Source organism: Rattus norvegicus, chromosome 11, assembly GCF_036323735.1.
Source record: "Rattus norvegicus strain BN/NHsdMcwi chromosome 11, GRCr8, whole genome shotgun sequence".
NCBI lineage: Eukaryota > Metazoa > Chordata > Mammalia > Rodentia > Muridae > Rattus > Rattus norvegicus.
This window is the reverse complement of record NC_086029.1, coordinates 84,577,497-84,708,856: the sequence shown is the minus strand read 5'-3', so window position 1 is coordinate 84,708,856 and position 131,360 is coordinate 84,577,497. Positions and strand designations below refer to the sequence as shown.

The window sequence follows — 131,360 nt, the reverse complement described above, 5'->3', positions numbered from 1 at the left end:
GGTATGTAGACTTAATAGCATCCCTGGCTCCCTGGTCTCCAGCTCGAGTGGCTCATTGTGAATTCCTCTGCCTCCAGAACCTAGCGAGGCAGTTACCCTAACACACCCTCTCTCATTTACCTTGATACTTATGTTTATATTATGTCCTAGGGACTTTACTTTTCTGGACAACCAGGCCAGTGAAGAAAGTGACATAGGAGACAGTTCGAGACGTTTTAGGAACAGGTCAATGTCAGTTAAGAACTAATCAACATGGTGGGACCGAGAAAAACACTGACGGTGATACACATCCAGAAGGAATGACTTAGTTTTTAGGGACTCGTAGCAATTCTTCTATCCTTAGTGTAGCTGGTGCTTATAGAGATCGAAACAAGCAGTCTCACCAAGTCTCCACGATCTTAATGTGACCAGCCTTACTTGTAGTTACAGTATCCATACAAGAAGACTGGGGAGTAGAATTTAGACATAAATAATTTCTATCTTACCTCTCAAAAACATACCAGCCAATCCTCTACGATCACAAAAGAAATCTTAGAAGCCATGTATTTCAGAGGGTGTATGTAGTCCGAAACAATTTTGTCCTTGTCTCCTGCATTTGGAGATTCCCATCATATATCAGAATAAGGAGGAAATACCCTTGTACCTCTACGATCACAAAAGAAATCTTAGAAGCCATGTATTTCAGAGGGTGTATGTAGTCCGAAACAATTTTGTCCTTGTCTCCTGCATTTGAAGATTCCCATCATATATCAGAATAAGGAGGAAATACCCTTGTCTTGTGATTGAGACCCTAACATCTGAGAGGGGTTTCTTGGCTACAACATCATTTCCTATCTGTTTCAATTATTATAGTTATGAGGTCTATACCATACGCCAGGTGGAGCCCACATATGTTAAATCATCATATAATGAGATCCATTAGTAAATACTATAATTTCATAGTAGTGTAATAATATGGATATATGAGCCTAAAATTGATACCGTGATACTAGATCCGTTCAGTATTTATTCCTTTGTTCTTTCTGTCTAAATCTCACCCACTCCCAAAAAGAAATAAAATGGTAAGCCAGATGTAGAAGGAAACCAAGAGCTAAGGGTTCCATGTTTGAACATAAACATGTAAAAATTCTCTGCTTATTTGGAATTTCCACAAGGACCTGACAGTACAGCTCAGCAGTAGGAGCTGTTACTTAGCATATCCACGGTTCCAGGTTTGCTCTTCAGCAGCTTCATCGACAACAAAAAGTTCAGTAGCCCCTCCTACACATGTAAGGATGCAGATGAACCTCTGAAAAAATACTCATCTTGCCCTTTCTAGCTGCAAAGACCGTAGACACTTAGATCGGCCTCTAAACCGGGAGATGGCATCCCACTCTTGTGGTGGTATTCGTGAGCTGTGGTGAGCCTCCACCGCTCATCTTGACCCCTTCTACCGTCAAAAACGTCAAGACAAAGAGCTGAGGGAGCGAGGAGGGCTTCAAGAGCGTAAGATAAGGAGCATCAAGCACAGCGGTTCTCAACCTTCCTCACGCTGCCACGCTTTGACACAGCTCCTCATGCGGTGGTGACCCCCAACCATAAAAGTATATCATTGCCGCTTCCTAACTGTGATGTTGCCACTGTTACGAGTCGTAATGTAAATAACTGATGTGCAGGATGTCTGATATGCGTCCCACAAGTTGAAAGCAACTGATAGAATAGAAGGGTGGGTGACGTTACACAGGAAGAGCTGCGGTGGACAAGCGAGCTTCCTAGAAACAGCGCCTCGTTTTGCACAGCCGTGATGGGTCTAGCCCGGAAAGGCCCAGCCCCAGGGGCTTCACCTCAGGATGGCTTCTTGCTGCTGATGTGCCTTCCCGTGCTTGCTGCTGCTGTATTCCTCATTGATCCGACAGGATGTGATTGGACGCGGGAGACACTCTCTGCCTATAGCCTGGCATCATTACCTCCTGGGTGATTCCTACCCATTCTGTTGGGCAAGTTTCCTGCAGCTCACCATGAAGGTGAACTTTCATGAGATAATACTGTTTAGATGAATTAATGATTTTATGGAATCCCTGACTTGATCTAAATAGTTTTGCATAGTTAAGGTAGTTGGCAGAAAGTTTAAGGCGATGGTTAATTTGCCAGAAAGATATAACAAAGTTAGAATCACGGATAGCATGCGCCTCGGCCCCCCCCCCCCCGCCTTATAGAATAGTGGGGGCTGCGTAGGTTAGAAAGGGAGTACAGTGAGCTTTAGAGCGTCACAAGCTCATAATTGTACTAGGGAGAAAACTGGGTTTGAGACAAGTTAATGATCAAAGAAAACATTCATTCTAGGTTGGGTCCAAGTTTCTGTATCTTGTGATCTAGGGATGTGGCCACAGGTTTCAGTGTGCACCATGAAAAGGCAGGGTTAGAAACAAAGAGTAAATAACTCTGAGTGTGAGAACAGAGAACAGATGATTCGTCAGTTTAGCCAAAAATAAGATGATCTGCTTCTTGACACAGACAAATTGTCATCAGCTTACTACTGTAAACTGGCTTGCTTAAACCTTGTTAATCAGTGACATAAAAATTATTACTTTGGGATTACAATAAAATTGTGGAGATGAAGATAGATGAAAAATGCATAGCTAAGTACACATTTCAAAAGAATAAATACGTAACCAATAATACCTGTAGTTTTGTGTGACGATTTTCATCTGTTTTTTAATATGTTTTTGTGGTGATTGTTTTTAGTGAATATGTAATTTATGGCTCTGAGGTAATTTTCACCTTACACAGAAAACTTTGTCTTAGGTGGTACAAAAAAGCTAAGGGGAAAAAATAAAATTGTTGGAGCTTGTTGAAACTTGCTTCATCCATCGTTTGTGTGTGTATGTGTGTGTGTGTGTGTGTATGATTTTTTTCCCCTTTTCCACCTGCTCCAGAAAATTAAGTTTTGCTCTCTCAGAAGAAGTCTTCTGAGTGACTAATCCTTGACACCACACTTGGCCTTCCTCAGTTTACCCTGTGGTGCCGAAGCTTGCGTTCAATAAGAGGGCTCTGTCTCCCTATATGACCTACACTTGAACCCACCTGTGGTAAGGAACAGGCAGTGAGCTGGTAAGGAGTTTTGTGCAAACAGATGCTGCCAAAGAGAACCCCAGGCAGAGTTAGTCAATGGCCAATGTGTACTCTCTGTTTAGTGTATGAATTAAATTTGGGAACAGGAAGGAAATAGAGGATGTGTCTTATCTAAAGTGGAACAAGGAAAATATTCAAAAACATGAAAGAAAAATGTCTAATACAGAAGAGAAAGCTTTAGAACCTTGGAGAAAGAGGTGTTTCTGCAGGATGGCGTTGACCTAAATATATACGTAGAGACAAGTGTATATACATTGTCAGACAGGAACTCAAGAACAGAATTTTTTTAAAAAGTAAATGGTCAAAGCTGTCAGAGATGTAAATGTTGAGATATAAGGAAGATCTCAGTGGTCCAGGTTAGTTGAGGCTGCTGGTCTTCCTATGGGGTCACCCTCCTCCTCAGCTTCTTCCAGCCTTTCCCTAGCTCAACCACAGGGGACCCCAACTTCAGTCCATTGGTTGGGTGTAAGTGTCTGCATCTGCCTCAGTCAGCTGCTTGTTGGGCCTCTCGGAGGGCAGCCATGCTAGGCTCCTATCTGTAAGCACATCATAGCATCAGCAATAGTGTCAGGCCTTGGAGCCTCCGCTTGAGCTGGATCCCAGTTTGGGCCAGTCACCAGACCTCCTTTCCCTCAGTCTCTTCACCATTTTTGTCCCTGCAGTTCCTTTAGACAGGAACAATTCTGGGTCAGTTTTTGACTGTGGGATGGTAGCTCCATCCCTCCACTTAATGCCCTGTCTTTCTACTGGAGGTGGATTCTACACGTCCCCTCTCCCCACTGTTGGGCATTTTATCTAAGGTCCCTCCCTTTGAGTCCTGAGATTCTCTCATCTCCCAGGTCTCTGGTGCATTCTGGAGGGTCCTCCCACCTCCCGCCTCCTGAGATTGCACATTTCCACTCCTGCTGCTGGCCCTCGGGGCTTCACTCATGTCCTCCCCTCCCTCCAATACCTGACTCCAAAATCTCTCAGACACTGAGCCACCAACCAGGCATCATACACGAGCTGGTCTGAGCCCTCACCCCACACCCCAACCCATACAGCAGAGGACTGCCTGGTCTGGCCTCGGTGACAGAAAACACACCTAAACCTTGAAGGACTTGGGGCCTCAGGGAGTGGGGAGGCCTAGTGGGGTATGGGGAGGTGTGAGTGGGTTGGGGTCATCCTCTTGGAGACAGGAGAGGACGAATGGGATGAGGCACAGTCAGAGGAAAGAACGAGAGGGGGCTAACGACTGGACCAAGACAAAAGATTAAAGATAATTTTTAAAAAGAAAGAAAGAAATGTAAGGGAGAAAAGCAGTGGTGGGCTACTCAGAGTGGCGTGCAGGGCCACGCCCGGCCATAGACTCCACAAGTAAGTCTAGGCGTATGTGCGTAAGTTTTTCTAAAAGTACGTGTTCATTTTCTTGATTTAATTCGACAAAGATATTGCTAGCACCAGGAGCCTACAGGTTTGTATCTGTCACAAATACTCCTTGATGTCTTCCTAAACACTGAATGAGACCACAAAACGGACAAATAGGAGAGTGTACAGGGACATATGCAAGACATCTTTACCGAACAGGACGGTGGTGCTTTTAATACACAAAGGGTGTTTTCTCAATATTTGAGTGCACCTCACAACGCAACAGCCACTAAGACGTATGTCTGCATCTGACCTGCTGCACTGGCATCTTCCCATTTCTTTCTTAAGAGGAGAGAATTAACGCGAGGGTCGATCAAGCCCTGACTAATTCCAAGCCATCAGCAAGATGTCGCTTAGTGCGGAGCTGGAAGAAACACACGGTAGCACAACCACTGTCGAGTTGTTCTAGTTGCTTCTCTGTTGCTGTGATAAGACACTGACCAAAGACAAAACAGGAGGGAAGACTTTATTGCTCTGACACTCCATTGTGGAGGAGGCTAAGGCAGAGACCATGGAGGGATGCTGCTTACCGGCTTCCTTCTTCTGGTCTGCTCAGCTATTTTAATTATAACCCCAGGCCTCTCTGCGAAGAATGGCATCACCCATGTTGAGCTCGGCCCTCCGACATCAATGGTGCCACGTTTGGATGATATCCCTGGGAGGCCGGCCCTTTTCTGAAGGGAAACAGGAGGAATGGGTGGGGAGAAAAAAAGGGAAGGGCAGGGAAAGCCTGGGAAGAGAGGAGGAGAAAGAAACTGTAGTACATCTCGGGATGTAATATATGAGAGAATAAATTAATAAAAATAGAGAGAGAATTACCCCACAGACATGCATATAGTCCAATCTGATAGAAGCAAGTCCTTAAATGAGGTCCCCTAGTCCCAGGTGACTAGTTTGTTTCAAGTTGACAGAAACTAACCAGTACAATAGTGTTTCCATCACCTCACAGAACTAAATAGCCAAGCATATGTAAATCAGATTGCCTTCACAGGTAATCCCAAATATGCCACATTCTAGTGCTTACATCCTGTGACTCTGGTGGGTTTGCTGTTCACGTTCTGCTCGGGTGGAAAGACCCCTTTAGGAATCTTAATCTTTCAGAAGATTCCAGAAATGTGTCAGGGCAGGTGGGAAAGGAACACACCGTTCTCTTTTTTGGTTTAATCTTTGCTTCCCTGTGTTGTCTACCCCAGGCATCCTCGCAAAATCCTGTCACTATACCTAATTCCTCACACATGTTCTGGTGACATCCCAGAAGTAAAGGAATTATAAGAAATTTAGGTACCTTCCCAATGTGAGAAGAAAAGGAAGAATCTAAAAATTAAAAAATTTCAAAAATGTTATCCCACCTCATCGCTTTGTAGAGCTGAGACTAGACTTTGGTTTGAATAGCTGCAATACGGATGAACTGTTTTCCAGCTGAGGAGAAATTTGAATAGCAGTCTTCAGTACCCTTCTGATTACCAAAATCCCTGTAAGAACTCAAAGACATACGAAAACCTGTAACCATGACGAAAAGTTAATCAGAATTACAGAAGTAGACGCACTGAGCATGAGACCTTGGCAGTAATACATAAGAGCTATTGTTATTGGTCAATAGTTGATACGTAATGCAAAAGCTTATCAGCATATCCAGAACACTTAGTGAGTATTCACTAGTCACCACAATCGTGACAGCCATTACAATAGCAAGGTCTGAAGGATGCTCATGTCCACTAACTTAACACATATGCATTAGTTTACTATATGGGCAAGAAAATATTAGGCAACATGTTGACAACTTCAGTACAATGGTTGACCTGTAAGATAATGGTGTCACATGGTATGCACTCATTGATAAGTGGCTATTAGCCCAAATGCTTGAATTACCCTAGATGCCTAGAACAAATGAAACTCAAGACGGATGATCAAAATGTGAATGCTTCACTCCTTCTTTAAAAGGGGAACAAGAATACCCTTGGCAGGGAATAGAGAGGCAAAGATTAAAACAGACACAGAAGGAACACCCATTCAGAGCCTGTCCCACATGTGGCCCATACATATACAGCCATCCAATTAGACAAGATGAATGCAGCAAAGAAGTGCAGGCCGACAGGAGCCGGATGTATATCGCTCCTGAGAGACACAGCCAGAATACAGCAAATACAGAGGCGAATGCCAGCAGCAAACCACTGAACTGAGAATAGGTCCCCCGTTGAAGGAATCAGAGAAAGAACTCGAAGAGCTTGAAGGAGCTCGATACCCCTTATGAACAACAATGCCAATCAACCAGAGCTTCCAGGGACTAAGCCACTACCTAAAGACTATACATGGACTGACCCTGGACTCTGACCTCATAGGTAGTAATGAATATCCTAGTAAGAGCACCAGTGGAAGGGGAAGCCCTTGGTCCTGCCAAGACTGAACCCCCAGTGAATGTGATTGTTGGGGGGAGGGCAGTAATGGGGGGAGGGTGGGGAGGGGAACACCCATAAAGAAGGGGAGGGGGAGGGATTAGGGGGATGTTTTCCTGGAAACCGGGAAAGGGAATAACACTCGAAATGTAAATAAGAAACACTCAAGTTAATAAAAAAAAATGTTAAAAAAAAAGAAATACTCAAGTTAATAAAAAAAAGTAATATAAAAAAAAAGATAATGGTGTCAAAAGCCACAAAGACGAATAATGAAAATAATTCAGGATTTACAGTTCAAGAGTGCCTTTTTCTTTCCTTTCCTTTCCTTTCCTTTTCTTTTCTTATTTGTTATCTTTACATCCTGCTCACTGCCCTTCTCGCAGTCACTCCCTCCCACAATCCTTTCCCCATTCTCCTCCGAGTGGGTGGGGGTCCCCCTGAGTCTCCCCTCCCCTGGTCCATCAAGTCTCTGTAAGGCTAAGCATTTCCTCTTCCATTGAGGCCAGACAAGGCAGCCCAGGTAGAAGAACATACACCATGTACAGGCAACAGCTTTTGGGAGAGCCCCCGCTCCTGTTGTTCAGGACCCTTGTTGTTGAAGACCAAGCTGCATATCTGCTACGTGCGATCTGGGAAGCCTAGGTCCTTTGCTTGATGGTTCGGACTCTGAGAAACACCAAGAGCCCAGGTTAGTTGACTCTGTTGGTCTTCCTGTGCAGTTCCTTTCCCCTTCAGGGCACAATCCTTTCTCCTGAGCTTCAATAACAATCCCCAACTCCCTCCACTGTTTGGCTGTGGGTTTCTGTATCTGTCTGAGTCAGCTGCTGGGTGGAGCCCAAAGAGTGCCTTTATAAAACAACTGCTCAGGAATTAGAAAAGGCTTTTTAAAATGCTGACTACAGAAGACGAAAATCTGTGGTGTGGAACACGGCAAGAAAAATAGAGACGGCGGCATTAAAAATCATTAAAAGAGGAAAACAGTGAGGACAAAGATTAGGGGTGTAATCTTAAACTGCAGCTGTTTCCAGATGTGGGCGCATTAAAGAATTCACTCTCCCACTTACCATTGTTTTCCCCCATCCATCTACTTAAAGAGAACTTCGAACAATGCCCTTCAGAAAGAAGCCTGCAGTCCTACCCACCCCCAGAGCTGTGGAGGCTAAATGCAATTCAGGAGGCTGATCCATTGTCAACCTTGGCTATCTCGATGGTCCCAATCTAACAACTGAGTTTATTATATGTGGAAGGTGGAGAAGAGTCCAGTCCAGCAGGATTGACCATGACTGGCCACTACTGGCATGGACACAGGGAATTGGGGGGATGGGATGGGGAGTTTCCAGGGGAGAAACTGGGAAAGGGAATAAAACTTGAAATGTAAATAAAGAAAATATCCAATAAAAAATGCCGAAAGAAATGTCGCAAGTGAAAGTGTGCAGTCTCTAGAAACTGAAAAATGAAAATGAAAACCCTGGATTCTCCCAAACTCTCAGTGTGAGGCCAGCACCATAAACACCTGTCTTCAATCACAGGGAGACTTGGTTTTTTTGTCTTTGTTGTTTTGTTTCTTTACTTGTGACATTCAGAACACTGGAGTGATAAATAGGCTTTATTTTTTTTTTTATGTTACTCCACTTGTTATGTTACTCCAACTTGTTACAACAGCAAACGGAAACTAATACCAACTGTAACCATTTCTTCAGCACTCACAAAGCTTTTAGTACCCTGCCTTTTGTTCATACATATATGTATATATATATATATATGAACATACACACACACAAAGATTTATTATTTATTTTATGCATATGAATACACTGTCACTGTCTTCAGACACACCAGAAGAGGGCATCGGATCCCATTACAGATGGTTGTGAGCCACCATGTGGTTGCTGGGAGTTGAACTCGACCTCTGGAAGAGCAGTCATCACTCCACTGAAGCCATCTCTCCAGCCCCCTGTTTAAAATCTTATAAGAAAAAAAAAACAGAAAATTATAATGGGTCTTGTGTGCCTACTGCCCAGCTTCTATGGTGACACTTTCTGTTACTTTGTTCCCTCTAGTCTCCCCCCACTCCCTACTGTCTACGCTCAATTGTCTTATATAGACGAGCTGTATAAACTTAAAAAATTTTAAACCTGAAATTTTGAAGTTCCCCAGTGATGCTTGTGGACTCAGATGACTTATCGAAGATTCAAATTCGATCCAAAGTCTATTTACTGAGTGAGTTGATACTGACTTCTGTGACGAAGATCCCAAATTCTCCCCTCAGTTGTGGGAGGCCATTAAAATCTGGCTGTCACCTGAAACGATACACGGTTTAGAGAATATACATTGCTGGGGGGGCCTTATGGAAAGAGGGACTTCCTGCAGCATGAAGATGAGAGTCGGAGGGTCCTTACGAGCAGGGCTGCCCTCAGGGGAGGGAAGGAGGGGAGGGAGGGAGTCTCTTGCAGCTAGCTAGCAAGCAGGCATTCCTGCTGTTCAGACTCAAGGGCAGCCTGGTGCTTCTTTAGTTATACAGGTTTCCAGAACAAAGGCAGACGATGATTGTCCAAGCGGTACAGACTATGTGTTTGATTTTTTATTACATGTCCAGGGTTACAAGTTTGGTCCCAGCTGAAAAACACAAACAGAATAGATCGTTCTTATCATTGGCCCTGTAACTCCAATTCAAAGAATGTAGAGAATGTCACCTCCAAAGCAAAGACATACGATATACGACGGCCTGCTTTAAGGTTAACCATGCTTGCTGTTTTAAAGCACTCCACGCAAACAGAAAACATCTGAACTGCTCTTTTTACGAATAGCAAATATTAATACCTACGTTCTTCTACTATACATTTTCATCATCTACTTACCATTTTAGTCAATCTATCCTATTTACTGAATTCCGTTCATCCAGGGGTGTACCCTGTAACTATTCTCCTGTAACCTGCTCTCTTGACCAGTCAGACTTTGTCAGTTGTCTTTGCTTACCCGGCACCAATTATGCCTTTTGAGTTTGGTCAGGGCAGAAACCCCGAGAAGATTCCTGCAGCAATGGCCTCAGCTAGCCATGTGCTTATCCGTGCTTAATGACTTCTAGGGCATCAGGAAGACTTCCAAAGAGTGACCAGATAAAATGAGTTTTAGGGTTTTCCTAAAAAGACTCAGAAATCATTTTCTCTGGAAAAGACATAAAATGAATGATAGTGCAGAAATCCCCCAGGAATGCAACACGCAGAGAGCAAAACCCAAAAGTTAGAGGTAGCAGGACAGCGACCGTGGCGATCTGCTCAGCTTTGCTGGAACTGTGTCGAGCAGCTGCTCCGGCTTCAGGACTCTTGCTGTTTCCAGTGGATATGGCTGTGCCAGTGAGTGTAACAGAGGGAGCAATGGGACATTTCTCAAAATGTACTACCTGAAAGTTCCCCAGAAATTGTGGCAGTGAAGGATGATTGAAAATAGAAAATGTATCAATAATCATTAATTTTCATAACTTCTATCTTTCACTGCATTGTAGTAAAGTGATTTAAACCTCTGCGTGGTGTTCCCAAAATATTCCCCAGGGAGTCTTCAAAAATGAAAGTATTGAACATCTTTTATTCAATGAATATGCATAAGACAATGAGAAAGTAGGCCTTTTAAAGTTTACAATTTTATTTTTATTTTAACTAAAATATAATGACATTGGATCTTCCTTTCCTTCATCCCTCAAACTCCTTCCATACTCACTTGCTTCAATCCCACCCACAACCCCACTCTCTCTCAAATTTATGGCCTTTACCTATTATTATTATTGTTGTTGTTGTTGTTGATGATGATGATGATGACTATGTTATTGTTATTGTTTTGTTATTGTTACACACATAAATAGATAAACGCATAATTAGAGGACTCTCCCTGTTGAAGACTGATCCCCAGCAGTTTGTAAATTGCCAGTAGTCCTTTGTGTGGAGTTGTGGTCTCTTGCAATTCCCCAGTTCGACATTAACCTGTCTATCGGTATTGACATCGTTTAAGCCTCGTTTAGGCAGCCGTATTGTTTTGGTATCATAAGTGTAGCTTCCCTGTGGTGTCTAGGAGACACAGTCTCACAGCAGACTTCGTGGTTCTCTGGCACTTACAGCCTTTCTCCCCTCTCTTCCCAGACATCTCCTGAACCATGGCGCAGAACTTGTATTGTAGATGCATCCCTTAAAGCTGGGCATCCCGCACTCAATTATTCTCTCTATTTTGACCAGTGGTGGCTCTGTGGCTGTCTATGGCTGCTGCAAAGAGAGGCTTCTTTAATAAGGGTGAGAGCGACACCTAACTGGAAGTATAAGGTAAGCGTTGAGAATGAGTTAGGAATCACGCTGGTTCAGTAAAGTGATAGCAGGGTCTCCTCTAAGATTCAAGACATCACTAACCCCAGGTAGTTGGCTAGGTTTCCAGTGCCTGGCATGATTTATTTCCTGTGAGTGGACCTTAAGCCTGTTAGAGAGAGCGCTCTCCATTATTACAAGATATGAGTGTCACTACTGCTCCTTTAGATGTATCTTGCATAGGGAGAGTGGGGGTGGCCATTGCTGTGGTTTCTAGGTGTCATGTCACTACTAGTAGGACCAGGATTGCTTCTTTCTTTTGGCAGGTTGCAGGGCATCTTCTGGCACTGTGAAAGCTGGCCCCCCACAAGGCTTTCAGGTCAGATCCAACGCTCACCCAAAGAGCTGTAGACCATCTGCCAAAACCCAACATAAGACATGAGAAGTCTCTTTTCGAGTTATAGGTCAGTGGAACCCAAGTGAATCCCAACACAATATAAACTGTTACGGTTGACCCAAGCTGCCTCCCAGAGGTTGAAGGTAAGTACCTATGGCCGAAGACACCATATACTTTGGACACAGGGACTCAGAGGTACACAAGTCTTATCTGTACATTTTGACAAATGGATATGCTTATATAATTCAGAGTCCTGTCATGACAAAACACACTTCCACTAGCCAGTGTCCCCAGTGTTTGCTTTGTTGTCACTCCCCACACCAATTTTCCCTATTCTAGATTGTCACATCTATTGGAGTCACATGGTATGTCATATTTTGATTGGAACATGTCCGTTAGATCATTCGTTTTGAATCATGTTGTGTTAAAAAATAAAAATAAAAAAGTACATCCCCATTCACTGCTGAATAAATTGTTTACACACTGGTTACCTATTTCATTGTGGACCTGTAATTACAGTTTGAAGCTATTGTAAATAAAATTCCATTTACTATTATAGACCTATGTCCTTATTTCTCTTACACGAAACCCTAAGGCAGGACTGCCTGAACAAGAGGGGTGCATGGGGAGAAAGAGGAACACTCCTCCATTGTTGGTGAGATTGCAGACTGGTACAACCATTCTGGAAATCAGTCTGGAGATTCCTCAGAAAATTGGACATTGAACTCCCTGAGGATCCAGCTATACCTCTCTTGGGCATATACCCAAAAGATGCCCCAACATATAAAAAAGACACGTGCTCCACTATGTTCATCTCAGCCTTATTTATAAAAGCCAGAAGCTGGAAAGAACCCAGATGCCCTTCAACAGAGGAATGGATACAGAAAATGTGGTACATCTACACAATGGAATATTACTCAGCTATCAAAAACAATGACTTTATGAAATTCGTTGGCAAATGGTTGGAACTGGAAAATATCATCCTAAGTAAGGTAACCCAATCACAGAAAAACACACATGGTATGCACTCATTGATAAGTGGCTATTAGCCCAAATGCTTGAATTACCCTAGATGCCTAGAACAAATGAAATTCAAGACGGATGATCAAAATGTGAATGCTTCACTCCTTCTTTAAAAGAGGAATAAGAATACCCATGGCAGGGAATAGAGAGGCAAAGATTAAAACAGACACAGAAGGAACACCCATTCAGAGCCTGCCCCACATGTGGCCCACACATATACAGCCATCCAATTAGACAAGATGGATGAAGCAAAGAAGTGCAGGCTGACAGGAGCCGGATGTAGATCGCTCCTGAGAGACCCAGCCAGAATACAGCAAATACAGAGGCGAATGCCAGCTGAACTGAGAATAGGACCCCCATTGAAAGAATCAGAGAAAGAACTGGAAGAGCTTGAAGGGGCTCGAGACCCCATATGTACAACAATGCCAAGCAACCAGAGCTTCCAGGGACTAAACCACTACCTAAAGACTATACATGGACTGACCCTGGACTCTGACCTCATAGGTAGCAATGAATATCCTAGTAAGAGCACCAGTGGAAGGGGAAGCCCTGGGTCCTGCTAAGACTGAACCCCCAGTGAACTAGATTGTTGGGGGGAGGGTGGCAATGGGGGGAGGATGGGGAAGGGAACACCCATAAAGAAGGGGAGGTGGAGGGATTAGGGGGATGTTTGCCCGGAAACTGGGAAAGGGAATAACAGTCGAAATGTATATAAGAAATACTCAAGTTAATAAAAAAAAAAGGGGGGGCGCATGGTTAATTTAATGGAAACTGTATGTTTCCACAGGACCTGCCTCATAGCTTTGCACCAACAGTGTCTTCGGGTTCTGGTTGCTCTACATCCTTGCCGAGTTGACAGTGTACATCTTTTTTTTATTTTTATCAGCCTTACTGATGATATTATGGTTCTATTCTTCATTTCCTCCATAAGTAATAACATCACTCTATGTCTCTGGGAATCTATGTGACATAATCCTTCGTGCAGCGTTTGAACTTTTTGCCTGTGCAATAACTGGCTGCTTGATCAGTATGATGAAATACTGGAGGGAGGCTTTTTATGGAAATGAGGTTTATTTTGGCTCACATTTCTGATCTAAGCTTGAAAGGCTGCAAGAGCTCTGAGGCAGTGCAGGTCATCCCATAACCAGAGGCAGGAAGCATGTGAGTATCCCCTATGACAGCTCTCTTCCTGTAAAGTCACCAGTGTTCAGTCACAGGCTCTATCCTCTCGACTCTTCTGCATCCTCATCACTTCCCAAGACTATCTCCACATGCCAGAGTTACATTAAGTTTCTACCCTCTTCATACTTCACAATGGGGATTAAATTGAAACATTTGAGTCTTGGTGGATACCCACAAATCGATAGCAATGAATTTCTTATAGTCTTAGTATAAGTTCTTGGTTAGGTATGTGTTATAAAAATATGTTCTTCGAACTTAAGGTTTGTTATCCATTTTCTCTCTGTTATTTGATGAGCAGGAATGTTTTAGCTTGTTAAATCCAGGGAATTTAAACTTTTTAAGGTATTCCTTTTGGTGGCTTAAGAACTGTTTGCCTATGCACAGGTTACCAATGGGTTTTTTTCCATTGCTTTATTCTTCAATTCACTTATTCTTGCTTTTACACTCTCAGTTATAGCCCGGGAAATATCATTTTTGTGCATACGTGCTCATTTTTTGTATATGGTATAAATATAGGCTGGATATTGCAAGCAGTGTGGGGGCATTTTTTCCATATGGATATTCATTTATTCCATTAACATTCGGGGGGAAGAAATAATTCTTCTCTATTAAACTGCTTTGGTGGGGTTTTTTGGGGGGGAGGCATGAACTGGTTAACAGTATGTATAGTTACTTTTGGCTGTTACCGAAATGCATGAGATTTATTTTATGTCGGGATTTCCATCGTCTTAGCATGGTAGCTGGAGCATGTGAAGCAGGGCTTTTACCTCCTGGTGCACAGGAAGCAGAACAGAGAAGTAACAGGGATGGGACAGAGGCAAGGACAATCCCAGTGGCCTTAAATCCTCCACCTGGGCCCCATCTTCCCCAGCAACCCCCTGCTAAGCTTCTCTTCAAATTTTAGGTCCATTGAGAAGCTAAACTGTTCATTAGGACGGAGCCCTTTTAGTCTAATTCCATCTGGAGATACACAGACGTTCTCAGAGGTCAACCCAGTCAGGCTGTTAAGCTTAGCCATCATGCTACACAATTTAAAATCTATTTCTGCATCCTGTGTTCTTGTCTGTGGGCATATTTATCCTTACACTGTCTTCTTCCCAGTTGTTTTGAGGTCAGGTAGTTATAAATGGCCCAGCCTCAATATTTTTTAACGTTTTGATCGTCTATGTTTCTAAATTTAGAATATTTGATCTATAATAAACACCTACAGCGATTAAAAGCACATAGATGAGGGCCAGAGAGATGTCTCCATGGTTATGAGTACTCGATACTCTTACCGAGGGGCTGAGTTTATTCCTAGCATCCACACTGAGCCGTTCCCAAACTACTGTAACTCCAGCTCCAGGGGATCTGCTGCCCTCTCCTGTCAGGCTCAGGTGCCTGCTCATACATGGAATACAGACACAGATACATATATATCCATAAAGACATAACAAATCATTTTAAAACGAGACTAATTTGAGGGAAAAGGCCATCCTGAGAGTTTTGACTCTTCTCATACAGACAGACAATAGTGACGAGAAGGGCTGACAATGATTGTAGCATGCTTCCTGAGCACTGGGGAGTTTAATGATGATGTGCAAGTCCATGTGCCTTCAGATGCTTCTCTCTCCAGGAAACCACAGAGGAAGGATGTGGTTCTCCTCGGGGACCTTGGATACCTTCCAAGAAGAACTTTGCAGAGAAACTTAATAAAAACTTTAAATTCATACTCATAGTCAAGCACAGATGTGTAGGTTTCCAATATTTCTCTGCTCTTCTTAAAGATCACCGATCAAGTGGATAACTAAACAGGATTGCTCTGCATAAGGTAGATACTTTGATAGTTTTAACTTCTGGGGTGCTCAGTTCCCATCTGAACCTGAAATTTTAGTTTTAAATAGTAAAAGTATTCCGTGACTCCTAGATCAGAAGATACAGTTAACATCTTTGTTTGTGTCCAGTAATATACAAGTTAACAAAGTCTTCCATGACTCCTAGACCAGAAGATACAGTTAACATCTTTGCTTGTGGTGAGTATACAAGTTAACAAATAAAAAACAAAGGTGTTCTCCCTCCCACTTAGGAAGCAATGAGTCCTTTCCTCATTGCTCTTCAGTAAGGCACATTGCCTTCAATATTTTCCTGGGTTATGTTCATAATGTGAATTCATAACACATGAGTATTTGTTGTATATCATGTTCAACTATATTCCTTGAACATCGCAGTTTACTTGTGTAGTTTACTTGTGTAGTTACGATCTTCTGAGGGGATCTTATTGCTTTAGAAACATTAAACCCTCTAAATCAGTGGTTCTCAGCCTGGGGTCATGACCCCTTTGGGGAATCAAACAGCCCTATCATAGGGGTCGCCTAAGACCATCAGCAATTTGCACATGATTTTTAACAGTAGAAAAAGTACAGTTATGAAGTAGCAATAAAAATAACTTTATGGATAAGAGTCACCATGACATGAGGAACCATATTAAAAATCACAGTATTGGGAGGGTGGAGAACCACTCCCTCCAGTATATCAGTTAATAAGTTTTCTATAAAAAATGATTTATATTTTTAAAATTCTCTTGATTTTCCTAAGAAAAATAAGATCACAATCACAGCAATTGATGCATTCAATTTCAGGAAGGAATATGAAACACTCAACAACCCCCCCCAGGTTTTATTTTTTAAAGATTAGGGCTTGATGTTGTCTGATATTTTAAGAATACTGGTTTATCTAAATGTAAATTTTCTCTGTTTTTAAGTGACAGCAAGAAGTCCAATGTCATTTCACACTGTGTAGCCAAGCAAAACAACTCCGTGGCCTGAATTTGAACTAGTGGTGGTGGTTTGAGTTCATAACAGTTTGACTAATTTTTCTACTCAGCACTATAAGTAGATGTACAGTGTACCCAGTGTACATAGAGTGAAGTGGGTATCATATAAACCCATTATAACTTGAAAGTATCACTTAAGGCATGGCCACCTCCCAAACTTCCTACCTCAGTCTAGCCCTCTTACCTTAAACACATTCACAACAGATACACTAGCAGACGGGTGGCCTATTTTAGATGGGATTGAATAACTCATCCTTATTAGATAATATACTGGATATAGAAAACAGGCTGGTTGAAACGAGTATTTGAAGCATGGCTTCTATTAAATTTTCTTCTTCTCATTTCTTTGGCAGCTTTGTGACGTTAAAACAAAATAAAACCTAGATTAAAGCCATTTCAAATTAGAGCAAATCTATTTCAGATACTCTCCATTTGGATACTGAGCGCTCATAGGTTTTGGTGGCTAGTATGAATGTAATTCACTTAATTAACTACTATCTAGAGACTTTTAGGCTAACTCTAATATTTTGCCATTTAATATAAAGTAGACATTAGCTGCACATAAGATCCGTTCAGTGCAGCCTAGAAGTAGAATTACAAAACAGGGGCTTTGTAAAATGCATAGACAAGTTACACATGGAAGCAGCCATCATGTGATTTCTTCCTTTTGTGTTTTCTAAACAAGAATCAGGAAGCAACAACAACAAATGCATTTTTATTCAATACTAGAAAGGGTTGCAGTTTAAACTGGTTTCTATACTAGTTTATACTGGTTAGGGTTCATAGCAAGTTTCTATCTACAGCTATCTTTGAGACAGTCACCATAGTAAATATGCCCCTCCAGTCCTGCAATAGGAATGTTTACTGTCAGACTGTTGCCTTTATATACTTGACAGTATTGTGAGTAGATAGGTCCTGATTTATGATCATGATAACTAAGTGAAAGGGGATTTATTTTGGCTGCTGGTGATGGTGGATTTTGTGTGTGTGTGTGTGTGTGTGTGTGTGTGTGTGTGTGTGTGTGTGTGCACTCGAGCAAGAAAGGGGGATAGAGTGGGGGAGGAAGGGGGATAGAGGAAAAGAGAAAGAGATGGAGAGAGTCAGAGAGGGAGAGAGAGAGACAGACTGACAGAGACAGAGAAGGGGGAAGATGGATGAAACGAATATGTCTTTGATGTGAGGTAAAGTACAAGACTCTCCAATTTTAGTTCCCAATAATGGCATTAGTTGGCTTCATAATCTTTCACAGACAATATTCCTTTTATGAGCCCCAATTTCCTTTTAAAAATACAAAAAATGGTTGATGATGAAAGAGTGTTATTTAGAGTAATGCAAATAATTTAATTATTAAGAAGGAAATGTAGCTAAAGAAAGGAAGAAACCCAAAAGGCCCAAAACCTAACTGGAACTTTTGAACATTAAAAAAACAACTGGAGGTTGGGGATTTAGCTCAGTGGTAGAGCGCTTGCCTAGCAAGCGCAAGGCCCTGGGTTCGGTCCCCAGCTCCGGGAAAAAAAAAAGAAAAGAAAAGAAAAGAAAAGAAAAGAAAAGAAAAGAAAAGAAAAGAAAAGAAAAGAAAAGAAAAGAAAAGAAAACAACTGGGAGAAGCAGGTAGCTAGGAGACTAGGAATCAACCATGTCCGAAAAGGGTTTGTTAGGGAGGAGTTGGGGGGGGGGGTGGATTATAAGGAAAGGGAAAAATGAATCTGACGTCTTGAAAGTCAAAAGGAAACTAAGAAGACAACTTTGCTAAATACTACGGAGGGGGCATTGCTAGAGATGTGGCGCTGTTAAGAGACCTTGACAAGGATCATTTCAATAAATCGGCGCCATTAAATTCAGATGAAAGCCAACAAAAGAGAGAATTTAAAAAAATCATCTGTGCCTTCATAAAACGATATGTGTTTATTCCTAACCTAAAGCTTAAATGTCAGAAGTCCCTTTCTGGATCAGATCTCAGACCTAGGTGCCTGGCATACCTAGACTAGATCTCCTGGCTATAAGGTTGTTAGGTTACGAAAATGCTTTGAAACAGGTCTCCTTATATTGGCTGCTCCAGTAAATATTAATCGTGGGGATTTCCCGCGCCCAGCCCGCCCAGACCTCCCGGAATCCTTAATGGGGTAAGTTTATTTTCAGAATTCCAACCCGGACACTTTGGGGGCGGAGCCAAGAGGAGGAGCACTATACAAGTCCCGCCCACAGGCTCTAGCGCACGCGCACGTTATCCGCGGCACATTTGTGCAGCCTGCCTAGCGTTCCTGTAGGTGGTTATTTCGGGGACGGACTGACTACGGGAGCCCAGCCGGATCTTGCGGAAGTCCATGCGCCATTGGGAGGGACTCGGCGGCTGCTCTATGCCCTTGTTGCTGAGGGCCGCTTCCTGGGTCATTGCTGGAGCAGGAGTCGGAGTGGGGCCGACACGGGGCTCCCCCGTGGCCGTCTCGGCGCCTGTGTGTGGTCTGCGCTGGCGGGATGTGGCGAGCAGGTCGGGCTGCCCTGGCCTGGTAAGTGCGGCCTGCGACCTGGCCCCGTTATGTCACGTTCTGGGCCATCTGGACGGTGGGGTTGACCCATCACTACTTCCTGAATGTGCAGGTGACCGACCCTCAGGCCAGGCCGGAGCTCTTTGAGAATTCTCGCGAATGTTTAAGTACCCGGAGGAGTGACGGGAGTTGGCCGGTGACCACTCCCCGTTCAACAGGATTTTTGATGCCTTGGCCCATCGTTGCTGTCCCTGCCCTTGGGATCTCGCTGTTATCTGTCTCTAGTTGCTGCTTTTATTGTTGCCATTCCGACCTGGCCAGGCACTGTCCTTGTATCGCTGTGTGTGTCATTTAACTGTCTTCTTCCAGACATACGCCATATATACTTTGCACTTGCAGCTCCTTGGAAGCAATTGCAGCAGCATACTTGAAACTGTGCACTTTCATACTTATGTGTGAAAGGGCTCTCTGCCCGTTTGCCTGACTCTCTGGCTGACTCTCTGTCAAACCTAGAGAGTGATGCACATGATATCGGGCTGTTTAAGAAATGCCCCCTCAGAGGAGATTTTGTTCAGTGTTGAGGTACACTTTGATAGAATGTGATGCACTTTTCTAATCTCGCAGATGTTGTTGCCCTAGTCTTGTTCTAAAGTAGAAAATCATAAAATAGTTGTACCTATATGAATTCCTATATGCACTTACTGATCCTAAATTTGATATTATATATGAATTTTTTCCAATAGCCCCCAAGCTTAGCACGTTGTTTCAGACTTTTGACTATAGGAAGTAGTTTACACCAAGGAAGATGGAGAATGTTTAGTTCTTCTGAATTAATTTCACCTTTAAACATTGGTCTTAAATTTTATTTAGAACTTTGAAAGGATTTTGTTTTAATTGTGGTGGGGAGGAGAGATTTGTATGGGAACATGAGTACAGGTGCCCTCTCTGGGTGGAGGGGTAGGATCTCCCTGGAGAAGGAGTTGCAGGCAGTTGAGCTGCCCCAGGTAGATACTGGAAACTGAACTCAGGTCCTCTGCAAGAAGCATCAGTCATCTCTACAGCCCCTAGAACGTTTCAAAATGTGTTTGTATCTGTTTCACCAGCAAGTATGTCTGTGTGTCTGCTAACCACAGAGGACAGATGACAGTCACTTAGACTAGAGTAGCAGACAGTTGTGAGTCACCATGTGGGTGCTGGGAATCCAATATGTCTTCAGGAAGAGTAGCCCTTCTTCTTAACCAATAAGTCATTTCACCAGCCCTGCCCCCCAAAGCTTTTTTAATGGTGTAAATGAGGTATTATGCTTATAAGGACTGGAACCCATTTGTTCCATCATAATTAATTGAGTCCAAATTGCCTCTGCTACAATGTGGTCATTTTTAATCTTGTGGGGTTCTTTTTTTTTTTTTTTTTTTTTTTTTTTTTTTTTTTTTTGGTTCTTTTTTTTCGGAGCTGGGGACCGAACCCAGGGCCTTGCGCTTCCTAGGCAAGCGCTCTACCACTGAGCTAAATCCCCAACCCATCTTGTGGGGTTCTAATTTAGCAGTAAGTTCACAACCTTTGCTATTGAAATGAGCTATTTACAGCCTTTATATTGCTGCTGTTTGATAATTAAGTAGAGACATCTAATTTTCTATAAAGCATGAAAAAAGTGCAGAAGATAGCTTACTCTTGCTAAAGAGGTATCTAGGAAACACTTAAAATTGAGTTTACAAATAAACAGGTTTGTAGTTTGTATTGTTTGTTTAATATAGTTACGTTTCATTGGGCTACATTGTTTCTGAAGTTTTGAACATGTTTCTACAGTCATGCTTTAGAATGTCTTATGCCCAAGCACGGTTTAGCTAATGGAAGAAATGGAAAACCAGAAACCCCCAGGCTCTGGAATTTGCCTTGCACAGCATAGTTCCTGCTAAGTTATGAAATTATGCAGCTAAGTGCTACTCTATTTATGAGGTTAAAACAGACTTTCCATATACAGATAAATATACTTCTCTTGCACAAGTCAAATGGAAGACCGATGACCAACACTTTGGGGGGTGCAGTAAATATTTGTGTAAAACTAATGAAAACATGATTTTGTACTGCACAGCTCCGTGTAGGTAAATGACGTGGTAGGTGAGGTAGGTTACGTGGGAGATGTACTTTATTACATTTGACTTTTGGATTTTTTTTCTCACTGTTTTTTGTTTGTTTGGGGTTTTTGTTGTTGTTGTTGTTGTTGTTGTTGTTGTTGTTATTGTTGTTGTTGTTGTTGTTGTTCCAGACAGGGTTGCTTTGTGTACCTCTGGCTGGCCTCGAACTCACAGAGACCTACTTCCCTCTGCCTCCCAAGTGCTGGGATTAAAGGCATGCACCACCACTGCCTGGCTTGACTTTAGTTTTTAAGCTCCTTTGGATAAGGAAGTCTTTCCCTCTCCTTAGCCACTTTTCGGGTCTTTCTCAACTCTGCCATCTGTCCCAGATTACTAAGGCTTTGTTCGGCTGTGGGTTTTCTTTTTCAGCACTGGTCTGGCTTGACCTTTGATTTTACAATTCTCTTCAGTTCTGCAAAATTTTTCTTCAACTTTATTTTCTTCCTTCCAGTGCATCTGTTCTTTTTCTTTCTGAATACTTCTAAAAGAAAATGTAATTTCTTAGATAGGTCCAGTATGTTCTTCATTTCTGAATACAACCCCTGCCCTTCATCTGCTTTAAAAAGAAAAATATGCATCTGCCCCAAAATGTTCATACGCATATCTATCTTAAAATGTTATTTATTTACTTGTATTATGATTAACTATTTGCATTATATGCCTACTTTAAAAATAAGATTAAGTGGGGCTGGGGATTTAGCTCAGTGGTAGAGCGCTTACCTAGGAAGCGCAAGGCCCTGGGTTCGGTCCCCAGCTCCGAAAAAAAGAACCAAAAAAAAAAAAAAAATAAGATTAAGTAATATACTGCTTTCATTAATGACAGATAAAGGTTGGGGAAGATAAAATGGATTTCTTGATTGATGCTTAAGTAGATGCACATTAAAAAGCCAACATCATCAAGCCATTTTACACCTGTAGTCTCAATACTCAGAAAACTGAGACAAAGCTAGAAGTTCAAGGCCAGGCTGAGCTACTTAGCAATACCAGGTCCAAAAGAGTTAAAGAGCAAGACCCAGTCACAGAAAACGAAAGAGTTAAATCACTGAAGGGCAAGTTTCTATATCTATAGGAAGGTAATTAAGATATGGGCTCCCTATTTTTCTCCATGCATTGTGAAAGATATGAGGTCACCTTGGAAGGACATCTCTCCTAGAAGATTAGTTGATGTTTTCTTCAAGCTACACAGTTAACTGTTGTAAAAGAGGAAATGTTTGTAATGTACTAAGTTGTAAGCCAAGTCATAAAACTACATGTTGTAAGTCCTTGCTATATTATGATCTGTTTATGAGTATGCACAATAAAAGGCAGATCTACTGTAAACAAACAGAAAGCCCCCAAACTTACCCATGCAGCCACAGTGCACACTGTATGCAACTCCACACACCCACAGTGCACACTGTATACATCTCCATGCACCCACAGTGCACACTGTATACATCTCCTTCCCCCTCCCAGTGCACACTGTATACACCTCCATGCACCCACAGTGCACACTATATGCATCTTTATTCCCTGATGCCAATGGACCATTGTCATGTACCCCTGTGCAACACTATACCTCCTGTCCTCCCACTTTGATACCATTGCTTTGTATCATAGCTTATGTTTTCTGCATTTTTTTCTTTATTCTGTATTATAGAATATAGGATATATTCTATATTTATATTAGAATATATTCTAAATTTATTTTCTGCTGTTAATATATATGCAAGCACAGCTTTACTTTTAATAAACTGCTTTTTTAGTATTTACTAAGCTCTTTTTAATGTTTAAATCTACATTTTGTATTCTCTAATATTTTTGAACATGCTCTTATTTAAGTTTACAGTATTTTCAGGAATCCTGTCAATACACATGATATCATGTTAAGAGCCCCTCATTTGCTGCCGGGTCTGGATATGTGATCACATTTAAGCTTGAAAGCCAATGACTGATGCAGACGATTTGTTCATGCAGTGAGACGGATGGATGGCTGACCAAGTTGTGTTTTCTGGTTTTAATTACTTCTCCTAGCAGCTTTCTTTTCAGGGCTCTTACAGAGTGTGCAGGGGATGTGAGCCCAGGGCTCTTACAGAGTGTGCAGGGGATGTGAGCCCAGGGCTCTTACAGGGTGTGCAGGGGATGTGAGCCTGCTACAGATGCCAGTGTTGATGACAGCTCAGCCTAGGAAGCCTCCTCACACACATGCACTTGGCATCCTTATGTCCTCCCTGGCAGATTCCTCGGGTTCTGAAGGCAATTGCTGGTCTGGTCCTCCTTTTACTGTATTACCTCTATGTCAGGAATACCTTATTGTGGGGCTGAACAGAAAGCTGCTCTTGCATAGGACCTGGGTTTGGTTTCCATGACCCATTTGAAGCTCACAACCATCTGTAACTCCAGTTCCAGGAGATCCAATGCCTCTCTGGCTTCTGCTGGTACCATTCAAACAAGTGCCCAGCTATGCATGCAGGCAAAGCACCAATACACATAAAATGAGTTATAATAGAAATTTTAAACTTAAAAAATGCATGCATTTTTGTTACCAGCTATTATAGTGCACAGCTGTTGGTAAAACAAATGCCCACCTCTTCCCTCTTTGGTTTCAGTTCCTTGAACCAGAAAGTATCACAGCCCACATATAGTAGATTAGCATAGAGAGTCTGGAGTCCCTGGACCTGAACTAATATTCCACCTTTATTCCTTGCATTAGTGTCGTCTGGGGCCGGTTGTGTTTATACTTTGTGCCACATTTTCCTTCAGCTGTAGAATGGGGTAGTGCGGGTTATTTTTGTGGCAGGATTTTCAACAAGATTGAGCTGGCACAAAGCAAACTAGCGTGTGATGGGGCATGGCTTGTCAGTATGCATGCGTGACCTTTTCTGCTATTCTTAGGCATTGTTACCTTCTCTTATGTTTCTCCCATTCTTGTTTGTTTTTTCAGTGAAGTCTGCCAATCCTTAGTGAAGCACAGCTCTGGAGTACAAAGAAACGTACCGCTCCAAAAACTGCATCTGGTTTCCCGAAGTATTTATCGTTCACATCATCCTGCCCTCAAGCTTCAAAGACCCCAATTAAGGACATCTTTTCAGCAATTCTCTTCTCTAACTAACCTTTCTTTACATAAATTGAAACTTTCTCCAACTAAATATGGCTACCAACCCCGCAGGAACTTTTGGCCAGCAAGGTTAGCTGCAAGGCTCTTAAAACTTCGATATATTATACTGGGATCTGCTGTTGGAGGTGGCTATACAGCCAAAAAAGTGAGTTTACTTTCTTACTTTAAATTCTAATTGTTCCAAAATATTGTAAATTTGTATAGCATAGTAGAAAGAAATTGTCATTTTTCTTTAGTGAGTAAAATGTAACTAGCTATTGAAGCAGTCACTGTATATGTGTACTATGTCCTATATCTTATGGTGCTATTAAATATTAACCAAAATTATAGATGACCTGGAAGATGGAACCCTGGTCTGGGAGTAAGAACACTTAAATTTGTTTCTAAACATTGCTATTTTAATTTGTTCCTTAAAAACGTTGTTCCTTAAAAGTTCTATACGTGATACATTCTCCTTGAAGACTGTTTTAATCAACATGCTTTCTCTTTATATTGGTTTATGGCATTTGGAGTACCTGATTGACATGCATTCTTGTCTTTTAGACCTTCGATGAATGGAAAGATATGATACCAGACCTTAGTGACTATAAGTGGATTGTGCCTGACTTTATATGGGAAATTGATGAGTATATTGATTTGGGTTTGTATCATCAACATTATAAATAGCTTTTGGGTTCTGAGGGGATGGCAGTAGAAATAGTTGCATTGTAGTTTTAAAGCTTGAGTCAAATATGTGATAGTTTTATTTTAGTAATGAAAGTAATAATCTATAAAATAAAAATTAATTTTCATTACATTTATTTATATGTGTGTCTCACACTAGTAGGCACACACATGCAGATACACATGTGCATTCCAAGGGATGTGTATAGAGATCAGAAGACATTTTGTGGGAGTCTTTTGTAATTAAAAGGGATCCGTGGTTACCTGTGGGTTGACAGACACTCTTACCCATTGAGCCAATTTGCCAACCCAGAGGAAAAAGAATATAAGAATAAGTATCCAATATTCTCATTTTAACATGACTGCCACCCCCCTTTTGAACTACTTTCCTCTAGCTTCGCTTATTTATTGAATGGGTTAACCTGTTTCTTATTTAAGAGTTACCTAGTCATAAGTAGGTGTGCCTTGTGTTTGCTACCTAGCACTTTGTCTCTGCGTTTCCTTGCTGTTAGCAGCCTTTCCACATAGCAACATCGCCTGCGTCATACACACTAGGACCCTAAGCTATCGCTTTTTTGGTAGACTAGCTTGGTTGTTTCTACTTTCTGCAGCCAAGTTCCTTAAAAGTCTGTTGGTGTGCAGAGTGACTTCACCCCTTAAAACACTGCCCCTGCTGTAACAAGTGAGTGAGGACAGTCAGTCGCTGATGGCAAGTAACTCATGAGCTTAAAGACTTGGAGTCCCTTTTAAGAGCTATGGAGGTGGAGTTCATCTACAAAAGTGCCTCCTCATAGTACCTCTTAAATGTAGCCATGGACAAAGGTATTTTTAGGAAAGGGACAGCTTCATTTTTTAAGAAGAATACATGTTAGTACCATGTAACATGATGTCCTTACCAATATCTTTGTGTGATGACTGAGAGGCTGGATTCTGAGGCTGGGCTGCCTGGTCTTGACCCCTGGCTCCCATTCTCCCATACTGTGCGCCCTGGTGTTTCATCTATGAGTGGAGTTGACAGTATTTGTAGGACTGACTTGAGGTGTAAGCAAGTTGACATATCTGTAACCCTAGTATCTTGGCTGTCTCCTCCCTCAAGACTGTCTGTTACTCGTGTTTTGGTCCCCTCTAGAGAAAATCAGAAAAGCCCTTCCCAGTTCAGAAGACCTCGCCAATTTCGCTCCTGACCTGGACAAGATCGCCGAAAGCCTCAGCTTGTTGAAGGATTTCTTCACTGCGGGTAAGGAGGGGCTTTTCCCAGGGCTGAGGAGCCTCAGAGGCAGGGTGCACAGATGGGTCTTCTTTGTTAATGAAAACAAATGCAAAAGCATTCAATTTTAACACAAGGTAAACACAGAGTTTGCACAATGCTTTTCATTTTTAGCATGAAGTTGGTAAGAAACTGTGTGCTTAGCTCTTTGTTGGTGAGAAGAGACATCCCTTCTTGACAAGGAGATGAGACCACCTATGCATTTGCTTTTCATCACTGCCTCAAACCGATATTGCTACCTTACATTTAATCATTACAGATCATAAGAAGTATAATTTAAAGGGTTTATCCTGGCATATTTGCCCAATTGTTTCCTAATATGATATAAGTCTGAAATCTCAGACATCTCTGCTTATTATTAAATTTTTATTTCCCCTTTTGCTGACTTTTTACAGGTCCCAAATTGGTTAGTGAAGTCATAGAAGCTTCTGAGCCACTTCTCTTGTTAGGTGTGTAACGAGACATTTTTGCTGATCTTAACATGCCTTTTAAACGCTTCTAATAAACTAGTCGCAAATAAAATTGGAGACCAAATTTATAATCCTGCTTGTATATGCTGATCTTTAAACCCAGAACTGATTACGCAAACTTATATCCTTTTTGATGGAAATAATAAAAGACAGTATATTCATAACAAAACAAATTGCTAAATACATGATTTAAACTTATTAAAAGAAAATTTGCTTAGCCAAAGTGTTTTCTTGGAAAAAATTGAAATGAAAAGTAATTTTAGCTTGTCTCATCTGCCCTGTCATGGTGACACTTAAATGTGCTTTGTGCTACACACGGTGTCTGCTGGCAGTGGTGCTTGACTCAGCTGTGAGCGCTGCTTTGTAAAGCCATCCTTACCAAAGAGCTCGCAATTCTCACTTATAGTTTAAAAATTGATGGTTCGAGATTTTCTGACATTGATTGCCAGTCATTTTCTTAAAAATAAAAATCTATTCTTTGAAGCTCGTTTGGTTTCTTTTGAGCTTTGATCTCACGTTCAGCCCAGCCTCGGCCTCCTGAGGGTAGGCGCTGGGATCCCAGGCATGCATCTGCCTGGCTGGGACTTGTTTGTTTTGGTTTTCCTGTTGCAGTGCTGGGGACCCAGTGTAGACGAGGCAAGAACTCACTCTGCCGCTGGGATGTGTCCTCGGTCTCCTCGCACCCCACTTACTGTTAATTGCTTAGCTGTGATTGGAATTTAGCTTAGGCTGTTGACGTCATTGGAGAATGTAAACAAGTGTGTTTATCTTTAAGGTACACCTGGAGAAACAGCATTTAGAGCAACAGATCATGGATCCGAAAGTGACAAGCACTATAGGAAGGTAAGTATAAAACAGAGATCATCTCACAGGGAGTCCCGGAAAACTTAGCTTTTCCCCAATTTTTGAAATATTTAAAAATGCTAATATATTTCTAGAAAACTTCAGGTGTTAGTGCAGCTGTTCTGGAATAGAGCAGAGACAGCCTCCCCTTCAGTTATGCTCTGTGAAATAGCTTCAAGGGTGTGTTATAAACTGTACATGAAAGGGAAAAGCCAGCGTAGACGGTTTAAGAGGTCTTCTCTTTCTTGGGACTTTGCACACAGTCAGCATGTTCACAGCTCTCCAGGAGGACACAGCGTACAGCATACCGGGTTTATGCATAGAACCTTCTTGCTCTTCTGGAGACTTACGATTGCTTCCAAGGAAAGACATGAGAGAGTAGAAAGTGAGTTACTAGTGAGTAAGTCAGTTCTTACGTACTGAGACGCTACAGGGTTGTGTATGGAGAGTTGAGAGGTTTGTCAGTATGGCCCCTCCTCAGACTAATGCATGTGGACCCTGTGGGGCCATTGCATATGAAACGTAGAGAACTGCTGAGCTATGTCATGTGACTTCCTCTACATGTCTGCCCATGTGCTCTACCATAATGGTCATCTTTAACTAGAAAATAAATAATTATATATAAAGTTTTGTAAAAATAATGTCTAGATAAATAAATTTGTGAGTAAAATATTCTGTAAACATTTAAATGTGGACCATTTAATTTATACTGAACTTTAAAGCATCATGGGAAAGAAATAATTTTATGATTATTAAGGAGCAGAAAGAAATAATTTCTGTATTTCTATTTCTTTCCCTTTCTTTCAACTTGAACCTTTTTTTATTCTATCCCAATTTTTAAATATATTTCTAAGATTTCTTTTTGTTCACTTTTTAGGTAAAACATACTTCAGAGTTTTGTATTTGCTTTCGTTTTGACCTGTTTTTAGTAGAGATAATTTTAGTTAAGGAGCCTCTTGGTTTTGCATTGAGGGATAGTGCTAGAATATGGCTTGACAAATGTCGCTGATTTTAAGCCAGAGAAAGCCTTGACCACGAAAGCCAGTAAACCTAATGAGTTGATCCGAGGAGAAGGGCCCATGCGACAGACAGGTTGGAAGTGTAGATCCTTAAGCTGCAGTGCTTTTGCCTAAATCAGTGGATACGCCGGGGTCTGCTTTCTCACTCACTCACATGTTCTGTGGCCACTTTGTTCAGACTCAACTCAGGTAAGTCCCCTAAAACTCTGCCAAAATGATACATGAGTGTTCTGTGATTGACTCTGCACTAGAGAGGAAGCAAGAGAATGCATCTTGGGGAATCACTTATTGATGTAGATTTGATTTTATTCAATTGACATGAAAATAAATGTTGTTTTTTTTAATATTCCTTTGCTTGTTTGACAATAAATGCCCCTTGTAGGCTCCTCCTTTATCTGAATTTATGGTAATTACTTTCCCCTGATGGAACTTATCCTTTGGGGCTAGAGATATGACTCAGCCAATCAGAGTACTTCTTGGTCTTGCAGAGGACCCACAAGAAGTGGCTTGCCACAACCTGTAATTAGTGCTGGAGGACCTGACATCCTCTTCCAGAATCCTCGGCCACTTGTATTCTCACATACATTTATTAAATTGTCCAAGCTTACCAAGTATTTCTCCAGTGATTTATTGTAAAGAATCAAGTCTAGAATTATGCCTGTGCTGCTTTTATTACAGGTTTTAATTAAGTCAAATTATAGAAGATGCTAATATGGTAGAAGATGTTGATGTGCAGCAGATAGTTTTAGGTTCCCTCGATGCAGTGTTGTTTCTAGGATACTTGAGGGTAATAATGAGCCTTGTAGACAAGGTCCAGATAGATACGTTGGTGTGACCGGATGAACCTTGCCTACTAAGTGATGTTTGGATATCATTGTGCAAGGACTGACATGAGCCTGGTGGTAGGTAGCCTTTTTTACATCATCCAGGTATGTTTTTGTTTGTTTGTTTGTGGGGGTGTTTTGCCTGTACACTACATGTGTGCCCACAGAAGCAAAAGGGGTGTTTGATCCCAAGACTAGAATTACAGTCAGTTGTGAGCTGCTCTGTGGGTACTGGGAAGGGAGCCTTCATCCTCTAGAATAGCAGCCCTAACCAGTGAACCATCTCTCCAGCCCCCCCAGGTGTCAGTTCCAAAGATTTGCGTGGTCATCAGAAGTTCGTGGATGACATCCAGAGTTTCTCATTACCTTTTTATTGTTTAGTCTTAGATCTTAAGATGTACTCATTAAAATCATATTGTGATCAACAGCTATACCAGCCTGAATATGCCTGGTTTCACCTACATTGTGTTCAGGGTGTGAAGCAGTCAGGTTCATGGTTGTGGTCCTTCTCTACTAGAAAAAAAAGGACATGCAAGATTTTTAAATAATAGTAATGGGAATACATTTCTATAGCTAGAACTGAAATAAAGGTCTGCCCTCTCTCATAGGGGAGCACATCCAAAAAGTCTGGCAGTAGAGGAATAGTTTGGACCCCTCAAAGCCAACTGAAGTAAAGGGAGCTGAGGGAGCACACTGTCACATCGTAGGAGCGAGTCAGACTGAGCAGAGTGGGCTGCTGGCTTGTGCTTCCCATCCTGACTCACTAGCCTTGTGCGTCTGGGGATTACAGGGGAGAAAGCACAGAAGGCGTAAGACACTGCAGTAGTCCAAGTAATCATCATTCCTTTGCTTCTGCCTGAGCACACATCTGCTAGATTGTGGACACCATTCGTGTGGTGGTAATCCCAAGTTTAGACATGTAAATCATGCTGGCATATAATAATACTACTTTATAATGAACGGTTATATTAATCAAAGGTTTAAAATTGGGAGGAAAATTTTAACATTTTTATTCGCTGGAGGAAATATTTGTGTGAACTTTGTAAAGTCCTTGGAATCTGGAGAACTTAAAACCTTCAGAAGCCAAATTGGGACCTGGAGAGGAAAGCCTGTTTTAGTGAGTGAGTGGACCCAATAATTGTAACCCAGCACCATCAAGTACTTCCGGTTTGAGGAATTCTTGTTTTCTGCACAGCTACTAGCATAGATTAGATAAATTCTTACCAAGACTACACAGCACAGTGTACTTAGTAGATCAGAGGAAAAGTAGGAGGAGCAGACAGCCTTGCGGCATTGCCAAGAAGAAGTTTGTTGTGTGTTTATGTCATTCAAAACTAGTATGAAAATGTATCAATAAATCATACTGTTATAGGTAGACCCTTCCAAACAAAGATTTAATGGAAATTGTAATATTGATAATTACTGATAGCCATTTTATCTCTTAAAACTATTTGTAGAAAATGTCCAAATAGTAAATTATATAGTGTGCTATTTCTGATTGGAGAAAAAAATATTTCAAAGGAGGAAGACATTCATTTTGGCAGCCTATAACAAGTTTTACATTCAGGAAGACACTTCATTTTTGACAACCAATAACAAATTTTGCATTCATAAGTATCTTGAGCAATAATATGCAAGGAAACCAAGTTTGGGTTTGTTTGTTTTGTTTTGTTTTTTAGCTAAACAAGTTATTCAAAGTTTAGGAAGTACTGCTTAGGAATACAGTTCTTTTTACTAAACCAAAACGTAGTTTGGCATAGATACAGGGCCTGATATTAGATATTAGATACTTTGTTTGGGTTTGCAGACCATAATGTCTCTGTAAGCTACTCAGCCTGCCCACCACAGGTTGTCAACTCTTTTCTCTGCAGTGATCCTGCCACTGTGCTCTTTGATGTGTAGGTTGATACCGATGGGCCAAAGGCACTCTGAACAGAGAGCTCTGCAGGATTATGGGGTGGTACTGATGCAGATTTTGCAATCACAGGTCCTGTTTTTTCTGTTTTCTAAACTGTAACCCTCAACAAATGGTTTAGCTTCTCTGAGTTCCTGATTTCCTCTGTTGAAAAAAGGAAGCCCCCTTGAAAGGTTATGAGGAGTAACTCCTAAGTAAATGTAAAGCTGTTAAGAGTTAAGGGCCAGTGACAACAACGGTCATCACTTTCTGTGACTCATTGTATGTTAATGGCATTTAACATTTTATTAATTCTTCTTGTTTTGTTATGAAGTCTTTTTGGACATTGTGAAAAATTGGAAATGGTTTGTAGGACTGACTATATACCTTCTAAAGGGTTTTAAATTATCTTTTTTTCACTAATTACTGTATTTACTTTGCATCCCTATCGAAGTTTCCTAGCTAAGACTCTTAGCAATAGGGCCTATGAAATGGTCACCTGCTATAACCAGGCAAGACTTCCAGTGGAGGAAGAGACACCAACCCAGCCACAAAACCTTCCACCCACAAGCGTTGCTGCCTTAAGAGGTGCAGGAATAAGGAAGGAGTAGAAAGTAAGGGAACGGCCAACCAGTGGCTGCCCAATTTAAATTAATCTTACACTAGAAACAGGTGAGAGATAGATAAAATCAGCTGTGCCCAACTCACTCAATCAACAATACGTGCCAAACCCTGTACCACATCTCAGATGTGCCAGGCCTTACTTAAGGTGCTAGGTACTCACATAAACAGTGGCACATTGTCTCAGTGCCAGCCGCTCAGGAGGCTGGGAAAGGAGGCTTGCTGGAAGCCAAGGTTTTTAAGACCTGTGTGGGTTAACATAGCAAGTGATGTAATTAGCCTGTTCCAGCTTTATTACAGAAATGCCACAAATGGCTGCATTATAAACAACAGTATATTCCTCGCAGTGCTGGAGCTGGGATAGCAGATTAAGGTGCTGGTGGGAGTGATGTCTGGTGAGCATTGTGTCTCTCTCTCTCTCTCTCTGTCTCTCTCTCTCTCTCTCTCTCTCTCTCTCTCTCTCTCTCTCTCTCTCTCCCTCTCTCTCTCTCTCTCTCTCTCCATATATATATATGGCAGAAGAGGCTAAGCAGTTCCTGGAGTCTCTTTTACAAGAACACTTAACCTGGAGGCCTGTGACCTCATCACCAGGCATAGGCTGGTGTTAGGTTAGGCTTCACTATGAATTTGGGGGAGCTGATATTTAGACCATGGCATATAATACCTCAAATTTATTAAAATCTTTTCCACCAAACTCATTAAATCTTAAACTAGTACTTTTAGTTGTTTTGTATAACTCTTGTTAAAACTAATTTTCTTGATTTTGATGCTGTCATATTTTTTACAACTGTGAATGTTATACCTGAAACATGAGACAGAATTACAGTGTCAAACAATGACCAGATCATTAAAGAGCATTTCCTTCTGAGCCAGGCATAGTGGCTCATGCCTCTAATGACAGCACCGGGCAGATCTCTGTGAGTTCAAGACCAGCCTGGTCTACAGAGCCAGTTCCAGGCCAGCTAGAATTATGGGGTGAAACCTGTCTCAAAGTGGGGCTTTATTTTATAAATTATAGAAGGTAAATTATAGAAATTACCTTCTATAGTGTTAATTATAGTCATGATTTATAACAATGACTGAATCTTAGTTTCTAAATGACTGTCTCTTGAGCGAAGGTTTAAGCTCTGGAGAGTGTTCACTGGCACAGATCTGTTTTGTCTGTCTAAGGCTCTCTGTCCATCTGTCTCTGCTATTCTGTGTGCTCAGAGACTAGCAAAGGTACAGCTTGTGAACTGGTACTTAAAGTTGGGGAGAGCTGATCTTAAGATGCATAACATAGTGTCGATAGTTTTTTCTGTGTCTAATTCTTGTTTTCTCCTACTTTTTTTTAGGAGGTAACAGTTAATTTCACCTATCTTCACATAGCAGTGCTTCAGTAGCAGCTTGGAAGGAAAGTGAGGTGTCACTAGAAAGAGTATTTCCTGATAGTCTCATAGATGCCACCATGTAACTATGCAACTGTGCTTAGGCAGAAGCAGTGACTCAGGGTGGGGCAGTCAAGCTGAGTCAAAATTACTTGATAGTTTCTAAGATAGCGTTTTAGTGGTAAGTAAATATTAACAGATGCTACCAGGTGTGTCCCGCCTTTTGACACTGTGACACTAGTTGTGGCCTACAAAGTTTACACTTAAAAGCTGCATAATTGACTTACCAAAAAATATTAAAAAAACAAACAAAACAAAACCCAACAGCAGCAAAAAACCTCATACAAATACAATGTTTGGCGTAAGATTGTGGTTTTATGCCGTGAAGGTTGGACACACCCTCAGGCTCACATAGGAAGCCTTCTTTAAAGACCGTTGTTTTGTGTGAGCCGAGCAGTTGGGTGGTTGGAGGACATGATAATGAAGGTCAATGAGCAAGTGGGTAGCACTGTTAAATTACTGTTTGTTATTTGATGTATGGGATGACAAAAATTATGGGATAATGAAGATGGTAGGTGACTTTGGTAAATTTGTCAATGACCGTGTGTGTGTGTGTGTATGTGTATATACGTATATGTTAAAATATATATCTTAAAGATAATATCTATATCTTAAAAGATAGCATCAAGTTTTATGAGTTCCTCTTATACTATTGAATCTGGAAACATGTTGAAATTTCAAGCTACTTTCATCCTTTGATTTGCTGTAAACCAGTTTCATTCATTGTCTGATACTGACAGTAATCATTAGTATCAAAACTAAGAATAAAACAGAATCCCCACTTTTATATCAATCTTTATATTACTGTGATGCTACACCTCCCCATATTATTTTGGGAGCTCATTTATGGTTACCTAGGTTCTTGGGTTATATAAGGTAAATTAAGTAAGCCCTTGGGTGAGCCCACAAACTAACATTTGAACAAACCATTAACCAGCTTGTTTATATTAAGAGATTTTCTGACGATACAAAACATGGCATTTTTTACTTTTTTTTTTTTTTTTAAATCTGAAGCTCTGAAGTCCTGGTTTAGGTTGTTTTAATAATTACTAGCTTTCTGGCCTTTAGTTTTATGACTGGGCAATTGTGAGCCTATTGTTTCTAACACACTACACTATTCAAATTGGTTGTTTGCTGAAACGTCACTGTTTTCGTTTTTCTGATTGAGAACCCATCAATCTAGTATCAGTGTTGAGCCTTAGCTGCTTTTATCCCAAGGTTGGCCATCTCATAGGCCAGCAATTTATAACAGAGGCACCCACCCCTCTCCTCAGTGGACAGCACCTGCCACCCCGGGAAGCACTGCCCAGAAGACCACATGGGCTTAGCATTGTGGCACATGTGAACACAGTGTAATCACAGCCTACCAGCTTAACCTTTAGTGGTTGAGTAGACTCAGTGTTAGAGAGAAAAAAGGTAACGTGGCCAAAACTGGCTCTAACTTTTCAGTTTTTATAATAACTGTATTGTCTCGGTATCTTAATTATGTTTTTTTAGTAATTGATATGTACTCAGTTACTTTCTCAGAGCCTATTTCTATGTCAAAACAGCTCATAAAAAGTGAAAATGCAGTTGAATTTCGTATGTAGTGTTTCAAGTCAACAGCATACATTAGCGCACATTGGCAATTTTATAAAGGGTTTTACCAAGACATCCAGGGACCTGCCACGCCGGCTCCCTTGAGCATGTCCATCAGTCTAGCTTCACTGTGTTGGTGCCGGCCGGCCGGCTGGCTGGCTGCTTAGGGGTTATTGCACTCTCACTTTTTAAGCCATGCTGTTTTGCTTTTATAAGAACCCAGTTTTACTAAGGGGAAATGGAAGTGCAGTGCAGAGCGCACTTGTGGGACAGTGCTTTAGGTGTCTGAGTCTCCATTTTTGTTTTAAGCTATCCACCCCTCCCTGTCTTGCATCTGTTCTTCTGTTGTGCCCTTTGGTTTAACATTGTTCTCCCTCCCCACTTTTCCTCTTCTCCTCATTGTAAACTCATGGCAGGGTCTGCTTGGTGAGCTCATTCTCTTACAACAGCAAATCCAAGAGCACGAAGAGGAAGCCCGCAGAGCCGCTGGCCAGTATAGCACGAGCTATGCTCAACAGAAGCGCAAGGTGACGGATGGCTTAAGGGGCTACTGATGCATCACACTAATTGGTCATTTCTGCCAGACCAGATCACCCTAACCATTGCTGGACTCCAGTCACTGGAAAGTGTGCTTAACAAAGTCAATTGAAAGGATACATCTTACCCCAAAGTGGGTAGGGTAGCCAAAGCCCAGAATAGAAGCTCAAGTCTAGCAGTTTAGGTCATCTGTAAGTCTGTACATTTGCGTTTAGAATGAAATTATGAACAGCTGTTTGTGTGGTACAGTTGAGTCACTCGAATAATTGGGAGTTGAAGCTGTACGAAATCCTTAAAAGTGTGCTTTTAACACCAGAGTCCCATAGGGTCAGTCCCTGTGTCCTACACAGACTTTTCTCACAATGAAGTGAGTGTGATGATTGTGCATTTATAGGCAGAAATTATCTCGTCTCTTAGAGAAATTTTTAAGTAAGACCAGAAAAATATTAAAGCTATGTACAAAATATATTCAGGAAAAGGGATCCATCATATAGCTAGCTTCTCATTTGCATCTAAGTCAAGGGAGAGACTAGATACAGGTTTAGTACAGTGCTTCTACTGGCTACCTAGATACAGGTTTAGTACAGTGCTTCTACTGGCTAACTGGTGGTCAGTGCGGGAGAGTTGTCACCATAATTCCATGTCTGCTTAATGTCATTTCCTGCCTTTTCTCAATTCCGTGGCTGTGCAACCAACAACAATATATTGTTCAGTTTTCAGTGGATGAGTAAATAAGTAGAAAAAGAAAAATTATTTCATCTTTTGGTTTAAAGGAGATGTAGCTGGCAGTGGTGATGACCACCTTTAATCCTAGCACTGGGGAGGCAGAGGCCGGTGTATCCCCTGTGAGTTCAAGGCCAGCCTGGTCTACAGAGCAGGTTCTAGGACAGCCAGGGCTATAAAAGTGAAACCTTTTCTCAGGGGGAAATAAGACAGACGGGGGGGGGGGGGGTCTTGATTTGAGGAAAGACTTATTTGAACATTCTGTGTTTGCATATGTTGTGAGTCTATCATTGAAATATTCTAAGAAGGTAGGTGCCTTCACCGAGCCATCCATACCATAGCTTTGTTACAGAAAGAAGTGGGAGAAGTTTGTGTGTTCTGGAATGTTCCCTAGAATTATGAATTGGTACCATTACAATTTGGTCTTTTTTTCATAATGATAAGACTGAAATGAGGCCCATCTGTTTGCTATCTTAAGATATAAAATGCAATGTAAGACTATAATAATGCTTCTAGTTCTGACCATTCCCGGAATATAAGTAATAAGTTCTGGCTGATTTTCTGAGAGTCCGAACATGAATGTTCAGTTTAGGCCTGCTTTACAAGTCTGTCTTCAGACTTAAGGACACCTGTCACTCCTGGTCTGTTTGCGTAGTTACTTACATGACCCTGTGGTTCCTCTCTGTGGCAGTTTGTGAAGGATAGTGACAGAACTGAACTGTGTCTGGTTTGTTTGTAATGGAACACCTAGTGGAACACAACAGGACTGGTTCCTGCAGACTGTGTAGTTGCCTTGTGTGAAAGTTAATGGGCCTTTAAAAAGAATTTATACTATTCCACAATGAGCCCATTCTGCTTACCGTCCTAAACACTAGTTCCTTACCTTGTCTTCCTCTGCTCCCTAAAGTTAGTGCACAGATGACATCAGCTCTTCACCATCTCAACCAAAATCTGTATTCCTGAGATTTTTATCATTCTAGGCATTTAAGGTTTACATAAGACCTAAAATAAACCATAGGTACTTTGAAGTCCTCTAATTATTTCTTCGTTCTTGAAAATCTAGGTCTCTGTTTTTTAATATTTTGTTAGAAGTCAAATGTTTGCCTGTATTTTCTGAGCAAAAGAGGTAACCAGGGGCAGGAGGTGTTGGTAATTTTCCTCCTGTGAGTATATATTCATACTTTTCCGGAGATTCTCAGGTACATACTTGAGTATTTCAGAATAGCCACAGTGACTTACTGTAGAAAATAAGTTCTAAAGTCAGTTTTGTTCTCACACCGAGCTGAGGGTTTTTCTCTGACATGAGCTCACTTGTGGGGAAGGTCCCACCCTTTCTCCATCAGGTTCACAGCCTTGGAATTGTAGAAAAGCTCTGCTTCCTGTCAGGGTGACTTTAAAATTAATTTCATAGTGGAAACTAAATACATTACACAACAGAGCGTGCCTCGTGTTGTAAATAGCTGAGCTTTACTAGTAAAGCCACTGGAGGAAAGCATGTCTAAGCTGTCTAAAGAGGCAGCAGGGCGTGCAGGCCTCACAAGCATGAGGATCTGAGTTTGACCCCAGAACCCAAGTAGCAGAGTCCCAGTGCTGGGGCTCCCTGGCCGGCTGGGTCTAATTGGAGAGCTCTAGAGCACTGGAGACCCTTTCTCTAAGGGGTGTGTAGTGTCTCTGGGACCAAACTAGTCTTCTGGCTTCCACACACATGGACACAGGCATACACATGGGCATGCATACATACATACAGACACACACAGGCCCATGCACATTAAAAAATAACTACAACAAACGACAGATTAGAGAGAGCTCATGCTAGTCTCTAAGAAAACATGTAAGTTATCTTCATACCAATCTTTAATACTTGTTTTATAAACCTAAGAATTTTCATCCTAGATCTTAGGGGAAAAAATGAGATCTAAGTTCTATCTATACCTCCTACTTTAAAACGTCGATTTTGATCCTTTTTAAATGAAGCAGCTAGGAAGTATGCCTCTTTGTAATATTCTAATTAATTGTTTTACCTTCTTATATAGTTTCCTTTATTTTAACCAAATTACTAAGTTAACCTTTAATAGCCCTTGGCTTCCATTAACATTTTAACTTTTTAATTTAATTATTTTAGGTTGTTTTGTTTTATTTTTAAAGATTTATTTATTTTAAATTTATGAGTACACTGTAGCTGTCTTCAGACACACCAGAAGAGGGCATCAAATCTCATTACAGATGGTTGTGAGCCACCATGTGGTTGCTGGGATTTGAACTCAGGACATCTGGAAGAGCAGTCAGTGCTCTTAACCACTGGGCCATCTCTCCAGCCCCTTTTAGCTTCTTAATTCTTATTCCACATGCTGCATACCATTGAATTTTTTATAGTAATTCAAGGTATATTTCAGAAAATCTCTCAATTTGCATTTAAAACCCAAAGCTGATGATGGTGGCAAACACCTTACAGCCCAGCCCTTGGGAAGCAGAAGCAGAACATTCTGAGTCTGAGGCCAGCCTGGTCTACATAGTAAGACTCTGCCTCAAAACGAAAAAGTTAAGCAAAGCAGTGGAAAGGCGCAGTGTTTACGTATCTTACAGTAGAGTCACTACAGTTGGGTGAATGTTTAGTAGAAGAAAGTTAGTCTCAGTACTTTTAAAGTGAACCAGGAACTTAGTCTACATCACAATGTTCATGATCATACTTTAACAGAATGGCAGCATGTCTGTGGTCTTAGTGTGGAGTGCTCTGACTCGGATGGGCCCTTTAGGGCTTGGTCTTTGGGCTGTGGGTTCTTTGACTTGCCTGGCTCCTCCTCACATTTTAAGACTTAATAATTCTTGTCCAGTCTACCCGAGCACAGATAATCAGAGTGAAGATGTAAACTGTATCAGCAAGTCTCTTCCCACTCAAGGCTAAAAACAAAATTTCTGTTAAAAAAAATCTCTTTTCAAAATAATTTTAGGTTTCAAACATATACATTTAAGGAGAAAAAATATATTATCATCCATGAAAATATGGAGAGATTTAGAAAGGTTATTTAGAATTTGGACTTAAAAATCTAAAAATAACATTTTGTAGCATGGACGAGACTTATTAATGTCTACCTCAGTAAAGAAATCATTTAAGATCCAAGGAAGACAGCTCTGCCCTATCATGAAGTCAGTGCACACTTGTGTGACCTTGTCATAAGTGACATCGTTTTCATTGTGTTTTCTGTTTTTGTATTGTGACTACTTTAAACTCTTATTATACCATGAAACCTGGAAGCTTTTAAAAAGTTTGTCTTAGAACTGTTAGTAACAATTTGAAGTATTTTGCACAATACCTGTGAATTTTATTTATGTTCAGATAAGCTGTAGTTGCTTATCTTGGTTTTCTTTCTACAGACACCGCTGCTCTGTTGAAAGTTAGCTGACCTTTCACTGGAATCTAATTTAAATTAGAACAAGCCTCTGGCTCCACTCCCCTCTGGAGATGCTAGTGCTGCTAGTGAGGAAGCTGAAAGTTGTTCTTTAGAAGATCAGTGGGACCAGTGAGCTGTTTCAGTAGCTGAAGGCAGCAACGTGCATGGTTTCCCCATACTTGTTTCTGGAAAAATGGTAGTGCTCAAGACGTTAGGTTCCTCTCTGTGCTTTAGTACAAAGCAGCTCAGGATAGAGGAAGCCCAGATGTTCATCTCCTCTGTGTCTAACAAGTCTTTCTTAACAGATGACTAGCATGGTAACAGGACAGTGACTCCTGATGCTTCTATGTCATAAGATTTTGATGAACTTTTTATTAACGAGTATAAGTTTTTATTATCTTAAATATTCACTTGATTTGTTTTATTTTAAATACACTTATACTCTTAGTGTTGCTTTAAAACTTCATCTTGTTATATATTGTATGTAACCCTAATTAAGCTATTTTAAATATTTAGGTGTCAGACAAAGAAAAGATTGACCAACTTCAGGAAGAACTTCTGCATACTCAGGTAACTGTAGTCAGTAAGAGGAGCCAGCCCTTCTGTTTTTCCTCGTGATCTGAGCCCAGGGTATCACAAGTGGGGGAAGCACTGAGACAGTGAGCAGTGCCTCAGCCCCAGGGGCTTCTGTAGAGAGGTGACAGTGCTCCCTTTCCAGTGAAGTGAACGTCGCAGTGCTTAGTGGCAGGCCCTTATCTCTAGCAGTAATTTTTGTATCTACAAAAGCTAATTGAGAAATAGGGAACCACGTGAATACCAGGTTAACTCACTCTTGGAGAGATTCCTATTTGGAGTGAATCTCATTCTGATTTTAAAGATAAACTGCTGGGGCAGGGGGGTGGCTGAAAGAATTAATGCTTTTATTGTCACTTGCTAGGCTAGATACAAAGTAAAGAAATTTGAGACTTCACATATTTCTCATGAATCCCCAAACCCCTTTCTTTGTTTTCTTGAATCCTGAAATCAATATAAAAAATTTTTCTTAAAGCTATTTCTGGTGGTATAAGCTAATCAATCTTTTAGGGTTAATGAAAAAAATCATTATTTTTTTCTTTTTTTCGGAGCTGGGGACCAAACCCAGGGCCTTGCGCTTGCTAGGCAAGCGCTCTACCACTGAGCTAAATCCCCAACCCTTTTTTTAAAGATTTATTTCACATATATGAGTACACTGTAGCTGTCTTCAGACACACCAGAAGAGGGCATCGGATCCCATGACAGATGGTTATGAGCTACCATGTAGTTGCTGGGAATTGAACTCAGGACCTCTGGAAGAGCAGTCAGTGCTCTTAACCACTGGGCCATCTCCCCAGCCCCCGAAAAAAATCATTATTTAAAAAACAGTTCTATACAATGTAATGAGTAGCTACCTTTCTGGTATAAAATTTTCCAACAGCAGTTATTGTATATAAATAACAGAATTAAAGCTTATTTTTGTAAGCCAAAAGACATACTTATCATCTTGGGTCTTCTTAGGAAAAACATAGAAGAAGGGGCAATCTGAGTGAAATCAAACAACTAGTGTATTTCTGGTGCATGGCTTTCCTTGATCTGCTCATGGAGTCTCATGTGTAACCGCACTAGAGCACCTGTGTTTTGGCTGGCCCTTGTCTTGAGACATATAAGATATATATAAGATTATATATGTGATATATAATTATATACATACATACACACACATATATATATCATATATATGTGATTTTAAGAAGATTACAGTCATGTGTGGACCTGTGTGCATAACTGTCCTCAGGTTGGACACATGCCAGCCCATTTATACTTCTAGAGGGTGGCTGCAGGTTGACACTTGTACCAAGGAAAGAAATGTAGATTTCCCCCAAATTGATTCCATATTTACAAAGAAATATGCCCCAGAAGTAAACCCTGCATGCATGCGGTTCCAGTTGTAAGCCTTTTGTGGATACACAGTGTGGAGCGCATGGTGTGATGGGTCGTGCAGTCCTCTCCGTCCCTGTCAGCGATGCTCAGGGAAAAGAGTGCACAGGCTGCATGCAAAGTGTTCGTTATCAGTTAAAAGGGGTAAAATGGGGATTACTTTTAATAGTATGTTTTATTTAAAGCATTATGTCCCAAATTAGTATCATTTCAACCTGTAGTGCATATAGCACATATTGAAAGGCATTTTATAAGGTTTTCTTTTTTAATGTATGTGAGTGCTCTATTTGCATGTATACCTGCATGCCAGAAGAGGGCATCAGATCCCATTACAGATGCTTGTGAGCCACCATGTGGTTTCTGGGAACTGAACTCAGTACTTTTGGGAGAGCCAACAGTGTGTTAACCACTGAGCCATCTCTCCAACCTCTGAAAGACACTTTTATGTTTCCAAAACACTTTCAAGATCTCAATAACTCTGTCTAGCTAGTGATTGTTTTCTAAACAGTGAAGAGATACTAGAGGTTTACTATCCTTCTGGGCTATGAAAGAAGGCTTCACAAAATATGTTTATCATACAGGCAAGTAGTTGTTCTTGTGCCATGCCATGTGGTTTTAACTATAGATGTTTTTCCTAATGAGGCCCAGCTTGTACATTCCGTAAGGATAACACTTTGGTTTCCTGTTATTTACCATGTTCTTAGGAGTTTAAAAAGAAATATTTCTCATGTTGTGATATATGATGCGTGATGTACATCTAACCATTCTGCTGATTATAGGGATCTTAATTTTTTGTAAGTGAGATGACCAGTTTGAACAGCTCACCTTGAAAAGCAAAATATGTTGCCATATTGCTACTTGGAAATAACAACCTGCGATAAAGGGATTTTCTTAATTATGTTTTTATGTCAGTATTTTAAGTACCAACAAACTTCTCCAGACATGGACATTTGACTGAACCTGGAAGAATGCAGGCCTCTTACTCAGACAGACTTGTTTAAATGCTTTTTCCTCCCCATACAAGATGACCGGAGGGAGGCTGCCCGGGGTCCCTAACCCTATGTTTCCTGCCTGTAAAGCTCCTGCTTCTGTCTGTCTGTGGGTTTCTGGTAAAGGGGTCCTCACGTGATGTATGCTTAGGCGTTACTTGTTCACGTGTATCATACCATCTTGGTTAAAATAATGTCCAGATGAGAATAAGTTTTAGCCATAGCCTTGTATCGAAGACTTTATTTTTGAAATCATAGGAAATATTGTTTCTTAAGGTTAGTCTAGACTTTTTTAACTTTTTTTTAGTATTTTTAAATTATTTCTTCATCATAGGAAGCAAAGAATTTTATGTTAAATGCTCAATTATATTGGAAAAGTGTGAATTCCACTGCTTGTTTGAAATAATGATAGTTTTATTTTCTCCATATTGTCATAGAGCATTTTAAGTGTAAAAATAATAAGTGTAACTAGTGAGGTCATATGACTCAGAATTCTGGAAGATTTTAATCAGACTTACTATTCGCTTACCCATCTCTTTCTTACACAGCCATGTGTATTGTCTCCTTGCAGTTAAAGTATCAGAGGATCCTGGAGCGTTTGGAGAAGGAGAACAAAGAGTTGAGGAAGTTGGTGCTGCAGAAGGATGACAAAGGCATCCACCACAGGAAGCTCAAGGTGCTGTGTCTAATCAGGGCGTTGACATTCGTCATTGCGTGTACATAACGAATCTTTTCAGTTGCCTGCCTGGTGCCTGAGGAAGCCTGCAGAGGGCCTCAGATCCCCAGGAACAGATGGTTGTGTAAGCTGATGTGTGGGTGCTGGGAAGTGAACCTGCGTCCTCTGGAAGAGCAGCCCAAGCTCTAAACCACTGAGCCACCTCTCCATCCCCTAAATGATGAAACACTTTAATAAATTATGAAGCACGTTGTCATCCTTTCACTTCTAGACAGTGTAAATAGTTCATAAATTGGCCTTTCCAAATCCATCATATATTAGGCCCATAAAAATCTTCATATTTTAAGAGGACCTTTTTCTTTTTTCTTTTTTCTTTTCTTTTATTGGACATTTTCTTTATTTACATTTCAAATGTCATCCCCTTTCTCAGTTACCCCTCCAGAAACCCCCTATCCCATCCCTCCTCCCCCACTTCTATAAGGATGCTCCCCCACCCACCCATTTCCTCCTGCCTCCCACCTTATCATTCCCCTACACTGGGGCATCGAGCCTTCACAGGACCAAGGGCCTCTCTTCCCATTGATGCCCAACAAGGCCACCTTCTGCTGCGTATGTGGATGGAGTCATCAGTCGCTCCATGTGTACTTTTTTTTTTTTTTTTTGGTTCTTTTTTTCGGAGCTGGGGACCGAACCCAGGGCCTTGCGCTTCCTAGGTAAGCGCTCTACCACTGAGCTAAATCCCCAGCCCCCACCATGTGTACTTTTTGATTGGTCTCTGGGAACTCTGGGGTGTCTGGTGGGTTATATTGTTGTTCTTCCTGTGGGGTTGCAAACCCTTTCAGCTCCTTCAGTCCTTTCTCTAACTCCTCCATTGGGGACCCTGTGCTCAGCCCAATGGTTGGCTATGAGCATCCACCTCTGTATTTGTCGGGCTCTGGCAGAGCCTCTCAGGGGACAGCTATATCAGACTCCTGTCAGCAAGCACTTCTTGGCATCCGCAATAGTGTCTGGGTTTGGTGACTGTATATGGGCTGGATCCCCAGGTGGGGCAGGCTCTGAATGGCCTTTCCTTCAGTCTCTGCTCCACACTTCATCTCTGTATTTCTTCCTCTGAGTATTTTGTTCCTCCTTCTAAGAAGGACTGAAACATCTACACTTTGGTCTTCTTTCTTCTTGAGCTTCATGTGGTCTGTATCTTGGACTAATATCCACTTATCAGTGAGTGCATACCTTGTGTGTTTTTCTGTGACTGGGTTACCTCACTCAGGATGATATTTTCCAGTTCCATCCATTTGCCTATGAATTTCATAAAGTCATTGTTTTTGATAGCTGAGTAGTATTCCATTGTGTAGATGTACCACATTTTCTGTATCCATTCCTCTATCGAAGGACATCTGGGTTCTTTCCAGCTTCTGGCTATTATAAATAAGGCTGCTTTGAATATAATGGAGCACGTGTCCTTGTTATATGTTAGAGCATCTTTTTGGTATATGCCCAGGAGAGGTATAGCTGGGTCTTCAGGCCAATTTTCTGAGGAACTGCCAGACTGATTTCTGGAGTGGTTGTACCAGCTTGCAATCCCACCAACAATGGAGGAGTGTTCCTCTTTCTCCACATCCTTGCCAGCATCTGCTGTCACCTGTGTTTTTGATCTTAGCCATTCTAACTGGTGTGAGGTGGAATCTCAGGGTTTTGGTTTTTTTTTGGTTTTTTATTTGCATTTCCCTGACGATTAAGGATGTTGAACATTTCTTTAGGTGCTTCGAAGCCATTCAATATTCCTCAGTTGAGAATTCTTTGTTTAGTTCTGTGCCCCATTTTTTAATAGAGTTATTTGGTTCTCTGGAGTCTAACTTCTGGAGTTCTTTGTATATGCTGGATATTAGCCCTTAAGAGGACTTTCTTATGAATCAGTCTATTTTAAAAATATACATAGGTTATCTTCAGGCTTAATTTTCATATTTATAAAATTGGGATTCTCTTAAATACTTTTTATTTATTTATTTTATTTATGTGAGTACACTCACTGTCTCTGTCTTCAGACACACCAGAAAAGGGCATTAGATCCCATTACAGATGGTTGTGACCCACCATGTGGTTGCTGGAAATTGAACTCAGGACCTCTGGAAGAGCAATTAGTGCTCTTAACCACTGAGCCATCTCTCCAGCCCTTAAATACTTTTTAAAAGTTATTATGTATGCATATTATATGTGTATACCATGGGGGGGGTGTCTGTCCAACTGTGTCTGTTGGGGGTTGGTTCTCCCTTTCCCCCTTTACTGGGTTCCAGGAATAGAATTCAGGCCACCAGGCTCGCATGGTATATGCCTTTACTTGTTGAGCCATCTTGCCTGCCCCCAATTAGGACTTAGAGTTTGCGAATACTCATGCCTCATGAGTACATGACTCATGCCACTGTTGCCTTACTAGTATTTGTCTTCAGTTTTTAATTCTAACTCTTATTTCCAAGGGAAGTTTTTTATTACAACAATTAAATTTTTAAAAATAAATGTATATTGATATTGTTGTCATCAACATATTGTTAATTACCAGTATCGGTAAATAAGTCATACTATCACCAAAGACTGAAGCCAGATGTGTTCAGTTGACCCGGTTCTTTTAACTCGAAAGTTTAATGCTGTAATCATTGTCTCAGAATAAGTAAAAATGAGTTGCTACAGCATTCCAGAGTCATAGTGAATCGTGCCACATGTTCTAGAACCAAGGTCCAAGGATGTCTTTCTCATTTAACAAGCAAGCTTTAGTGAACTCCTGACTGTTTTTACAAGTGCCTGGCGTGCTCAAGGATTGGGAAATAGAATTGTCTTAGAAATGGTGTTTTCCCTCATAAGATGCAGTGGTGATGAAATGTGTTTATGTTTAGGCAGATGTGAGAGCAGCTATGTGCCATTTAGGAGTCTCTATTATTGAGGGGCAAAAGAATGCTTAAACTCTCATAATGTTCCCACTAACCTTACTTAGTGAATGCTTGATGGCTACCCTTTCTTCTCAGACCTATATGTATGCGTGTTTGTTCCTTAGTTTACTTGAAGCTGTTGTAGGCCTGATTCCATGCTCATTCCTGATGTCCAGAGAAAAGCAACAGAGGACATTTGTCCTTTGCTTGCATTGCAGCCTTCCCAGTTCTTAGGGAAGCTCTCCTGCTTGAACTGACCCCTGACCACTTCTCCGTTCCAGGCTTTCACACGCACATTCTCCCTGCCTGCACTCACATGCATGTGCTCCCTGCCTGCCCTCACATGCATGTGCTCCCTGCCTGCCCTCACATGCATGTGCTCCCTGCCTGCCCTCACATGCATGTGCTCCCTGCCCGTTCTCACATGTGTGCTCTCTGCCATCTCTACACTGTCATGTGCTTTTCTGCCTTCTATTCCTTCCCCTTCCCTGTTCTCACACAGCCTAGACTTGACCGTGTGGTTTCTGTCTGTTAGTTGGTCACCTGACCATGTATTTGACTCATACAGTGTTAGTGGTTGGCTCATTAATGTTAATAGGCTTTCTCTTTTACTGTCTAACTAGATTATGAGATCCTAAATTAATAGCTTTTTACTGTCAGTGTATTTCTAAATAAACTGAAGAAGTAGCATTAATTATTATAACTAGTTTTATTATGAAATTATATAATAAAAAAACAATACAAACTTGAATTTATATTTTCTCTTGCTGTATCTGTGGTCTTTGATTTTTTTTCACTGACTTTTGCTAATTTTAATTTTTTTGCTTTGCAGAAATCTCTGATCGATATGTATTCTGAAGTTCTTGATGTCCTTTCTGACTATGATGCCAGCTACAATACCCAAGATCATCTGCCACGGGTAAGGGGGAATAGACAGGGACCTGCCGTTAGCAGGAAAGTCCTCTCCTTACATCATCATCGTTTCTGCCTCTCCTGGGGTACCTCAGCTACCAAGCACTGCTTTGTTCCTTATTGAGGACCAAAAAAGTAAATATATGTGTTTTGAAAGAAAATGGTCAGATATCTGCCATTGTACAATCATTATAATGTTAAAATAACTAGGCAAAAAATGTGAGTGTATGGATGAAATTTAGTCTAACAGAATCCAAAAGTATGTTTGTAAAGTATAAACTAGCTATGGAAGACATCTGTAGAAAGTTAATGATCCAGGTTTAGAAATAACTCTTTCACTCAGCATACTTTTAGAAACTACAAATTTGAATATGAATAATAGAGCCAATTAATTCTTTAGTTATGTGTATCTCCAGAGTGCCTACATGCATCAAATTCATTCTTTTATAAAACAATATAACTTCTTTTGGCTCTAAATATCTTAAAATATTTCTTAAATGCTATCATTTAAACCCTACTTACATTTTATTTGATATCAGAAAAATGCTAAGACATGCTAATACATGCTGATACATGCTATTTGTCTTGTGATAGGTTGTTGTGGTTGGAGATCAGAGTGCTGGAAAAACAAGTGTTCTGGAAATGATTGCTCAAGCACGAATATTCCCACGAGGATCCGGTGAGATGATGACGCGCTCTCCAGTGAAGGTAGGGAAGGAGGCCATCCCACTGACGACCTCAGAGAAACAACGCTTCAGTGGTGGAGTTCAGACTTAGCTAGAGAGGGGGCTCTCCCACAGCATCGGGGATCATTCCCACTGTAGGAATTAGAAGGGGGCACAGCTAGGGGCCCACATGCCCAGAGCTTAGGCTGAGTGAAGGTAGAGGTGGGAAAGGACATCTCGGCTAGTGACTGTCTAGGTGGCACTGTAAGGTCTCTTGATGTTATCTAGAATAAGACACACAGGGGCTGCTCTCAGAGACTGAGAATATTGCAAGTAGTGTCAGCAAGTGTAGATAATGTCCTATTGTATTTACCCGCAAGTCACTGGGGCAAAGGGTGTGTGTGTCTGTGTGCGTGTGTGCGTGCATGTGTGCGTGTGTGTGTGTGTGTGTGCACCCATGAACGCTCTGAGCACGTGCAATATGTAAAGCCGATAACTACTCACCAGTGGAGACAGGAAAAAAATAAATGACTATAGACTTTTTTTTAAGACTTATTTATTTAGTTAATGTATAATGTACACTGTGGCTGTCTTCAGACACACCAGAAGAGGGCATCGGATCCCATTACGGATAGTTGTGAGCCACCATGTGGGTGCTGGGAATTGAACTCAGGACCTCTGGAAGAGCAGTCAGTGCTCTTAACCATTGGGCCATCTCTCCAGCTCTATAGCCTCTTTTATTAAGCAAATATTTATTCAGCTCCTAGTGTGTGCCAGCATTGACCTACCAGGCATGGGTAACCTTTTAACATTGTGGTATTGTATATAGAACACTCGAGAACTGTGCTGTCAAATTGCCAAATAAACAAATATCTCTGTATTTTAATTAAGTTTATGAGTTGGTGTTGAGTCACATTCCTCGTTATTCTAAGGTACACATAGCCCATGGGCCAGAGGTCAGGTATACCTGGCTTTAGACAATGTGCAGTAAATTTAAAAAGATTCTTACCGGGCTGGAGAGATGGCTCAGCAGTTAAGAGCACCTGACTGCTCTTCCAGAGGTCCTGAGTTCAATTCCCAGCAACCACGTGGTGGCTCACAACCATCTGTAAAGAGATCCGATGACCTCTTCTGGTGTATCTGAAGACAGCTACAGTGTACTTATATATAATAAATGAATAAATCTTAAAAAAAAAAAGATTCTTACCATAAGCATAATACATATTAACTATTTACACTATTTAGTTTGTTAGAGATAGAGCTGGGAAAGTCCAGTGGGGATGACAGGACGCTTGTAGGTGACATAGCTAAGATGGCGTTTGAACCAAGGTTTACAGAGAGTGAGGGAAGTAGTCATGTTGTAGTACAAGTATGCTGCAGGAGGCTGGTGTACAGCCCTTAAGTGGGAAGGCAGTCCTGCTAGAGAAATAGTAAAGAAGCCAGTGTGCTGGGCTACAGGGGAGACTCCTCAGACACAGGACAGAGGGATAATGGATGGCAGGAATAAGCAGATAACTATAGCCTGCTAGGCCAGTTTACAGGCTATGATGCTTATTTTAAGTTAAATGGGAAGCCAGTGATGTCCTCAGCAGACTTCTGTCACCTTCAGAAAGGCTCTGGCTACTGTGTTGAATGGAGATTTTTGGCAAAGTGGGTTGAATTGTGGAGATCAGATGAAAGGCAGTTGGAGTAGGTGGTACTTAGATGCAGAAAGTATTTAATAGAGTGAAAAGAACTGGTGAGATTACAAAACTATTTACAGAAGCAACAGGGTTTCTTGATAGCTTGATAAAAAGAGATCAATCATCAAGGACTTGGGCTTTGACCCGAACAGGTTAAAGAATGTTATTTGCAAAGAAACATCTAAGGAGGTCCATTTGGGGGAAGATATTCAAGAGTTTGATTTTCTTGCTAAAGGGAGCTTATAAATAAGTATCTGGATGTGCAGATTTGAGGAGTGGTCTGGACTGGAGACATACATTTTAGAATCAAGACCATGAACAGGAACCGTGACATCAGCTAGGAGCCACGGCAAGAGCATCTCAAAGAGGAAAGGACCATGAGTGAGGAGCAAGGGGAGACCGAGCCCCAGTCACTCAGTTTACCTTGGGTCAAGTGGGTGGGAGGTGTGGATGCTCTCGGCTTGATTCTGCTTCCCCGGAATAATATGTAGCCAGGTTATTAGCCGTTCAGACACAGAGTATCGAGGCAGAAAAACAAAAGCAAAAGCTTTCTAAGAGATTATGGTGACTCTGCTGATGAAGTCAAGTAATTCAGAGATTGAAGGGGTCAGACTGAAGTCACCAGTAAGGCTGTGGGCATAAATTTAAAGTGAATCTGTGAGGTTGGGGATTGGTTATTGTTTCTCTTTCACATTCGTCTGATAGAGGTTAATTACTGGGAAATTGAAATCACCAAGTAGTACACTCAGAACTGTGGTACATACTGAGACAGTGGGGCTGGTATTAAAATCTGGAAGTGATGGCAATGTGACTGCATGGAGGTGGAGTATTATGTGACTCAAGAGTATTCTTTGGGATCTGACTCTGAGTTGGACACCACTGTGTGAGAGTGGTTTCTCCTTCACTGATGGATGGTATTCGGTGTACTGAACTGTGTACATCCATTTCACCGTCCTGGGTGCGAGTCTAATGTATTTCAGTTTAGGCGTTTAAGCCCAGAGCCAGCCTGCGCCTCCTGTTGTGCACAGTGGTCAGTATGAAAACCCTGGGGCTTCATCTTTTACTTTGCTACAGGCACCGGAATTGGAGAGGCTGTGTGTGATACTTCAGGAAATTAGCTGTCCGGGAGGCGGGTTGCTTTCAGATAGACAAGCCATTAGCCTTCTGTTCATCAAGACCCCTGCTGCTTGATAAACTCCTGTTTGTGTCTCCTCGGAGCAATGAAATTGGCAAATCTGGACTTAGCATTTTGGCTTCTTTAACCCAGCTTTCTTTTCAGTTTCTAAATATCAGTATCTTGAAGGGACCTTGCTCATAAGATGAAGGGTTAATTTGGTGATTCGTTTCTGCAGTTCATTTTTAGCTAGGATCTTAGCACCTGAGGTCTCAGTTGCTTTAAAACCCTGAATTCCAATTTTTTTATATACTTGGGTTTTTTGTTTGTTTGCTTGCTTATTTTGGTCTGTTTGACAGTGTGATTGCTGTAGAGTTTAAGCTTTTCTCATAGCCCTTTGTCCAGAACCATAAATCAGTAAGTACTCAAAGGAAAATAGCTGACAATCCCCCAAGGCCTCTAGGATGGTTCTTTCTGGTTTCTGGTTTCTTGTGTAACTTGCTTAGCTTATCTCAGTGTAAGGAAATACATTTTAAAAATAAAACAGTGATTATGGTATCTTGGAGTGTATGCACTGAAAATTAAAGAACATCAAATTTAGACACTCTTGTAAAACACCGTCACTGCCATTGTGACATATTTCAGCACAGTGCCTCTACTGAGAAGCTTGCTGTGACTCCTGGTGGCTAAGGTCAGTCTGTGCTGTAGTACTCAGCTTCGACTGCACTCTTCCCATCTGTGTGGAGGGAGGTCTGAAGCAGAGGGACCAGCCCTGCCTCCCCATCTGTGCCTCCATGTGTAGTGAACTTACTGAGCAACAGTGGCAAATGAACCGCTCTCCCTGAATTCATCTCAAGTTAATGCTGCCTTCTCTCTGAATTCTTCAAACTGTCGAGGGCTGGCTTCTGTTCTTGGTTGTCTGCAGAGAAGGAGAGAGGCCAGCAGCCTAGCTCATAGCCTGAGAGCCCACCAGTCTCATTGAGAGGCAGCAGTGTCAGCAGCCGTGCGTGCCTGCACCTGAGCATGGCATGAAAGTGCAGTGGTTGGCTCTGTCCGACTGTCCAGGTGCTGTGAGCTAATGTCAGTGTAAATGTGTCATTACGTATGTCTGTCCTTCCAGGTGACTCTCAGTGAAGGCCCTCACCACGTGGCCTTGTTTAAAGACAGCTCCCGGGAGTTTGACCTCACCAAGGAGGAAGATGTAAGTAGACTCCGTCTCTGGCTCGCCTGTCGCCTTACAGCCCTGCGTTGTCTAGGACAGTGAGGTGGGGCATTTGTCCTGAATCCTTGTTCTTTTCCTCTCATAGCTTGCAGCGTTAAGACATGAAATTGAACTCCGGATGAGAAAAAATGTGAAAGAAGGTTGTACTGTTAGCCCTGAGGTAAGGCCAGCAATTCACTTCAGCCATGACTTAGGGAAAGGAAGTTTTTGTAGATATTAATAATGTGGATATTAATATGGTATTTAGATTGTAGCTGTTCCAATATGTATAGATACTTTTTTTTCAGTTTTTATTTTATTTTTCTTTTTTGAGACAGTCTCACTATTCAGCCCTGCCTGGCTTAGAACTTACTATGTAGATCAGGCTGTCCTTGAACTCACAGAGATCCGTCTGCCTCACAGATGCTGGGATAAAAGGCATATGTCACCACACTCAGCAGATTTTTTTTTAATGTTCTAAGTAGCATATCATTGTGGAGTGAATTTTCTAGAATAATTACTTTGGGATCAAAAGAAAATAGCTTTTTCTGAAATAAGTATCTAAATGAACAAGATAGAGGATATTCAGAATGTTTATCACCACAAATATCCTTAAGAAGTTCGCCCCTAGAGCTTGATCTTTCTCTTCCTGAACAGACCATATCTTTAAATGTCAAAGGCCCTGGGCTGCAGAGGATGGTGCTGGTGGACTTGCCTGGTGTTATCAACGTAAGTACACGGGAGGTACGTTCCGTTTATTTTCTCTGTGGAGGCTGTCTGTAGTGACTCTTAAAACCTTTTCTTCTAGACTGTGACATCAGGCATGGCTCCCGACACAAAGGAAACTATTTTCAGTATCAGCAAAGCTTACATGCAGAATCCTAACGCCATCATCCTGTGCATTCAAGGTAAGCCCCAGCAGCTTTTCACCGCCGCATGCTTTCCTCTTACATGTGAGCATTGCAGCAGCGCATGCGTCTAAACACGTGCGGCAGACATGTTCCGTTCATTGTTCATTCTGTTGACAAATGGGACCTAAGCTGGGAAGCTTCTGCCACTTTTCATCATTGGAATTTTTATTGGCTACATTCCTAACGTAAACATGTTAAGACTAAATGTTTACAATGAGTAATGATTACACTCTCATGTTTCCTTTTTTTCAGATGGATCTGTAGATGCCGAGCGCAGTATTGTTACAGACTTGGTCAGTCAAATGGATCCGCATGGAAGAAGAACCATATTTGTTTTGACCAAAGTAGACCTGGCAGAAAAAAATGTAGCCAGTCCAAGCAGAGTGAGGGCAAATTCTTTATTATAAGAATGAGAGGGGGGGGGAGAGGGAGGGGAAGAGGGAGAGACAGACAGACAGACAGATACCACACAGACTTTATTTTTTTCCATATGGATTCTAGGAATCTCAGTTAGGTGTTTGCCTTTACAAGGTGAGCGCTTAACCAACTCAGCTATTCCCCTGGATAGAGAATGTAGGCTTTCTCTGGGTGCAGGTCTGGCTTAGGTCATGCTCCTTAGGTATTCAGTGGTAGTTAAAGTTAAAGATTAATCCTGGCTACCATTTACTAGCTGTGTGATCTCGGGGTAAGTTGTTGAGCCTTTCAGTGCTTTAGGCTCCTTATCTGGTCAGAATGAAGACATTTATGATCCGGTCTCTCAGTTTGTGAGGAGTTAATAGTCAGTTATGCACAGTGATCAGAACGGTTCTCTGGCACCAAGTGTCATGTACCTGGTAGCTGGCTTGTTTACAAATGATAAATTATATTCTCTATTCGCCTATAGAACAATGCTTTTGGGTCTACATCCCCACTGCTACTGCACAGGATGTCTCTTTCTGCCTTATACCTGTGGACTTTGCCTCTGTGTCAAGGTCCCCAGGGGCAATGATTCTCTTGTAGACTCCCAGGTCTTACCACATAGTCATACTTGCCTCAAAGACCATTGCAGAGCCATGAAGTAGAAGACGCATAGGGTACAGTCTGGAGGCATCTTCCTTAGGTTCCCAGGAGTCTGTTCCCAGTCACCAGTCAGAGATGGACCCAAATCTCAGATCCTCAGAGGAAAACTGGTTAGCATAAGCCATGTTGCCCAGGAGTGCCAGACAGAGGAAAGCGGGCCTTTCCTGTTGCCCCCTTGGGCCTGCTGTGGCAACTTGTCTTTGAGCCTCTACCCCTCTGCCTTATTTTTAAGAGCAAGGCAGTGCTGCTGTGGCAGTGTTGGTCCTCACGCAAAGAAGGCAAAGCAAAGTAGAACGATGTCTGCGACCTCCATTTCTCCCCCATTGCTTCCATTCCTTTCTCCTCTGGGGTAGTCTCTGAGTTTCGTCTGAGAGGCAGTGGATGCTTACTTCAGGCCTTTCTGTGGCAAAGACCAGAGTCTTTAGCCCAGGTTTAACTTGTCTCACCCAGTGTTAATCTAAACAGTCCTCCGGAAGTAGAAATTCTCATATCATGTGTGAGTGATGGATTTATGTGAATATGCTCCTTCCAAGGTCCTGACTCCATATCTCAGCAGATAAAGGCACTGTAGCAAGTCTGACATAGGTTGGGTCTCTGACAGAGAGAGCTAGCTTCCACAGTTGTCTTCTTATCTCTATAAGTATTCCCACACATACATATACAAATAACAAATGTAATTCTTTAATTTCATAGAATAATTTAAGTTTTCAAATATTCAAAGAAACTATAAGGAAAAAGTAATAAAGCTGTTTATTGAGTGCTTCTCTGTGCCAGCTACTGTGTTAAGTGTCATTATCTCAAACCCTCTATGACTTTTTATTCAAATTAACTCATTTACTTAAGGTCACATACCTAGTAAATGGCAGAGGAAGAACTCCAAACACAGTCTGACCAGAAGCACGATAATGAATCCTCCCACATTTTAATCTTCGTGTATATATTTTAATAAGATATTTTCAGTATATGTAAGGTACCCCTCAGATAACAATGAGAACACATTTGTGTACTTTTGAGCATAGATGAATGTTCTGGTAAATAATGCATGTCTAGAGTTTTTAACATTTCGCTTCCTAAATCACATGTTGTACTTTTAAAAAGGAAGTGAGTCTATATTTCACATTTGTTTTTCCAATTTATTAAAATAGATACAACAGATAATTGAAGGCAAGCTCTTCCCAATGAAAGCTCTGGGTTATTTTGCTGTCGTAACAGGAAAAGGTATGCAAAGATAGATTATTCTAACTTACTTTTAGTTTGTGTTGTTTCATTTTCTTGATGAAAATTTGGTCACCATCTTTCCTAGGAAACAGCTCTGAAAGCATTGAAGCTATAAGAGAATATGAAGAGGAATTTTTTCAGAATTCAAAACTGCTAAAGTAGGTGTCATAATATTCAACGACTTTACAGCGAGAGCTGTGACCCGGAACTACTTCAGCTTTGTCAGCCATGTCTTGAGCCGTTAGTTTACTGTGCTATCTATCTACGTGGTGGTGTATATCTAACGGGGTGTCCTGGAGTACTCTCGGACAGAACTGGAAGCACTGTACCATGTGGTCCAGTAGACTGCCTCTGTGGATGTGGGCAAAGAGACAATTCTCATTCCTCTTACATTGTTTTCCCTAGAAAGTGATTTTTTAATTAATGTTATTTTTTAAATATGTATGCACATTCCTCTTATAATAATAGAAGTTGGAGTGGGAGGTGACAAAAGGATATTGCTAAATAGATACTGAACCACAAAGGAAAATGGAAGGACTAAAAGAGGAATTGAGTGACACGGAAAGTGTCTCCGTGGAGTTCTGGAAATGGAAAAGCATGCCTGCCTCAGATTGGTCCGGAAGTAAGAATCATCCCTGTAGGCGTAGCCCAGGAACTCTCTCTATTGGAAGGAAGCGACGAGCCTGTAGATCTGCACTGTCCACGGCCGAGCTCACTGGTCATGTGCACTCGCCACACTGGCCATGGACCTCAGAGCTCAGTGAGTGCTCACCTTGCTGGACAGCTCAGATAGGCCCATTTTCTTCCTTGCAGAAAGCTTTACTGGGCGATGTTAGTGTGAAGTAAGTGCTCCTTTGTCATTCTGACGCACTTTAGCTGTGGTCTCCTGTAGGACAAGCATGCTAAAGGCACACCAGGTGACCACGAGAAATCTAAGCCTTGCCGTGTCAGACTGCTTTTGGAAAATGGTTCGAGAGTCGGTTGAACAACAGGCTGATAGTTTTAAAGGTAAGCTGGCTTCTTAAAGTAAGCCTACAAATCCAGCCATGTGAGTCGACAGTCTTCCAAATTCAGCAGATTTTTACTTCCTTTCTCAGTCAGCAAGTACCTGAGTTACTATTGGACAATATGTGGGAAATGGAGAGGTGCAAACCTGTTGTACAAGACCTGGTTTTCCCTGTCAGAAGCAGCAGGCCTGCAGTAGTGTTTAGAGACACTCAGCAGCCTGTAGAGAACTTGACCCTCCTGACAGGGGAGACCCTGGGAAGCCTACATTGTCCTGATTCCCTATGCCCACCCTCTCTGCAACCAAGTCTGCTTCCATAGCTTCCATCGGGAAAGTTTACTATCATTCTACTTAGAGCCACAGCAAGTTTGTGTTTTCTTTATTTCCGTTTCACAGAAGAGAGGACAAAGATGCAGAGTAACTTATCCAACCAGCATGCATAGCATTAGAGACCCACGATCTAAATTGCAGCGCCTGACATTATTCTCCTAGACAGACCCACGATCTAAATTGCAGCGCCTGACTTTATTCTCCTAGACAGACCCACGATCTAAATTGCAGCGCCTGACTTTATTCTCCTAGACAGACCCACGATCTAAATTGCCTGACTTTATTCTCCTAGCAGCTGCACTAAACTGCCACAGCCGTGGACTTGGGTGTAAAATTAAGTGGGCAAAACTCCAAGTAAGGAAAATAGTGTAGACAACTGTGATAGTAAATCCAGATGTCAGCACAGACACCCTCAGAAGCCTGGCTCATACGGAAGGTAGAGGGGAGCCTTCACTACTGTGTGAAGCACAGAGCGGTTGGACCTGAGCATCTTCCTTCCTCCACAGCGACTCGCTTCAACCTGGAGACAGAGTGGAAGAACAACTACCCCCGCCTGCGGGAGCTCGACAGGGTAAGAGTCCAAACGCACGCGGTCCTGTCTATGCTTGAACTACTGTGCTCTTTAGAGTTCCTGTTGACCTGCTGAGCTACATCGCTGTGATTTTAATGATGATTACTTAGGAATAGTTGTCTTTCTACAGTAGTAACTATTATAACGTTTTAAAATAATTAGGAATCATAAGATATAAAACATGTTAAAATGTTTTCTGAGAAAGTTATGACTTTTAGTAGTCTTATTGATATATGCCTATGTAATCTAATTTTTGGTTTTATTTTTCATTAGCTTTTTACTTTCTTGGTATTTACCTTAGAAATATAGTCCATTTAATGGGAACTAAATATTCTTTTTCTTTGATTTTAAAATAGCATTAGTTATAAGACCCAGCATTCACTTACTATTACTAATCACTGAATTGTGTGTTGCTTCTTTAGCAATTGTTTTGTGGAAATGTTATGTTTAAAAAACTGCAGTATGACCTGAAAAGAGTAGACAGTGCACCTGCTTCTCGGTCCCTGTCTGAGTAATGACTTTCCTGAAGGAGGTTAGAAGGCCATTTCTTAGTCTCGCGTCTTCAACCCAGAGCTTAGTCGACCACCCTGTCTGTACCCTGCTTTTGGGTATCTCTGAAGGTCGTGACAGGACAGATATAGTGTCTGTGACGATGCTAATTTGTGTCTATGTTGCCTAGAATGAACTATTTGAAAAGGCTAAAAATGAGATCCTCGATGAAGTCATCAGTCTGAGCCAGGTTACTCCAAAGCACTGGTGAGTGGCCATCTTTCCTCGATGTCTTTCACTCTAACGTAGAAGAAAGCAGTGGGTTTTCTTGCCTTTGTTCCTCCTTCAAAATGAAGTAGCCAGAGAATAGAGTGCGTCTCCTTAAAACAGCTGCAGCTGTGGTCTGTCTACTGAGTGTCTGCGCGGTAGCTTACTCAGGGCTCCTGTTGACTCTGGCTTTGGCTCCAGCTTGTCGTCTCCTTGTTCTTAAATACAGACTTGTGATTTCTATAGTCATTTACACATAATTTCATAAAATTGCCACAAAATAACTTGTCAGGACTAGATATTACTAATGGAGAATCGCATCCTAGGGAATATTGTTCTATTAAGGAAGAATGGTTTGTGCTTTTTAGCTCTCATTCCGGAGCAGAACTGGTCGTTTCTGTAATGGGTATGTGCTGAGCTGTGCACAGGAACATTTTTTAAATTTTATGTATATGAGCACTTTGCCTGCATGTGTCTGTGGCCTACAGAGGCCAGAAGAGGACCCTGAACCTCTAGAACTGGAGTTGCTTACAGTTGTGAGCTGCCCTATGAATGCTGGGACTAGAACTCGTGTCCTCTGATACAGCCATCAGTGCTCTTAATCACAGTGCCAGCTCTCCAGACCCACTGTGTGGTATTTTATTATTATTGCTTCCCACTTAGATTTTGTTTTTAAGTAGTAAACTGATCCCTTTGAAAATGTGTCATATGAATCCTATGGGAAGCTATGGTCTTCAATTCATGTTTATATAAATGTAGGCATTCTTATTGGAACAGGGCATTATAAGCAACCAGACTAAACCAGACTTGGTAGCCGATACCTAGAATCCTAGCACATAGAAGCCAGAAGCAGGAGGAACACAAATTCTAAGCTATGGGTAATCTTGTAACAACAGCAAGACAGACTACATGTAGTTCAAATGAACTATATATAAAAAGTCCAAAAATGTATATTGTATTTTAATTAACAAATTACTTATGCCTTGGTTATCTTCTAATAAACGTGTGATATTTAAGAATGTATCACTCTTGATACAAAATATCCTTACCACAATTCAAGATGGATAGATGGATAAGTGGGTGGGTGAGTGGATAGATGGATGGATGGATGGATGGATGGATGGATGGATGGATGGATGGATAACAGACTATCACACTGAGTCACAGTATCAACATCTCGTCCCTTAATTTGTTCTCACCAACTTTCTCATCTCAGCCCCCTTTCCTTCCTTAGTGATGCCCCCTCTTTCTTAAAGTCATCTATATTTGCCACATTTTTAATCTCTCTTTGTTAAGAAAAAGATATCTGATCTTATTTTTACTATTGACTGAGAAATCAAATATATAGGACACAAACTGTTGTGTTTCTTATTTATATTTTAAACCAGTTCAGTGACTCTGTGTAATTCAGTTAGCTCTTGAAATTGCAAGAGAGATACAGTTATATAGATATCTACTTGAGTAAATTTAAAATATATATAAAGTAAAAAGTGCAATAAAAATAAAATAGAAAACTGAGTAAAATTAAAATACTAGTTGCCTTCCTGGGCTGTGTGAGGATAATGTACATAAAACACAATTTATAAATCATGACGAGTGGCCTGAGCACAGTCAGTGGTAGAGCGCCTGCTTAGCCAGCGAAGGCCTGGGTTCTCGTCAGTACTACCGAAAGGAAAAAGCCTACAACTGACAATATTATTTATGACAGGAAAAAATGTGATCCTTCTACAAATTAATTGGTTACCATGAATAAAATTAGCATTGTTTAATGCACAAGGGACTTAGCAGAGTTGTGAAAGGACAAGTGATATTTCCTGTGGAGAAGACCCAGCTGAGAACTACAACACTTGGTGGCGAAGAATCCCTAGCTACCTGATCACGTGACCCTAGCCAGTCCCAGTCTTCACCATTCATGCTGTAGTGGATTTAACTACATTATACCAAAGGTACTTCAGGAGTATAGTTGAGATCACCTTAGACCACTATTGTCAACCTCCTAATGCTGCAGCCATTTAATACAGTCCCTCATGTTGCAACCCTCAAATTATTTTTGCTACTTCACAACTAATTTTGCTACTATTATGAATCGTAATATAAATGTCTGATATGCATAGGCTGCCCCTGTGTTTCCCTGTATCAGTCCACTACCCCAAGAGGTCACACCCCACAGGTTGAGAACTGCTCCCTTCGAAGTTTTTGTTGGTATTACTTAACGGCATAATGGCATTACATGGCACGTTAAGATGGGTGGATGCCTTAACTCTGTGAATTATTGAAGGCCTAGATGCACTGTGTGTCCTAATGGGATAATTCATTATTTACTCACAAACATTCTGTATACTTTACTCATATTTTAAGAAAGGAGTCCCGGGGGTTCACTTTGAAATATAGTGTGTTACAGTGTAAATACACACAGTGCATTTGTCCAGCAATGCACATGATCTTTAAATTTAGCTACTGATGTTAAATAAGATGTGGGTGCACCATTAACATATAACCATCTTTAGCATAATAAATGGCTGGTTTTATAGAAATATACTTTTATGAAATCAGTATTGTGGTGTGCATATACATAATGCCAATAAGTTTACTTTGATTAATTTAAAAGACGAAAACAAAAATGGGCAAAGCATAGTTAATCCCCTGATTCAAATGTGAGGAGTCTGAAATTTATCGTATCTTAATGTGAAACTTAAGAATGGGTTGGTGAGGGTTTGGGGATTTAGCTCAGTGGTAGAGCGCTTGCCTAGCAAGCACAAGGCCCTGGGTTCGGTCCCCAGCTCCGGAAAAAAAAAAAAAAAAAAAAAAAAGAATGGGTTGGTGTTAAGTAAAGACGACAGCAAGGGGATTGCAGAGCCAGCCGGTGAGAGGAAGAAAGAAAACGTGGCTGTCCATGCCAGTGGCTTCCTCACAGAGACAGCAGGAGCTGTGAGCAAGTTAGTTAAGGCCGTTCAAGTGGAGAGCCTGTGAGCAAGGAAACACGTAAGAGGTCATGTGACTTGAACATGGGCGGTGGTAGTGGTCAGGTGGGAGAGATTGTTGCAGCAAGAGATTGTTGCAGCATTTAACGTGTGACAAGGAAAACAGAACAGACAGGTACTCTTCCCGTCGTCAAGTGCTGTGTCGTCAAGTGCCGTGTCCTCCCATGCCCGCCCCTTTTCGGGAACTGGATAGCACCTGAACACTGGTGAGCACAGCAAGGTGAAGCCAGCAGCAGGGCTCAGTGCAGGCAGCAGGGACGGCTCAGATCACACTGTAGTATTGGTTTTCTTGTCAGTTTTTGTTTTGGTTTGTTTTGTTTCTTGTATCTTTTAACAGTAGGACTTATTTCAGTGGAAGCCAAATAAATACTTTCTTGAGATTTTAAGTATTCACATACTAGAAATGGTTGTCTTTTCTAACTTAGATATCTTATTCTTAAAGCATACTTTAAAGAGCAGAATTTTCAGCTTAAGTGTGCATCTTTTGTTCTATTGCCTTAGTCACAAAGTGCTAAAACATTTTATATGGTGACATCCCATGCCTCTGTGCTTTCTAACACCGTTTGTTAAATTGTAAAAATTCTATCAAAACCTTTCAGCCTCGGATGCATAAACATTTACAGTGAATAGACTGTAATAAGGACTATGTAAATGAGCACACGAGAACACACTCGGAAGGGTTCTTTATTAGACACATCAAGCCACAGAGACACGACACTGTAAATCCGCTAGACAGCCTGAGAGTTGAGACAGGGCTGTGCGTATAGAGTGTCTGGGTTCCTCCTTCTCTGGTGGGGGGAATGTAAAGGGGGCTTGAGGGGGGTCTTAAAAACTAAAGCACCATGATTCCAACCTCCAGATGAATACCCACGGAGGGAAAACACTCCTCCTCTCGGAGGTTCACGACCACCCAGGAACGGGTGGACACATAAGCCAGTGGACACAATTGATGTTGCTTAGCAACAAAAAGATGTAAAATAGAACCGGGTGTGGTGACACAAGCCTTTAATCCCAGCACTCAGGAGGCAGAGACAGGGAGATCTCTGGGTTCGAGGCCAGCCTGGTCTATAGGGTGAGTTACAGGACAGCCAGGATTACATACTAAACCGTCTCTCTCGAGAAACAAACAAACAAAAGAGAAGTGAAATAGTAATACATACACCACAGATCTCAAGATGTAGGGGAAAGAAGGTAGGTAGACCAATACATGCTGTGGGATTACATTTATGTGAAGGTCTAGAAAATACAAAGTAATGTAGTAACAGCAAGTAGAGTGGCTACAGGCCTGATGAGAGGTGTGTCTTTGTTTCCTCTGATCCACAGATGTATATATATCCCAAGTTTTTCAGTGTGTGCAGTAATTCCTGTTGCTAGTGACACTTCCGTCAAGCTCTTTAAAAATTTAATGCTCTACTGGCTTTCTTGAAACTTCTTAACTGCAGGGAGGAGATCCTTCAGCAGTCCCTGTGGGAACGAGTGTCAACGCATGTGATCGAGAACATCTACCTCCCAGCTGCCCAGACCATGAACTCAGGAACATTCAACACCACAGTGGACATCAAGCTTAAACAGTGGACTGACAAGCAGCTTCCTAATAAAGCAGTCGAGGTTAGGATATAGTATAAATGGGAAAGAAGCATTGTCTGGAGGCCATAGGTGCTGTGGATTGTGGGTCTGTCTGCCTCACAGTCACTGTCTTTCTCTGGGGCCATAACTTAATGTGAGCTCCTGCTTCTCCGTTGGAGCTAACCGTGGCATCGTTTTCAGTTGCTGTTTACATGAACGTTGGCTAATCGGAATCCCTAAAGGCCTTGCTTCTAATGTTTAATAAAACCAGCAAAACTGGCTTGAAGGTGAACTATCTTAAACCTCTGTGAATCAAGCTGCTGTAAGGAATGTCTTTAGATGGGGCTGGGGATTTAGCTCAGTGGTAGAGCGCTTACTTAGGAAGCACAAGGCCCTGGGTTCGGTCCCCAGCTCCGAAAAAAAGAACCAAAAAAAAAAAAAGGAATGTCTTTAGATGGACTACACATTACTGCTTTTACATTTTCTCCAAGACCTACAACACTTACTTATATATTAAGTTAGGGTCTTACTAGTTTTCACTAGGAATCACTTGCAAAACTATAGCACCTTAAAGAATCCATTTCTGCCTCATGGTGTCTTTGCCTGACCACTTGAAAACTGGCAGGTGCCCTGCTTGCTTAACCTTCCTTGCTTAAGGCCCGTTACTACTCTTGGTCTGAGAGGCCAGGGTCGATATCAGGACTGGGTGAGTTAGTGTGTAAAATACTCAGGTAACACCCGCCACTCACAGGAGCCACTCAGGATTATCTGCTGTATGGACGGTTTGTCCAGCCTCGTTCCAGCTGAGCCAGTTTCTCCTGCACTCTGAAGAGTTACTCAAAGACTTATGGTCAATGCCTTGGAAATGGCATTGGCTGTCCTGCCCCGCCTGACCTCATCAGTGTTCTGGGTGTGTCCTGAGATGGGACATTTGCAAATGGCCAGAACTTGCAGTGGTGAAACTAGCCATCGTCATCATTGCGCCAGTAATCCCGTCTTTCTGCCTTCTGCCCTGGCTTTATGTTTCGGGGAGGAGCGGAGCTGCTGAGGATAAGAGCTTAGATTCATTCCCATCTCACAGGGCTTGGTGGTACTCGCCTGTAGCCCTGACTCTGGGGAGCCTTGCCTCGAGTGCACAACCAACAAAACACAAACCGCCTAACCCCGCCATTGAGCTGTGCGTTCAGGTTGTGATTACTTTGGCCCTGTGGTCTTCTTTTTGCAGTTGAGATGAATAAAAGTCAGCCAAGCCACAAAGCTGAAGCTTAAGTACTTTGTGGTACTTGAAGCTTTAATATGAATCTTTGCTTGCGGGCACAAATGAAAAGATGACCGGCTCCGTGAGTAACAACTTCAGCTTGGAGTTGTGTAGAAGCAGCAGGCAGACGCAGATGTGTTATTGGTTAAAATAAGTGAAGTCAATGTGTTGGCAATCTCGGGGTGTAGGGCTCATGTAGAGGAGCCCACCCAGCAAGCGGTGTCCTGTAGAACTGGGGCTTGGTTATTTCCAGGTTGTTCTCAAGCACTGGAGGTACAGATGTGTTTGAGAAATCTCAGTTTTTTAAATTGGCAGCATTTTTTTAAACGGTGCCTCTGTGTGTTACCCTGCCTGTCCTGAAACTTGCTCTAGGCTAACCTTGAACTCACAGAGATCACCGACCACTGCCTGAGTGCCAGGATTAAAGGTGTGCGCCGCTGTGCCCAGCGTGCTGCCTTATTATTAGTGTGCTTGAGCTTATCAGTGGACAAGCATTTCCTGATTGTGGTTCATGTGCTTTTCATGTTGCATAGTTAATAAGAGTAAGCTATTTCTTTTATATCTAGGTTGCTTGGGAGACCCTACAAGACGAATTTTCCCGCTTCATGACAGAACCCAAAGGAAAGGAACACGATGACATATTTGACAAACTTAAGGAGGCTGTGAAGGAGGAGAGTATCAAGCGGCACAAATGGAACGACTTCGCAGAAGACAGCTTGGTATGCAGACCTGTCGAACTCGCGTAGTGCAGGCTGCTGCTTACGTAGCCCTCAGTGTTCTGATTTCAGCCACAGCCAAATAAAAGGAGCTGCTGCCTTTCTGTGGGAGTAACCTACGGTTAAGTGGCTGTTGTTTGATATTTACAAAGTTGTCAGTTTAAATAAAATTGCTGATGCGTGGGACATAAGTTAAATCAGTTTCCACCCGGCCGTTTCAGAGGGTCATCCAGCACAACGCTCTGGAGGACCGGTCCATATCAGATAAGCAACAGTGGGACGCAGCCATCTACTTCATGGAAGAGGCACTTCAAGGTCGTCTCAAGGATAGTAAGTAGGGACGTGAGCTCTTGAGTTGTAAGCATTATAAAATATAATCAGTGGGCAGAACACTTGCTGTGAAAGCCTGATCCTCTGGGTGGATCCCTGAGCCCAAGTGGAAACAGAACAGACTCCCAAAAGTTGTCCTCTGACCGCCACTCGTGCACTGTGGTGTATGTACTTCCAAATTCACACATATATCATTAAAATGTTTCTTTATTTTAGTTAATTTCATATTAATACAAATTTATGATTAATAATTTATGAACATTGATAATTATAATTCACAGCCTTGGTAAGCGATAAAATTCCTACTGAATTAATTTTTATCTTTGTTGTAGCTGAAAATGCTATTGAAAACATGATCGGGCCAGACTGGAAAAAGAGGTGGATATACTGGAAGAATCGGACCCAAGAGCAGGTAGGAACAGAAATACCTGTGTTCTTGTGCTGGCAATTTGCTCATGGTATATATGGTTTGCTGGTGTGGTTTTCTGTAACCCCGGCTGGCCTTGAACACACAGTTCTGCCTCAGCCTCTTATTTGCTGAGATGACAGGCTACCCCAAAAGACTCCAACAGACTGCATGAGCGCCTATGACTGCAAGGCTCTAGGGAGGTGGAGACAGGAGATTCTCTGGGGCCACTGACTGCCAGCCTGGCTCTAAGTTCACTGGGAAAGCCTGTCTGAGGGAATAGGGTGAAGAGTAACAGCATAGGGCATCTAATGTCTTCCTCTGACCTATGCCCACGGGGCCAGCAACCATACACCAGGACCACACACACATTACATGTGTACACAGTCTTCTGTAGCATGGCTCTACAAGATTCTTTAGAATTTTAGTTGCATTATTAGCCTTTCTAAAATGCAGTTAATCTGTTTTATTAAAAGATTAAAAAAAAGAAAATGTGCTTCCTTTATGGTGACTGCTTTGTTCATTTCAGTTCCATCATTGAGGTTCAAAAAAGAATAGTTGGGCTAGAGAGATAGCTCAGTAGTTAAAACACTTGCTGTCTTATAGATGGCCTGGGTTAAATCAGTTCCCAGCACCCAAGGGACAGCTCACACCCAGCCTCTAACTCTAGTTCAAGGGAACTGACTTCCTCATCTGGCCTCTGAGGGCACCAGACACACACATGGTGCACATGTGTATATGCAAGCAAAACACATGTATACACGGTAGAATAAATAAAATCTTTTAAAATAAAGAGCAGTTGTAAACAAAAGTATTAAACAAAGGATATGTGACAATTGTAATTAGGAAGAATACAGATTTTTTTTCTAATTATCTGTAGATGTTTCTGTTGGATGCTTATTTAAACTATTTTACCTTTTTGTAGTAATTTTTGTTAATGTGCATACAAACTAAATATGAAAATTCAGACAGGAAGTATGATAGAACTCTTCCTCTAGTAAACGTTGAGTGAACACTTCAGAAAAACAAGTGGCAAAGCGAATTATAAACAACTTTAAAAATTGGGAAACTGTGGGTCATCCCCACAGCCTTTTTTATTCCCTCATATAGTCTGTTTGTCTGTCTGTCTTTTTGTGTGTCTGTCTGTTTTTTTGTTTGAGACAGAGTCTCCCTGTGTGTCCTAGAACTAGTTCTGTAGTCCAGGCTGGCCTCGAAGTCCTAGAGATCGACCTGCCTCTGCCTCCTGAGGGCTGGGATTAAAGGCGTTCATTTCTTAAAGGGAAGTGCATAAGCAGACTATAGAGTCCACATATATAAATGAATAAATAAAAGTAATAAGAAAAGAGGTGGTGTCCAGTCTACTGGCTGTGGTTTCCTGTGTCCACTGGAATCTGCTTAATTAGCAAAACCTGTGCTGAAATGTGGGGAAATTCAGAGGTAAAGAGAATACTCGTAAAGAGCATACCCTTTTTTCTTTGTTTTTATTTACATTTTAAATGAAATATATGACTGAAACCCTGTTTCTTTTCCAGTGTCCCCTTCTTCTTGTTTCGTAAGCTCCCTAAATTAAGTGACTTGACCCTGAGTCAGCAATTGTCTGTTCTCACTGTTACCCAGGTGGGCTGAGAAAAGGTCTGTCTAAAAGAACGTGCAGGGCTCTCAATCATAGGAGTATGACCTGGGACACAGGAAGAAACTGATTAGAAACAGCTGGTGTGTGGCAGATTACGTCAACCTTGGGCAGGACGCCTCCAGAACAATCGATTTGACCATAGTACTTACCCCAGTAACTATTGGTATATAGACTAAGCAAACAGAGAGATGAGACAACTCTTATCAGAGTTGGATTTCTCTAGAATCCTGTAGAAGAAGCAGTAAATTCATTTTAAGGCCATTGCAAAGGATCTGTACAACTAGAAGAGGAATCTGGAAGCCCTTCCTAGATGAGCCTTCACTCCTACCTCTACCCTAGGTTTGGGACAGCATGTAAAAGATTGAGGCTGATGGTTTAGATAGAAGAGAAAGGATACCAGGATCACCTGGGAGGAGTTTGTGTACCAATTCGTCCTTTTCTTTTAAACTGTGACTAGATCCAGTTCTCGTTCCCTAATCTATCCTTCCACTCCCAATTAGACAGTGCTCCTGTGGCCCTCTTACCTCGGAGATACAGTGGGAAGCATAGCTCAGAAGAGGCGGAAGGGAGCCCCAGGTCAGTTTAGATAGCTGTGTACAGTTCCTGCTGCCTTCGTGAATGACAAGACGTAGCAAGAAAAGATTTTCCTTTGTTAAAGATGAGAGACCCAGGGGGGCTGGCGAGTTAAGTAGTTAGGAGCCCCTTCCACTCTTCTGGAGTTTAGTTCCCAGAAATCATGTTCCGGGGATTCTGTGCTGCCTTCTGGCCTGTGTGCACCCACACTCAGGTGGTAAACACACACACACACACACACACACACACACACACACACACACACCCCAGAATAGTAAAAATAAGTGTGTGTTTTTTTGTTTTTTTTTTTTTAATGAGAACCCATGCTGTTTTATGCCTTTTATGTAACCTTTCTTTAGTCTTGTAGGAAAATCCCACTCTGAAACATCTCACTGTGTCAGTGGAACAGATAGCCAGGGTAATGAGGAAGAAGTTTTCTGTGAAAGGGATGTTGTTTTAGCAGTGCATTGGTGATGATGAGAGTGGAGGTGTGAAAGCACAGGTCCTGCTTCCCACACATACTGCGTAGAATAGAGCTGTGGAAATGGCCCAGGAAATTTGCACTTTTGTCCACAGCTGGTGAATTGCAAAATATAGTTTCAGGCGAGTTCTCTTACAGATTAGTGATGTTACTAGTGATTTGAAGCTCATGCTTCAAATCCACATCAGAATAAAGAATTGAAAAATAACAAGACAAACTGAGTTGGCCAATGTAAGAGTCTTGTTTTGAAACTAGCATGTATGTTTTCTTCCTCTGCTGAGATTAATATGTTGCAAAGAAGAGGCAGAAGTGAATTAAGAGTACTGTAGGAATGGTTTGAAGTATGAGTTCTTTAATGGAAAAGCATCAAACTCCTCACTTGATATTTCATTGATTAGAACAGAAACACTTCACAAAGTCTAAGTCCTTCTAGGCATTTATAGAATATTGCTTTTTCCCCACATGGGTCCACATAGACACATTTACTTACACAAAAATTATACTCTACAGTCAAGAATGAAAGTCTGTCCTAAGGAGCCTGGTGCTTTAATTTCACCAATGAAACACTGTGCCACAAGTAAGATTCTAGGATTAATCATTCCTAAGACAAGTGGCTCTCCGTTCATAGGCCTCCTGGTTTGTATCTTTTCTTACTGTAATTAACAGTAGTAATGCAATAGTAATACGCTTATCAAAAGGGGCTGCTGTTATCGCACGGACCAAGTTTAAACTGTCTAAACAGCCTTCTTTTGACCTGTTAAAGTGTGTTCACAATGAAACCAAGAATGAATTGGAAAAGATGCTGAAGGTTAATGATGAACACCCAGCTTATCTTGCAAGTGATGAGATTACCACAGTCCGGAAGAACCTGGAATCTCGAGGAGTCGAAGTCGATCCAAGCCTGGTAAGAAATACTATCAAAGAGTTGGTGATTTGGCTTAGAGATAGATTGCTTGTCTAGCAACACAAGGCCTTGGGTTCAAGCCTCAGCTCAAACAAAAAAAAAAAAAAAATCCAGATGTGGGGACAGGCACAACACTTGGAATCTGGGGCAGGAACTGAAGGTCATCCTGTGCTAAAGGGAGGCTGGAGTAGGACTCCACTAGCTCTGTCTCAGAAAAAGAAAGGGGATGGAGGTCAGCTCTCTGAGTCAGTGCTCCTTGCAGTGCAGTACTCCTGCCTCTAATGAGTTACGGAAAGATTTGAGTGCTGCGTTCTACTGTTCTCCTGTGCACATTTACTGCCTTAATGATAGTCATCTTGATGAATATGAAGAATAGCAAGTTTAATTTCCGTTTGCTTTTTACAGGGGAACTTGATAAATTCAGATTTAGAAATTTGGGTCCCTACAGAAGGGATAAAAGACTTCCAGACCTTGCCTCAGCTCCATTCTTCAGTTTTAGAGTACAGTTCACTTCTATCTAAATATGGCCCATTCATAGAGACAGATATTTGTGTGTGTGTGTGTGTGTGTGTGTGTGTGTGTGTGTGTGTGTGTGTGTGTGTGTGTGTGTTGAGAGAATGGGAGGGGTGGTTTGTTCGTTTGTTTTAGATAATTTCTCACTCTATAGCCTTGGATGTCTGGCTGGCCACAAACTCACAAAGATTTACCTAAGTTCTCCGCCAGCATAAAGGGGCATGCCACCATTCCCAGCAACATAGGTAACACAGTGATTACAGCCAATGTAACTCAGTTAGGTACAAGTAGTGGAGGGGGAATATGCATTTTGCTATTTTATTGAATTGGGTAAGACCTTTGGGTCCTATTTCATTTTCCTCATTCTGATGATAAATATGAGGACAAACTCTACATGTTAGGCCACCATTTTCCTTGCTTCATGGTGCTTGTTTGCAGCTTCTTTTTAGAACCCCTGGCTGCCCTGGAACCCACTCTGTAGACCCAGCTGGCATCCAAATCATAAAAACCATTTGCTCTGCCTCCTCAGTGTGTACACCACCACCCAGCAGCAGCAAATGTTTTAACTCTTTTTTTTTCCTTTAGATTTATTTATTTTATGCATATGAATACACTGTCGCTGTCTTCAGACACACCAGAAGAGGCATCGGATCCCATTACAGATGGTTGTGAGCCACCATGTGGTTGTTGGGAATTGAACTCAGGACCTCTGGAAGAGCAGTCAGTGCTCTTAACCACTGAGCCATCTCTCCAGCCTGGACTGAAAATCTTTAAAAGTTAACTAACTTAAGGGCTGAAGAGAGTTCAGCTGTTAAGAACACTTGTTCTGACAGAAGACCTGGTCTGGTCCCTGGCATCATTAACTAATATCCCTACCTGCAGTTCCAGAGTATCCAACAGCCTCTGCAGGCCCAGCACTCATGTGCACAGGCAGACATAGAGGCAAACACCCGTGCACATAAAATAAAAATAAATCTTTAAAAAGGAAAAAAGTTTCTGTGAAACTCAAGCTGGGATTAAGGGAGAGCAGCACCCTGCTGGGCAACAGCTTTCCTGTTTGTTTTGTTTATGAGACAGGATTCTCTCTGCCCTGCAACTCCATCTGTAGACCAGGTTGGCCTCGAACTTGGAGATCCACCCCTTGGTTAACTTTTAAAAGTCAATCTTGTCTACACCTAACTTTTAGTGGTCAACAGCATCTATCCTAACATTGATTTCTCTTTTCTCATTTTAGATTAAGGATACTTGGCATCAAGTCTATAGAAGACATTTCCTAAAAACAGCTCTAAATCACTGTAACCTTTGTCGGAGAGGTTTTTATTACTACCAGAGGCATTTTATAGACTCTGAGGTGAGCTTTCACAAAGAAAAGAAGTAATTCTTAGCAATAAGTAAAATGTAAACTTTAGTTTTACTATGAATTTTAAGCCCCGGAAGAAAAGAATGCGTAACTCATAAAGAATAAGCTTTTATCTTGTCAGAGATTTGCCACTTTAACAGTAACTGGCTTCCGTGTGTATCATCAGCAGGGGCTGTAAGAATGTGGAAAGAGACAGTCTTGAACCCCAGAATGACTGGGAACAGTTTTGTGTTTATATAAGAGGAGGATGTGTAGAACATAGCCATTGGCATGTGTGCTGGGGATCGTATAGTAATCCTACTTTACCATGCAGTTTTTGTGTCATAATTATTTTCTCATATCACTGAAATCCTGCTTTCTCTAAAAGAACTAGACGTTCTTAAAATGGACATGGCCCTCATACCTTTTAAAGTAACCACTAGGGGGCAGCAGACGTATGCCTTTTGACATTTTCTCGTAAGAAAAATGTTTTAAAATAGCCCTTGAAAAGCTCTGCTAATCTTGTGTTGTTACTAAACTGAAGCTTCTAAGTGCTTTTCTGGGTTTATTTCAGCTCAAAAGAAGTGCGTGCGTGCGTGCGTGCGTGCGTGCGTGCGTGCGTGCGTGCGTGCGTGCGTGCGTGCGTGCGTGCGTGCGTGCGTGCGTGCGTATGTGCTTATTAGATAAGCACTGACATTCTGACTAAGCCGTAGAAAAGTAAGTTCTATGTAATTAATAAAGCTGTGTTTCTAATTTCATCCGATCTTAACGGCTGCTCCAGCTGGAGTGCAACGACGTGGTCCTGTTCTGGCGAATACAGCGCATGCTCGCTATCACTGCCAACACGCTGAGGCAGCAGCTGACAAACACCGAAGGTGAGGTGACTCCGAAAGCTCAGGTCGCTAGAAGGTCCTTAGCATCATAGTTTGCTTTGAAATATTAATTAAAAAATAGGTTACAATTAGAAAGTGATGGGGATAGAAGATGCTATCAATCTACTTTCATCAGATAAAAATTATAAAAAGAGAGGCGTCCCTATCATTCCTTTGTGTTTGGGGTTTGTATGTCCGTCTGTTATGGCTTAAGAATATGTCATCCTCAGACTGTGAATAAGGTTTATGCTGATAAACGTACTAGAGAATGAGAAATGTGAGTGCAAGGGAATAACCAACATGGTGATGCTTATTTTCATTGTATCAGGAAAATTTTCATTCTGTAAATTCATCAAAACTACTTTTCTGGGTTTTTGTTTACTTTGAACAGTTAGGCGGCTAGAGAAAAACGTTAAAGAGGTATTAGAAGATTTTGCTGAAGACGGCGAGAAGAAGGTTAAATTGCTTACTGGCAAACGAGTTCAGCTGGCAGAAGATCTCAGTAAGTATTTTCTCCTACCCCAGCTCCCTGGATCCCTTCCACATCCTCATGTCTCCGGACCCATTTAATCTCAAACTTAAAGAAAAGTACAGCCACCTATGAAGAACATGTTTTATTCTGAATTGTTAAAATAAGACATTGATCTAAAATCACTTCCAAATACTTGAATGTGGGTTTCCTAGGAATAAAGATTTTTCTCCTAGCAACTCACAAAATCAGGGTGTCAGCTAATCCTTAGACCTCATTCATCTCCTACTCGGTATTGTCCTAATACATAACACAATGTTTAGACTCATTCCCTAACACAACTAACTTCCTTCCTTCCTTCCTTTTTTCTTTTAGAATGATTTAGAAATCAAGGTCTAAGAACTAGGTATGCTTGTTAGTGAAATATGAGTTCCTAGATCTTCTTTGTAGAAAGTGTGTGTGTGTGTGTGTGTGTGTGTGCGCGCGTGTGTGTGTGTGCGCGCGCGCGCGCGCATGCTTACTCCTAATTGTATATCTATTGAGGATTCTTAAGTAGATGTTCACTGTTCCAAGTTATATCCAATTCTGTCTGGTTTGTTCTTGACTTTGCTCTTTTCCATACTTGTAATTCTAACATAACAGTGTGGCACTGGCTCTAGAATACTTAATATAGTTACTTATCAGTGTGATCAGTCCTCTTAATGTGTAGCCAAACTTTGCCCCCCCTCCCATTTGTGTAAACAAATATTCTTCTCGTCCAGCTTGGAATCTTAGCTGTCTTGCACCAGACCACCACCACAGTGCCTTACCCCGTGCCATATCCTCTTACCTTGCATGCTGTGGCATCCTATGAGAGGCTACTCTTCTTTGCAAACTCCTTTCCCTGAGTTTATATGTCAGGGGTCTGCACATCTCATCTTTCCCATGTTCTCTCCCTTACCCATCTCCTGTGAGTCCTCTCCTCTGAAGCTAGACCAGGCTTTCCTGGAAATTCCTTCATCATGCTGTACTCCAACATCAGGTTACCCCACAGATGTGCATCATGGGACCAATCTGCCATCACCCTGCCACCTCTGCTTGGGCTTTAGGCCTCTGGCATCCCACACGCAAGCTCGCTGGATGGAAGCAGATTTGGTTCTTAAATGCTGGTAACTTACTAACATGGATACTTGCTGATCTTGGAGAGCCCAAGGTGATCAGAGACACATTAACATTACTATAACTCTCGGTAGTCAGCACTTCTGGGTGTAGAAGGTGTAAGTGTTCCTTCTTTGAGCTTAGGAAACTGTTTTTCCTTTTAGAGTGTGCTTAAATTTGTATGTTTTCTGGCATGAAAGAAAGCGAACACTGAGTAGGAAGAAGAATTTCAAGGTCGGAAACAGTTTTTCAGTTGAGTTTATAGTCCTGTAATCAGTCACAAACATATCCAGAAGAGCCAGGCAGGGTTTCCCTGGTTTTGTGCCTGTGCCTCAGCCCTGTCCTGGCTTCCTCTTTCAGGTTATCTGAGCTCCCGTTGCTTTCTCTCAGCACTCTTGCTTTACTCTTCTTTCTTTCTTTTTTTAATGTATATATCTCATTTTACTTATTTCCTTTTCTGTCATATTTGGCTATTTCCTGCCTCTTTTGAAGTATAGTTAAATTTGTGCTGCTGCAGAAGCCCTGTATGCAAGCCTAGTCCGCTCTTCTTCTGATGTGTCTTACGTAGGGGGTCCTCAAAGCCCCACAGAGCTGCTGGACTGGTAAGATGCCTGTTGTGATTCCTAGGAGGTTCACTGAGCAAGCATTTGGAAGTTCCTGACTTAGAATTCCATGCTTAGTGTGTATAATTTCTGTATCCCTTGGGATATAGCTATTAGACTGAAATATTTCAGTGAATTTTACCAACTTCTATATTTTTACGTGACAGAAAAATGATGTGCTTTTTCATGTCTTATAATAGAGCCTGAACACTCAATATTCGCCTGTGGTAATTTGATTATTTAAAGAAAGTATATTACTAACTCAGATATGTGTTCTGCCAAGCCAAGTTCCACATTCTGGAGATTTTCCTAAGTAAGCAGTCATAAGACCCCCTTGAAGTGATTTGTGACTTTTGTGCAAATAGAGTTATGGTGTTAATGTTCCAAATAATGTCCTTAAAAGCAGGGGTTTCACCCATGACTCAGCGACATCAGTCACACTAACGGAGATGAGCCATGACTGCCCATGGTTTAAAGTCCTGAACGCCCCCTCCGTACTGCTTGTCCTTGGTCTAAGGATTGGGAAGAGTCAGGGCTACTTCCAGCCAGACCGCTCTCTAGGGTTATTAGTCACGGCTGTATTATAGGGAACAAGGTATCTAGTGTTGCAGATGCACTGGGGACATAGTATAGGGATTTAAACTATGCAGTAGAGAGATTTTAGTGTACGTTCAGAATTGTGAATAATGGTATCACTCGAGTTTACTGAAATGTTGGTAGCATTCGTGGTTTGCCAGTCATAAGTGTGCCTGGTTTCAGTTCGTCACTTTGGATATCTCTCAACTGTTTGTGCACTAAAGTGCAATTATGAGTAGTACATCATCTGAAGACCAAATGGATGGGAATAAAGTCTATGCCAGGACAAGCCTGGACACACCGTGGTGGTCATAGCTGGACTGCGGGAAGGACAGGATGAGCCTGGAACTCTTTAGAGTAAGAAGTCAGAGTGTGTGTGACGTGATGTGCCTGCATCACAGGCACTGTTTGACTCTGCAACTGGGCAGACCTCAGGTAATGGAGACAGTAACATTGTAGCTTATTGAATAAAACACAAATCTGTAAATAAGGAAATTTGGGGGGATGGCATGAAATTAGTGGCGAAGAATAGTATGTTTATCTTACCACCCAAAATATCTCAACAGAAAAGACCTGTCATTAAAAGATTGTTTTAAAAGAAAATACCTGTTAATTTTAAAAGGTAACGGTATCATGGAGAAATCTGAGCAGTCACTACCTGAATCATAGGGTCAAATCAAAATCCTGTGCCACCTTATAGAATACCATTTTTACTAAAGATACATGGCTTTAGATGTACATTAGAAAAACCATAGGTAAATATTGTCTATAGAACTGCTGGCCTGAGAGCATCAGATGCATCAAGACAAGGCAAGACTGAAATCCTAGTCCAGATTGAGTGCAGCCAGTCAGAAGTGCAGTCTGTATTCCTTGGAAGTGCTGTATGTGTGTGGGTTTCAAGGACATGATTGTTCAGTTGTGATTTAGTTAAGGAAATACTCTTGCTTCCGGCTCTATACACCAACATTAGATGTGATGAAGCCTAATCGCAGTAAATGCTTCTAGAGAGATGATGTTTTTGTAGTGTCGTTACAGCTTTTCTGTAGCCAGGTGCTTTAGCTTGTTTTATGATGAATCAGGAAAAAAAGTTTATGTTTCTAGCTAATACAAGATCAGTGTCGTGTGAAAACACAGAAAATAGGACTCAGACACACTCTGTGAAAATGTCCAAAGACTGAGTACCTCATGGAACACTTGAGTGAGATTCTCAGCTCATCCTCCTGCCTCAGTTCTAGTCACTGTTTCTCCCCACAGTCTATAAGGCCCACGTGACCTTTATGAGAATCTTGATTGTGTAGCAAGAGCGAGCTCACAGATTCTAGTGTCTGACTAGAGAACCAGCTGTGAAGATAGCTGTTTGGGTTGCCTGAGGATTGTTTTTAAAGATTTATGTATTTCATGTGGATTAGTACTCTATCTGTGTGTGTATATAACTGCTAGACGAAGGCATTGGATCCCATTACAGATAGATGGTTGTGAGCCACCATGTGGTTGCTGGGATTTGAACTCAGGACCTCTGGAAGAGCAGCCAGTGCTCTTAACCACTGAACCAACTCTCTAACCCTTACCTTAGTAGTGTGGCTATCTATCAAAATAAAGTTTTATTAAAATTACTTTCTTCCAGGTGGCAATGATGGTCCTTTCTATAATGTTTGATTTACAATTGTCACTCTATTAAAAAAGAGTGGGAACATTCTGAGATCTGTTTTCCCACCTTGGAAATGTAATCCTTGTCCACTAGTAACACTGGTTAAACTAACTCAGTACATGGTGAGATGCTTTTATTTAACTCGTGTCCACTGAAACCCGCTATACTTTGTTTGTCATTGTGTAGGAACAACCCTGGCTGTCCTATAATTCAGAGATCCACCTACCTCTGCCTTCAGAGTGCTAAGATTAAAGGTGTGTGCCACCACCGCCTGGCTTCAAGTTAGATTTTTTATTTCTTGTGTATGCACTTTTCCCACTTATATTACAAGTTTCTAGCTCTGTGCAAAACATGAAGTTGTTTATGGATGTGAGCTGATGTTTGTGCACTTGTCTGGAGCCTGGAAACTGCTTCCATACGTTCTCATTGGGGTCTCTACCACAGCCCTGTGGAATAACAGTAGGTTTTTGTTTTTTGTTTTTTGTTTTTTTCTTGTTTTACCGAATAAAAACTGGAGACTTAGAAACATGTATCTGATGGTTGTTTTAATAAATTAGATGGCAAAACTCAAGGCTTTGGAAAGTATAATTGTATACAGTTGCCCTTTGTATTGGGATATGTACTTAATGGTTTGTCGAAGAGACAATTCCTTGTTATCAGCAGTGATGTGCCCTTTTCTTATCCTCAGTCCTTCCTGCCCCAGAAGGAGCTTTGGAACTGAGACATTTATTCTGTGAAAACACCTAGTTAAAGGAACACCACATGCATGGTGAAGTCATGCATATGAAGTCAGTTGATGAATTGAAGGAAGCCTGTCTTTATTTGACCTGTAAACTGTCTCCAGACGGCCAGGTCCCACTATAAACAGAGGTGCCTAAAACCTGGATGTTTCCCCCTTTGCTGGTCTCAAACTCTGTGTATCTAGAAGGACTTTGAACTTCATGTTCACCTTGCTCCCACCTACTGAGTGCTGGGGGCAAGGGTCCCAGGCCCAATCCACCAGGGCTTTGCTTGTGCTCAGCAAATTCTCCCAACTTAGCCACAGTCCCAGGCCCCAGACTAAAGAGCTCTCCAGTGCACTGTGTTCATTCCTGAGTCCTAAGGTGCAGCTATGCGATACACCAACCCTTTCCGTTTTAACTGGCTATAATTCTAAATTTAGGGGTTTTGTTGAGCAGAATTAAGAGTGTTGAAATGTTCTCTATGTAGTTTCTGTATATGTCTTCATATTTACCAATATAAACATAAAAATAAAATATATGAAATATAAAAACAATAATAAACCCTGGCTGTCATTGTGCAGGCTTATTGTAATGGTATGGTTGAATAGCATCCATGTTAAAAGCAGTAAAATCAAAGTGACTGTTAATTTAGAATTTTGCAATATCCCCTTTCCCACCCCCAGTTAATCTGCTCTGCTGACTGCCTCTACCCTGCACGAGGTGGCAACAGCTGGCCTTTTTACCAGAGCTCAGAAGGATTAAAGAGCAGGAGAGCGAGCGTGCAAGGCCTCTCGCCTCTGTTGACCGTTCTTTATTGTCTGCTGCCTGAGCATCTCCCGGACAGCAAGCAATGGTTACTGGGAACTTAGAGTTTGTTTCTCCTGAGCGCATACAATGCTGTTCGGGCTCCTCTTTGTGTTTCTTCAAGTTCCCAGCCTCCTCTTATCCGCCATCCCGTGCTTTCTCTTGATAATTAGAAAGGAGCAGAGATACAACCTTTGAATCTTTGGCTGTGTGACACTCACTTGTGATGGTAAAACTTGACTATAGATATGAAGGGTTTTCCCTGAATTACCCGATACCCAGCAACAGAAGTCGTGTTTGCTATGAGAACTCTGCTCACCATGGTTAATATTATTTAGTGACAGAAAACAGATGCATTTGTTCATTTTAAAATTACGATGACACAAGGGAAGCAACAGAAGAATATTTGATTTGCAAGGCCACCACGATTAGAAACCTAGCAAGGCCACCTAAGTCTACAAAGATGCTTTTAGTGACTCAAATGCCAGCCTAATCTATGGGATAGTTGTAACAATTTCTTCATGGCCTTTTAAATCTGAATTTAAACACAGGTAGGGCATAGCTAACAGGAACGCAGTGGAGTGTTTTTCTCTTACTGTGTTTAGAGAGGGAGGATGCCATGTGAGTCTGAGATTTCATTTCTGTTGATTACTTTGTATTTCTCCTCTCCTCTGGCACCTGCTGCTGTCACAGATGAAGTCAGTGAACCCGGATGGCGTGGGACTCAGACCACCCCACAGCAGTTATTCATTCCCAATGTAGAAGCTAAATTACCTTTGACTCTTACCTCTCACCACCTCCCCGCCCCAAGCATATCCTGCAGCGTTCTCTACCAGCAAAGCAGATTCTTCTTCAGAATTGGGACAGAGAAGCCAAATAACTTCTTCTGGAAGTCGTGTGAGCACTGCAAGTTTGTTAAGTCCTTTGAACTCCAAATGTGGTAACAAGGCAATTTTGTTTCTGGAGATTTAACAAAAGCATGTTTTAACAACATTTATGGAAAAGGCTGGCCTTTAGTTTTAGTACCTAGGTCCACAGGGGGAAAGAAAAGAGGACTGGAGAGACGGCTCATGATTGCTCTTGCAGAGGACCCGGGTTCAGTCCCCAGCACTCACGTCAAGCAGCTCACAACTGCCTGTAGCTCGAGCTCCGGAGACCCAACACTCAAATGGTGCACACACACAGACACGCAGGCAGTTACACATCAAGAGAAAGAAAAGGCAAGGAAGGAGTAGTAGGGCATGAGGAATCAGGACTGTGACTGCCTGGACTCCCTTCTCAGCCCTCTCACTGTTGACTCCAATACTATTGCACCCTTCCTGGCTTCTGGAACGTCTCCTTCTAGGTCATTATCGTGTCACCTACACCTGTATTTTTCCTCCTGCCTGCTTACTTGCCCTCCCTCAGTGATTAAAGGCTTACTTAGCTACTGCCGTGGTTTAGGTAAGTGAGCAGAAAGAATACTGCCTTCCCACTACATAAATCAGCTAAAGAAACATTGAGAGAAAACAGAATCATGTCTATTGTGATTGACCCACCCTAAAGATGACTTGGTTCATTTATAAATCTATTATACCTTGTGTTATATATCATACATACTCAGTGAATGCTCAATCACTATTTTAATACTGACTTTCATTAACCCGTCTCTGAACTTCAAAGGGAGAGACTAGAGGTGTCACATACCTTCCTTCGTCTCACCAGAAGCGCTTGTCCCATCCTTTAAGAGTAGCTCACACTCGCTGTCTCCACGATGGTACCAGCCACACCCTTCCTGACTTCTTAGGTCTGGCTTTTACTGCATGCACACCACTGATTTATGGGCCCCCAATGATTCCCTAATTGCTAGTTCATCTAATTCACCACAGAAACAGACAAAAAAAGAAAAGAAAAACTGTAATAATTTCCAACATTAAGAATTTAGGTTTATCAGAACATATTTTCTTTGGCATTCAAATGTTATGAAATGGTTATTTCTCGGGGTGGGTGTGTGTGTGTGTTTGTAAAAGGTAAAGATTGATACTTTTTACTATAGAATAAACATTAAACATTTCTGTTTTGTGTTACTAGTAACATCTTTTCTGGATAAAAGTTATTTTGTAACTTCTGCCATTGCGAAGTTATCTTTCCTACTAAGGGGAGAGTGGCCTTAACTGAGAAAAACAAAGAATTCTCTTTACCTTGAGTATGCAGGCATGAGAGGGGCTCTGCTCTGTGTTATAGGCAGAAAAGGACAAAGCTGACACAAAGATAAAAGTAATCCTTAGCGAGAAGCCTCTGCCTTAGACTTATTTACTCACAGAGTGCCTGTGAGGCGGCCTCCACAGTGTGCTCTCCTGATACTCAGGAGGAAATGCAGGTTCCAACTGAGCTATCAGAGCTGCATGGAACAAGTCTGCTTTTTAAACTCACTATCGAGGAATAAATTGGTGTAAGCTCAAAGGGATATTACATTATATATAGGGAACTATAGTTAACGCTTCACTAGCAATACCTTTTTATTGCTCTAAGTGCAGTTTTAGGTGATTAAACACTTAGATTGTAATTGATACTTTATTCTTATAAATGAGATTATGGTTGTGAATGGCAATAGAAACACTGTTATTCCCAGTAACCCATGAATTGGATTTGTTGTGGGGATCTTTGTTTATTTTGAGGCGTGGTCTTACTGTGTGGCTTTGACTGCCTTGGAACTCACTGGTTAGAGCAGGCTGGTCTCAAAGTTGAGGAAATCTACCTGCCTCTGTCTTCCAACCCTGAGAGATAGGACTAAAGGTGCACGTGACCCCAACCACTGTGCTTTATCACTGTAAGGCTGCTCACCCTTCCTAATGCCGTGACCCTTTAATACAGTTCTTCTTGTCGCACTAACCCCAACCATAACATTAATTCTGTTGCTACTTCATAACTGTAGTTTTGCCACTGTTATGAATCATAATGTAAATATTTTTGGAGAGAGAGGTTTGGCAAAGGGGTCGTAACCCACAGGCTAAGAAGCACTGCTCTAAAGTAAGTTCTGGGCATGCTCTAGTCTGGAAGCCGGTGTGCATATTTAAGACTAGAATTTTCCTCTTCTGATAATGCTTATCATTCCCTTGGTGAGCATTCGTAGATGAAATAATAAATTAAAGGTGGGGCGAATGCTTTGTACAGTTTTCTTTAAAGATTATTTTAGTTTTTATATACAAGCGTTTTGCCGGCATGTATGTATGCGTGCCTCATGCCTGAGGAGACCAAAGAGGACCATGGGTCCCTGCACCTGGCCTTGTAGACCACTGTAAACTGCCAGGAGGGTGCTGGGAATTGAACTCAGTCCCTCTGCAAGGGCAGCATGTGCTCTTAACCTGAAAGCCACCTCTTCCTCACCACTATGTTTTCAAATTGTATGTTTCTGTGCATTTCTCCAATTCCCAGATGGTAAAATAGAACCCAGTACAAATCTAATCACAATATGTAATCTACTGGCTTACGAAAGTATATAAAACATAAAATCAACAAGACATAAACGGATTTTGTGAAAAGGAGAACTTTCTGGGTTATACCCACTATCAACTCCCTACACCAAGTGTGTGGGAAATACACTGTTTTTCCTTTTGGTTTTTTGAGACAGCATCTCACTATATCACTTTGGCTGGCCTGGAACTGGCTGTGAAGACCAGGCTAGCCTCCAGTTCATAGAGATCCGCCTGCCTCTGCCTCCAGGGGCTGGGATTAAAAGCAGGTACTGCCATGCTCAGTGTGAAGTACTTTTCTTAAGGGTACGTGGAGACGTAGGTTAAAGCCAAAGGAATTTTGTTATTTTACTATTACATGTTTCTAAACTTTCCCTCCCAATGAGTGCAGTACAAAGTTCCCTTAAATGTTTGGTCATTTAAGCCAGCCATCGGTGGTGCGCAAACACACCTTTAATCTTAGCACTTAGAAGGCAGAGGCAGGCAGATCTCTGAGTTCAAGGCCAGCCTGGTCTACAGAGCGAGTTCCAGAACAGCCTGGGCTACACAGTGAAACCCTGTCTCAAAAGAAAAAAGAAAAGAAAAAATTCATCACTTTAATTCTATTCATGAGAATGATGAAATCTATACATGATAAACTAAATCTTAAAAGTTAATTGGTGTTTTTCCTGACATCTTGATGGTAGTAGCACTAGGAGACATTGCATAGGCGTACATAATGGCTCACTGTGGTACCGGCCTCTGCTGTTGGAAGTCCCTGTGTTCTCATTTCCTGTTTCCATCCTGAGGAGTGTGTGGGAACGAAGTCAAGTGTCACTTGTGCGGTGAGGTTTCAAGCTTTGCAGTGTCACTTAAGGGAGATTTTTTTTTTCTTCCTCTGTTACCATCCATGTACAAAATGGTCCATTTTAATTATTCCTTATACATCTCTCTGATCTGTTCTAGTTTTTGTACTTGAAAATTGTATAAGGAGGCTGCTACTTTTTATTTTATTTAAATAAAGTGACTTCTTATCTCCTTTCTGAGACAGGAATTAAGATCGTTTTGCACGGTCTTTAATCTTTTATGTCCTCCTTTGCACAACTTCTTGCTCTGAGCTGTGTGCACAGCTCTGTCTTTAAACAAATCCTAGTAGATATACTGCCAGGAGTTAGGCTCTTGGTTTTTAATTCTTTATTATTATAAATAATAAACTGCTTAGGGGGCAGTACATGCACATCATAAACCTGTCGGAGCAGAGATCTTAGCTCCCGGTGTAGCTCAATGGCGTGTGAGTGCGGCATCGGGGAAGCGTCTTAAGAGCTCTGGGTTATCTTCTGCCTCACGCTTTGGGTTCACTGTTAGGGTGGGCTGCAGGTCACTTCCTTTTCTTTGTACAGACTTGGCTTTAAAATACACATTCAGAACACGCAACATTAATAAAACTAAAACTTCTGGAGAAGTTACTTTATAGCGTCTGTGTGACCCGAGGCCATGTAGCTTCCTGTGTATTGACAGTCACTGTCCTTGAGAGTCAAGCCACCTGTTGAGGACCTGGCCCTCCTGTGTGTGCCTTCATCATGTCTTCCTTCTCCAAAGATGCAGACCGCGTTCATCCTAAACTTACTGGGCAGTTCCTGCTTTATAGTTCTGGCCACTGTTTTAATCTTGATTCTCTCATACTCAGAAAAAAAAAAAGTCTGCATGCAGCCCCGCTTCTCAGAATCCACTTGTTTCTTCTGAATATTTTATTATCGCTACTGAAATTTTTCCCATGGACTACTGAAATTGAAGAGAGGAATAGAATATATTCTATTCAAAAACAGAGAATGTTTCCATGTAACTGCACCGTTGGTTAGTATGGATTCCATGTCCTGCTTGAAACTCGCCTGTCCCTCAGGCTCGTGTAGGCCTGAGAAGAGGCGTTCTCCCATCGCTCGTGTTTAGAGGTTGATGTTTGCTGTGGTGATCACTTAGCCAGGCCATGAATGTTTCTGCAGAGCGGAGTTAGCTCTGTTTGCACCTGTGCCTTTTAGAATTGCTTGGTGGTTCTGTTCTCCCAAGTCTTTGGTTTCTGTGTGAGAGCGACCATGGACACAACAACTCCTCGATTTGGCTTCTTATTTTGTATTGTTAATAAGTGTTTCAGAGCTTGTTTTCCTAGTGAAACCAAGTGTGGAGAGTCTAGACTTTATATGCACAGATGCCCCCCTTCATTCATACACACACACACACACACACACACACACACACACACACACACACACACACCTGTTATTTTTTTTAATAAAAAATGTCTTCAAAATGTTGGAGCCAGAGAGATAGCTTAGTGGCTCAAAGCATGTACTTCTCTTAGGAAGGACCTGTACTTGATTCCCGCACTCATTTCAAACAGCTGAGAAAGGGAAAGTAAAATGTCAAGGGTGGTTTCTGATTTAAATAGTGTGTGGCATCAGCTCTGTGCTTCTCTTGGTACCTCCTGCTCTTACTGCACAAGAACAGGCCGGCCACTTCTCACCCAAAAGGCTGTGACATCTGAGACTCGATATGACACACACTCTGATTCTCAGATTTTCGAGCATTTTAGAGTTTAGATTTTTCATATTCTTGGTGTTCAACTAGAAAAGCAGAAGTGTTTACTATTCTGGTCCCAAATGTGTATGACTGGAGAACTTGTATTAGTAGCTAGACGTCCTTGCATGTGGCGAGCTTCCAATGGGCCAGGCAGCGCTTTGCCTAATAGAGCATCTGTTCAAGGGCTCTAACTTGTATTTCATGTTATGTCCTCTCAACCTGAGCTTGACTAAAGCTTTCAATTCATAAATTGGAATTACATTCTCTGAGATTATTTTTTTTCTTCTTTTAAAATTACATTAATGAGCTGTTTGAGCCTCTTTCCTGTGATTTATTTATCTACTATAACTCCTTTTTAAAGCTTCAGCACTGAAGGCCTTTTGACAAACCAATATTTATAGCAGTTTGACGGCCGGATGAGGAGCAGCGTTTGTCTTTGTAACAGCTTGAAGAAAGGCCCTCTCCGGGACGCAGTCACGCACTTACAATCTGGGCTCTTTTCTTGTGCTGGGAACATGCGTCCTGCAGCACCTCCCATGTGTTTCCTCGTCCCATTGACTGGCCATTCACTTCCCATCTGTTTTGCAGTCTTAAAGGAACAGAAGGGGCCTCTTCTTATAAATCTGTCTCTGCAAGTGATAAATGATGCCCTATCTCTTTAAGGGCTGCCTGGGTGGTTTTTCTTTTCTTACAGTGTTTCAGCTTTCCGCCTAGCAAAATTCAGAGTAAAATATACTCTTAAAAATAGGAGAAATACAGAAAACACAAAAACAGAAATGTAGAAAAGACAAAATGCTATGAAGTTTTTAAACCATAATTAATTTGATGGAACAGAATAATTTACCAACTTTTTCCTTCTTCTCAAGTAATTGCCTGTGTCATTATATCTTTGAAATGTGATGTTTAGATTTTCTACACTAATAGTACACTGGCAAATGAAATGATTCCTTTTGACAAATACATTTTAGCTATCAGAGGAGAAAGAAAACAATATATCACTAATAAATTAGAATATCAAATAACTAAATTTTTATTACTACAATGTGAGTTGATATAATTTGAAATATTTTCTGTGCTAAACACATAATAAAATGATTCACGGTAGACGGTTGTAATCTCCTGATAGATTCTGTGGTCTTTACTAGAAAAAGATGGTTATGAACGCTGTAGAAGCTGTTGTTGTTGTTGTTGTTGTTGTTGTTGTTGTTGTTGTTGTTCTTTTGGACTTTTTGGTTGTTGTACATCTAGTCCTGAAAGTATATGCTGTAAAACTTCTAATGTTGGCTTTTCTAAGAATTGAAGGTAGCATAGCAAGGCATGTTGAGGCATAACTGTAATCTCACTACTCAAAAGACTGAGTCAGGAGGATTGCCATGAGTTCAAGTTCAAAACCCAGCTGGGCTGCATAGTGAGTTCTAGGCCATCCTGGGATATAGCAAAGCCTTTTCTTAAAAAAAAAAAAAAAAATTGCATAAATAATATTTTTCCCTTCCTAGGAAAAACTTTTCCAAAGGTTAAATGTGGCAAATATTGTCATTTCCACAATTAGCCTACAGAATGCTTTTAAATTATGATTTTTAAAGAATCGATATAAAAAGACCACATGTAGAATATTCCGTTAGACTGTAAGGGTAGCTGTGTGTGAACATCGTCTACCAAACTTATGCCAGGCTGTAACCCTGCAAGTGCATGCTCCAGAGAGCTCTGAATGCTCTCCTAGACTAAAGGGACGGTGCTGGACAGTAAAGCCGGATAACTGGTTCTTATGCTCACCAGACTCCGCCTTAGGAGTAGGATAGAGCCACCTGGTGCACACACCTGACAGAAGTGTCAGTCAGTCCTCTCGAAGTGGGCACCGAGTTACATCTGGTGCTGTGTTGTCACCACCGCATCACCATCCCCTCCTCCTCCTCCTCCTCCTCCTCCTCCTCCTCCTCCTCCTCCTCCTCCTCTTCCTCCTCCTCTTCTTCTTCCTCCTCTTCTTCCTCCTCTTCTTCCTCCTCTTCCTCCTCCTCCTCTTCCTCCTCCTCCTCCTATTTCCCCTCTTTCCTTCTCCTTCTTCATCTTCTTCATCTTCATCTTCATCTCCTTCTTCCTCCCCTCCTTTTCCTCCCCCTTCTCCTCTTCTTTCTCTTCTTCCTTCTTTCCCTCCCCTTCTCCTCTTTATCTCCTTCCTCCTCCTCCTCCTCCTCCTCCTCCTCTTCCTCCTCTTTCTTTCTTTTTTTTTTAAGATTTATTTATTATATCTAAGTACACTGTAGCTGTCTTCAGACATACCAGAAGAGGGCATCAGATCCCATTACAGATGGTTGTGAGCCGCCATGTGGTTGCTGGGAATTGAACTCAGGACCTCTGGAAGAGCAGTCAGTGCTCTTAACCACTGAGCCATCTCTCCAGCCCTTCCTCCTCTTTCTTGTGGCTGTCTTTACCATCGTCATCGTTGTTTCAAGTCTCTTGTAGCCCAGGTTAACCTTGAACTCGCTATCTGGCTCAAACACGAAGGTGGCTTGCTCTTCTCATCCTCCAGTCTCACCTCCCATAGACTACATAAACTGCATAGACACACTGGCCTCTAACCACAAAGGTCTACCTGCTTCTGCCTCCTGAATGCTAGTTTAAAGGCGCATGCCACCAGGATCTGCTCCAAATCCAGCTTTCTTAAGCTTTAGACCCATAGGTTTCTGTAGTGTTGGAAACTGATCCCAGGCTTCACGCAGGTTAGGCTGCTCTCTACCCGCTGAGCTATGTTCCCAGCCATGGGTCTTCAGCAGACTATTCTCAGTATGGACCAGTAATGTAAGAACTGCTAGGAGAAATCACAATACTGTCCAAATATATACATGATTATTTAATTTGGCTTGTCTAAAGAGAAAATGTATTTCAGGAAATAGCTGGGTTTTCCATCCCCAATACAACTACTTTCACTGAGCAGCTCAGCCTTTCTCTGAGTACAACAGAACCAAAAGTTCCAAATTTTAGACCTGCAGACGTTGTCCAGCACCTAGAGTGATACTTCTCTTCATTGTCAAGTAAGACAGACCCATAATCGTTACTAAGAAGCTGAGCTGAAGTCATTATTGTCTAACTACGCTTAGTCTAACAAGGGTACAGACCTAAAGATCAGACTGCTGTGTTCATGCCGAAGTCTTTTGGAGAATAGACTTCAAAATACTTAGAAATTATAGATATAGGGGTAGGTATGCTCCTGATAGGTAGTCCTTGCCCTACAATGACTTAAAAAAGTTTAAGAAAACTGGTTTTGAAGCCAAGCATGGTGGTGCATACAGAAGCAGGTAGATCTGTGGTCAGAAGCCAGCCGTATTTACACAGTGAGGTCCAGAGCAAACAGGGCTAGAGAGACCCTCTCTAGGGGAGAAAAGAAAAGAATGCTGAATTTACGCATAAGTCACTACTGAGCTACTTGTGTATGCAAATTTGAGTTGCTCTATTCCTTTCAACCATTCTTCTGGTAGCTTTGGGGATATAAAATACCACACTTCTAATAGCATTCTTTAATGTCTGAATTAAGTTTTTCTGGAGGCAAAACAGTGAATAAATAATCATGGATATCAATTTTGACTGTAGTTTTGATCATTTTGGTTCTGGTTTTCTATTTCCCTCTGTAATTTCATTTTTCCTTGTTTCTCCATATCCTACATTTCTCTAGATGCTGAGTTTCTAAGAGCATCTATATAGTACAGTTGTGCAATAAACAGCAAATGTTTTCAGTAGCAGTGTGTGCATTCCATAAGAAGAAAGGCTCCACTAATTCCCAGCCCTTGAATGAACAGCCCTTTCCTGAAGAACTTCACCCACGAGGTGTCTGTCCTAAAGGTGGCGTGGAGTGCTGGTGCAGCGTGGTGTAAGGTAGCTGTTAAAAACACCACAGCTTGGGGCTGGGGATTTAGCTCAGTGGTAGAGCGCTTACCTAGGAAGCGCAAGGCCCTGGGTTCGGTCCCCAGCTCCGGAAAAAAAAAAAAAAAAAACACCACAGCTTATCCAAGGTTGATTTCAGGAAATGTGGCAGTGCTTTGTGTGTGCTTCTTTGTTCGCGCTCTGAGCTGATTTTAACCACTGAGGTGACCCCTCCCAGGTCAGGCCTTCCATCAGTCAGTGTAGTCACAACCCAGTTACAGATTCGTCTGAACTTGGGACCTGAGGTATCCAAAGACTCAAACCCACTGAGGACGAGGGTAAGGAGACCTGTATGTGCCGTCTGGAGGGAAGAGAAGAGGAGATCTGTCCGTCCATCTTTTGCCGTGGCTGGCACTTTATGAGTTGAAGATTATAGGAATATTCATGATCCAATCAAGAAGCACAATGAACTGATGTTTGAGACGGCTCATCTTTAAGTAAACATCGTGTAAATGGAAACGAGACTCCTTATGCGCTGTGTGTGGAACTGTGCAACAGTAGTTCAAGCCCTTGACTTGGTTTAATTCATCAAAAAGGCCACAGATCTTGTAAGAATTCTCTCGTCGTCATTTACTCCAGATATTTAAGAGAAATGGGAGTTTGCTTTACAACTAGCCATGCTGATTTATCTCCTCTCTTCTTTTCACCAGAACGTATCCTATTTCACAGAAAGGGTAATAACACCCTCTTGCTCTTTTCATTTGGCAAGCAAACCTCGTATGTGTCTCTAAGTCAGGAGGGTGAGCAGGACTCATCCTTAGCACTGAGGCCTACAGGATTGAAGGTCAAGTTTGAAATCACTGCAAAAAAGTGGACATCTCCTCAATCAGAAGTGAGACTTAGCAAGGAATACTGCTTTTTCTTTTTCTTTTTTCTTTTTTTTTTTTTTTCCCCTGTTCTGTGTAACAGGTGTGGTTGTCCTAGAACTTGATTTGTAGACCAGGCTGACCTCAAACTCAGAAATCCACCTGCCTATACCTCCCCAGTGCTGGTGTTAAAGGTACGCGCCATCATGTCTGGTTAAAGAATGCTTCTTAAAGGTAGAATCCCTTGGGGCTGCAGAAAAAGGCTCAGCAGTTAAGAGCAGAGGAACACACCTCCGTTGTTGGTGGGACTGCAAGCTGGCACAGCCACTCTGGAAATAAGTCTGAAGGTTCCTCAGAAAATTGGATATTGCACTACTTGATGACCCAGCTATACCACTCCTGGGCATAGACACAAAAGATGCTCCAACAAAGACACATGCTCCACTATGATCACAGCAGCCTTATTTATAATAGCCAGAAGCTGGAAAGAACCCAGATGTCCTTCAACAGAGGAATGGATACGGAAAATGTGGTACATCTACACAATGGAGTACTACACAGCTATCAAAAATAATGACTTCATGACAGGCATAGGCAAATGGAATGAACTAGAACATATCATCCTGAATGAGGTAACCCAATCCAGAAAAACACACATGGTATGCACTCACTGATAAGTGGATATTAGCCCAAAAGCTCAGAATACCCAAGATACAATTCACAGACCACAGGAAGCTCAAGAAGAAGGAAGACCAAAGTGTAGCTGTAACAGCCCATTCTCCTGTCCCTTCACACTAGTCCCTATCATTACTAGTAACTTAAGAACTTTGTGACAAGGCAGTACCATGTCCTGATATTACAATTTTAAACATTTTTTATAAAATCATAAGTTTTTAAGAAAAACTTAGAATTTTCTATATCTTTGTGTTAAATAGTCCTTTAGTGTTTATTTAGGGAAAAATAATTTTCTAAAAATTGGATTTTCCTTTAGAACTTACAGAATTAGATATCTGCCCTGGTGGGGTTTTGGTATCTTTTTACACAAATAGCTCTTCTGACCTGTCTCCTGTGAGCGACACTCCTTTGCCCTATACCTGCAGATAGTTGCCCCTCTGAGGCCATTACTGATAGGGCAAAAATTGGCAAACTGACCCTGTGGCTGCCCAGTTGCAGTCAGATCATGTGTGAAATAAAATTAAATTTTCTTTCTGTGTGTGGTATGGCATTCCCAAGTAGACTGCAGCCGGGAGTGGCTAGGTTTGATGAGGCTGGACACATTGGTGCCATGCTGGACCCCTTGGTTGGGTCTCCCCTGTGTGCTACTCAGGCCAGCTGAGGAGTTGCTGGGGTGTTTATTGTTTGTTTAAGTTTGTATGAAGACCATGGTCATCTCCTCCTGAATTGTCATGAGATAATTTGAAATGTTCTTTCTTTTACCCTTTTAAAGAATGGTTATGAAGCTAATGAAAGCTAATGAAGTGCTTGTATATGGAACTCTGAAAAATACTCATTTAAAAAAAATCACCTGTTTTTAAACCATTGAATGGATTTCTTTTGAAACTAAGACTGGCTTCATTTGGGAAATACAAAACTGTTTGCTGGTTTGACTGCTAATTAAGAAATGAAAGCTAGGCTGGGTGACAGTTGTGCACGCCTTTAATCCTAGCACTCAGGCAGAGGCAGGCAGGAGTTCAAGGCCAGCCTGGTCTGCAGAGCAGGTTCCAGAACAGCCAGGGCTACATAGAGAAACCCTGTCTCAAGAACAACCAAAAATATGAGAGGAAGCAGAGAAGGAAAGAAAACAAGAAATGGAAGCCCACCAGAAAAAAAAAAAAGTGTACATTTTGTAGATTGAAGTCTAAGGGCCAGCAAGATGGCCCAATGGGTATTGTAGTGTGCTTCTGTGTTGTAATGCTAAAACACTGAGAGAAAACAACTTGGAGAGGAAAAGTTTATTTTGCTTACACTTCCAAGTCACATTCATCACTGAGACTGAAGCAGGAGCTTAAAACCATAGAGGAATGGAGTGTGGCCCGCTGGCCCGTACTCAGTTTCCTTTCTTTGTACAGCCCAGGCCTACCCACCTACCTAAGGATGGTGCCACCCACAGCAGGCAGGACCCTCCCACATCAGTCATCCATCAAGAAATCTCCCACAAGGAATTCTTCAGTTGAGGTTGCCTCTTCTCAAGTGACCGTAGGTTGTGTCAGGCTGACAACCAAGATAAACCACCACAAGTCTATCCTTGTCGGCCTGACACCCAATCACATCCCTTTATAGGGTGGTGTCGCCTAATGTTCCTGGATGATTCACCTGTTACTTCATATCTTAAAGCATCGTTTTCCTGGCTAGGGATGGTTGAACGTTCTCATGACGTTGTTCTTTCACTGTGGTTGTTGAGACGGAAGGTCTGACAGGGCAACCCAGGATAGCAGTCAGCTCATAGCCTCCCAAGTGCTGGGTTATAGACATGAGCCACCGTTTCCAGTTACTCTTTCAATTCCTAAAAATAGCCTCAATATTTCTTTGGTAGAGCTTCAAGGATATACGAATACACCTATGTGTAGGTGTCCATGGTGTCCATGGCTTACTTTAACAGTTTCCCAAAGGGGTCTGTCAAGCATGTCTCCGCTCCCTTCCAAAAAGTGGCTGCATGCTGCTCTTCTGATCCACTGGGGCATGGACCACGGGAGGCTGAGTGGAAGTGATTCCTCCCTCTTCCTCAGCAGTTAATATTTTGTAGATGATTTAATGATAAGGGATTGCCTCTAATAATTTCTCATGCCTTTGAAAGGTAAATGTGTTTGTATTTATCCCTTTTTATCTCCACAGAGAAAGTTAGAGAAATTCAAGAAAAACTTGATGCTTTCATTGAAGCTCTTCACCAGGAGAAGTAGACGGTGTCAAGTGAGTAATTCTGAGACTGGGCACACCACATGCTAAGCTTCTGAAACCTTGCCTGGTAGTTTATGCTTCTCTGCCGTGTGATCCCTGCGACTCTCCCCACCAGCCTCCTGTGTGTTCAAACCCTTTGATTGCCTCTGCCTCACCTAAAACCATCCTCTAGAGCTCATGTCAGACAGAGCCAGGGTGAGGAAAGATACTTCATAGTTAGGATTTCCTACATCAAGGTGACTTGTTTGCTTCATAGAAACGTGCCTCTGGGCTTGTCTTCATCGTGCCCTCATGCTCACAGTAGGTACTTGTGTGTTAAATATTCAATGTACAAGGCTTCTTTATTAACTTGACTAATAATTAACAATTAGTAATTGTTCCTAATCTGCTTTGTTTTCAAAATTTAGATAGGCCTTCTTCCTATTTAAAGTCATTTAAATAGCATTAGAATTTGTTACTCTGAATATAGCTAATTATTAATTATCACAAAGGAATTTCTATCATTAAGTCATTGGCTTATTTTGAAGTTGAGATAAGAATTCTGTTTTAAGCTATTACTACTTATTTAAATCTTTTATCACTGAAGAGCTTTGGTGAGTGGACAGTTCCCTGCCTCATGTCCAGTTTCTCCCAGGATAGAAAGCCTTTAGAACCAGGGGCATTGTGTTTCTCCACCACATAGGAAATGTGCTTGGGAGAATTAGCTGGCCAGGGAGGCACTATTTGATTACACATTGTTCAGTACAGTATCCCAGCAATGAGTAGGGGAGGAAGGGGCTAGGAAGCCTTAGAAGAGAGGCCAGGAAGCTCACTAAATGGTGAAGTGCCTGGCATGCAAGCCAGAGCAGTTGAGTGCAGTCATCAGTGCTCACATGAAGGGCCTGGATGTGATCTCAGTGCAGGGGAGATGGAGGCAGGATCCCTAAGGCCCTCTGGCCAGCCAGTCTAGCCTAAGGTGCTCTCGGGGAGCACTGGGTCTCATGGCACTTTGATTATGGAATGGACATTAAATGAAGAAATCTATGAAACCCCATTAAGAATAAAAGCTATAGAGGGATAGCTCAGTGGTTAGGACTGCATGTCATTCTTGCAGAGCACCCGCCAGGCAGCACCCGCCTTCCTGAACTCCAGCTCCAAGGGATACCACAGTCTCTTCCTCAGGCACTGGACTCATGTGCATACACGTCATTTTTAAAAATAAGTCAGAGAGAGAGATACAAATATATTTACGCTAGATGAGGAAGTCTGAAACCAGCTGGTATCTTACAGAGTAGTTTGAAGACGCTAATGTAGCCTAGTCAGTATAGTGTCTAGAGTTGTTCTCCCTTCCTGGACATACCATTGTTTGTCTGTCTGTTTGTTTTCTTCCAAAGGCAATCCTGAGGTGTAGGCTGTGGTGATGTCTCTATATTGGAAAGCCCTGAGAAAGGAAGCCATCCTAATTTTCCTAATCTACCTGTCTGAAGTCCCTAAGGCCTTTCTCTCCCCCTTTGCATCTATGCCTCTAGAGACTTTCACACCATGTCTAAATTGGACAGTTGATCTATTTCCTACCTCAAATATCAATTAGTGGAGTGAATCTGGAGAGGGCAGTCTTGCTTTAGTTTGACCATGTTGTAAAAGTTACCTAGTATCTTAAAGAATAGCTCCTCCTTTGTAATTTCAGCACATGTAGAGTGCCTCCAACTAACTGTGTGACTTTTCTATGCAATCGTTCTAATGCTTTAAGAAAGAAGTCTATGGGGGTTGGGGATTTAGCTCAGTGGTAGAGCGCTTGCCTAGCAAGCACAAGGCCCTGGGTTCGGTTCCCAGCTCCGAAAAAAAAAAAAAAAAAAAGAAAAAAAAGAAAAAAGAAAAAAAAAAAGAAAGAAGTCTATAGAGTGTGTGTGTGTGTGTGTGTGTGTGTGTGTTACACTCCAGAGTAGAAACAGGCACTTCTCTAGGCCAGCCTGGTCTCCATAGCAAATTCTAGGACAGCCAGGCCTACATAGAGAAACCCTGTCTCAAAGAAAGAAAAAAAAGAGAAGAAAAGAAAGAAATGGATTCTGGGATTGGAAAGATGGGTCTGCAGGTAAAGGAACTTCCTACCAAACCTGCTAGCCTAAGTTCAATCCCCAAGACACACAAAGTGGAAGCAAAGCGCTGACTCCTGCTAGCTGTCCTCTGGCTTTCACACCCACACTGCGGCACAGGTGGACACACACAGCCACGGACACACATAAATGATAAGAACAATTTGGGGAGTAAAAAGAAATTATAGTTTATGTTTATTTACATAGTATGTTTGATAAAATTGTGCTCCTATTTTATGGCTGATATAGATAATTTTAATAAATGTAGTAGATTTGAACAATTAAGTGTTAATTTTACAATTACGCTGTCAGAAAGTTGCTAAAGTCTATCCATGTCTTGCCAAATCTAAATTTATCAAATGGGTTTGTTCCTACAGAATCCTGCTCATGTTAACACCTCTGCATACATTTGAAGAACGAAAACTTCAGAGTCTTGTCCTGCCTCCTTTTCTCCTGTTCTACCCTTTTCAGTGCAAAATAAAGTCATAGGGTAAAAGTAATGTATGTGTGGTACAGGCACTTAACCCGCAGCTGCCGTGTGAGCAGAAGAACACTGGAAATGGCATCTACCTTCTGTGTGCTTGTGCTGACAGGAAACACTGGGAAAACATAGTTGGCCTTGAGGCTTAGTCCTCAAAGATAAGGAGGTGGCTCTCTCGGGCCTTATCTGTGGTGGCACTAATGCGACTCGTTATGGGTGTTATCAGACATTTAGTGGTAGTTGCTTTGGAATAAAATGGTACTATTTTAAAAGGCATCACTTGTATATGACAAGACCACGGTACTGCTAAGCTGTCGTGTCTATGGTGTTCTGTATCCAGGAACGCTTTGGCTGTCGTAATTCAGTTTGTGTTGACCACCTGAAGAAAGCTGGTTTATAACAGAATGCTTCAGGTGGGTTAGCTTGGGTTGGACAGGCCAGTGTACATTCAGTGAAAAAAATCCCCCGTCCATTGCCAGCTTAGACACTCGCCCTGGAAGCCAGCCGCAGCAGCGTACAGTTAACTGCTGCTTTTACACTCTGTATCCATTTGCAATTAGTTTGTTTTGAACATTGTGTGCTCTTGGTCAGACTTTCTGGAACACTAGGTCTCCTGTTGACACAGCCATTGGATTATGACACACAGTGCAGAAGACTAAAGGTCACCAGTTGTTGGATTTTCTGTAGTGCGCTATCAAATGTCTGCACTAGGCATCAGGGAGAGGCCACACACAGCCCTCAAGCACTATTTTAGATAAAAATGGTTCTAACCAGTGGGAGAATGTTCACCCATCCCCTCTTATGGCTGAAAATTCTGTTTAATCCATTGCAGTTCAGTTATTGTAATAACTTCATAGTATTTTTGTGTGCTTTATATAAAATTATATTTATATTATATTTAAAGCAAGCAAAGTGTTTCTCAGTTGCTCCCTCTTTCATCAAGGCTTTCTGGTTCTGCTAGAAGCGTCCAGTGCTGCAGCTCTTATTTACACTTAATTTATAACCAGATTCCTTGGGATTGTTTTTGTTTATGACTCCCTCAAAATCTGACAGTGTTTCAGAAACCATGAATTCAATGAGTACTTTATTTAAATTATCAGTAAGACGCTTAGGTATAATTCTCGGAGCTACAAGCAGCGTCCCTCATTCCCTAGGATGAGTGCTCAAGTTGTTTAGGTGTGGAACAATGGTGAACAGAAGCTCTGAGAACCCTGCGCTGGTTCACACACCATTAGGACATGCTCCTAAGCCGGTGCTTCTCAACCTGTGGGCCAAGAGCACTTGGAGGGCCGCATGTCAGATACTATGATTTGTAACAGTAGCAGAATTGCAATTATGAAGTAGCAACAAAATAATGTTATGGCCAGGGTCACCACCACACAAGGAACTGGCTCAAAGGGTCACACATTAGGAAGGTTGAGAACCACCGCTCTAAGCCGTGCTAGCCTGACTGGGGTGGAGGTCCTGGCTAAGGCCAGCAGGAGAAATCTGCAGGTTTCTCCCAAGCAAAAGTCTTATGTTAGGCATCAAATCTCTATACTTTTTTTTAATGGAAGAGAATTTATTTCTTTGAGGGGATCAAAATTTAAAACTTCAACCCAAAACTACATTACCAAAAACCCCTGTCATTCTTCACCCCATGGGTTATTTGTAACCTGGTCTCATGCTAACTGTGCCCCCACCTGCTGAAAGCTGGGTGTTTATGAAATGCAGAAGTTATGGAAGGATAAAGTTGAGTCCCAGCAGCAGACCCTGTGTATCATGTCTGCATTCAGGTGCTCAGTCTAGGCAAGTTAAATTCTGACTGGACAGGAAACCGTTTGCAAAGAATGGAGTGGGTGAATTTTTCTTTTTTGATACAAAATTTTATTTGGAGAACTAAGGGATTTTTAAGAAGATCATAAGCAAAATGACTTGGTCAGAATGTCAATTATAAATCCCTAGTGTTGACAGCATGAACCACTGGAAGCAAGCCTCACACGCGGCAAGCTGCAGTTAGCTACGAGTGCAGCGTGCAGTCTGCCTTCCTCGTAGTCTCCCCTCCTCAGCGGCCGTTTCCTCCGTTTCCCAGGCTATAGTCAGTGGGCTCCCCAGATTACTCAGTGACCAAATGGAAAGGGACAGTGTGAAAGTGAGCGAGGCTCCCTAACTGTAAAGTGTGGAATGTCACAGGCAGGATTCTGGCAGCAGAAGCAGGACAATCAGGAGTTAAAGGCAAACCCGAGCTATGCAGGGACACCCTGTCTCAAAATCAAAAATAATGAAGAAAGAGTGTAGGCTCAGAAGGCAAACTTCTTATCTAGTTAATTTTGTATTTATTTATTTCAGATGTATTTATCTGGTAAACGTATCTTTTCTTTCCGATCAGTGAGATGATGGTACTGGTGTTATCTCCATCCTCTCCGCTGCTGTGTGGTAGATTGTCTCACACTGTAGCAAATGGAAATGTGCTTGAAAATGTGCTTTCCTTCTAAGCGATCATGGCCACTTGGTATCTAAATACTTCAAACGTAACCATGTCTCCACTGTGCACTGTGAATGGACTTTGTATTATTTTTAAACCTTACACTCGATGTAAATGTTACTATAACTTATATCTGCCTGTGCTTGATCTAAGGTCATTTGTGTAGATGGGTAATTAAAGGATACTGAAGTGACATCAGAATTCTATTTTGGAGAGTATCTTTTACATTTTATGTGTTTTAATAAGGGAGAAAGAATCCTTCGTACTTACGGTCATGATTTGGCCCCATAATATAGCCAAAATCCTTGATCTAATAAGCTTTCAAAGTGGCTTCTCTCAGAAGGCTTAGATTTTGGGTTGGGGATTTAGCTCAGTGTTAGAGCGCTTGCGCCCTGGGTTCCGTCCCCAGCTCTGAAAAAAAAAAAAAAAAAGAAGGCTTAGATTTCACTGCTGTAATCCATGTTCAGGTGATGCTTTTTTTTTTTCCTGTGTTGATTTTTCTCAAAACACTTTGGTATTTCCTTCAGTAAAATATAAAAAAGAACACAGTTTTTTAGCTACACCATGCTGCTGTAGCCATTGTTTCCATTCATGATGCCGAGATGTTCAGTCCCACACAACACCTGCTAAGGGGTGCTAACTAGCAGTCCGGGTGGAAACTAAAGATCGACTCTATCCGTCCCGATTAAAAGCTCCCATTCCCGCTTTTGATTGCCGATGTGCTTGCTTCTAAAGTAACTACGGCGTGTTGAGCGCTCCTACAACCTTCACTTGCCTGGCTGAAGTCAACACCAGAAGGGTCAGAAGTCCTTAGAGTCCCTGCAGAAAGATCCATGATCAAAGAGCGTAAGAGCCTTTGTTTTACCTCAAAGATCCATGATCAAATGAGCATAAGAGCCTTTGTTTTACCTCAAGCCTTCCTCCTTTCTGTGATTCAAGTTCCCAGTCACACTTCCAAAGTGAAGAGCTTGGTTACTAAGATTCAGTTTTCTTTTAGCATATTCAGGTAAGGAATCAGCATTGTTACAGTGTGCTAAGGGTAACCCTCGGTGGGGGTTGGGGGTGTTCATTGAGTTTTACAACAGTTGCATACTCAGCTTGTGACAAACATGTTGAGCACAGGTTCTACACTATCTAGACTACTGAGTAGACATTTCAGAACACTGGAAGGGTAAGGCAGGAACTACAAACTGGTAGAGGCTAAGAAGTAACATTGTAAAGACTGTTTAATTAGATTATCTTTAGCCTGAGGAGCACACTTCCCAAACTTACTGGTAAGAAAAACCTTCCTCATGAGTCATATTAAATTGTTGTCCTGTGGAAGAATTGAGCTACCACCTTGAAAATTTTGGAAATGTGACCAGGTGTGTTGGTTCTCGCTATAATTCCAGCACTCAGGAGGCAGAGATCAGTAGTCCTCCATAGGTTTGAGGCCAGCCTGGGCTACATGAGTTCCAACATAGCCAGAGCTATATAGTCAGACCCTGTCTCAAAAAAGTCCAAAGCCAATCAGAGCTGCATGGCAGCCTGTCTGAAAAGAAACAGGAGGGGTGAGAGTGTACATGACTCCTGAGAAGACGTCAATGAGTGAGCACTGCTCTGGGAAACCAGGAACCGGGGTTAGAGATCTCTTGGAATCAAGTCACTGACAAGGAGATAACTATTCTTTACTATGTTTGAATCAGCTCTTCCAGACCTCCTTGTGGTAAAGAAGTGTTGCTGTTGTTTTTATTAGTAGTATAAGCTAAGACAGATGTAAACTGATTCCTGTGCACGTATTTGAGATTGAAAACATGGAAGGAAAGACCAGAGACCCCACCAAAGACCCAGTATTTGCTGCAGCAGCCTCCCAGGGACAGGTCCTCTGCCCACTACTGGTGATGGGTCTGGTGCTCACCCCTGTGTGCACTGAGTCAGAGAGCGGCAGTCCGGAAGTCAGGATTTCTGTCTTGTGCCACTTACCAGATGCTCATGAGACCCCCAAGGTTTTGTGAAGGGATTTGATAGGGATGTTAACTCCATCTTCCTGCTGTACCTCTGGGCCGCTCACCTTCCTCTCCAGTGGCATGCCCTGGCTTTCATGTGCAGATATCTGCTAACCATTTTGAACTCTTCTTTTCTGAGCCCACCCCTACCCTATCCCACATCCACCCCTTCCTCCCCCAACCCCTTCTCCCTTTTTTTTTTCTCCCTCTTTCCTCCTCTTCCTTCTCCATGGTGCTGGAGAACAACACTTACCACTGAGCCCTACTCAGCCCAAAGTGCAGGGCTTACTGGTCTCTTTTGGTTAAGAACATGTTTGTAAAGTGACAGTGTCCACACAGACAGTAATGAACCTACCACCAGACTCCTGGAATGCCAAATACATATAATTTTCCCCCGTTATTTATAGACAGCAAAAGCCAGAAGTCACCATATTAATGCTTCAGCAACACGCACAACTCAGGGACAATGGTGAACCCACCACCTCACTGAACAACGCAAGAGTAGGAGGTACCTGGCGTGTGTTAGGAGAAAAGGCCTGTCAAAGGTTGAACTAGGCTCAGCACTGCAAAGGGTCATGCAAACTAGCCGTGAGCAGTGTAAGAGCGATCTAGAACTCTTCTGCAGCATCTCATGGGCGGCATCCAGTCAAAGGATGGTGCTTGTGAACCTGGATTGAGAATACTCAAACCCAGAGCAGAGAGTCCAAGAGCCCTGGGGCTTTGTAACTTTATCCCTAGCAGAACCGTTCCATAATAGATGGGCAGCAGTTTGTGACTCTGACAAACTAAAGCTCAGAAAGCCAGTCTGATTCCAAACCCCTTTTCCTCTACAAAATGCTTTGAGGAAATGGGTGTGTGCAGTGTTGGAAGCTCCTTGGTACATAATACACAGAAATCGCAAGGTAAGCTCGCCATCTAAACAGATGTCTCAGAGAAGTCACCGAGAAGCTGGCCGTGCTGCAGGACCAGTTCTCTGCAGAGGTGTGCTGTGACTGCAGTGGACAGGACTCAGGTTCTGAGGTCCTGTCAGCCCTGGACCTCCTGTGCTATGGTCTCCCTTCCCCGATGAATTTCCATGTCTGTCTTCCACAGATCTTTCTGAGTTAACCTCTTAAGATGCAGACTTATTTTTATCCCAGTTTTTTAAGTCTTCGATTTTTTTCTCTCTCTTCCATGGTATCAAATTTAGCTTCCCTTAAATTACTCATTTTAGTTGTCTTTTTCTTACTTAAAAATCTTAACTTTTTTGAAAGAAAAGGTGTTAACAGAAGCCTGAACACTTTCAACTAAATTATTTCCAGAAATCATATAAACCCCTTAGTTCTCTTGCTTTGAGAAACGTCGAGTTTCTCAAGCCTTAATATGGAAATGGCAATTTTTCCTGCCAAGACTCTCAGGAGTATCTTTCAGACACTTTCAGAGGCTGTCCTCATAAACACAAAGCCACTCCCACTTTTATGCCTCCCGATTCCTCTTTCCAAACATCCTGACACATTTGCATTCTTGCTAATTATACTAATTACTACGGTCATAGCTGAATCAAGACCATGGAGTGTACTTTTATTCATGTGGCCTGAGGCTTTGGGACTGGGATGTTCTCCCCATAGGCGCCCCCTTTGACGCAGCTCACCAGCTGTGTACTCTGTGATTGGCTGGGCTTTTGATGCACAGATAGTACAAGTTGGTCACAAACTTGTGTACAATGAGGCTGTTCTGGTTCATGTGAAAATCAACATCCTTTTTTTGTTCGAGCGGGTGACAGGATGCTACAGTACTATTAGCATTTGCAAAGAGGGTGCTCCGAGCTAGGGCGGCAGCACAGATCACGGCTGCTCAGTTTGTGTTGCCCCATTATGTAAAAGATACAAAGAAGCTGAAGGCTGGCAAAGGCCTGTCAAATCTTGTAATGTAGTGCGACCCCCAAACTCTGCTTGGCCTCCAAGCAGCTCTTGTTCCCTGTCCCACCCCTTTCTCTGAATGGGCACTGAGGTAGGTAAATGAATTCAGTGCCTGGTAGGCGTGGGGATTCCTTTCTGACCTCATTCCTGTACTATTTGTTTGTGGGCTTGTAGGGGGAGAGGAGGACATTTTGGAATCCTTTGTGTCAAATCATTTTCTTGAAGGTTGGGGAGTTAATGGTAACTTTGTCTGAGGCCAGCCAAGCAGAAAGCCTGCGCAGATGAGGCGTGGCATGTTCAACCTCCCAAAAAAAAAAAAAAAGCAAGATGAGAATATGGAAATGGGGAACTTTCTAGAGCAGATGGATATGGCACACATCGGCATGTTCAACATCTGCTCCCGGGAAGCTTCAGACTTGCCTCGTGTGTCTGCACAGGGGAGTTTTTTACCCCTGAGTCATCTTAGCCTTTATACAGATGCCTATGGTCGTGTGTGTGTGTGTGTGTGTGTGTGTGTGTGTGTGTGTGTGTGTGTGTGTCCTAGTCCCTTACTAAGCGGATACATAGGGTGTGGTATAGTGGAAGAACTCTTTTTTTAAAAAACCATCAGGTTTTCTTTTTATGCCTTAAAGACGAACTACAGCATTAGAGCCCCAATAGCTCATATTTTGCAGCAACGATGCCCAAAGAAGCCGTTTGCTCAGCTGGACTAGCTCCCGATTACAGTGAATTCTGTGCTGGTTCTTGGAGACTGAGGTCCAAGGGCACGGGCCATTGCCTCCCCAAGCAGGCAACTTGTAAGAGAAGCTGGGGGTTGGAAGAGTCCCGTGAAGGCTCCTTGTTTTTAAGTGCTTGAAGCTATGCTTTGAGATCAGGACACACGTGCGTCAGAAGTATCTACACACAGCATGCCGCCCACCCCTGAGTCACTCTCTGCGGCCTCTAACTCCCGCAGTCTGTCTGTGGACTTGGGTGCTCCTACCGCTCTCTCAGTGTGGCTTCTAGCCATTCTTGGAGACGCAGCTCTATTAGGAGCTGCTCTGGAGGGAGATTTTTCATTCAGTTACCTCTGTGTTCCAGATACTTCAAATATCCTGCCCTGCTAACTTTTACAGCTTCTTAGGGTAAGCATTATTAGTGTCATACTAGCAGTCTCCAACTGGGGTTGTACCAAGTGCACAGCTCGCTAGCCGGCCAGGTCTCTGTGAGAGCCCCTGTGAGTGTGGCTGCAAAACCCTGAAAGAGCAAGTATAGAAACGGCGAGGCACGTGCTTGGAGCGTCCTCATCTGCTCTATCCTGAGGCGTCAGTGCCTTTTCCTGACACAGACTATTCGATTTTAAAGCAAAAAAATACGTATATTCTGAGGGTCGGTGTGCAAAGTGAGTTTAGATTTTCCACACCCTGGGGAAAGCCAGACACAGCCACTCTCATTTCTTATCCTGGCACCTCGGGAGGGGCGGGAACGGGTAGGGCCTAGGGGATCCTTGGCATCGAGCTCCAGGTTCAGCGAAAGGCAGTGTCAAGATCTAAGGCAGTAGGGACTGAAGGGACAGCTCAGTTACCAAATGCTTGCTGCCAAGAGCAGTAGAAGGGAGCCTGCGCCCATCCATCAGCAACCTTTGGCCTCCACACGCACATTCGGGTGAGCACACACACATCCCTTTTAATTGCTTATGCTCGAAGGAATAAGCTGCAGGCGCGACTTCCAGCACGTACGTCGGCGGGTGTTAAGGGAAAACCCTAATTGGATGAGAGACTCAGGTTGCTCTCGGTGACAAGTGTGTCCATGTTCCAAAAGGCAAACTGGTGAGCTTCAGCAGGGACAGTCGGTATATGCCGCGACGATTTGTTCATTTTTTTTTTTAACAAATTCTGAATGTCAACAGGATAGTACATTTTAAAAAGTTACAATGAGAAGGGACAATCAGAAATCTTCGTAATCGTTTTAGATTCGATGCACTGCTTACACAAAGCCATCTCATGAATAAAGCCAGTTGTCTGTGTGTGCAGTGCAGGTGTGTGAGGTAGGTGCTGTGTGGGCCATGCCTTTCTGCAGCTGGCATAGCTGACCCTGCACACAGACCTCAGGCTAACAAACTCTCAATTAACAGGAACTACCTGTGTGATGGATACACATTAATGAAATAGGCTACACACACACACACACACACACACACACACACACACACACACACACCCTCAAGGCCACACTCCTGCAAATGCAAGATGCACACATATACCCACCACCCCATTCCCTGGAGTGAGAGACAGACACCTGTCAACTGTGTGGTAGAACCTTCTAAGGGGTGACCCCCAGTCTGCCACGTGCGCCTGACACTTCCTCAGAGCCCCCTCCATGCTGTCTGTCAATTTGCCTGGGGTTAAGAGCTCCACTAATAAATCTCTTTATCCAAAAGGGCAGCCCTCTTCAGTGTCCCCCTTAAACCCGATGGCAGTAGCTATGGAACCAGGACTCACAATAGCCTTCGTCCTTGTTCTAAAAGGACTCACACCGCTGCTGAGCAGGGAGAGGCGACACCACGTGCACATTCGGAGTTCTGACTTGTGTGTCAGGAGAACAAGAGCAGACCACAGATGAAGTGAAGGGCCCCTGTTCTGGGACTCTTGGGAGATGTCACTTGGGAGAGCCTTCCTCCCCTGTTGGGCCCTACCTTGGTGTTTCCCTCCCTCCTCGCTGAGCCTTTTAGCCTGCTGTAGCAAGAAATTGTTTACACCCTTGGGAGCTGCTCTTAGCCCCTGATTTGGGGCCGGGACTTTCCATGGCCCCCTTCCTCCCCACGAGCCTTCCTGCTTGTTGTTAAGAAGTTGTTTATGCCCCTGATTGGGCCAGAACTTTCCACCACACAGACTTTTCCTGTTTTCCTGGTTGGGGATTTTCACCTGCCTTGTTGTTTTTCCATGGCTTTTGCTTCAGATATATAAGGAGATCCAGTAAAGCCTTAGTGGCACTCGCTGAAAACGGGTGACCCGTGTACGTGTTTTCTTCCAATCCCGCAGACCTATGCCCAATATTCACACACTGGCGGCCCAGGCGCCGACACTCCCCCATACCGGAAATGAGAGAGCAGGAACTGATGACTGTGACCAAACCCCTGACAAGAATCTGCTTCAGAGAGGAAGGGCTTCTTCTGCCTCGAGTCTGAGCAGATACAGTCCATCATGGCAAAGAGCTGGCAGCAGGAGCGTGAAGCGTCTGGTCACAGGACATCTTTGGTCAGGAAGTAGGGAATAGAGAAGCTGCTCAGCTGTGAGCTCTCAACACTCAGGGCTGATGACTCCCTTCCCCCATGAGGCCCCAGCTCTGACAGATTCAGTGATCTTCCCAAACCACACCAGCCACAGCAGTTCGAGCGCATGAGCCAACAGAGAACATCTTACATTTGCTTTGTGAGGGCAATGAATGCTGTGAAGAAACATCACTACCAAAGATGGCTTCCGGATGCTTCCGGACGCTTGGGGACGCTTGGGGGCGAAAGCCTTTATTTGCTTATGCTTTCACATTGCTCATTGTCATCCACTGAAATCAAGACAGGAACTCAAGCAGAGGAGGAACCTGGGGGCAGTTAATGGACAAGACTTCTTTGCCCAGTATAGGACGAAAGGAAGAAGCCACCATTGGCAATAAATCTCCAGAAGATGGAGAGGTCGGGAATTGAGAAGGCAGTAGAATGGACCTATGGTTTAGTTGGCCCCTGGAACCACTGGAGCAAAAGAGGCTTCCTCTACTCACTGGCACCCCTGTTCTGAGCCCAGTGGTAAGAACTAGGCTCCCAGTCCCTCATGATCTTCTCCCCTCCACTACCCCAGGAGCTGGCTTGGAGAATTCGAATCCTCCTCCTCTTAAGGAGAAATCACGAGAGCCCTGGCTCAGCTGACTATTTCAGAAAAGAGTGAAAGCGCCTAAAACTGAGGGAGATTTCTAAGGAGGCATGGATTAGCAGCCCAAAGGTGCCGTCAGCCCTGGGAGCAGGCACCGGGTGCCGTGCGTGCGAGCATTCTTAGTTCATGGCCAAGAAGCAGGAGGTTGCCCTCCGTACAAACAGCCTTGGCATTGGGCTAGGTCTCCACTTTCGGGAGTGCTCGAATATTCAGTGTAGTTAGTTCTGCTAGCGACTTCTACTCCCCGCTCCTCCCAGGCGGATGGGCTCTTTTCTTTACCAAACATTAACTTTCTCTGCCCTGGATACTCTGAATGCAGTTACCTAGAAATAAGGCAAAGGAACTATTGAAACGTCACTGAATCCTCACACCTGAAAATGAATTGGCCACTTCCATAAACCCGGTCACCTGTTTCTACATTTTGCCTCACTATCTTTTGAATCCATATCTGTTCCTTCCATTAACCTTCATTTTTATCACCGCCCACCCCCCAGCCTGGTGCGCCATTAAAATCTGATTCTGTATAGCTTGATCTCTCTGTTGATAAAAATCAGAGTCCTAACTGGTCTCACGGAAGCCTTGATCCGTCTCCTGTGAAACCGCCTTTTATAAATGAAATCATCTTTAACTGGCAGGTGGCCCTCAGGCTTATCATCTCAGGTAATCTTCAAGATGTGCCAGCCGGGTGGATAAGGTAGCCATTGTGTGAAATGAGTAGATATGATTCTTTTACTAAGAAAGCATCAAATGAAATGGCTAAACCTTAATCAAACAGTTCTTTCCTGACACTAAGCTCCTAAAATGGCTGTAACTGTAGCCTAGCATGAATTTCTAGTCCTGTGCACCGTGGGCTATCCACTGCATAGGAAACATTTCAAGAAGAAAATTGTGCCTTCGTTTCTTAGTTTAGTTCATTTCGCATAGGAGAGTCTGTGCAGGGATCACTGCCCCCTTGGATACCGAGTCTCTCGTGACCTAGCAGTGGATACAGGGTCTTGCAGATCCTTTTAGTGCCCCAAGATCAACACGAATCTGTGATGTCAAGGTTTGATTTACTCTTCCTGTCGAAGCGTCAGCAGTGGTGGACACTGGTACCTCAGAATGGAGCGAGTCAACAGCACAGACCTACAGCAGCCGCCACAGCAAGAACAACTTTTATAAAGGAGAAGAACCGCCGTGGGGACAAATTGGGAAAGCCACGTGAAACATTTTGCACACAAAATAGAATGGAAACCTTGAGGGCGTTTCCCTAGTCAATTGTTTGGTAGGTGACCTAAAATTTTCTCTGAGGAACACCACTTTGCTTAAATGAATGACTGACACACTCTGGTGATTCACACTCGGTCACATGGTTTCTCACAAAATAAGTAAAGTCCGGGGTTGGCAAGATGGCCCAGTGGTATAAGGCACCTGCAGCTAAGCCTGACATCGAGTTCAATCCCCAGGCCGCACGTGGCAGAGAGCGAGAGAACTGGCTTCCAGAGAAGATTGTCCTTGGGCCTCCACACATACACTGTGGTACACTTGTGCCCACGTATGTTAAGTAAATAAACAAATGTAATTTTTAATTAAAACAAACAAACAAAAAAAAAAAACACTTCAAGGGCAAAGAAGATGACTCAGCAGCTAAGAGCACTTGCTGCTCTTTCAAAGGACTTGAGTTCCCAACACCATGTCAGGCAGCTCAAAACCAGCTATCTGCAAAGCCAGCTCCAGGGGATCTAAACCCTCCCCCAACCTCAGAGGATGCTCCCACACTGCAGTATATAAACAGGCAGATTTACACAGGCACATGAATAAAAAGTATAATTTTTTAAAAATGTGGGACAGCGTTGGCGTACACCTTTAATCTCAACACTAGGAAGACAGACGCAGGCAGATCTCTCTGAGTTTGAGGCCAGCCTGGTCTTCAGAGGGAGTTCCAGGACAGCCAGGGCTAGTAGAAAAATTCTATCTCAAAAAATAAGACAAGGGGTGAGGGAAGACAGACAGGGTGGCTCACACCTTTAATGCCAGTACCTGGGAGGCAGAGACGGGCAGATCTCTGAGATCCAGACCAGCCTGGTCCACAGAGCGAGTTCTAGGACAGCCAGAGCTACACAAAGAAACCCTGTCTGGAACTCGGTCCCATTCCCCAAAAATGCCATTCCTAAGGAGAGGACCTTTTGGATTTGTTGCCCATGGAAATCCTGTGAGCCCAACATCTTCTTGGTGTATTTCTGATGATGTGGTTGGTGGCAAGAGCTCTGTGATCTCTGGACATTGTAGAAGGAAGTGTGTCCACAGAAGGCCAGCATGAACCACTTTCCTAACAGCTCCTGTGGTGGGACCAAGTCAGTCCTGAGTCAAGATCTCCACAGAGGGAGGCAGACCCTGGGATCTAAGGTGAGGATGAGGACGAGCTTAGCAGCCGTGCCAGGTCCTGCCCAGCAACTTTCAAGTGCTGTAGAATAGTCTACAAGAGTCACCATTATCTGAAAAGTCTACTAAGAGTCTTCTCTTTTCTCATTGCATCACTGTTCAGGGCCAGGTCCTCTTCATATACTTACCCAGGTTCTCCTCATATACTTACCCAGGTCCTCTCCATATACTTACTCAGGTCCTCTTCATATACTTACCCAGGTTCTCCTCATATACTTACCCAGGTTCTCCTCATATACTTACCCAGGTCCTCTCCATATACTTACCCAGGTCCTCTCCATATACTTACCCAGGTCCTCTCCATATACTTACCCAGGTCCTCTCCATATACTTACCCAGGTTCTCTCCATATACTTACCCAGGTCCTCTCCATATACTTACCCAGGTTCTCTCCATATACTTACCCAGGTCCTCTCCATATACTTACCCAGGTCCTCTTCATATACTTACCCAGGTTCTCTTCATATGCTTCACCAAAGCATCACATTTCCACAGAGTGCAAAAGTAGAGCATCTGCTTCCCCATTACCAGGACTAAAGAACATTGCAAAACTGGAAAAACAACGTACTTCTTACTATCTTTGTTTCGATAAAAAAGCATCATTTAACATAGAACTTTATAAACTAGCAAGTAAACTCTTCTCAGTTTAGATCACTAATATGATAAATATCAGCAGAAAACTCCGCAAACCCTCAGGGTTCCATAAGTATAATAAGTTTCTTGGTACAGGGATTGAAGGTAGCAGTGTATAGAAGAGACAGGCGGGAAGGAGACTCACCACAATGTACTGTGCTGGCTAGAGTTTCCCCTGGAATGATTATTTTATTTTTTGAAATTAAAATATAATTATATGATTTCTCCCATCCCTCCCCCACCCAATCCCTTCCTGTTCTCAAATTCACAGCTTCTTTTTCCTTAATTTTACATCTATATCCTTATTTGCCCGTGGTTTTTGTCTAGGATTCGGGCCTGTACTGTGTCTCAGTCTATCTCAGGGGCCCCCCTTCATCACCTGTATCTGTCTTATATGTGGTATCTTATGACAGTCAGGGACTCCTGATTTTCCTAAATACAGTAGCTGCTGTAATAAGTAAACAAACGTTCATTCTGAATGAATGTGTTTACCAGACTGCGGGCACTATAGAAGATTTTAGAGATTCATATGTACCCAGCAAATGAACTCCTGAAATGTGTGGCCATGCCGTTTTGTTGCAGCAGTGGTGTCTGATGCACCCCGCCTGGCTTTCTGAGTCTAGTGCCATTTTCCCCAGAAGATTATAATGAGGAAACTGTGGTCCTGCAAGATAGCTACATCATCTCTATGAATTGCCAAATTCTTCTTGAAGGTTGACTTTTCTCATCTCGTTAAAAAAATAAAAATAGAATTCTTGTGGGTAGGGGGATAGGAGTGGTAGGAGTAGTGTGCGTATGTCATTGTTGTTTGTTTAATAAAAGTAAGGTTATACATAACTTTCCGAATGTCTAGTGTTGGTGTTCAAAAGCACTGGCTAGGATGTAGATACTATGTAGATCTCAATCAATAGTTTTTCTTCAAACCAAACGAGAATGGCACCAGACACATCGATGGAGTCTTGCCCACCTCCTGTTTCGTTCATTCAGTCACACCGAATGCAATTACCAAAGACCAGGCTTCTCCTGGGTCAAGCCAAGGACCTGCCTGACCTTTGAGCACCCAGCTTCCAGGAGCCAGCCCAATCAGGCTGTACGGATGCGGTGCCCCACCCCCCACCTGCTGTGCTCTGTGGCTCCCCACTAGTTGCACCTGCACAGCGCTAGTACACGTCTTGGGGCTTCGCTCAAGAGTGAACAACTGGAGCCCCTGTGAGTTCCAGATGGCCGTGCCCTGTGTAGCAGTCCAGAGGTTTCAGTTGCAGATTCTGAAAACTTGGGCTGCCACATATTTTCTTAAGGATATGCCGAGAATCTAGATTCAAGCTTTGTTTTTTTAAAGATTTGTTTATTATATATTACATATAAGTACACCGTAGCTGTAGCTGTCTTCAGACACACCAGAAGAGGGCATCAGATCTCACTACAGGTGGTTGTGAGCCACCATGTGGTTGCTGGGATTTGAACTCAGGACCTCTGGAAGAGCAGTCAGTGCTCTTAACCACTGAGCCATCTCCCCAGCCCTGGATTCAAGCTTTTTAAGAATAATTCAAGAGGCGAGTTTTTAGTGCAGAGATGTTTGGGATAACACTTTAAATGCAGAACATAGTAGGTTTAGATCTGTTTCGTTGGGAAGTCCTCGGGATAAAAAAAGATGCCTCAGACCCGAGTCTAAGGCAGATCTCCTGTCCCTCTCTTCAAGTGACTGTTGTTCTCTTCCGGAAGCCCACTTTCCAGTTCAGCATTCATATAGAATTTTATAGTTATATGTTGCAAATACGGTATTAGTATTAAATCGTCCCCTGGCTTGATTTCACATTGCTACTCCAAAATCTCCCTCGTATCTGCTCACCACTGGAGGTAGCATGTGAGTATATCTGGGGAGAGCTTTTATCCGCCAGAGACTAGTCAAGTCTGCTCTCCAGCTCAAAGCCACCCTGTAAACAGCAGTTTGCAAATCGGTGACTTTCTTTTCGTTTCCTTTATTTTGCCTACGAAACAGAAACATGAACTAGTGACCGGAAGAACAACATAGCAAGGCCTAGTGAAAACCTGATTCTCCAGCCAGCCACGTCGGGGCCAGAAGGCAGCAGCGGTGGGGTGGAAGAGGTGTCAGTGCTCGCGGCCTCCTGGACAGACTCCTTTAATAAAAGATCCTTCTTCGTCGGGGATTATAAGAATATTCATGACCCTTGAGATCAGCAGGTGAGGCTCAGCCCTCCCTACTCATCCTTTGGGCAAACAGTCCAGAAAGCGGAGATTGCCAAGCCGCGAAAGGAACAGTGGGGGTGGGGCAAGTTCCTTGCCTCTCTTGCCCCCAGCCTCCTTTTATTTTCAGGGGTGGAGGGGAGGGCACTTGTCTCGAGGTGAATCAAGGACTGTGTCTTTCATTTCTAAAGAGCAGGCAGTGAGGCCGAGGCAGAAGTCCCGTGACATGACTTGAGACACAAAATGGTATCTTAGCATCGAAGATCCCCTTTGACGAAAAGAAGAAAAGCCCTTTTCTTCCCGGCCCGGATTAGGCAAGGAGGGAATTCTCCGGAACATGTGTGCATTGTTTGGTGGAGGGCAGCCAGGCTCGCTGGGGGCTTGCCTCCCAAAGTCAGCCCAAGGAAGCTTGTCCCTGTGTAATTAAAAGGGAACGGAAACAGCGGGGAGTCTTGTTCCAGTGCTGCCCACCAAAGTGGGGTCCCTGGGGGATGGTGTGGCCCAGGAAATTGGCTAAATTAATGGTTATGGAGGGCTTACTGACTGTGTGGGCCCCCGGAGGCAGAGAGAGGGCAGGGCACGGAGTGTCCTCAAAGGTCTTTTGATGAAAGAGGGGAAGAGAAACACTCTCAGAGCAAGCATGTGGTAGTTCCTTGCCACCTGACTGGGCGTCCAAGATGCCCTGGGGACACAGCACCTGCAGCTGGGGCCCCTCACCAAAGCATAGCGTCCCAAAGCAGTGTGTCAGGCCCTCATTCGTCCAGCTGATGCGGGCTGGCCCCTCACTTTCTCCAGCTGATGTTGAGGTCACAGGTCATGGCTGAGTCTGGGGACCCTGGAGCTCACAAAGGGGCACAGCCACTTCCCTTGACAACAGAGTGTGTGGAACGCAATCTCTTGTACTTGTCAATGGTTAAGTGTCTCACTTGGAAACAAGGGGGACAACATTAAAAAAAAAGAAGGCTAACGTGCCTGCCAGTTATGAAAAAAAAAAACATATTTCTCTTATTAAAAAAAAAAGGGGGTTGGGGATTTAGCTCAGTGGTAGAGCGCTTGCCTAGCAAACACAAGGCCCTGGGTTTGATCCCCAGCTCCGGGGAAAACAAAAACAAAACAAAACAAAACAAAAAAAAATCATTGTGCGAAAAAAGACTTTGATGGTAATTTCCTGGGAACTTCAAGAATGTAGACAAAGCCCCACCCACCCACCCTCACCTCACCCACCCACCCTCACCTCACCGACCCACTCTCACTTCTCCCACCCCCAGTTCTTGCAGGTTGCACTACTGAGGACTCTAGGGACCCTTCAGCACCAACAGGGAACTCCCTGACCCCTAGGCAGCCACAGGCAAGATAACAATAGTTATAAAACCAAGTAGTTGCAGTTGGAGTTTCCAAGGGACCAGGACGCGGGCTTTTTCAGGAGAGTAATGAATCTAAGTCAATACTGCAAAGTAGACATGGCTTCTCTGGCTGCGCAAATATTGGGCCAAAGACTCGAGGGCCGCCATGCTGTTGACAACTACGAGCTGGCAGCCCTGTTGTCTTTGTTTCCGTGAAGTGCGGCTCACAGAGGCTGGCCTAACACCCTGTGTACATAAAAGGGATGGTGTGTGAGGAAGCCCGTGTATTTGCTCTGCCAATACATGCCAGCAGCCGACCCTCAAACATTGTCCCCTCCATGGTTACAGCTGGGGCTGTTGGAATATGTCCCATGGGGCTGCTAAATAGTGGCTAAGACGTGTGTATCTTTTCCTCTCTCTGGTTCATTTATTAAAAGTTTTTCTTTTTTAAGTGTAGTATACACAAGCCATTAGCCATAGCAAACTACCCTACGCTATGACTTTTGAGCCCCCCAGACCCAGGGCATGAGCATTTCCAGCACCCCACAGTCCCACTCGTCCACCCGTTTTATCTCCAGCAAGGATGGCTTCTTTCAAAAACAACACCAGAGAAGTTGTTTCTGTTTTGAGCCCCAAGATTTGGATATATTCCCTCGTGGTGTCCAGCAGAACATGGTGACAGCACAGCCAGGTGGATGCAGACTGAACTCAGCCTCTAATGGGAGCAGGGCCCCTCTGAACTCTGACAACAGGGCCCACTCTGATAAAGGGTGGAAGGTGTCTTCCTGGACGCCCCCCACACACACCAGGGCCAGTGTACAGTGGCTGACTCCTCTGTCCTGTTTTCAACTTGGGAGACGCAGAGGGGTCTGGTCACACAGGGTTGTGTCTGAGTTCCTGTTGACACCGCTCAGGAGCCATGCTGGAAAGGTAACTGCCTGCCAGCTTTTCCACCCTGTGCTGTCTGCCTCTTCCCTCCACACTACTCTCCATCCCCAGAAAATCTGAGGCATCACCACCGTGGGAGGAAATCTGATAGGTTCAGTCCTGGGTCTGTGTGGGCAGAATTCGAGAAGAAAGTCCCTCTGGACACCATTGCCTGCTCCTGGCTTCTTTAAACCACAGCCTTTTCTATGCTGGGGTAGGGACAGGGGTGCAGAACAAGCAGGCACACCAGGAGTTCGGCCTCCCTACAGCGTATGGAAGCGGAAGTGGGGCCTGCAAGGGAAGGGAGCTGCTCAACATTGTGCAGAGTATCTAACGCAAGCCTACCTCATCACCACACCCAACCTAGGAGACAACTTGAAGGACTTATTGGCTCCGTGGCAGGTACAGGACTTTTCTGGCACATATGAGGCCCATGTTCCTTCCTCAGCACCATAGCAATAAACCAAGGACTTTGTGGTTCTTGTCAATGAACAAAAATAACCGTTCCCTGCCAAGAATACTTTATTATCTATCTGTCTGTCCGTCCATCCATCCATCCATCCGTCCATCCATCCATCTGTCTGTATCTCTCATCAGAATCTTCTATCTCATCTAATTCTCCCCTGCACACCCTTAATATTCCAGGTTACTGGAGAATTCATCTCATCCCAGGGTAACGGCCACCCCATCTCTATGATCGTTGGTCTTCACGGTACATACTTCAGGTCTGCATTCGAACTGCGCTGCCAATGCTATGGCTTAGCTAAAGCGCCGGCTCAGAGGTGCAGAGGCTCTGGAGAGACATTTGCTCTGCGCTTGGAGGCCCTGGGCAGTCGCCTCAGGCTTTCTGCACGCTAGACCCAGCACCTGGGTTCCAGCAAGTGCCACCCCTTTCTTGTGAGCATACATGCTGCTGCTGGTCCTCAAATACCAGCACGCCAAGACAGCCGCTGACGAGAGATGGAAAGCCAAGCTTTCCCCAACTGCAGGCCTCCACATGTGACCCTCAGCCTCTCAATCATGAAAAATGCATAAATTATTCTGCCCTGGGGCCCTTGCTTCACTTTCTCCCAAAACATGGAGCCAGCAACACTACAGGCCTACTCCCCAGAGCAGCGGTTCTAAGCCTGTGGGTTGCAACTCTGTTGGGGGAAAAAAAATGACCCTTTCACGGGGATCACATATCAGATATCCTGCATATCAGATATTTACATTATGATTCATAACAGTAGCAAAATTACGGTTATGAAATAGCAATGAACCATTGGAAAACACATATTTAATCTCGATTCATAACGGTAGTAAAATTATAATTGTGGAGTAGCAACGGAAACAATTTTATGGTTGAGGGTGACCACGACATGAGGAACTGTATTAAAGGGTCACAATATTAGAACAGTGGAAACCTATTGAACCAGAGGTTCTAAAAGTATGCAGCTGGGATCCCACAGTGGCCTGAGAAGACCGCAGCAAAGATAACAGGAAGACGGCACATTGGCATTTAAAATGGTGCTCAACACCATGTGCTCTGAGAGATCCACCGAGGTATCCAGGAGGAGGACAGCAGACGAGGGGATGATCAACTTGCTGTTGGCACAGGCCTTTCTTTTGGGGGCAACTTGCTGAAGGGGGTCTCTGTAAGATCTGGAACCTGCGGTCTTCTTACCAGCGGAGGAGACAATAGGGAAAGAAGCTAAAATGTTTCCTTTTGTGACCCACAGTTGGCCATTGCCAGGGGTAACTAAGAGTCAGTTGAAGAATGTTGGGTAAACGTCTCTCCTGGAGGCCTTCACTGGGCATCCCCAGAGCCGGGCAGTCTAGAATCTAGAGAAACACGGTGCGCTACTTTTAGAAACTATATTGTTGTAGTTACTGGACTTGTGATGGTTCAGCCAAGAGAGGAGTTTTACAAAACTATTTGGCCCTTGGTAACACTCTCAGGTTAAAACAAGGAGATGCCAAGAGTTGTAGCTGCGTGTGAATGAGCCTCCAAGGTGCTCTGTCCAACTGCCACCAGAAAGGATGGGGAAGTAAACTGAGCCAGGCGGTAAGCAGCGCCCCTCCATGGTCACTGCTTCAGTTCCTACCTCCAAGTTCCTGCTTGAGTTTCTGCCCTGGCTTCCTTCAATGACAGACTGTGATATGAAAGTGTAAACCAAATAAATCCTCTCTTCCTCCAAGTTGGTTTTGGTTACAGTTTGTCACAGCAACAGAAAAAGCAGGACGCGGTGGGGATGTAAATTTGGCACCCAGAACCCAAGTATTGTGAGGGACACCTGTAATCCCGACCCTGAGGAGCTTGAAGACAGGAGAATCTCTAGGGCTCGTTGAAAAGCCAGCCTAGACTCCTTGGTAATCTACAGACCAGTGATAAACCCAGTTTCAAAAGATGGCCGACGGTGCCTAAGAAACAGCACCTAGAGCTGACCTCTGGCCTTACAGGCACACCGCACATACACTAAAGTGCACATGCATGAACATATACGCACACATACACATGCATGAACATGTACGCACACATACACATAGCTCCCTCTCCTTTCTCCCCAACACAAGACAGCCTCAAACAGGTCAAGTCAGACATATGGTGGAAGTGGGTGGGAATGCAAGTTTCTTGCCTCCGCTAGAGTTTAGGCTTATGAGATTTTAAGAAAAGAGAATATCTTGCCTAGCAAGCCCAAGGCCCTGGGTTCGGTCCTCAGCTCCACACAAAAAAAAAAAAAAAAAAAAAAAAAAAAAAAGAAAGAAAAAAAAAGAAAAAGAAAAAGAGAATATAAGAATTTTTATGCAGTATAGGTTACATTTAAAAAGATGCTGTCCTGGTTAGAGTTTTACTGCTGTGAGGAGACACCACGACCAAGGGAACTCTTACAAAGGCTAACATTGAATTGGGGCTGGCTTACAGTTTCAAAGATTCAGACCATTATTATCCTGGTGGGAAGCATGGCAGCGTGCAGGCAGGCATGGGGTTGGGAGGAGCTGAGAGTTCTACATCTTGATCGGAAGACAGCCAGAAGGAGACTGCCTTCGACAGGCAGCCAGGAGGACGATCTGATTCCACACTGGGCAGAGCTTAGGCATAGAAGACCTCAATGCCCACCCCACGATGACACACTTCCTCCAACAAGGCCACGCCTTCTAATAGTTCCGCTCCCCGTGGGCCAAGCATTCAAATATACGTCATGGGGCTAAACCTATTCAAACCACCACAAATACAAAGATCATTCTCTAGATTAAATATACAATTCCAAAGTGATGCAAAGATCACCACGCACATCTGTTGAAGTAAATCTCCAACCCCAGGGAGCCCGTGCAAAAACACACGACTCGGCTATTGTTTGTATAAGCCGTACGCTTAGACTGGGCAGATCTACCACTACACTACCCTATTCCCCGGCTATGAGAAGCCCCAGCTCCTTGCGGCTTCTCCAGGCCACGTGGTTCTGCTCCATCTCTTCTCCCTCCAACCTCCCCTTCCCTCCCTCCACTCTCCAGAACCTCCAGCCTCACCTTTCCCGTCCACTGCCCAATCACAAGCTCCAGCCTTTATTTGACTAGTCAAAATGGAGAGCGCCTGAGTACACGATCCACCCCTTGTTGGGATCATGTACTTGAGGAAGCAGAATTAACATCAGAACACAAACAACACCAGGGCAACCCACCAGAATCCCCTGTACTTTCCACCTACGCTCCCAGTTACTAAAAGTCTACTACACTTTAAGCCAGCAGGGTGGCTCGGCAGGTAAAGGCCTTTGCTAGGCAAGCCTGACAGTTATGCTCAACCCCTAGACTACACATAAGAAGCCAAAGACAGTGTCGTCTCTCAGTAGTTCCAGATCCTACAGTGACATGGGAAGCAGAGACAGGAGAATCTCCTGGGAGACTGTGGACTAGCGAGCCTGGAGTAAACTGTACTCTGACAGAAACCAGAACAACCCTGCCTCAGCAAGGTGTATGGCTAGAATCAACTCCCAAAATTTGACCTTTGACCTCTGACCTCCACATACATGCTATGATACATGCACGCCCTCATTAACAATAACAATGAAGGGGGCTGGGGATTTAGCTCAGTGGTAGAGCGCTTACCTAGGAAGCGCAAGGCCCTGGGTTCGGTCCCCAGCTCCGAAAAAAAAAAAAAAAAAAAAAAAAAAAAAAAAAAAGAACAATAACAATGAAAAATGTAATTAAAATATATCAATATTGTATTATAATCATTATACTATTGTTTTATTATTCTATTATCATATAAATTGCCATATAAATATGTTACATTATTGATAAATATTAAGTAATTAATAATAGGTGTCATGTAAATATATACTAAATATAAGTCATTATAAGTATAATTACTTATGATAATAAATATAATAAAACAATTATATAACCACTATTATAGGATTATTATTATTTATTATTATCAACTTAAAATCGTTTTTAAGAAGTCTACTGCAGGGGCTGTACACACCAGAAGAAGGCATTGGATCTCATTACAGATGGCTGTGAGCCACCATGTGGTTGCTGGAAATTGAACTCAGGACCTCTAGAAAAGCAGCCAGTGCTCTTACGGCTGAGCCATCTCTCCAGGCCTATGGTACAGGTCTTTAACCCAAACATTAGACTTCATCATGGATCGTGAATCGCAATAGGGTTTCTTTGAGTAATAGCCCTGGCTGTCTTGGAACTCACTCTGTAGACCAAGCTGTCCTGAACTCACAGAGATCTGCCTGCCTCTGCCTCCAGAAAACTTAAGTGAGGCTAAATTTAAAAGAAAAGGATATGGGACAAGAGAGATGGCTCAGAGGTTAAGAGCACTGGCTGCTCTTTCAGAAAACACAGGTTCAGGTCCCAGCACCCATATGGTGGGTGGTTCATAACCACCAGATCACTTCAGTGATCTGATGTCATCTTCTGGCCTCCACTAGGACCATATACCAATAGTGCACAGACACATGTATAAGCAAAACATCTACACACACAAAATAAAGGTAATTTTTTTAAAAAAAGATTTTATTTATTTTATGTGAGTACACTGCTGCTGTCTTCAGACACACCAGAAGAGGGCATCAGATCCCATTACAGAGGGTTGTGAGCCACCATGTGGTTGCCGGGAATTGAACTCAGGACCTCTGGAAGAGGAGTCAGTGCTCTTAACTGCTGAGCCATCTCTCCAGCTCCATAAAGGTAAATTTAAAACATAGAATTGGACAAAGTTGCTTGGAAGATGAAATCTCAAGACACTATCTGGGATATCGGACAGTTATTGCTAAAACTGTTTATGCAAAGTCAAGTGACCCCATTACACCATGAGTGATGGAACTGAATAAACATTTCACCAAGAAGAAAACACACAGTAGGGCGTAAGCACCTGCAAAGGCAAGCTACTCTCCTTCAGGGCAGCTTCGATTGAGCTGACCAGACCCATGTCCACGGGAATGTGGAGAAATGGGATTTTTCATGCACTGCTGATTAACAGGAAAAAACAATGCAACTATTTTGGACAACAATGGTCGCCTTCTTAAAATACGAAATGGGTAACTGTCTGTGATCCAGCCATTCCCTTCCTAAGTGTCTCCCCGAAGAGAAGCAAAGGCAGGCATCTGTACAGAGATTAATACTCGGTACTCAGAGCAAATTCACTTGAAGCATCCACAAATTATGCAGAACGCAAACGTATACCAAGAGAAGAAGCCAGAAACACTTGGTGGTCTCTATCCTCACACTGGAGCGCCAGTCTTTAACACTGGACCAGGGATACCCGCAACAACATGGGTGAGGCTCAGAACGATAAGCCAGATATTAGTTGATTTTATTTTTTAATTTGTTTGTTTATGCATTTATTTACTTGTTTATTTTCCAGAAAATATCTCTCTGCAATTATGGCTATTCTCGAAGTTTCTAACAGGAACCAGGCTGGCTTTAAACCTACAAAGATCCGCCTGCCTCTACCCAGAGTACTGAGATTAAAGCTATGTATCACCTTGCCCACCAGGAAGCCATATTTTGATAGACACTTAAACATTTTAAGTGGTAAGTATGTTATCATCACAGGTTGCTTTTGTCCTGAACTGGAAACACTATGTGTTACTGAATCTTTGTAAGAGATTTAAAACCAAGTTTTAAAAACTGGATCTTTTGTTTTCTGAGGTAAAAGCCAGCTGTTCTGAGGAAAGCAGTTAGCTAGGTGTTTAATCCATAAGTGTCATATACTTCGTCCCCACCCCTCTTAGTCCTGTGGAAAATCCCACCTTCCTGGTCAACCCACGTCACCTTCACTGTGCTGGGTCAGTGTCACTACTTAGACACATACGAACTGTATCTTGGTCCAGGGAATTACAATGTATCTGCCGCCAGCTGATTTTACCTGCCTCCTCCTGCCTGGTTGGGGACCATTTAGAGTCTCGAGTTTCAGCGAATATTAAGCTCCCTGCAAGAACATTATTTCTTACAAGCCACAACATCTAATGCATGCAGCACAACAAACACAATGCTTGTGACACGATGCTTGCTTCACCAATGGTGAATTTCTTAAACTACTAAATGTATACTTCTCCACGATCCAGTCATTCCACACCTGAATGTCTCCCAAAGAGAAACAAAGGCAGGCTTCCTCCACCTTCCCTTCCTCCACTGCATCCCAAAGGAAACAAACATTGACTGTATCAAGTAGAAGACTCCAGCTTCCACATGTAGAAGGCAGCTCAGTAGCCGCTAGGCTTCATCTTGTCCCATCTATTGTGACCGATGCTGACCCCACCAGGAAAGGATGGGGGCAGTCAGTCCCTTCTGAGTGTCAGCCTAAGCTTGGACTAGAGCCTCTCTTCCTCCTAGGCTTGTAAGGAACTTTCCACATCTACAAATGCAGAACAGCTGGGGATTGGAGCTCAGAGCAAACACAGGAGGGGTTGAGGGTGCAGCCCTATTGCCCTGGAGGCTTCTTTGGCCACAAGGGCTCTGCTGATGTCCTGGCAGTCCTGAAACAAAACTAGACTAGAACTTTCATGACAGAACAAGGCCTGCTCTGTGAGGCTGGGGCAGCTGAAACTTTAGTAGTGTGTTAGAGTGACTACCAGTCTCCCCAGTCCCTCAGAGAAAGATGGTCAGGAAGAAGCAGAGGTGTGGTGGCTGGGAAAGAGACGGGGAAGGCTGTAGGCACGGTACGGGTGTGTTCAATGTAAAGGCCGCTTGCTAGCATCTGGTACGCATTTTCTGGTGGCAGGTGGCAGAGCTGTTTCCAGGGGTAGGTCTGGCTCACAAATGAGCCCTCCTGGGCTGTGGGTTGAGCTCTACAAACATCTGTAAGAGCAGAAGGCTAGCATCCGGGACTTCGAGAAGGAAAAGGATTTCTCCTTCTAGATTTCTCCTAGTGAGGTCTGGGTTGTTTTCATGATTTAGAGACAGCAGTGGAGGCTCTACGCCTTCAATAAATAGCATCAAATTGCCTTTGGGCTGCGTGGGACAGGAGGAGAGTCTGCGCAGTTGGGCTTGTGTGGAGCTCGAAGTATCAAGAAGAATCTGGGGGACCGGAGAGATGGCTCAGTGGTTAAAAGCACTGACTGCCCTTCCAGAGGTCCTGAGTTCAAATCCTAGCAACCACATGGTGGCTCCCAACCATCTGTAATGAGATCCGATGCCCTCTTCTGGTGTGTCTGAAGACGGCTACAGTGTACTTATAAATTTATAAGTTATAAATAAGTCTTTTTTTCTTTTTTCAAAAGAAGGATCCAGAAAGTCACTGAGCTTGTCTGGGCCTCAATTCCTGCCACTGGCCCATTGCAACCCTTTAGTCCAAACAAATATAGCACGTGCCACACTGCAAGGGTCTCGCCTATATCTTGGGGTTCTTACTGGACCCACAGTAGCTGAGAGATGTCAAAGCAGAGTCACAGGATCCCGGAGCTGCATATTTCCCAGGGATGTGGACAGCCAGGAGCCACAAACTTCATTCTGAGTACCCAGGACACACCTGGTGTTATCAAAGAGATGGGGGTCCAGGCTGCCTCAGCCTTAAAAATGTGCGTTTTACATCCCTCCCAGCCTCTCTCCTATACCCAACAGAGTGCAGCAGAACCCTCAGCACCCCTATTCTTTCTTCAAGACTCCAAAGGTTCCATCTACTCACTCACACAGACGGCCACTGAAGTCTGCCTTGACTTTCCTATCCAAACCGACTGCACATACTTCCTGTTAGGCTTCTGTCTAAGCTCCACCCCACAGTTACCTAGCAACAGCCAGGTATGTTCTGCCCCACAGTTACCTGGCACAGGTACACCTGATACTATAAGAAGGGATGCTCGCCCCCTCCTCACTCTCTTGTTCTCTCTTGCTCTTAATCTCTTCCCCCTTTGTCCCTTCCCCCACCCCTCATGGCCAGCCTCTCTCTCTCTCTCTCTCTCTCTCTCTCTCTCTCTCTCTCTCTCTCTCTCTCTCTCCTCTCTCTCTGCCCCTACTACCTTAACTTCCCTCCCCCATGCCCTGAATAAACTATTCTGTACTGTGTGGCTGGTCCCTCAGGGGGAAGGGATGCCTCAGCATGGGCTCACAGAGGCAGCCGCTGCTGCCACACCTCCATAGAACATATCCCCACTCTATCTTTATATAAACACATCACTTCCTCTAGTACAGCTGTCCATTCCACACTCCAATGTGCTCCGTTCTCTTTTAGAAGACACTTTGCAGGAGGGTGGGGTGGGGCTGGAGGTGGGGGACTAGAGAGATGGCTCAGCGGTTAAGATCACTGACAGCTCTTCCAGAGGTCCTGAGTTCAATTCCCAGCAACCACATGGAGGCTCACAACCATCTGTAATGGGATCTGATGCCCTCTTCTGGTGTGTCTGAAGACAGCGACAGTGTACTCACATACATGAAATAAATCAATCTAAAAAAAAAAAATTCAAGGCTTTTCTGCATGTATCCTATAAAAAGAAGAAGGAGAAGGAGGAGGAAGAGGAGGAGGAAGAGGAGGAGGAGGAGAAGAAGAAGAAGAAGAAGAAGAAGAAGAAGAAGAAGAAGAAGAAGAAGAAGAAGAAGAAGAAGAAGAAGAAGAAGATACTTTGCCTGTTCTTCTCACAGACTGTGCCCCAACCATGACTCCAGAAAGACAGACCATCGTTTTGTATATATGCATATATGGGTCATACGTGTGTGTGTGTGTGTGTGTGTGTGTGTGTGTGTGTGTGTGTGTGTGTTTTACTCTGTAAATTGCCAAATTGGCAGGAATGCCTTAGGAAGTGACAGTTGCTAGCATTATATTTATATGTACTTTTTTTTGTGGATAGGCTCTTACCATGTAGTTTGCACCAGCCTAGAACCCACCATGCTGACCTAGAACTCACGGACCTCCCTCTCCCTCCCAGAGTGCTGGGTGAAAGATCTATGTCATCACACCCTGCTCTGTATCTATTTTTAGAGACAAAGCCTTCCTGTACAGCCTACTCTGGCATCAAATTCATCATCTTCCTGCCTCAGCCTCCCAAAGCCTGGGGTTGTTTGTGTGTGCCACCACGCCTAGCTCTTCTATGTGTGGTTTTAGACAGTGTTCTCCACAGACAGGCCATCCTCACGCTCACCCGGGGAAGACAGTGTTCACAGAGATAAAGTGGACCAACAAGCACAGGTTCAGGGGCTGGTGCTCACATCCCAAGTCCCCTGGCCAGCACAGGACACACACGCACAGCTGAAAGCCAAAGTTGGGTCAAGCCATGTTGCTAATGTAGGCTGTTGAAGAAACCTTTTAGGGACTTCCCAGGTATCCTAGCCAGCCACCATCCTAGTAAATGCGAGGTGGCAGCTAATGACAATCTCACATCCTGTCCCTGGAACTTACCATATTAGACTCTGGTACAGGAGAACACTGAGGCATTTTTATTAAGAGGTAATTTGAAAATTTAGGATTTCTTCAATGGAAAATGCTAGTTTTTTTAAATATGCACGATTTCTATTGGATTGAAGAGGAAGTCCCCGCTCCTGCTACAAACCACCCTAGAGATCGCGATGAACTCATTGTAACCACAAATAAGAAGCAAGCGAAGCTGGCAGTCAGTTTCCTCTGCGTTCTTTAGGGCCAGACAGGTTTTCCATGGCTGGAGCCCAAGTCGTTTCCTGCCAGGCTCCCTGCTGCTGGGAACAGCTCAGACCTGGAAGGAGTCTCTGTGGTTAGGTGCTGCCTGCCGGAAGTTGATGCGGGACGGGCCCGTGTGACCCACCAGTCCGTTGTGGAGAGCCAAGTTCCTCTGCATGCCACTGGGACCCTCCTTATGGGGCAGTCACAGCCCTCACAAAGCCCAGGAAGGAGCTATTGAGATTTAATTGTGCAAACCACGTGGCTGATGGGAAGGACTGGGGAGGAGGCTCAAGGGGCTTCTTTCTCCTTGCTTTCCTTTCTTCTCTCTCTTTTTTTAATTCTCCCCCCACCCCCGACTGATAGAATAAAAAGAAACGATGTGCCTGTCTGTTTCAGCTTGGGGACTTTCTTAGGGTTCTCTGTGTAGCATTATTTGAAAAAAGACAAAAACCCCCAAACAAAAACACAGTTGTATTAACACAAAAGTCTAACTCCACGGTTGGACTCTCCCTTTCCATTCCCAGAGACAGTTTCCCAAATGAACCCCGGCTTGTCCCTGCAGACAATGGGGTCCCCTGGGAGCTGCACTGATCAGACCAGTGAGTGAGAGGCCCGCAGGTCAGTGGCTGGGTCTCTGTGACCTCTCCTCTCTGTGAATGGGGGAGGCTGGCTTTCTGTTTTTGAGGCGGTGTGTCCTGTGATCAGCTCTGAGGCTGAATGCTCAGGACAGGGACATGATGGTGCTCCCAAAGCCAGGTATCATTTTCTGTGTGTCTGTCTGTCTTCTCTGTATCCCCACGAGAGACCTCCCTGGCACCCAATACAAACACAGGAGGGAGGAAGAGGGGAGTGAGAAGAGGAGGATGGACACATTTGCTGAACAAACTTGAACAGGTGTGTGCACCTGCTTCTGTGGTGTGTGTGTGTGTGTGTGTGTGTGTGTGTGTGTGTGTGTGTGTGTGCGCGTGCGCGCGCGCGCATGCGTGTGTGCTCGTGTGTTTTTAGATCCACCTCTAAAACAAAAAGCTCTCTCAGCTCAGAAAACAGAGCTTGGCTCTAGGATGTGGAACCGATGTTTGTAGCTCCCTAGAATCTCTGAGGTAAGGTACTCCATTTTGTCTCTATGGCATTGAGGAACTCTAAGTAGATATCATCATTCCCATTATTACAGAGAAAAAGAGAAAAGGCCTGGTTCCAACCTCAGGAAGAAGGCTCTGGATGCTTTCAATCAACAACCACTCAACGGGCTCATTGGTTAAGACTATGTGACATTCATGCAGAGGCCCATGTTCTGTTCCCAGTGCACATGGTGGCTCACAGTCATCTTTAACTCTAGTATCAGGGGAGTCTGACATCCTCTTCCCGACTTCATGGAGACCAGGCACACATATAGAACAGATACAGACATGCAGGCAAATACTCATATGCATCAAAGTAAATAAATCTTATACACACACACACACACACTCCTGCACACCACATACACATTCACCCCTCATACATCACACACACATGCATACTCACACATGCATAATACATACACACCACCCATACCCACAACACACACACACAAAAACACACACCACACACATATGGACACTCATACACACAACACCCACAACACATGCATATACACACTACACATACATAAACTCTCATACACACACAATACACATACAACACCCACAACACGCACACACAAACACACACACACACAACACACACACACACACACACACGCACACACACACATGCACACACACACACGCACATCCCTGAATAGAACATCTCCAAACAGCTACCCTTACCTTTCCAGATTAATGGGATCCCTACTTTGTATTACATTGTCAAGTCAGACATTATGAGTTCACTTCCTCAGACAACAAAAGATGTATGATTTTGAGAGATAACAGCTTTCTCTTGATGGAAGGAAACCAAGTTAATGTCCTCTCTGGGCATGGCTAGCATAGGAGGGGCAGGAAGCAACTCTCAGAGCATCGTCCCAGCTGACATCCAGGGTCTGGCTTCGAGCACAACAGAGATTTCCCTCTCCAGAGTCTTTCCTACTTCTCCGGGGCCAGCACTGGCTACCCCATTGGCATTTTTCCTAGTTTTGTCTGTTCAGGAAGAAAAGGCCAGCTGGAGCCGGCCTGGTACATCTGATCTCCACAGGAGAAAGGTAGTCCTCCAAAGCCAAAAATGCCTTCAGTCACTCAGGAGAATCAAAACCTAAATAAACTTCCAGAAGATCCCTCTACTGAAAAGCTTTGAAATGAAATTCCTCTTTCTTCAGGGTAGCACGGTGCTGCTGGCTACCATTTACTGGGTGCTACCCTTGAAATCATGAGACTACTCCCCAAACAAGGGCTACAGGTGGCCTCACAGAAGGTGGCAGAGTGGGGCCCCTTTATAACCCTAGGCCTCACTGGAAGCATTGGATATTGGCAGTGCAGGGGGTACCAGAGACCCAGAGTGCCTGTCTTACACTGTTCTCCAGCTTCTCTTTGTGTCCCTGAACACTCTGCTACACTCGCTGAACCTTCCTTTGTTTCTAATGTGTAACATAAGGAGAAGAGGATGCTTCACGAGATTAAATGAGGTTAGTTTATAACCCATGGTAGCTGGCATTAAAATAGGTGTAGCCCTTGTTGTCCTAGAACTCACTCTGTAGACCAGGCTAGCCTTGAACTCAGAGATCTGCCTGCCTCTGCCTCTGGAGAGCTGAGATTAAAGGTGTGCACCACCAGTATAGGCTGGTCCCAAGTTTTCTTAGCATCTCCGTCTCACAGATGGAAAAAAGACAAAACACAAGAAAATCCACTAGATTCCACACACATCCCCCAAAACACTGATTCAGCTAAGCATTTACAGTAGGAGGTTTGATCCCCAGGTTTCTCTAGCCTCCAAATCAGCCATCTAACCCAGCAACAAGCCACCTCCAGGGACCCTTCAGGCCTAACACTGCCATTCAGGAGTCCCTGAGTTGTTTGCCGTCATTGGTGTGATTATGAAATGTCAGAGGTTTCTACCACTAGGGACAAGATGTTCCGCTAGTGGGAATACTTCAACTGGTCAAAAGGCCCAGCCCCTTCTACAAGGGATTTAAATAAGAGAATGTGGCAGAGGAGAGTCTAAACACAGCATAGCTTGCAAGGGAGAACAGTCTGAAGCAGGAGGCTAGCACACCCTTCCTAGACGGTCCATGGCTATGACCTCTAGCTTGGCCACCTCAGAGCCCCTGGCGAAGCCTCTAAACATAGATGGTCCTGGATCTATAATCATATATACCATCATTGCATTTTTTCTGTGTTCAGAGCACAGGCCCTTAGCTCTTGCTTAGCCCAGAGCTTTACATGTGTACACCCGTGCCCCAGGCTGTCATCTTGCTCTGATCATCCGAATGATATAGTCATCCTCGTGTGCTCGACATGGTGCCATTTGACTCTCCCAGCCCACCAACCTCACTCACCTGCCCTGGGACTCCTTTCTCTGTCAACAGTACCACTCTCCCACTAACCTGCTGATACATACCTGCTATCCACTCCCACAGTTGTAGGGATGGGGAGCAGGATGTGCAATATCGGAGCACATCCCTGAGATTTTGGGTTTGACTTAGGTGACTGTAGCGAGGGAAGGGAGACAGCAATTACGGCCTTCAGGACTCCGCCTGCGCCGTTGGCAGTAATGTTTTTTCCCTGAGTGTCAATAGAGGCCCAGGGTCATTTTTCAGCACTTGCCAATGGCTGTAATTGCACAGGCCTGAGAGGCTCTCTAGAGAATCCCTGTAGCTCTCCATTCTCTCCTTGCGGGCAGTCCTCTATAGACAAACCCCAGGCTGTGGATCATGTTTTCCACATAACCCGTTAATTACTAAATAAAACAACCCAGCTTTCAACCTGATTAGCCCAGATTAATAGCCAGCCGCGGGTTTCATGCGCCTGTACAATTTATCACTGAAAAGACCTGTGTCTTTAATGATTTAGCTACCTGGCCTAGCAGGGCCTGCTCGGGGCCATGGGCCTCTGAGAGGAGTTAATTGCTGTTCTTCGTCTCTGACCTGGAAAGGCCCAGGTGACAGTTCCTATTAGCTAGGCTTGGCCTGCTGGATGACAAAGGACAGCAGGAAGCCCTTCCCTCCCACTTTGTTCTGGAGACATATGGGGGTCAAGTGTCCCTAGCCCCAACCCCCACAGCTGCCTGCTGAAACAGGTTGAATCAACCTGTAAGTTTATATACTGTTCCTGTCCCCCTGTCCTCTCTTCCTCAAAACGCTGAAAGAGTAAATCATTTTTTGTCTTAAGCTGTCAAATTTCAAGAAGAATCCTAAGACCTTTTCGTGAAGCCGAGATGAGGGGAGGCTTGTTCAGGGTGATACGGCTGTGGTATGGTGAAAACGAGAGATTGGGTTTGGGGGTTTTTATTTGTTTGTTTGTTTGGTTTGGGGGGGGGGTTGGTGGTGGTTGTTTTTTTCTGGTGCCCTTTCTACTGCCTTTTAGCATGATTTGCTTTTCTAGTGTGGAGACAGAATCATCGGATACACTTGTCATTTATCACAGGAAGATTCTTTGGGGAGCAGGCCACTCTGTTTAGCAGAACCATTCATTAGTACCAGATCCAGTTCCTGGGTTTTTCAGACCAGGATGCTGAGGCCCCAGGGAGAGGAAGCTTGCAGTGGTCACTCTGAGGCTTCTCGGGCCAGGGCTTCCCAGCAGCCATCACAAACAGATCAAGGCATCGGGAGGGCAGTGGTTCCTGATTACAGGTTACAATGACAGTAGTTATTACTGAAGCATTATGTGTCGAGACCTTTCGTTCTACACAGTCACTCTGCCTGGTTTTCTGGCGAAGTGACTTGACACTGTTAGAGCAGTCTGACTGTCACGGATGACGTTAGAGCAGGCTGGTTCTATTTCACTTCCTGCAGGGCTGAGTGTTAGGTATCTGTACCATCGCGGGTCCTACATGGTTGGCGGCCACAGCTTCCTCGTTTGAATTCCAACCACGGTGACTACGTTTCCAGATCGTTCATTTCTGCTACACAGAAATGGAGTCACTTCTCTCGTGCGGCTTCCTATACACTTGCCGAACTTGTCTGTTGCAATATTTTTTTCCCTTCGGTTAATAGGGTCTGTTTTCTGAAGTAGTTTCAGGTCAGTAGAAAACTTGGGCTTTCAGAAAGCACAGATTCAGCCCTGTGAATCTGTGGTCTCTGCATCTTCAGATTCTAACAGGAGAAGATGTAAGACTGCTGAAAGAAAACTGTACACGTGCACACGTTTCCTTAAACGATACAGCAGAGCAACACTGTGCACAGCGCTCACATCGCTTGGGTGCTGCGAGGAATCCAGAGATGACTTACAGCATCCTGGAGGATATAACTCCATGATTATTTTTTTTTTCAGAGCTGGGGACCGAACCCAGGGCCTTGTGCTTGCTAGGCAAGCGCTCCACCACTGAGCTAAATCCCCAACCCCAACTCCATGATTATTTAAAGACTACGTCATGTAATAGAAGGGCTTGGCAGTCCACAGGCTTTTCGTGTTAGTCTCACTATGTGCCCTACAACCAACCTATGACTATCAAGAGAAAACTGCACAGAAGCGTCTCACATCCCTTCATCCCAGCTTGCACTGTCTCCCTTAGCATCTTATCTTGATACAGTCTCGTTGCTGGACTGGACGGACTGTACTGATGCCTCACTAGTAGCTAAGCTCAGAGTTTAGAAGCGCGTGTTTTGTTGACTCTGTGGAAACCCCACAACTCTCTGATCTACCACAGTAGTATAGAGTAGTTTTCTTACCCTCAAAATCCTAATTTCCCAGGCTAGAGAGATGGCTCAACGGTTAAGAGCACTGACTATTCTTCCAGAGGTCCTGAGTTCAATTCCCAGCAACCACATGGTGGCTTGCAACCATCTGTAATGGGGATCCGATGCCCTCTTTTGGTGTGTCTGAAGACAGTGACAGCGTACTCATATATATAAAACCTTTTTAAACAAAATCCTGGGGCTGGAGTACTGGCTGCTCTTCCAGAGGTCCTGAGTTCAATTCCCAGCAACCACATGGTGACTCATGGCCATCTGAAATGGGATTCAATGCTCTCTTCTGATGTGAATGAAAACAGCGTAATAAATAAATCTTTAAAATATTTTTTAAAAATCCTAGTTTCCTATTGTTGTTGTAGCTTTGCCCTTTCCAGAATGTTGTATAAGACGTGCCGTGTGGTGTAACCATCCCCCTCTAGAGTTATCCTTTGTAAATATTTTCTTCCAATGTGTGGATTTTTTCCTGGTTTTCTTGACAGGGACTCCCAATGATCACCCTCCACTCAGTTTTGTGTAAAAGCACAAGCTGGAATTTGGATCTTGCGTTTCCTCAAAGGCCTACAAGTTAAAGACTTGTTTTCCACAGTGGCACTACTGGGAACCTTTAATCGGGTAGAGTGGGACTAGGGAGAAGTCTGAAGTCACAGAGGGCATGGCCCTGAGTGGGAAGAGGATCTTCTCTCATGGTCTGTTACCCTGGTCCAAATCAATAGGACCACAAGTTATGACTAAAATCTCCAAAGCGGCCAGCCAAAGCCAACCTTCGCCTTTTATAAATTGTTACGATAAATTGTTACTCATACTCAAGTGCACACTGCAATGAGGGGTGAACTAAGGCAACATTTATTTTATCTTTATTATCTGCATTTTTTTTGAGACAAGGGCTCACTATGTAGCCCTGTAGGTTGTTCTGGAACTCATGATGTAGATCAGGATAGCCTCTAACTTACAGAGATCCACCTGCCTCTGCCACCCAAGGGTTGGGATCAAAGGCAGGCGCTACCACACCTGGCTTCCTCCAACCCCCACTCCAAGGCTTTAACTGATTGTCATAATACCATAGTACCAAGTTCTTTCTGAAAGTGGTCATTTTTTTTTACCCAGTATTAAATCTCACCATTACTCTGAAAAGGTAGACTGTGTGTACATTGAGTATACAGGAAGCAGGCACAGGAGGATCCCTGTGAGTTTGAGGACAGCCTGGTCTACATAGTGAGATCCAGGACAGCCAGGGCTACATGGTGAAGTCCTGTCTCAAAAAGGAAGGAAGGAAGGAAGGAAGGAAGGAAGGAAGGAAGGAAGGATGGAAGGAAGGATAGACTAGTCTTACTACTAGAATCTACCTATTATATATAGAAAAGGACAGAAAAATTCAAATTATTTGCTTTTCTTCTCTTTCTTTCTTTTTCTTTCTTTTTTTTTTTAAGAGAAAAGCACACATTACATTTAAAAGTATTTGGCATGCTATAACTCATGGACTCCCTGTGCTCTTTATTACCTGCCATTTAAAACAATTCTAAATTCACCTCTCTGGACACAGGAACTGTGACTCTCTGTCACAACTTGGGAGAGAACAGGCAAGGGTTCTCTCTCTCTCTCTCTCTCTCTCTCTCTCTCTCTCTGTGACTGCATGGGATATAGCTGCCATGCAGACTTACCTTGGCTTACACCACCATGTTAACTAAACTTAAATTATACACTTTATAATCTGATTTAAAGAAAGAGAGAGAGGGGGGGAGGGAGGGAGGAAGGAAGGAGGAAAGAAAGAAAGAAAGAGAGAGAGGAGAGAGAGAGAGAGGGAGGGAGGAAGGAGGAAAGAAAGAAAGAGAGAGAGAGAGAGAGAGAGAGGGAGGAAGGAAGGAGGAAAGAAAGAAAGAGAGAGAGAGAGAGGGAGGAAGGAGGAAAGAAAGAAAGAGAGAGAGAGAGAGAGAGAGAGAGAGAGAGAGGGAGGAAGGAGGAAAGAAAGAAAGAGAGAGAGAGAGAGAGAGAGAGAGAGAGAGAGAGGGAAGTCCTAATCCTTATCCTTGCTTCTCACTGGCAAAGCTCACATTTCTTCTATGAAACAGGTATTTGTCTCCCTCTGGAAATAACGTTTGGACATCTCATGTAAGAGAGTACTTGAGGAGTACTTCTGACATCTAGCAGTCAGAAGGCAGGCTACACGTGCTGTACTGCACAGGGCAGCCCCTCAACAAAGACTGTTCAGTTCCAAACATCACAAAGCCTCAGGCAGAGAAATGCTGGATTAAGAGGAATTCCCCCCCCCGGGGGGGGCAACCTCAGTATCTCAGTTTCCTTCAGAGGCTCCCCCTACCCCCCCAACCCCTTACTCCCACCCCCGACCCGCTGAGGTCCTCCTGATTCTCCTGCATGAGCCTGTGCCTGTCACCATGTAATCCACCTCTTGTTCATTTGTGAGCATCCTGGGGTCAGCACGCCACAGGGGCTTGGCATGCAAATTCTTTTCCAGCGGCAGCAGCGTGGCTGGTTTAATCTCTGCCTCTGAACTAGAGGCAGTGGCGGGCGGGCGGAGAAAGTGGCCTGGGAGAAAGGCACTTCCCAACATTTACTTAGGCTGCTGTTCACATCGTGCCATTGTTCTTCCAAACCAAAGAGCCCAGAGCCCACAGTAGTGGTCTTTACCTTCCCTGAAAAGCAAATTCCGGTAGCCACCTTGCAAGTCTCCTGGAGTCTGGGAGCACAGAGACACATGACAGGGGGGTGATGCTGAGGGGAGATTTTCCAAAGTTCTTTCTTAAGAGTAGCAGAAATCTAGGTTAGTTAGCCTGGATGAGCTGCTCAGCCACTCAGGCAAGGCAGGAGAATGTAGAAGAAAAAAAATGCAAGCCACTTATTAAAGAAGTTTTGAGGGCTATGTTCTAACTACTGGGGGTGGGGGTCTGGGGTTGTTGGGAGTCTTTAGTTCAGGCATGACACTGTGGTTCCGTCATGCTGCCAACCCAGACTTGGTCACAGGTCACACAGCGAGGGGTATCAGCGGCTGTGCTACATACAGTAAGCCTCCATTGCGGCTGTCATGACCAGGATGCTACAGACCTGGGACCCAGTGACTGTCTCCCTGGTGGCCTCATCCAGCACAAATTTGGTCAGTATCCAGGTGCAATGCGGCCTGTCGTTGCCCTCCATTTCTCTTTACGTCTGGCTTGGAAAGCTCCCAGAGCTCGTTTCTAAAGCACTGCTTCTGGAAATGATGAAACCCAGAGAACACTCGTCCCTTGGGTTGAGGGTCTGAAAACAGGCACTTAAGGGTCAGAAGTTGGCTCTGTGATCAATCCAGTTGTGCCCAGGGGACAGTGAACAGTGCCCCAGTGGACGCCAATCCTCAGCCTATAGACACAGGTGGAAAGGGCGTCCTCGACCTAGATCGATGCCTTTTTCCCACCACAAGTGAGAAAAATCAGGTTCTCGACAAAAATCAGGTCCTCGATGAATCCTCTCTCTCACCTTGCTAATCAAAAGGAAGCAGGGGTGGCAATAGAGGGGCTCAGCTAGGGAGAGCGAGGGAGGCGTTCTCCAATGAGCTTTTTCTGCTTATGTAATAGATCTTCATTATCTACACTGTCTTGTGGCTCCACTGGTCCTCAGGGAGATGCTTCCCAATAAAACTGCTTAATAAGTGACGGCTGGGGCTCCCAAAGATGGTGGAAGAGAGAGGCAGAAGCCCTCCCGTCTCCCGGTTCATTGTTTCTCCCCTCTCAGCTGATCTCCAAGACTGGGGAGTGGGGGGTTGGGGGGTTAGAGGACTGGAGGGGTGAAGGGGGTTTGGGGGGGGGGGCAGCCAGAAGGGAAGACACTGGTTTGAGCATGCTCCGTCCGAAGGCAGTCAGTAGGAACCACTGTCACCTGCCCACGTGGAGGGGAACAAGATGGTGGATTTGCACGCTCGCTCTTGAGCACAGACGTCCTGAAGAAACCCAGAGAACTTGCCCTTTCCATGATTGAGGGTCTAAAAACAGGCACTTACGGGTCAGAAGTAAGCCTAGGGCTCTGTTGGCTCTGGGAAGAATCCATCTGTGCCCAGGGGGCCCACAGGACTGCAAGGCACCCCTGCATTTCACCTCACCATGGGGTCACACTGTACTGTGTAGTCACACACCAAATGTGTGCCGCGTGCTCGCTCCGTGCGAGGTAGGAGAGCCCCACAAGGCCGCTCCATCATAGCGGCTACCAGCTCACCACTCATCCTTCTCAGTCTGGAGTTGGGTCTCAGCATGCTCCTCTCCCAAGCGTACATTTCCAGCTCCTTTACTGTCTGAGATCTTCCTCAGAGATAAAAACAAAAAACAAAAACAAACACCCTACCAACAACAACAACAACAACAAAAACTCAAGAAGCAACATTGATTGCTCTCTTGGAGAAATAGCCTGGGAAACCCTGCGAATTATGCACGGAGATACGATCCAGATGTTGTCTCTAAGTTTGTAAAA

General features: G+C 43.2%; 1 protein-coding gene across 4 annotated transcripts; it reads left to right on the top strand.

Annotated features, from left to right (window-relative positions):
- Positions 1 to 18,831: 18,831 nt before the first annotated feature.
- Positions 18,832 to 95,914, top strand: Opa1 (OPA1, mitochondrial dynamin like GTPase). 4 transcript variants are annotated; one of them, XM_006248497.3, is made up of 31 exons: positions 18,852 to 19,118; positions 24,156 to 24,474; positions 24,873 to 24,969; positions 26,122 to 26,229; positions 26,655 to 26,708; positions 27,505 to 27,572; positions 35,352 to 35,462; positions 40,101 to 40,154; positions 43,098 to 43,202; positions 46,953 to 47,039; positions 47,627 to 47,740; positions 51,614 to 51,694; positions 51,801 to 51,875; positions 52,352 to 52,423; positions 52,503 to 52,602; positions 52,858 to 52,988; positions 54,810 to 54,882; positions 54,968 to 55,040; positions 55,775 to 55,890; positions 56,725 to 56,789; positions 57,469 to 57,545; positions 61,969 to 62,134; positions 63,917 to 64,069; positions 64,288 to 64,396; positions 64,729 to 64,808; positions 68,253 to 68,393; positions 70,141 to 70,257; positions 71,027 to 71,120; positions 71,509 to 71,619; positions 90,634 to 90,708; positions 93,146 to 95,914. In XM_006248497.3, the coding sequence occupies exons 1-30, from the start codon at positions 19,087 to 19,089 to the stop codon at positions 90,696 to 90,698; spliced, it is 3,048 nt and encodes a 1,015-aa protein (XP_006248559.1). In that variant the 5' UTR covers positions 18,852 to 19,086; the 3' UTR covers positions 90,699 to 90,708; positions 93,146 to 95,914. The 4 variants fall into 4 exon arrangements, with proteins under 4 accessions (XP_006248560.1, XP_006248559.1, XP_006248561.1 ...); XM_006248498.3 differs by lacking the exon at positions 26,655 to 26,708 and having other exon boundaries at positions 18,832 to 19,118; XM_006248499.3 differs by lacking the exon at positions 35,352 to 35,462 and having other exon boundaries at positions 18,858 to 19,118.
- The last annotated feature ends 35,446 nt before the right edge of the window (positions 95,915 to 131,360 follow it).

Bases quoted from the DNA above. Each gene is read 5' to 3' on its own strand.
- Opa1 (XM_006248497.3), top strand. From the start codon at position 19,087: ATGTGGCGAGCAGGTCGGGCTGCCCTGGCCTG. The intron at 54,883-54,967 runs GTATGCAAAGAT...CATCTTTCCTAG, and splicing joins TGCTGTCGTAACAGGAAAAG to GAAACAGCTCTGAAAGCATT. The intron at 64,809-68,252 runs GTAGGAACAGAA...GACCTGTTAAAG, and splicing joins AGAATCGGACCCAAGAGCAG to TGTGTTCACAATGAAACCAA.